The sequence below is a fragment of the Pseudophryne corroboree genome, chromosome 7 (assembly GCF_028390025.1).
Source record: "Pseudophryne corroboree isolate aPseCor3 chromosome 7, aPseCor3.hap2, whole genome shotgun sequence".
NCBI classification, from domain to species: domain Eukaryota; kingdom Metazoa; phylum Chordata; class Amphibia; order Anura; family Myobatrachidae; genus Pseudophryne; species Pseudophryne corroboree.
In genome coordinates this window covers 17,040,788-17,184,966 of record NC_086450.1, presented here as the reverse complement: position 1 = coordinate 17,184,966, position 144,179 = coordinate 17,040,788, and the positions used below count along the sequence as shown (strand labels likewise).

The following is a 144,179-nucleotide window of genomic DNA, read 5'->3' as shown; positions in this document are numbered from 1 at the left end:
CAATTAATGTACACCTCCACATGTACAATTTTGTTTAAATGCAGGACTACATAGCCTTCCTTAAACTTTCTATCGGCCGATGCCGGACTGTGTGACATCATTATTATTATTTATTATTATTTATTACCAGTTATTTATATAGCGCACACATATTCCGCAGCGCTTTACAGAGAATACTTGCCCATTCACATCAGTCCCTGCTCCAGTGGAGCTTACACTCTATATTCCCTACCACATGTACACACACATTCACGCTAGGGTTCATTTTGTAGGGAGCTAATTGACCTACCAGTATATTTTTGGATTCTGGGAGGAAACCGGAGTACCCGGGGAGAATATACAAACTCCACACAGTTAGGGCCATGGTGGGAATCGAACCCATGACCTCAGTGCTGTGAGGCAGTAATGCTAACCACTACACCATCCGTACTGCCATTACACAATAACCTTACAAACTAAATATGAGCTAACTTAACTTATCTAGAAATAGCGACACAGACCACTGAAATGCCATTAAAATCGGTCACCCGTTATTTATTTATAAAACTAAGTATGGCGGCAAATAAGAAAGAACGGCCGGATCATCAGTGACATTATGACTTTTTGCCGCTACGCATGTCCACGACATGATTTTATATCTCTGATTGGCTACGCCGATAAATGCTGAGTCTCCAACTCTCTCCCTAATAGACTATAACAGGGCCGGCCAGACAGCCAAGCCCAATGACCCCCGGTAACGAGGGCCAGAGTATACAATGTATTGGGCAAAGAGCGCACCTCCAAACAGCGGCGCAATAGCCACTGTAACTGCCGTTCCTTCCCGCCACCTGTATAAGTTGACAAACCCCAACCGGCAAAGAAAAAGAAAAAACGGGTGGGGAAAAAAGGTGACTTGGGGAGGGCGGGTGGGAAAAGAGGAAGATGAAACTCCTGCCTCACACAAAATGTCCGCTAGCTCCTCCCTAATTCTCCCACTATTCTAATTAAATCCATCCCCCCAAACCTATTACTTGTTTGATAACCTAACTAAATTGTGCAGGGATCATACAATCCTACAGCCTTGCAGTTTATGATCGCTTGCGCTTATTTGCACTCGCTCTCCATTTTATAACACGCCCTCGCTGAGTTATGACTCTTAGAACGCTCCGCCACAACCCATTTCCACCACATTGATGCCAGGACAAATGAGAACAGGATTGTAATTAAACAAGATCGGCTAATAACAGACAGACAGAGAGGTAGGAGGGCCCTGCTCGCAGGCTTACACTCTATAGAGAGGATTACAATCTAGAGTCAGTGGCACAGAAAGTGTCTGTGGGGGGGGGGCAGGTACTCGTTATCCTGGCCCGGGTCCCACTGCCCCCTCTCCCCCTCCCTCATTGCAGAGAGAGTCGGGTAGGGAGAGAGAGAGGAAGAGAACTGAATGCCCTCTGAATTGGACACCAGCTCCCCCCAGCGTGGCTGCACAGAGTGTATATTTTTCTTTTTGTAAAGGAGGGGGTCTGGCCGCGCCTCCCCTATTGGCCATGACCTCTCCTTGTACCGGGGCCCGGCAGAACTGTCCGCGCCCCTGCCTAGAGTCATCCGTTATATAGCTACATAGATGTGTGTGGCAGTGTAACCTGTCTGAAAGAAAGTGTAGAATGACATTTGTTTTTCCATGTTTGTTATTGTTATACTTAGTAACCACTATACTGTATTGTTTTGCTTTCCTTGCTGTGTACCTTTAGTATTCCCCTTTTTAGTTACCTGAATAATGTTATCTTCATCTACCTCCTTTCTCTTCACCTATCTGCGGATTGACTCACCATTCTGGAGGCGTCACTCCCTGTGAGTAGGTTTCATGCTAGTATCAGAATTATTATTTTGTCAGATTGTGACGATAAAGGATTTTAATCACTGTGATTAATACTAGAGATGTGTGGCGGGCGCTTTTCGTGTTTTGTGTTTTGTGTTTTGGTTTTGGTTCTAATTCCACTTTTGGCTTGGTTTTGCCAAAACCACCCTTTCGTGTTTTGGTTTTGGATCTAGATGATTTTTGAAAAAAACATAAAAACAGCTAAAATCACAGAATTTGGGGGTAATTTTTGTGCCTACGGTATTATTAACCTCAATAATATTCATTTCCACTCATTTCCAGTCTATTCTGAACACCTCACACCTCACAATATTGTTTTTAGGCCAAAAGGTTGCACCGAGGTTGCTGGATGACTAAGCTAAGCGACACAAGTGGACAACACAAACACCTGGCCCATCTAGGAGTGGCACTGCAGTGTCAGACAGAAGGGCAGATATAAAAAAAAAAAGGCCCCAAACAGCACATGATGCAAAGAAGAAAAAAAGGTGCACCGAGGTTGCTGTAGGCCTAAGCTAAGCGACACAACCACCTGGCCCATCTAGTAGTGTCACGCAGTGGCTGAATGTCGAGAGTGGGCCACAATTGTTCGGTCCACTGACACAGTGACGGAACTAGCAAGCGGTGGGCCCATGTGCGACAAAATGCTTTGCCCCCCCCCCCCCCATCTAAGTCCACCGCCTCACCCCTGGAGAGGATCTGGTGAGGGGGACCTGCTCAGGGCCAGGGAAATGGATACCTAGCAACAGTGCCGTAATTAGTCATTTTAGCGCTGTGTGCAAGAAACGGCATCGGAGCCCACCCCTCTATGTAAAACAGGGGCAGTACGCGCCGCAGGCGTGCGCAAAAAAAATAGGGGCGTGGCTTCGTGGGGAAGGGGTGTGGCCACAAAATAATACCAATTCATATAACGGTGCACAGTAGTCTCCATTATTCAAATTACGCCGCACGGTAGCGCCACTACACCAGGTAGAGCCCCTTTTACACATTACGGCGGACAGCTTCCCCTTTTTTACACATTACGGCAGACAGCGTCCCCCTTTTTACACATTACAGCAGACAGTATCCCCTTTTTACACATTACGACAGACAGTGTGCCCTTTTTACACATTCCGACAGACAGCGTCCCCTTATTAAACACATTACGGCAGACAGCGTCCCCTTTTTACACATTACGGCAGACAGCGTCCCCTTTTTACACATTACGGCAGACAGCGTACCCTTTTTACACATTACGGCAGACAGCGTCCCCTTTTTACACATTACGGAAGACAGCGTCCCATTTTTTGCACATTACGGCAGACAGCGTCCCATTTATTACACATTACGGCAGACAGCGTCCCATTTTTTGCATATTACGGCAGACAGCGTCCCATTTATTACACATTACGGCAGACAGCGTCCCCTTTTCACACATTACGGCAGACAGCGTCCCATTTTTTGCACATTACGGCAGACAGCGTCCCATTTATTACACATTACGGCAGACAGCGTCCCATTTTTTGCATATTACGGCAGACAGCATCCCATTTATTACACATAACGGCAGACAGCGTCCCATTTTTTACACATTACGGCAGACAGCGTCCCATTTTTTGCATATTACGGCAGACAGCGTCCCATTTTTTACACATTACGGCAGACAGCGTGCCCTTATTACACATAACGACAGACAGCGTGCCCTTGTTACACATAGCGGCAGACAGCGTCCCCTTTTTACACATAACGGCAGACAGCGTGCCCTTGTTACACATTGCGGCAGGCAGATTCCCCCTTTTTTACACATTATGGCAGACAGTCCCCTTTTTTGCACATGAAGAAAGAAAGAAAGAAAGAAAGAATTATACTTACTCTCTCCGCTGGCTCAGGCTCCAGAGAAAGAGGAGGAGGGAGGTGGAGGAGGGAGCCGCAGCAGCGCTGTGTTACTGGTGGAGGCGCTGCTGCTGCTGGCCCTCTGCTTCACCATAGGCTGTTCTTCGCCGCAGTGAATGGCTGGGATGCGCTTCACAGCGACAGATGACAGCCTATAGTGAAGCAGGGGGCCAGCAGCGCCTCCACCAGTAACAAAGCGCTGCTGCGGCTCCGCCTCTGAGCAGCAGCGTATATCATCACTGGAATGACTGATGAGACAGGACACTACTGGTCTGATGTAGCACAACACAGTCAACAACACTTTATACAGCTACACTGGCAGGAGAGGACACCAACACTGTGACTGGCTGGACTGATGCAGCACAATACACTGTGACTACACTGGACTGGACTGAGCAGCACAACACAGCACTGGAATCGCCGCCCCACTTTCCCGCCCCCACACAGGCACTGAGGACGGAGACACGTCCTCTCACTACACTCTCCGAGACTGGAGTGAAAATGGCGGGGACGCGCGGCTCCTTATATGGAATCCAAATCCCGCGAGAATCCGATAGCGGGATGATTACGTTTTGCCGCGTTCGGGTTTCCGAGTCAGGCGGAAAAACCCGAGCCTGACTCTGATCCGGGCTCGGAAGGCAACGTTCGGTAGGGTTCGGTTCTCTGAGAACCGAACCCGCTCATCTCTAATTAATACTGCTGGTTTTTTGGGTATTTTTGTTTGGTGATGACAGTATACAATTAATGGACCCTATTTATCTTTACCCAGTCCTCTCTTGTCTGTAACAGAAATTATATGTATCAGATTCCCCGGCCATATTTATAAGGGGTGTGGTATGTTAGACTAGACTTAGGTCAACAGTGACTAAGTCGACCACTATTGGTCGACAGTAAGTAGGTTGCCATGGTTTCTAGGTCGACAGGGACTCTAGGTCGACATGAAAAAAGGTCGGCATCAGTTTTTTTTTTTTTTAAGTGGTGTGTTTTCTTCGTAGAGTGACCGGGAACCCCAATAAGTGAATCGTGTCCCCTCGCATGGCGAGCAAACTTCGGGCAAGGTGCCTCGCTCTGCTACCGCTGCACTCTGCACAGGTTACTGTTCCCAATTGTAGTCCACGTGGATCGTAAAGTATGGAAAAAGTTCAAAAAATTTATAAAAAACAACTCTCTTGTCATGTCGACCTAGAAACCATGCCGACCTAGACATTGTCGACCTAAGTCTTGTCGACCTAGAGACCGGATCCCCTTTATACCTAGAGACCGGATCCCCTTTATGCCTAGAGACCGGATCCCCTTTATGCCTAGAGGCCGGATCCCCTTTATGCCTAGAGACCGGATCCCCTTTATGCCTAGAGACCGTATCCCCTTTGTGCCTAGAGACCGTATCCCCTTTGTGCCTAGAGACCGTATCCCCTTTGTGCCTAGAGACAGTATCCCCTTTGTGCCTAGAGACAGTATCCCCTTTATGCCTAGAGACCGGATCCCCTTTATGCCTAGAGACCGGATCCCCTTTATACCTAGAGACCGGATCCCCTTTATGCCTAGAGACCGGATCCCCTTTATGCCTAGAGGCCGGATCCCCTTTATGCCTAGAGACCGGATCCCCTTTATGCCTAGAGACCGTATCCCCTTTGTGCCTAGAGACCGTATCCCCTTTATGCCTAGAGACCGGATCCCCTTTATGCCTAGAGACCAGATCCCCTTTATGCCTAGAGACCAGATCCCCTTTATGCCTAGAGACCGGCTCCCCTTTATGCCTAGAGACCGTATCCCCTTTATGCCTAGAGACCGTATCCCCTTTATGCCTAGAGACCGTATCCCCTTTATGCCTAGAGACCGGATCCCCTTTATACCTGGAGACCAGAACCCTTTTATAAGGCTATTTTACACAAACGGTTTCAGAATGTATTTGTTGTTATAATAATCAATAATGAGTTTTTTCTCCTGTGATGAGTCTTTTCTGTGTAGTAACACATGGCATTACATCCGTTTTACTTTGTGTAGTTGTACAAGCTTCCCCTGGGAATGTCCTGCGCTCCCTGCAGGGACTGGGCACGTGGGCAGACCAGCCGTGAAACAAGCTGAAAGGTAAGTGGGCTTTCAATCAGTGACACTCTCATTTTATCATGCCTCTGGCACTTCAGTGATGTGGAACTACAAATTCCAGCATGTCCTGCCTGAGAGGCAGGCTGCTCTGAGAAAAGTTATCCCCTCCTTAAGGATCTCTTTGATGGAAGTTCATAAATCTCTCATTTGCACTTATACAATGCAGATTACGTCGGAGGAAATTACTGAAGTGTCAGCTCTTGAGAGTCAAATTCCAGTTCATGCTTCTCCCCGCACATGTACTGTGAGGCATTATTACTCCCATTGATTATCTGTGTATGTAAGAATTAATGTCTCATATTAAATATCAATTAATAAATTCTTTCCACATAATAAGTTATGTTTGTGTACTTATTCAATTAACGTACAGTATTAAAAAATGAATCTCATTTACAGGTGATAGCTTGGCTACAGATAACTGGGATTAAGTGTAATGACGGGGAGATAAGATGGAGAATTTGAGGCTTTCTGATTACGAGTAGACAATCTCAGTGGTGGCAGAAATGATGAATTAATGGTAAGAGCACAATATAATTCAGAGGGTTATTCAGAGTTATTAGCAAACCAGATAAGTCCACTAATGGGCAAAACCATGTGGACTGCAGGTGGGGCAGATGTAACATGTGCAGAGAGAGTTAGATTTGGGTGGGTTATTTTGTTTCTGTGCAGGGTAAATACTGGCTGCTTTATTTTTACACTGCAATTTAGATTTCAGTTTGAACACCCCCCACCCACATCTAACTCTCTCTGCACATGTTACTTCTGCCCCACCTGCAGTGCAGCATGGATTTGCCCCTTTGTGTGCTTTTTTGGATTGCTAACAAACCTGAATAAGGGGATAATTCAGATCTGATCGCAGATGTGCTAAATTTAGCACATCTACGATCACTTACTCAGACATGTGGGGGGGACACCCAGCACAGGACTAGTCCGCCCCACATGTCAGGCCCCACCTCCACCGCACAGGTGCAAAAGCATTGCACGGCAGCGATGCTTTTGCACCTGGCGAGCAGTTCCCTGCCAACGCAGCTCCTGCGCGCTTGCAGGGCAGACCGCTACCCATCACGTCCCAGGTCGCAGCAGCCCGCCCCCCCAACAGTCCGGACCGCGTCCCACCAATGGCGTTCTAACGCAGTTGGCATGACCTGCCCCATGACCACCTCTGCCTGTCAATCAGGCACAGGCAATCACAGCCCAGAGATGCTATTAGCATCTCACTAGGCTCCCGGGGTGCGTACACACGCAGTGCGGCCGCTGCACGTGGGCACTTCATCAAGGGCTTCAGACTGCGATTACTGCCGTCTGAATTACCCCCTAAAGCCCTAAATCCCTGCTAGACAAACTCGCTGGTTACTTTTAATGAGCCCTTTGTGAAGCCCACACTCCATGCAGGCTCAGGTCAGAGCGGATCTGTGACATTTGCAGTATGTTCACCAATTACAGGTCCTATAAAAAAGATTAAAACACAAAAACATACTGTAGTCAAGTTTGATACACTAAACAACAATAACATTGCAACACTGTACCAGTGCTAGTTTTCCAATGTTACCAACACACCTAGTGATGCCTGAACGGCGCTCAGGGATACCTACAGTATACACTGCCTGCAGTAAATACATATATTGACCAACGTTTTAAGGCTCAAATCCTTTCCTCAGGGTCACAATAAATGTACAAACAACAAACAAAATCAGCTTACCAAGACTATATGGTCCCCCATGAAGTGTGCAGCCCAACCACCACCGGAGTGTATAGCTCCACCCGCTGGACGCTGCCCGCTGACGTTCTTCCGGGTGACGCAGCCAGTGTTTCAATGGAAAGTAAGAGAAGGAAAAGCACATGAGAGAAGAGGGCCCTGCTCGTGAGAGCTTACATTCTAAAGGGGAGGAGCAGACAGACAGGGGTGACACAGACGGGGTACACAGTGAGCATGGGACAGAGGGTTAGGAGGAGAGTTTGCTGGGTTTGGTGAAGAAGTGGGTGTTGAGAACCCATCTGAAGTTTTGTAGAGAGGTGCAGAGTCTGAGGGGGAGAGGTAGAGGGTCGTTCATCAACTTAACAGCCAATCTGTGTACCGTCATGCGCTCACAAAATCTATGTGTGGTCTAACCTAAATAATAGAGGCCACATGGTCATATTATTATGTACACGGGAATGCAGTCCATTTACCTCCAATCAAAATCCCGACGGTCGAAATCCTGACAGCAATTGACCGACGGTCAAAATCCCGACAAGGTCAAAATTCTGACATGGACAAAATACCAACATTTAAAATGTCGACAGGTCAAAATGCCGACGTGAGTTTTTCATGATTTTTTCATTGAAACCAACTTGTTCCTACTTTACCAGTGGACCTGGAGGGAGAATATAATAGTGTGCCAAGCGCAGCGAGGCATTGTGCCCGAAGCATGGCGAGCGCACGCGGTACACTTATATGCTGTCCATGTCGACCTATGTCGACATACACAAAAACAATGAAAAATGCATGTCAGTATTTTGACCTGTCGGCATTTTACATGTCGGTATTTTGACCTGGTCGGTATTTTACATGTCGGGATTTTGACCTTGTCGGGATTTTGACCGTCGGTCAATTGCTGTCGGGATTTCGACCGTCTGGATTTTGATTGGAGGTATTTCATACCGATCCCTGTACACGACATGAGTGGTATTACACGCCAGGACTAATCTGATGTCCTATCATAAATGATGTACAAGCTATGTCTAGACTTCAGGAACTTCCGTCCAATACTTATTGCTGATGGTCATTATGGACAGTATGTACTAAGCATCACATCCACAATTTGGTACATCCCACCTCTTATCGGGGTGTAGTGATGGGTAGGATTGACATACCTTCCTAGTGGCAGTGTAATATCTTTCAGCTTAATTGCAGAACGTTGGTGCACTTTTCACTGTATGACCTCTTATTGCATGGGCAGCTAGAAGTCTGCCTGACAGCAGTATAACTGGGGTCCATGGTGTCTAACAAGCAGCTTATCATTGCTATCCAAGCCGCATATTATTGTGAATATCTCTGCTTAATTGCAGAATATTGGTGTATTTTTCACTATATGATCGCTCGCTCATTATATTATAGCAGTACCATCATCATAGTAACTCCTAATTAGCTACCAGCGCTGACCTGTCATTGCGGCAGATTAGCACAAGGTACCTCTGTAAAAATGGAAGTTTAAAGGCCGTGATGTAATGAGAGCCGATAATGCTGCCTGGAAAAATATCGCACCGCGTCGGTCATTACAAATGTGCGTCTACTTACCGGAACTCGGGCACTGTAATGGCGTGCGTATATATTTCCCGTTTTCAGCGTCTCGGATCCGACGTGTCGCAGTATTTAGACTAGAAATCGTCTGATATTTACAGACCAACCGAAATGTGTCTTTTAGTATAGGAGGATCACAGTGTCAGAGAAAGTCAACCGTTGTTCCCCAAAAGTCCCATGATTAAAGCAGCACACCCCCTAAATAATCCCCAGTACTCCTGGAAGCACAAGCAGTTTATGCTGATTTAAATGATATGCGGCATGGCTATATTCAGTGTGTAATTGCAACTGTGCGTCCTATTCACAGCGCTTCATTTTAGAAGCATAACGATGTGTATAGGATGCACAAGCAGCTCCTGCTGTTTAAAATGATATGCAGCATGTCTACATTCTGTGTGTAATAGCAACTGTATCTGCATCCAAAATGTTATGCTACAATGTATTCCAGCCATACACTGTAACATAATTAGATGCAGTCGCAATTACACACTGCAGATAGCCATGCCACATACCATTTAAATCAGCATAAACTGCTTGTGTGAGTTAGGGGGTCATTCCGACCTGATCGCTCGCTGCAGTTTGTCGCAGCGCAGTGATCGGGTCGAAACTGTGCATGCGCCAATGCCGCAGTGCGCCGGCGCATGGCAGTCGTCGTTGCCTAGCAATCGCCTCTGAGACAGAGGTGGTCGCTGGGCGGGAGGGGTCTGAACGGCGGCGTTAAGCCGCCATTTAGGGGGCGTGGTCCGGCCAACGCAGGCATGGCCGGACTATTGGAGGGGCGGGCCGCGGTGGCTGCGTGACGTCTCGCGCAGCCGCTGCGGCCAGCGGCAGCGACGAACAACTCCCGGCCAGCCGCAGGAGCTGCGCTGGCCGGGAGTTGTGCGGGGGGGTTGGGGGGCGGCACTGACATGCGGGGCGGACTAGCCCTGGGCTGGGCGTCGCCCCGCATGTCAGGGAAGATGATCGTAGCTGTGCTAAATTTAGCACAACTGCGATCAACTCGAAATGACCCCCTTAGTACATTCATTTGCATCTTTGTGAAAAACAAAGAACCCCCCCCCCCCCCCCACAAGTACAGTACGTGATGTATTTGGAAATTATACACAGAAAATGGTCATGTCACATATCATTAGATTCAGATGGAACTGCTTGCGCGACTTGGTACATTTATATGTCTAATACACATTTCACAGGGAAAATAATGTAAAAATTACATGTACAGTAGGTGGAGCATTTTTACAGATCAAAAAAAAAATTTTTGTGTTTTTTTTCAAGTGTCAAAATGTATTGAAAAGTGTTTAATTATTGCAACTGTGCTTGAAAAGTGACTTATAATTGATTTCTAACATTTTTATAACAAACTCGGCCAAAAAAAAACAACTCTAAATTCTCTGAGAGTTCTAGAGCTGTTTTGTGTCCGACTTGCAATGTAAGACTTCAATACATCGGCCGAGTTGTATACTTACCACGGGCAAAACATCTGGATCCAACTTTTTATCGGCTCTCTACTTTGGAGCCAAAAGCGTCCGAAAAAGCCGCTTTGTGGCCGCTATTACATTAGCTGACTTTGCAAAATGCCTCAAACAACGGGCATATTGCCGTTATAGGCTCGCATTACATCCCGGAATCCCAAATATGGTCACAATCCTGACCACCAGGATCCCCAGCCAACCAGACTGACACATAAGCCTCATGGGGTGGGAGGGGTGATTAGGTCTAGGCTATGGGGGGAGGGTTTGGGTTAGGCTGCAGGCTAGGGGGGTTAGGTTTAGACTGCAGGAAGGGGGGGGGGGGTGTTAGGTTTTGGCACCCCCAGGGAAGAATAGGGTTATGCTGTGGGAGGGGGGGGGTAGATTTAGGTACCACCAGAGAGGGTTAGGTCTAGGCTGTGGGGGGGGGGGGGGTTTGGGTTAGGCTGCAGGCTAAGGGGGTTTTGGTTTACGCTGCTGGAAGGGGGGGGGGGGTATGTTTTTGCACCCCCAGGGAAGGTAAGGGTGGCTGTGGGGAGGGGGGGTTGGGTTAGGCACCACCGGAGAGGTTTAGGGTTAGGCTGCTGGGAAGGTTGTGGGGAAAGTTAGGTTTAGGCTGCAAGAAGAGAGGGTTAGGGGGCCATTGGGAGAAGGTAGGTATACTTACCTTCCTCTGTCAGGATTCTGCACATCAGAATGCATCTCCATCCCAACCCACCGAGGACAGATAGTATAGCAAGTCACACAAAAGGAACATCAGAATCCATGCAATACATTAATACTGTATTGAAATGCTAAGGGTAAGGTATGGGGGTCGGGGGGGGGGGGGGGGGGGGCTAGTTGGAGGAGAGGTGAGGAAATTGGAAAGAGGGGACAGATCGCCTGCAGCCCAATAATCCCCCCAGACATAGTAAACATTAAAATTGAACAATAGGGTAACACAGAGATTAACTAGTCTCATACCATAAAGTAGCATGGACACGACAAATGTAACAGGCTTTGTATAGAAACTGCACATGAGTTAATAGAGAACTTCATACATAATAATGCTTTCCATGCATCACCCCTCCCGGCAGCCTCTACGGAACACAGGTCTAGCTATCAACTTGGGATAACTTATAGTGTAAAAGTTTGTATCTGCTCTTCTCAATATACAAGACAGGGGGAGGCACAAACTATCTTACCCGCATCCCTGCCACAGGAAACGGGCTATTAGCGTTCAGCAAGCAGCGCGAGTTACTCCACTTACATCTGTCTCAGAGAAAAGCTGAACAAAGGGGCAATTTGCTCATTTCACTTTTTGGTAATGGTGCTAACTGGGCCGGTTGGAAATGAAATGTCATTTTTGTGCTCCCAGCTGTTCTTAATTAGCAGCAAAAGCGACACAGAAGACTTTTACGTCTCAACGTGTACAGCGCTCTGAGTGTGTAATTCTCGTTGGCTGTGCATCATTAATGCAAATGTCTCCAAATGTACATCTAAGTGCAGAACAAAGACCAGATGCTAAGTGTATGCTGGATTAAAGCATAATTCTAGCTAATTACAAAATAGACATAATGGAAAAACTAATTATACCGCTGAATTGTTAGAAGACTAGTTAATATATACCACTCTATCTAAGAGCTTCGGTCATGAATCTATTTACTCCTATCTTTATAAATATATATAATGCACACTTATTATGCAGTATGTTACATTTAACATGTGCAGAGACATTTAAAGTTGACTAAGGGGCTAATTCAGACCTGAAACGCTGCTGTGCATTTTCGCACAGCAGGCAATCAGATCTGAACTGCGCTTGCACCGCAGTGTGCCGGCGCGTGCCAGAGATGCGATCGCCTCTGCCTGATTGACAGGCATGCCCGGACCGCGGGGGGGGGGGGGGGGGGGGCGCGGCGGTTAGCTCCATGTCAGCGTGCAGGAGCTGCGCTGGTAGGGAGATACTCCTTAGGTACAAAAGCATTGCCGCCGCGTGATGCTTTTGTACCTGTGTCTCGGGGGGAGGGCCAGACACTAGCCCTGTGCTGGGCGTCCCCCCGCATGTCAGGGTGGCTGATCGTAGCCGTGCAAAATTTTGCACAGCTATGATCAGGTCTGAATTAGGTCCTAATACCCCTTGTCCACTGCAACCTGGCAATTTGACGGGTCTCAGCTCGGTGAGCCTGGTTGGGAGCAGGGTCGGGGACACGGGAGTTATTCCCAGTTAGGTTGCATTTACACTATAGATATGCACCGGACCATTTATGCTGGATTTGGATTTGCCAAACCGCCATACTGGTTTTGTATTTGGATTTTCTTTTTAAATTGACCAATAAAACCTAAAATCACTTAATTTGGGCCTTTCTTTGTTCCTAGAGTATTATTAATCTCAATAACATTAATTTCTAGTCATTTCCAGTCAATTCACCTCACAGCTTACTATATTATTGGGCAAAGGCTGCAGTGACCTGTTGGTTACTAAGTGACAGAGCAGCGGCACAAACACACCGCAGTTTATAGCACATCTATAAAACATTGCCACTCAGCCAGGGCGGACTCTTCCATTAGGCAGCTTTTGGCGGCTGTCTAGGGGCGCCGGCCCTTGGAGGGCGCCACTGTATTCATCAAGCAATAAACTGAAGGAGGTCTCTGTATGCAGAATCCTCCTTTTACACTGCACTGGTTGCTGCTGCAGGTCTAATCAGGTAAGCTGCCGCTATCAGGCTGCGCTGCATAGTGCCTCAGCGCTTCCCCTATGTCGCCATGTGTATCATCAAGTCATATGAAGGCACATAGGAGACAGATGTAACTATGGCTCCCGAGGGGCGCCTCCACGGTCGCTCCTCATAGCCCTGATGCACCTCCTCCAGGCACCTGGATCACGGGTCTCCAGCAGCAAGTCGCACCTGACTACATGTCTGCACCCGCAGCATCGCTGTAATACTGCTGCCGCCTGTATGAGGTACAATACCAATGATGAGGGAAAACAACATAAGGTAAGTAACCCATGGGGGTTTCTGCAGGACCACAGAGGGTGTGTGGGGGGGAGGGGGGGGGTGTTTGCACAGCACATTACAGAAAACACAGGAACATAAAAATATATGTAGGTGCATATATACAGTAGGTATGTATACACATACAGTTCTATATCACTCAACATAAAAGTGAGACCGGCCTCAGTGTCCAATGCAATTCCTAACATGAAACCTAACATTTATACATATTACAATATATATTTTCATTTTAAAAGTCCTTGAGTGTCATCCCTTTTCTCTGTCTATGTATAACGATACCTCCGGGAGGTTGTAGGAAGGGGTTTTGCAGATTAGGGGGTGCTAGGCTGAAACTTTGCCTAGGGTGCAGAGAGACCTTGCAATGGCCTGCACACAGCAGTGGCAGAAATAAAAGTTGGTGCAATATGTAATTATCCTTGGACCCTTCCTGTCACTCTTATGTTGGATATTAAAAAGGACATGCACAGTGTAACAAACCAGCGACAGGAACTGACACTTTTGTGCTTTCTTTGTTTGGGCCTCCAAAAGAAAATTTTTTGAAAGGGCTACCTCCGAACACTAATGAGGAGGTTGATGATGAGGGTGTACATTGAAATATTATTAAAAAAAAGTAATAAACTATCCGCGAATGACATAACATGGAGGAGGTACCTAGATGGCTAACTACACTACCTCTACTAACTTTGGCCTCACAAATGGAGCAAATACATTGTAAGGATTTGGTTAAAAATAATCCCATACCCAAGAGGTGGCTTTTTTGGTTTCATGCCCAGACATCACAGTGGCTTTCTTTTTATTACTGACAAGAACTGCAGCCGCTGGTGGCTGACTTACACAAACAAAATCATCAACATCCTCATCTTCAGTGTCAGATAGTACACACATATCCCCCTCATCCTGTTCCACTTCCACACATAAATCCTCAATTTCTAATATGCCCTCATCACCATCTTTACTTGTACTGCTCCCGCATGTGCGCAGAAATGGTGGAAGTCGGTAAAAGAGGCTTCTTTATGAGGACAGTGTGAGAAATGTCACACACATCTAACGTTGACACCCCTAGACTCTCCTCAGGAATGTTTGACGGTTGTGAATGCACAGTTTGTTCTACTACCTTAGTGGATTTAATCTTTTTGACACCTGTTCTAGACTCTGAGTGAAAAGTCCTTCCATCATCATGAGAAGCAGAAGAAGATGCGGAACCACCAATAAAGGCCAAGGCCTGAGCCTTTCCTTGCCACTGCATGTGATGAATGGCATGTTGGTAATTTTATATTTTTTTGCACCAAGCCTTCCCTCTATAAGAGGTAACTTTTTCTTTAACTGTTATGATTCTGATTTTGATTTATGCAGAATGCACCTGGGGTCAGCTGACTAACTATTCAGAATGCACCTGGGGTCAGTTGACATTTACAATCCATCAGTGTCTTCCTGTGTTTTCTGTTCCTTAGGCTCTCTGTGTACATGCAGCTCTGCAGGTGCACAGGGTTTGTAATTAGAGTTAACACTCCCAGCCTGGCTTATTCACTGGTTAGTGTGGCTGTTATATTATTATTATTTTCCTGCCAGAACTTTCTGCGTTGCCTGGTGTCTTTAGTCCAAGCTCCTGTTCATGCTGAAAGCCTGGTCTGCTGGTTCATGTCATCCAGCAACTCCTGTCTTGGCCAGCTTGTGTTTCCAGGACTACCTTAGCTAAGTATTATGGACTTTCACTGTGCCCTGTGGATTCTCTAAGCATTCATTACTTATGTGTACATATTACTGTGGACCTCATCTATGCCTGCATGCAGTTTGGATTAATTGTGCAAATCCTGCAATCTGAGTTCTGTGGATTATAACTCTGGATTCTTGTTCAACTATTTCATCACTCTGCTGCAAATCTAATACTTGACAACCATTTACACTCTGCTTATGTTGTACTTTGAATTGTTACTGTGAATCCTCTGCTATACATTATCACATCACTGCTTCAATAAAGTACTTGATATATCTGTGGATATTCATTACCTGCAACAGTGATTGTGATACATTCTAGGCCTGTATTCAAGCCCTGGCTCATAGTTGGGTAACTACTCATCTGCTGTTCCTCACCAGTGTAAATTAAGGTGCTGCACACTCTAGTCTTAAGGTAGAGTCCACAGTCTACTAAACATTACATCCTGCTACAACTCACTAAAGACACTTCAGTATGCCACAGTCTAGTCTGGTTAATCATTTTTGTGCCACTCTGCATCTGTCTGCACCTCCAGCATTTATCCTCTCCTCATAATTCACCTGCCAAACATTTAGGCAGGTGAATTGTAATGTTAACACTGTATATTGAGTTTTAGATTACAGATACCCTGACCTAGACCCGCTATGCCCTTAAGCATCAGCTTTAGTAGATGTTGTTGCTGGACTAGGATCGTCGTCATGACTGGTGGCAGTAGCTGCTGCACTAGTATATGGTTGCTCTTCTTTAAACTGACAATTATCCATTTGTCAAGTCGCAGATGACTGCGTGGATCAAAATGCACTTGAGTAAAAAGCACCAACCAACCAATACAAAAACAATAGATTTATTATATATATTTTTCTATTTTTAAACTTGCAGCTCGGTTCCAACTGCGTGGATCACATGGCTTATAAGTGCACCAATCAACCATTACAAAAACAATAGATATATATATATATACAGTGGGGATTGAAAGTTTGGGCACCCCAGGCAAAAATTAATTTTAATGTGCAAAAAGAAGCCAAGGAAAGATGGAAAAATCTCCAAAAGACATAAAATTACAGATTAGACATTCTTATAACATGTCAAAAAAAGTTTGATTTTATTTACATAATTTTCACTTTCAAAGTAACAGAAAACAGAAAATGGCATCTGCAAAAGTTTGGGCACCCTGCAGAGTTCATACCTTGTACTGCCCCCTTTGGCAAGTATCACAGCTTGTAAACGCTTTTTGTAGCCAGCCAAGAGTCTTTCAATACTTGTTTGAGGTATCTTCGCCCATTCTTCCTTACAAAAGTCTTCCAATTCTTTGAGATTCCTGGGCTGTCTGTGACGCACTGCTCTTTTAAGGTCTATCCATAGATTTTCAATTATGTTGAGGTCAGGAGATTGTGAAGGCCATGGCAAAACCTTCAGTTTACGCCTCTTGATGTAATCCACCGTGGATTTTGAGGTGTGTTTAGAATCATTATCCATTTGTAGAAGCCAGCCTCTCTTTAACTACAGCTTTTTCACAGATGGCATCAAGTTAGCGTCCAAAATTTGCTGGAATCTTATTGAATCCATTTTTCCTTCTACTCGTGAAATGTTCCCTGTGCCACTGGCTGCAATACAACCCCAAAGAATGATTGATCCACCCCCATGCTTAACAGTTGGACAGAGGTTCTTTTCATTAAATTCTGTGCCCTTCCTTCTCCAAACGTACCTTTGCTCATTCCGGCCAAAAAGTTCGATTTTAACCTCATCGGTCCACAGAACTTTATTCCAAAATGCATCGGGGCTTGTCTTTATGTTCATTTGCAAACTTCAAATGCTGATTTTTGTGGTGAGGACGTAGAAGAGGTTTTCTTCTGATGACTCTTCCATGAAGACCATATTTGTACAAGTATCTCTTTATAGTGGAATAGTGTACCACAACTCCAGTGTCTGCCAGATCTTCCTGGAGGGATTGTGCAGTCAAACGTGGATTTTGACTTGCTTTTCTCACAATTCTGCGAGCTGTTCTGTCTGATATTTTTCTTGGTCTTCCAGATCTTGCTTTAACTTCCACTGTTCCTGATGACTGCCATTTCTTAATTACATTCCGAACAGAGGATATGGGCATCTGATAACGCTTTGCTATCTTCTTATAGCCTTCTCCTGCTTTGTGAGCGTCAACTATTCTCAGTTTCAGTGTTCTACACAACTGCTTAGAGGAACCCATGGTGCTGATTGTTGGAGCAAGGTCAGATGAGTCTGGGCTTCTAAAACCTATGAGATTGACATCACCTGATCTTTCCAGACGATGATTGAGAACAATCCATGACACTGCCAGGTCTCAGCTGTCCAAAGGGGGAGCACAAGGTATGAACTCTGCAGGGTGCCCAAACTTTTGCAGACGCCATTTTTTGTTTTCTTTTCTTTTGAAAGTGTAAATGATGGAAATAAAATCAAACTCTTTTTGACATGTTATAAGAATGTCTAATCTGTAATTTGATGCCTTTTGGAGATATTTCCATCTTTCCTTGGCTTCTTTTTGCACATTAAAATGAATTTTTGCCTGGGGTGCTCAAACTTTCAATCCCCACTGTATATATATATATATATATATATATATAGTCACTGTGGTCCCTAGGGAGAGATAGCACTCTCCCAAACAGTAAAAGAACCAGGCGGCACTCTGGGGACTTAATGCAAAAAATATCAAAGTTTAGTGAAAAAAATCACAACTCATAGTGGCACAATCAAAACTATGCCACTTTGAGTTGTGATTTTTTTCACTAAACTTTGATATTTTTTGCATTAAGTCCCCAGAGTGCCGCCTGGTTCTTTTACTGTTTGGGAGAGTGCTATCTCTCCCTAGGGACCACAGTGACTATATCATTTATATAGGAGGGCACCGGGGCAGTTGACTCTGATTATACGGAGTGCCGACCTACCTGAATTTCTATATATATATATATATATATATATATACAGGTTGAGTATCCCATATCCAAATATTCCGAAATACGGAATATTCTGAATTACGGACTTTTTTGAGTGAGAGTGAGATAGTGAAATCTTTGTTTTTGATGGCTCAATGTACACAAACTTTGTTTAATACACAAAGTTATTAAAAATATTGTATTTAATGACCTTTAGGCTGTGTGTATAAGGTGTATATGAAACATAAATGATTTGTGTGAATGTACACACACTTTATTTAATGCACAAAGTTATAAAAAATATTGGCTAAAATGACATTCAGGCTGTGTGTATAAGTTGTATATGAAACATAAATGCATTGTGTGCTTAGACTTAGGTCCCATCACCATGATATCTCACTATGGTATGCAATTATTCCAAAATACGGAAAAATCCCATATCCAAAATATCTCTGGTCCCAAGCATTTTGGATAAGGGAGACCCAACCTGTATATATATATATATATAATTTTATTTTAAACTTGCTGATCGGTTCCAACTGCGCAGTTCCTCTCTAACACATGGACAGGCTTCAGGTACTGATTGATCCAGACTGATAGTTTTTCAAATCTATACATAAATTGTATTTTAAGCGTTCCATTCTGCTGCCAGTAACACATTCCCTGTGAGACTGTGAAAAGAGACAGGTTTCCTTTCTGGTACATGATAGAAATAGAATCCGACATTCACCAAACAGGTTTTATCTTCCCACACCTTGAATATGAAGCGCAGAAATACAGTATCTGGTTCATTATTCTGTACTGTCTCAGCATGACTGCATTTGGACTTGGAATATTAAATGGGCTTAAGTTTACTGAATATACATATACCACAAAATAGGTATAACAGTTTTTATCAAAGTATATTAGTTTTTGTATAAAGCATAGTACACATCCCAATTAGTAAATCTAGGACAACCTACCGGAGATCCTGCCTGACAAAGGAGATGGTTGTGAGAGGCTGGTTAGCTCAGACTACATATTGTGTGACCGCTCTTTGCCTGTTAGTAAACTAAAAAAGAAATAAAGAATAATAAAAAAAAAACCCAAAACATTATTTCCTACTCTAAGAGCCCAATGCTAGTAAGCATCAGTCTTGCTCCTCTAGGGTGGGGTTAAGTAAACCAATTAGGTCATTGCATCTGGAGATGGTTGGTTCAATGGTAGGTTCTGTAGCGCTGGCTCCCTACTGCTATCCATAGCCTGTTACTGTGTAGATTTTCATTGGTAATATGCATTTGAAGAGCTGAAATTTTATCTTAACTTTTGGTTTATTGTGACGAATTCTAGACAAGGGAAACCAATCACATGGGTAGGTAGCTATTCAATAAAAATGGCAACATGATGTAATATTCAAGATTCACCTACCCCCAGTTCAGGGAGGGACTGGGGCTCTAAAAGGGCCCTGGCATTCCAGTGATCCAGGCAGTGTAGTCATGGCTAGGATGGGAATGGCCTCATGGCACACCCCTGTGCCTCAATGCCGGTTGACCAGCCCATGGCTCTCTGTGTGCCATGCAGATGAGCAGAGCTGTTTGGCCAGGCTTTTTGGCATTTGCCAGATGTGCCTGATGAACAGTTCACCCCGTCTCTGTTATAGAGTAATTGACCTTTGAGTAGGATTGGTGGTTAGTATGTCACAGTGAACACTGATACCAGAATATCTGGGGTCCCATACTTCAGTTAGTGTAGTTGAGGGAGGGGTATATGTTCAAGATCCCCAATGGCGGAATCCTGACCAGGTCAGCATCCGGATGCCGGAATATGGACAAATGGGATCCAGAAGGTACGTAAAGCCGGAAGAGTTAGGGATTGGCTGCAGGGGGGCTTAGGTTAAGGCACCACCCCGGGAGAGGGGGGGTTAGGGTTAGGCTGTGGGGTTAGGGTTAGACAGTGCTGAAAGTAGGGTGGTATGGGGTGGTACTTAGTACCATTAAGAAATATGGTATTGGTACACAGTACCACCAGCCCACCACTGGGGCATCATTTATAAGGGGTATATTTGTAAAATGGTGTCAGTGGCATAACTGTGTGTGCTATAATATGTAATAGGCATTAAGGTGTGCACCATAATGTGTAATGGGCATTAAGGTGTGTGCCATAATATGTAATGGGCATTATAGTGTGTGACATAATGTGTAATAAGCATTACAGTGTTTAGCATAATGTGCATTACGGTGTTTGGCATAATGTGTAATGGGCATTACGGTGTTTGGCATAATGTGTAATGGGCATTATGGTGTTTGGTATAACGTGTAATGGGCATAATGGTGTTTGGCATAAAGTGTAATGGGCATTACGGTGTTTGGAGTAATGTGTAATGGGCATTATGGTGTTTGGCATAATGTGTAATGGGCATTACGGTGTTTGGCATAATGTGTAATGGGCATTACGGTGTGTGACATAATGTGTAACAAGCATTATGGTGTTTGGCATATTGCGTACTGGGCATTACAGTGTTTGGCATAATGTGTAATGGGCATTATGGTGTTTGGCATAATGTGTAATGGGCATTACGGTGTGTGATATAATGTGTAATGGGCATTACGGTGTGTGACATAATGTGTAATGGGCATTACGGTGTGTGGCATAATGTGTAATGGACATTACGGTGCGTGATATAATGTGTAATGGGCATTACGGTGTGGGACATAATGTGTAATGGGCATTACGGTGTTTGGCATAATGTGTAATGGGCATTACGGTGTGTGATATAATGTGTAATGGGCATTACGGTGTGTGACATAATGTGGCCATGCCCCTATTGTCATGTAGCCACCCTCCCTAGTGACCATGCCCGTTTTTACTATCAGTACCACTAAGAAAAAATTTCTACTTGCACCACTGGGGTTAGGTAACACCATGATGAGGGAGGTTTAAGCACTAAGAGGGACATTAGGGTCAGGCACTAAGGGGGGAAGTTAAGGTTAGGCTGCGATACCGGAGGGAGGTGGGGGGGGGGTATAATACTTACCTCTCCCCTGTCAGGATCATGACCATTGGGATTGTGTCTGCCGGCATCCTATCAGCTGGGTGCGCATACAGATGGCGTGGGAGGAAACGTTTTTCAAGCCTAGATGAAAGGATTGTTTTTAAAAAAAATTGTATTATCCAGTACGTATTAATTCCAAACGTTGACAGAAAATTAATTGTCACTACCTCAGATGGGTACAGTATTCTGCAAAATCTATTTATCAATATTTCTTTGAAGTAATCAAGCACTTCCTTTGAAACGTAGTTCAGTGGATAATAACATTCCTTGTAATATCATAATTAGGTTTTTTAATTTAACTTCCGTTTGATGTGAAAGAAAAATAACTTTTAACGTTTTTACCTCCATGAAATGTAGCGATCTAAGAACGCAGGATGCCAGCTGCGGATTATTATTATCCTTTATCTATGTCTGTAATTACTGAAAGTGTCACGCTAATGACAGTGTTTTCCAACACTAAACGCTAAAGTATAGGAACACTTACAGTTGCTTGCCTGACCCTGATCTTCTATGAACAAGGAGATCATTAAAACAAAACTAGAATATGATTTATTTTTGATTTTTCCGTCTGATACAAAGGTCAGACCTTGCAACGGCCACGCAGAAATCAGCCACGTTGTTTACAGTAGCTCCATTATTATTCAGCCGGCAGGGCCGTAACTAGGGTGGGGCTAAGGGGACATGCGCCCCGGGTGTAGGATTTGAGGGGGCGCCAAGGAGTTACAGAGGAACAGGTGTGTGTGTGTGTGTGTGTTAGGTTTTTTTTTTTTACCGGCAGTGCTGTACTGCTCCAGTGAGGCACCAGACAGCACCCTTGGCAATGTCTCTGACCCACCTGTCTGCCCACAGCCGGCTCCAGTGCTGTGCAGGTGAGCTCCAGTACCTGGGTTCTCTCCTATGTCGGCTTCTGTCTTAAACTCTCTCCTTTGCCACGCAGTGCTGCGACTAGTACAAGCTATAGAAGCGCACTGTGCTCTCAGTTAGCAGTATCAACCTCCGCTTTGCCTCCCAGATGGGCGGATTTGGTGTAGCTTATAGGGGGATTTAGAGTAGTGATGTAGTGTACCATATAGGGTATGTAGTGTAGTAATGTATTGCAGTATATACAGGGCCGGCAACAGAAATCTTGGGGCCCAGTACACTGATATCTCTGGGCCCCCCTCCTCCCTCAAACATCCCCTTCCCCCAGACACGCAGGATGCTGTATTAAGTGTACAGGAGGAACCTACTGAACTTGCTGTACATATTTTTATATATATCTGCATATTCAATATTCCATATTCATATTGCATGCATTGCATATTCAGTGTTGCTTATTCACAATTCTCTTAAGAGAATGAAACTTCTACGCTGTCATTTGACTTACTAACACACTGGTAATGCCGCTATCCTGTGCAGGTTTCAATGCTGCAGCTGTTCCTCCTGCTGCTCTTAGGAAGACACTGTAGAACATTGCAGAGCAGGCAAGTGGGCGGGTGCATTGTCATGCGGCTCGTGATGTCATATACGCAGTACGGGGATCCGGACAGTACAGATTACCAGGGGGTTACCAGAAGTGGATCCGAGTTGTTAACTATGTATTTTATGCCTACCTGTGCCACAGACTTCAGTTCCCTTCCAAGCAGGTGGGCGTCTAGCGCGATCCTTTCATTTAAAATCTATTACTAGGTGCCGCTCTGCTGCAACCATGCATACTGCCCCTCAGTACCTTGGGGCCCCTCACAACGTCGGGGCCCGTTACAGGTGTCCCCTTTGACCCCCCCTGTCGCCAGGCCTGAGTATATAGGGGCATGTAGTGCACTGATGTGGTGTAGCATATAAGGGGATGTAGTGTAGTGATGTAGTGTAGCATATAGGGTATGTAGTGCAGAGAATAGGGTATGTAGTGTAGTGATGTAGTTCAGCGTGTAGGGGATGTAGTATAGTGATGTAGTGCAGTGGATAGGGGATAGGAGAATGTAGTGCAATGATGTGTTATGATATAGTGCAATGTATGGGGACACACAGTGGATCATGTAGTTGAACACACTGGCGGGGCATGTGACGCATACTGTAGGGCATTTGATGCACATAGGGGAACATTGTCCAATAGTGTCTCCTTTTTTCAAATTTCCTGGTAATCTGATATTTTAGTCTGACAGAGTTTGTTTTACTGTTGTTGTTGTTTTTTTTTTTTTGGGGGGGGGAGGGGAAGGGGGGCGCAAACTATTGTTTTGCCCCGGGTGATGAAAATCCTAGTTTCGGCCCTGCAGCCGGCTACGATTCCTAGCATCAAATACATGACAGAGACATGACTAATCACTATTGGAGACAGTCTCCACTGGGGCGATGTCCGGGGTGCACACTGTGCGATGTAAGTGATATGTTGCACCAAAATGGCATTTTCACGCAGGTTCCCACCAGTTGCAGGACGGCACATCACGTGTCGGAGACGCAGCACACATGTGTCTCCATACAGCTGTAAGGCCGGTTGCAGTGCCCTAAAAGCCTAGCGTGACTGACGTGCTGGAACCGTTTGGGTGTGGTGGAGGAAAGTGTTGTAGAAAACGGAGGCATGTCGGCCCTGTTTTCTGGATGTGCCAAAGACAGTATCTGCAGTTTCAATGGCCCTAATAGCGTAGCTTTGCTGTAACCTGGGCATTACTCAGATGTACGGAGGTCTGACCAATGTTTATGCTGTGGATAGAATGCTGCGTCTTTGGACACAGGCAGTGGATCTGAGAAGCAGCAGTGGGTGTCTTTTTGACCAAGATGCCTCCTGCAGCATTAACACATACACTGAGATCCACCTCAGGATCAGCCCCAGAGAGCCATACAATGTAACAGCAGTCCGCATAGAAAAGATATATATATATATATATATATATATATATACTGTGTATATAATGATGAGGAGCTGGGAGTTTGGAAGTGCAGAACATTGAGCGATACACGCTATGGGGCTGATGTACAATTGGAAGCAACATGGGAGTAAATAACTTTGAAAAGTGGCAGAAGGTGCTCTGTACTCACCAGCCGGGTCCCCTATGTGCTCACCAGCCGGGTTCCCTACAGTATGTGCTCACCATCCAGGTCCCCTATGTGCTCACCAGCCGGGTCCCCTATGTGCTCACCAGCTGGGTCCCCTATGTACTCACCAGCCGGGTCCCCTATGTGCTTACCAGCCAGGTTCCCTATGTGCTCACCAGCAGGGTTCTCTAGGTGCTCACCAGCCGGGTCCCCTATGTGCTTACCAGCCGGGTCCCCTATGTACTCACCAGCCGGGTCTCCTATGTGCTCACCAGCCGGGTTCCATATGTGCTCACCAGCCGGGTCCCCTATCTACTCACCAGCCGGGTCCCCTATGTGCTTACCAGCCGGGTCCCCTATGTGCTCACCAGCCGAGTCCCATATGTACTCACCAGCCGGGTCCCCTATGTGCTAACCAGCCGGGTTCCCTATGTGCTCACCAGCAGGGTTCCCTAGGTGCTCACCAGCCGGGTCCCCTATGTGCTTACCAGCCAGGTCCCCTATGTGCTCACCAGCCGGGTTCCCTACAGTATGTGCTCACCATCCAGGTCCCCTATGTGCTCACCAGCCAGGTCCCCTATGTGCTCACCAACTGGGTCCCCTATGTACTCACCAGCCAGGTCCCCTATGTACTCACCAGCCTGGTCCCCTATGTGCTCACCAGCCGGGTTCCATATGTGCTCACCAGCCGGGTTCCCTATGTGCTCACCAGCAGGGTTCTCTAGGTGCTCACCAGCCGGGTCCCCTATGTGCTTACCAGCCGGGTCCCCTATGTACTCACCAGCCGGGTCTCCTATGTGCTCACCAGCCGGGTTCCATATGTGCTCACCAGCCGGGTCCCCTATCTACTCACCAGCCGGGTCCCCTTTGTGCTTACCTGCTGGGTCCCCTATGTGCTCACCAGCCGAGTCCCCTATGTACTCACCAGCCGGGTCCCCTATGTGCTAACCAGCCGGGTCCCCTATGTGCTAACCAGCCGGGTTCCCTATGTGCTCACCAGCAGGGTTACCTAGGTGCTCACCAGCCGGGTCCCCTATGTGCTTACCAGCCAGGTCCCCTATGTGCTCACCAGCCGGGTTCCCTACAGTATGTGCTCACCATCCAGGTCCCCTATGTGCTCACCAGCCAGGTCCCCTATGTGCTCACCAACTGGGTCCCCTATGTACTCACCAGCCAGGTCCCCTATGTACTCACCAGCCGGGTCCCCTATGTGCTCACCAGCCGGGTTCCATATGTGCTCACCAGCCGGGTTCCATATGTGCTCACCAGCCGGGTCCCCTATGTACTCACCAGCCGGGTCCCCTATGTGCTTACCAGCCGGGTTCCCTATGTGCTCACCAGCCGAGTCCCCTATGTACTCACCAGCCGGGTTCCCTATGTGCTAACCAGCCGGGTTCCCTATGTGCTCACCAGCCGGGTTCCCTATGTGCTCACCAGCCGGGTTCCCTTCAGTATGTGCTCACCAGCCGGGTCCCCTATGTGCTCACCAGCCGGGTTCCCTACAGTATGTGCTCACCAGCCGGGTCCCCTATGTGCTTACCAGCCGGGTCCCCTATGTACTTACCAGCCGGGTCTCCTATGTGCTCACCAGCCGGGTTCCATATGTGCTCACCAGCCGGGTCCCCTATCTACTCACCAGCCGGGTCCCCTATGTGCTTACCAGCCGGGTCCCCTATGTGCTTACCAGCCGGGTCCCCTATGTGCTCACCAGCCGAGTCCCCTATGTACTCACCAGCCGGGTCCCCTATGTGCTAACCAGCCGGGTTCCCTATGTGCTCACCAGCAGGGTTCCCTAGGTGCTCACCAGCCGGGTCCCCTATGTGCTTACCAGCCAGGTCCCCTATGTGCTCACCAGCCGGGTTCCCTACAGTATGTGCTCACCATCCAGGTCCCCTATGTGCTGACCAGCCAGGTCCCCTATGTGCTCACCAGCCAGGTCCCCTATGTGCTCACCAACTGGGTCCCCTATGTACTCACCAGCCAGGTCCCCTATGTACTCACCAGCCGGGTCCCCTATGTGCTCACCAGCCGGGTTCCATATGTGCTCACCAGCCGGGTTCCATATGTGCTCACCAGCCGGGTCCCCTATGTACTCACCAGCCGGGTCCCCTATGTGCTTACCAGCCGGGTTCCCTATGTGCTCACCAGCCGAGTCCCCTATGTACTCACCAGCCGGGTTCCCTATGTGCTAACCAGCCGGGTTCCCTATGTGCTCACCAGCCGGGTTCCCTATGTGCTCACCAGCCGGGTTCCCTTCAGTATGTGCTCACCAGCCGGGTCCCCTATGTGCTCACCAGCCGGGTTCCCTACAGTATGTGCTCACCAGCCGGGTCCCCTATGTGCTTACCAGCCGGGTCCCCTATGTACTTACCAGCCGGGTCTCCTATGTGCTCACCAGCCGGGTTCCATATGTGCTCACCAGCCGGGTCCCCTATCTACTCACCAGCCGGGTCCCCTATGTGCTTACTAGCCGGGTTCCCTATGTGCTCACCAGCCGAGTCCCCTATGTACTCACCAGCCGGGTCCCCTATGTGCTAACCAGCCGGGTTCCCTATGTGCTCACCAGCAGGGTTCCCTAGGTGCTCACCAGCCGGGTCCCCTATGTGCTTACCAGCCAGGTCCCCTATGTGCTCACCAGCCGGGTTCCCTACAGTATGTGCTCACCATCCAGGTCCCCTATGTGCTCACCAGCCAGGTCCCCTATGTGCTCACCAACTGGGTCCCCTATGTACTAACCAGCCAGGTCCCCTATGTACTCACCAGCCGGGTCCCCTATGTGCTCACCAGCCGGGTTCCATATGTGCTCACCAGCCGGGTCCCCTATGTACTCACCAGCCGGGTCCCCTATGTGCTTACCAGCCGGGTTCCCTATGTGCTCACCAGCCGAGTCCCCTATGTACTCACCAGCCGGGTCCCCTATGTGCTAACCAGCCGGGTTCCCTATGTACTCACCAGCTGGGTTCCCTATGTGCTCACCAGCCGGGTTCCCTACAGTATGTGCTCACCAGCCGGGTCCCCTATGTGCTCACCAGCCGGGTCCCCTATGTGCTTACCAGCTGGGTTCCCTATGTGCTCACCAGCCGGGTCCCCTATGTACTCACCAGCCGGGTCCCCTATGTGCAGTCCAGCTGGGTTCCCTATGTGCTCACCAGCCGGGTTCCCTATGTGCTCACTAGCAGGGTTCCCTATGTGCTCACAAGCTGGGTCCCCTATGTGCTCACCAGCCGGGTCCCCTATGTACTCACCAGCCGGGTTCCCTATGTGTTCACCAGCCTGGTTCCCTACAGTATGTGCTCACCAGCCGGGTCCCCTATGTACTCACCAGCCGGGTTCCCTATGTACTCACCAGCAGGGTTCCCTACAGTATGTGCTCACCAGCCGGGTCCCCTATGTACTCACCAGCCAGGTCCCCTATGTACTCACCAGCCGGGTCCCCTATGTTCTTACCAGCCGGGTTCCCTATGTGCTCACCAGCCGGGTCCCCTATGTGCTTACCAGCCGGGTCTCCTATGTGCTTACCAGCCGGGTCCCCTATGTGCTCACCAGCCGGGTCCCCTATGTGCTTACCAGCTGGGTTCCCTATGTGCTCACCAGCCGGGTCCCCTATGTACTCACCAGCCGGGTCCCCTATGTGCAGTCCAGCTGGGTTCCCTATGTGCTCAGCAGCCGGGTTCCCTATGTGCTCACTAGCAGGGTTCCCTATGTGCTCACAAGCTGGGTCCCCTATGTACTCACCAGCCGGGTTCCCTATGTGTTCACCAGCCGGGTTCCCTACAGTATGTGCTCACCAGCCGGGTCCCCTATGTACTCACCAGCCGGGTTCCCTATGTACTCACCAGCAGGGTTCCCTACAGTATGTGCTCACCAGCCGGGTCCCCTATGTACTCACCAGCCAGGTCCCCTATGTACTCACCAGCCGGGTCCCCTATGTTCTTACCAGCCGGGTTACCTATGTGCTCACCAGCCGGGTCCCCTATGTGCTTACCAGCCGGGTCCCCTATGTGCTCACCAGCCGGGTCCCCTATGTACTCACCAGCCGGGTCTCCTATGTGCTCACCATCCGGGTTCCATATGTGCTCACCAGCCGGGTCCACTATGTACTCACCAGCCGGGTCCCCTATGTGCTTACCAGCCGGGTTCCCTATGTACTCACCAGCCGAGTCCCCTATGTACTCACCAGCCGGGTCCCCTATGTGCTAACCAGCCGGGTTCCCTATGTGCTCACCAGCCGGGTTCCATATGTGCTCACATGCCGGGTTCCCTACAGTATGTGCTCACCAGCCGGGTCCCCTATGTGCTCACCAGCCGGGTCCCCTATGTGCTTACCAGCTGGGTTCCCTATTTGCTCACCAGCCGGGTCCCCTATGTACTCACCAGCCGGGTCCCCTATGTGCTCACCAGCCGGGTTCCCTATGTGCTCACTAGCAGGGTTCCCTATGTGCTCACAAGCTGGGTCCCCTATGTACTCACCAGCCGGGTCCCCTATGTGCTAACCAGCTGGGTTCCCTATGTGCTCACCAGCCGGGTTCCATATGTGCTTACCAGCCGGGTTCCCTACAGTATGTGCTCACCAGCCGGGTTCCCTACAGTGTGTGCTCACCAGCCGGGTCCCCTATGTGCTCACCAGCCGGGTCCCCTATGTGCTCACCAGCTGGGTTCCCTATTTGCTCACCAGCCGGGTCCCCTATGTACTCACCAGCCGGGTCCCCTATGTGCTCACCAGCCGGGTTCCCTTTGTGCTCACTAGTAGGGTTCCCTATGTGCTCACAAGCTGGGTCCCCTATGTGCTCACCAGCCGGGTTCCCTATGTACTCACCAGCAGGGTTCCCTACAGTATGTACTCACCAGCAGGGTCCCCTATGTACTCACCAGCCGGGTTCCCTATGTGCTCTCCCCAGCCAGGTTCCCTATGTGCTCACCAGCCGGATTCCCTATGTGCTCACCAGCCTGGTCCCCTATATACTAACCAGATGGGTCCCCTATGTGCTCACCAGCTGGTTACCCTATGTACTCACCAGCCAGGTCCCCTATGTACTCACCAGCCTGGTCCCCTATATACTCACCAGATGGGTCCCCTATGTGCTTACCAGCTGGGTTCCCTATGTGCTCACCAGCCGGGTCCCCTATGTACTCACCAGCCGGGTCCCCTATGTACTCACCAGCCGGGTCCCCTATGTGCTAACCAGCCGGGTTCCCTATGTGCTCACCAGCAGGGTTCCCTATGTGCTTACCAGCCGGGTCCCCTATGTACTCACCAGCCGGGTCCCCTATGTACTCACCAGCTGGGTCCCCTATGTACTCACCAGCCGGGTCCCCTATGTGCTAACCAGCCGGGTTCCCTATGTGCTCACCAGCAGGGTTCCCTATGTGCTTACCAGCCGGGTCCCCTATGTACTCACCAGCCGGGTCCCCTATGTACTCACCAGCCGGGTCCCCTATGTGCTTACCAGCCGGGTTCCCTATGTGCTCACCAGCCGGGTCCCCTATGTGCTCACCAGTCGGGTCCCCTATGTGCACACCAGCCGGGTCCCCTATGTACTCAGCAGCCGGGTCCCCTATGTGCTAACCAGCCGGGTTCCCTATGTGCTCACCAGCAGGGTTCCCTAGGTGCTCACCAGTCGGGTCCCCTATGTGCTTACCAGCAGGGTTACCTATGTGCTCACCAGCCGGGTTCCCTACAGTATGTGCTCACCATCCAGGTCCCCTATGTGCTCACCAGCCGGGTCCCCTATGTGCTCACCAGCTGGGTCCCCTATGTACTCACCAGCCAGGTCCCCTATGTACTCACCAGCCGGGTCCCCTATGTACTCACCAGCCGGGTCCCCTATGTGCTTACCAGTCGGGTTCCCTATTTGCTCACCAGCAGGGTTCCCTAGGTGCTCACCAGCCGGGTCCCCTATGTGCTTACCAGCCGGGTCCCCTATGTACTCACCAGCCGGGTCGCCTATGTGCTCACCAGCCGGGTTCCATATGTGCTCACCAGCCGGGTCCCCTATGTACTCACCAGCCGGGTCCCCTATGTACTCACCAGCCGGGTCCCCTATGTACTCACCAGCTGGGTTCCCTATGTGCTCACCAGCCGGGTCCCCTATGTACTCACCAGCCGGGTCCCCTATGTGCTAACCAGCCGGGTTCCCTATGTGCTTACCAGCCGGGTCCCCTATGTACTCACCAGCCGGGTCCCCTATGTGCTCACCAGCCGGGTTCCATATGTGCTCACCAGCTGGGTTCCCTACAGTATGTGCTCACCAGCCGGGTTCCCTATGTGCTCACCAGCCGGGTACCCTATGTGCTCACCAGCCGGGTCCCCTATGTGCTTACCAGCTGGGTTCCCTATGTGCTCACCAGCCGGGTCCCCTATGTACTCACCAGCCGGGTCCCCTATGTGCTGTCCAGCTGGGTTCCCTATGTGCTCACCAGCTGGGTTCCCTATGTGCTCACTAGCTGGGTCCCCTATGTGCTCACCAGCTGGGTCCCCTATGTGCTCACCAGCCGGGTCCCCTATGTACTCATCAGCCGGGTCCCCTATGTGCTCACCAGCCGGGTTCCCTCTGTGTTCACCAGCCGGGTTCCCTACAGTATGTGCTCACCAGCCGGGTCCCCTATGTACTCACCAGCCGGGTTCCCTATGTACTCACCAGCAGGGTTTCCTACAGTATGTACTCACCAGCAGTGTCCCCTATGTACTCACCAGCCAGGTTCCCTATGTGCTCTCTCCAGCCGGGTTCCCTATGTGCTCACCAGCCTGGTCCCCTATATACTCACCAGATGGGTCCCCTATGTGCTCACCAGCTGGGTACCCATTGTACTCACCAGCCAGGTCACCTATGTACTCACCAGCCTGGTCCCCTATATACTCACCAGATGGGTCCCCTATGTGCTTACCAGCCGGGTTCCCTATGTGCTCACCAGCCGGGTCCCCTATGTACTCACCAGCCGGGTCCCCTATGTGCTAACCAGCCGGGTTCCCTATGTGCTCACCAGCAGGGTTCCCTATGTGCTTACCAGCTGGGTCCCCTATGTACTCACCAGCCGGGTCCCCTATGTACTCACCAGCCGGGTCCCCTATGTGCTAACCAGCCAGGTTCCCTATGTGCTCACCAGCCGGGTTCCCTATGTGCTCACCAGCCGGGTTCCCTATGTGCTCACCAGCCGGGTCCCCTATGTGCTCACCAGCCGGGTCCCCTATGTACTCACCAGCCGGGTTTACTGATCACACGGTAACATGCACAGAAAGTGTCTATGGCCTTGGTGCTTGTGCAGGCAGAGGGTGAGGTATAAAAGAGCTACAGTTACTAGATAGACATTCAATAGGTCGACACCATATAACCGACATGCATTAAGTCGAAAAGGTTGATAGTACAAAGGTTGACAGGGTCAAAAGGTCGATATGGCAATAGTCAACACGAAAAAGGTGAACACAAGTTTTTTTATTTTTTTGGTGTAATTTTGTATGCTTCGTCACCTGTGACCCCAATTAGTGGTAACATAGGGGGTGATTCAGATCTGATCGTAGATGTGCTAAATTTAGCACATCTACGATCAGTTTCTCTGACATGCGGGGGGGATGCTCAGCACAGGGCTAGGCCGCCTGATATGTCAGGCCCTACCCCCCCACAAGGGTGCAAAAAGCTTTTGCACCTGCTGAGTAGCTCCCTAGCTGCACTGGAAGGCAGCTACCCACAGTGTCCCGAGTCGCAGCGACTGCATGTGACATAATGCAGCTGCAGCGGCCCACCCCTGCAACGGTCCAGACACGCCTATGTTATCCAGACCGCGCCCCGCCAACGTCATTCTAACGCCATTGGCACGCTCCCTCCTGCCCCGCGACCGCCTCTACCTGTCAATCAGGCATAGGCGATCGCAGCCCTCAGATGTTGTTAGCATCTCACTAAGCCTCCTGGGGTGCGCACATGCAGTTTTCCTGCTGCACGAGCGCACACCGCAAAGGGCTTCAGAATGTGGTCGCTGCAGCGATCCAGTCTGGATTACCTCCATAGACCCTTGTGGGCTCACTCAGCTCACCACACTTCGGGCAAGGTGCCTCGCTCCACTACCTCTGTGCTCAGCACAAGATGCTATTTCCAACCGTAGTCCATGTGAATGGTAAACCAAGCAAAAGTATAAAAAAAAATAGTAAAAGACCTAAAAAAATCTTGTGTCTGCCATATGCGTGTTGACCATTGACCTTCTTTGACCTGTCTACCCTTTGCCTTTTAAACTATTGATTGTCTATCTAGACTGTGTCTATCCATAGTCCAGAACCCGCAGCAAGACAACTGACTACAGACACAGGTGCCTAATGGTCAGGGTCTCCCGGGCTGCACTGATTGCATTGTCATTGGAAGCTACAGTAAGGGAATAAAGAGTTGTTTGCTTTTAGAGAGATAAAGTACCAGCCAATCAGCTCCTGATTGTCATATTACAGGCTGAGGGCGGGATGTACCAAGCAACTGCGGTACATCCCGCCACACATCGCAGTGCTACTAATCGCATATGTACTAACGATTAACAACCACTGGCGTGCGCAGCACATTTTATTAGGGGGTGCACCGTCGGGGGGGGGGGGGTCTAGCACCGCCTTTTGGGCGTGTTTAGTACCATCTATTGATGGTCAACACATATAAAATATCCATCTTTGTACCAATCCTATTAAAGCAGATACATTGGCCCTCATTCCGAGTCGTTCGCTCGGTAATTTTCATTGCATCGCAGTGAAATTCCGCTTAGTACGCATGCGCAATAATCGCACTGCGACTGCGCCAAGTAATTTTACAATGAAGATAGTATTTTTACTCACGGCTTTTTCTTCGCTCCGGCGATCGTAGTGTGATTGACAGGAAATGGGTGTTACTGGGCGGAAACACGGTGTTTTCGGGGCGTGTGGATAAAAACGCTACCGTTTCCGGAAAAAACGCAGGAGTGGCCGGAGAAACGGGGGAGTGTCTGGGCGAACGCTGGGTGTGTTTATGACGTCAAACCAGGAACGACAAGCACTGAACTGATCGCAGATGCCGAGTAAGTCTGAAGCTACTCTGAAACTGCTAAGTAGTTTGTAATCGCAATATTGCGAATACATCGGTCGCAATTTTAAGAAGCTAAGATACACTCCCAGTAGGCGTAGGCTTAGCCTGAGCAACTCTGCTAAATTCGCCTTGCGAGCGATCAACTCGGAATGAGGGCCATTGTCAGATGTGATGTGCACCAAACAAACACCCCTGATGGCACTCACTGCAATTACACTGCTCCTCCTCAGCCTGGTCTGGCTCCCCCTCTCTTTCCCCTGCAAGCTGCAGCAGCTTACTTACAAGTCAGTCACTCACTGACACTGACTGTCGCAGACTAGTACTGATGCTGCTGGAAAAATGAGTGACGTGTCAATGCTGCTGCCGACCGTCTGCCAGTATTGAATTTGTCTTCCTAAGAGGAACGCTGGCTGTATGCTGCTCCTCATCAGTGGCTGGCGTTAACATAGCATAGAAGGAGAGAGGTGTGTATGTGTCGGGTGTGACGGGTGGGCATGCGAGCAGAGTCATGTAATCACGTCACATCACACTGTTTTTGTACATGGAGGTGGAGCTGGGAATTTGAAAGCCGGTGGCAGTGGCACCCTTGATTAACCCAGGCGTCCAGTCAGTAATACAGTCCTGACAGGATGCAGCGCAGAGGGGACAGTAATCAGCCTGCTCGGCGATCGCTGCATCAGGCATGTGAGATCGGGGTGACAGACATTAGGGGGTGCCTGTGCGCACCAGGCACCCCCCCTGCGCACACCTATGTTAATAACACAAGGGATAGCTGGATAAGAGCTGTCCTTCATGAACTAGGGACTTCTGGGTTTCGGCCCCGGGATTCCCTCTGCGCGTGCGCAGACGGCCGCAGCAGCCAGGGGGAGTGCTAGAAGGGATCCAATTGGATCCCTCTCACAGCACAACGCAGAAAGAAGCCCATAGGCTTCTATAGGCTAATGCCAGCAAAAGCTGATGTTACTCTCCACACTGGATATTACATATTATTACATATGGAAAATGTGGCCACAGTCCGAAAACTGGAATTGTCAGGGTTTCGGCCACATTTCCACTTTAGTGCATCCCACTCTGTGTTTGATAAATGACAGTTTAGGAGCTGATTGGTTGGTAGTTTATCTCTCTCCAAGGCCCCAGTACAACTGCCCCAATATCCCCTTTGAAGCAAAATAACAATACCACTGACAACATGCGGCCTCTAACACACGTGCAGCGCTTTGTAAACTAGTGGTGGTTTTGTTAACGTTCTACTCTCTGTATGCCCAATTCTAGGTACATGTCACTGACCTCTGTCCAGGAGAACCCCTAGGGACCCAATTGTCTCGGCCTTTCACTGCCAGTACTAAATGGGTTGTTTCTTTTTGTGACGCTGCAGGTTCCTAGATGGTCAAACAAAGTAAATCTAATTTAGATTTTTAATTAATTGTAATTTTATTACTCTGGATACCCCAAACACCATACTACGACTGCTGAATTTGGCATATAATTACGTTTTTCTATAGTTTAATGCCGGGTAGTGGTTCTGTCCTCGCTGCCAATGGCTAATGGGGAACTTGGCACCGTTGCAGCTGTTCTTCCTTAATGAGGATCACAGCCTGACATTCTATCCTCCACTGAGCAAATCCAAATCAATGGTTCAGCATACGTAGTAACAGACTCCCTGTTCTTAGCCAACATCTGATAAGAAATGGAAATATATAGAAATCTGTAACATTATTAAAAGCCAATTATTTGGTTCTGTACTTTCCACTTTGTTTCATGTTTTTCTCTCCCCATTATTGCATCAAAGGTAAAGAAATTAAAGCTAAAATTAAATACACTTTGGACAGATGTTCTTGGTACCGATGTTACTTGTTCAGAATATACTCAGTGTTACCCTTTTATATTTGTATGCTGTAACACAATGAAATTGAGGGTGTGATTACTGTGCTGAGTTTTGCCTGCAGTCTGTAAAAAAAACAAAACTGCATCTCTTAGAAGTTTATGGAAGTTCCAGAAGGTTCCAGTCACATCCAGATCTTGGAGGAGGACCACAAGTGGCAGAAAGCTTGGAGAGATTGGTACTTTCAAAACAAATGGGTATATTTACTAAAGGTTGAGTTTCATTGATGTGTAATCAATAAAAATCAATGAAAATCGACCTCAAGTAAATATACCCCTAGTATTTTATACAGTGGCGAAACTAGAATTTTTTCTCCCGTAAGCCAAAATATTTTTTGGCTCAGTGCCAGGGGTTCCATGCACTGGGTGTAATACTCATTGCCATGGGGTAATCTTGTTGCCAGTGGTTTACATGTGCTTGGTGTCATGCTCGTTGCCATGGGGTGATGCTCGTTGCCAGGGGTTTCATGCGTTGGGTGTCATGCTCATTGCCAGGGGTTTTCATGCTGTCGGTGTCATGTTCGTTGCCAAGGGTGTAAGGCTGCCACCAGTGCTACCCAGTGCTATGCGCTCCCGGTTCCCTGCACTTCCTGGCTCTGCCAGATGCTAGAGATCAAATATGACCTCTAGCATCTGTCCTGTGTGTGAGGGGAGGAGAGTGCAGCGTGCGCCACCTCTGCCCCTCAGTCTCCGTCGGCGGTGTGGGTGTCTACCTTCAATTAGGCACCGATCCGTGAGCCAATCAAAACTCACAGTCCGGCAGCCAATCAGGAGCCTTGGCTGCTGGTCCGTGAGCTCTGATTGGCTCACGGGCCGGTGCTGAATTGAAGGTAGACACTGAGGGGCAGGAGAGGTGCACGCTGCACTCTCCTCCCCTCACAGCAGCAGCGCGGTGAGCAGCAGCGGAGGGAGGGAGGAAGTGGTGGCCCGGCGGTGGTGGGTACGGCATACCCGCGGCTAAATTCTTAAGGGTACGCCATACCCGCCCACTTGCACAACTGCCCAAATCTTACTCTCTCTGCACATGTTACGTCTGCGTACCCTGCAGTGCACATGGTTTTGCCCAACTGCTAACAAATTTGCTGCTGCGATCAGATTTGAATTGCCTCCTTTGACCGTTAGTTATGCGTGCAAAGCAGCTGTCTTGGCCGTCTGCAGTGGCAAACGTAGGATGTCTATGGGGGGTTATTAAATGCAGTCCACAGTCTCCCACTCTGCAGAACATTGGAGCAAGTGTGGGAGACTGGGGAGTGGTAAAAGAACATAGAAACAACATTGGTCTTTTAATTCACTGGATACGGAATTAATATTTAACACTATAGATGGCCTCTAGTATAGGCTGTATCAAATATTTAAATAATATAAATAAGTGGTCAGTAAAAGGTTAAACATCCCATAATCAATCAATCAATCAATCAATCAATCAATCAATCCAATCAATCAATCAATCAATCAATCCACAAACATAATAGTACTGCACTTTCTGAGAACACATTCTCCCACCTCATGGTAAGGCTCCTGTCTCTTCTTCCTGGCAGCTACTCTCTGGTCCAGTGCACTGATTGAGGACTCAGATCCACATACACAGCAAACTGTGTAGTAGAAGTTGCACCACTGGGCATGTGCAGCAGCTCTGCTTTGTCCCTTACACTGCATGATGTGGCGGCAGCTCTAATAATATGCATTATATACCATTGCTATTGTTGTCATAATTTGAGACACTTGCTGGGGAGGTTGGGGTTCTGGGCAACCAGAAACCCCCCTCCACCCCCCCCCCCCCCTCCTGCATTTGCCTATGATCTGTAATAGATACCGTTAGCAAGAGTCTTTGGTTCCTCCCCTCACGGTCAGTACCGCTATTTTAACTTCATCCATAAGCGCTGCTTATAAGGATCTAGTAATCCTATCTGACATCATGGACTATGCCTCCGATAAATAAAGCAACTTTAAATTACATTTATTTAACGTCAGGCACATCTGGATTTGTATTCTCTATACCGTTGGATAACGAGATAATTACAGAAACGTAGCATGTGAGATAAGTATACTGTGGGTTATCTATCCAGAGTGGAAAATTGGGGCCTAAGTCAGATCTGACCGCAGCAGCAAATTTGTTAGCTAATGGGCAAAACCATGTACACTGCAAGGGAGGCAGATGTAACATGTGCAGAGAGAGTTAGATTTGGGTACTAGGTTATATTGTTTCTGTGCAGGGTAAATACTGGCTACTTTATTTTTACACTGCAATTTAGATTTCAGTTTGAACACACCCCACCCAAATCTAACGCTCTCTGCACATGTTACATCTGCCTCCCCTCCTGCACTGCACATGGTTTTGCTCATTTGCTAACAAATTTGCTGCTGCGATCAGATCTGAATTAGGCCATTTACTCCTCAGCATTATTATAATATTGACATGATGAATATCAATAAAATATAACACACGTGTCATGTGCTATGTTTTACATGAAGTGGAAGCTAAATGTCATCTTTCTCGTAGGATTTCCAGGAACTCTGTGTCCCCTTTGCAGAATTGCTTTGTTAGGGAACATCTATACGGTTGCAAATATAAAAAGATTTTCTTTCAGCTACATAAATATTGGCTTCAGCTGCCGCCCAGGGGAACGTAACCCACAGTCTGAGGTTCCTGATGGCAGTAATGGGAGGGGGGCATAGTACAGCGTCTCTGCCTTCATACTTCATGATAACTGTCATATTTCAAAGTGGTTGTCATGGTGATCACATTCTACACATCCCGTGAATCATTTATAGGAGATACAAATGAAACCGTAGATAATAAACAACTTCACTGGGGGAAATGTACAATTATTTTATTAACCTTTTTTTTATTGATTTAAATCTAACATCTCTCTGCACATGTTACATCTGCCCCACCTGCAGTGCAGCATGGTTTTGCCCAACTGCTAACAAAGTTCCTGCTGCGATCAACTCAGAATTACCCCCAATGGGGGTAATTCCAAGTTGATCGCAGCAGGAAATTTTTTAGCAGTTGGCCAAAACTATGTGCACTGCAGGGGAGGCAGATATAACATTTGCAGAGAGAGTTAGATTTGGGTGGGTTATTTTGTTTCTGTGCAGGGTAAATACTGGCTGCTTTATTTTACACTGCAATTTAGATTTCAGTTTGAACACACCCCACCCAAATCTAACTCTCTCTGCACATGTTATATCTGCCTCCCCTGCAGTGCACATGGTTTTGCCCAATTGCTATCAAAAATCCTGCTGCTATCAACTTGGAATTACCCCCAATGTGCGGTATGGAAAATATGAGATTTACTAAAGGCCAAAATGTACATAAAACTAGAGATGAGCGGGTTCGGTTTCTCTGAATCCGAACCCGCCCGAACTTCATGGTTTTTTTCACGGGTCCGAGCAGACTCGGATCCTCCCGCCTTGCTCGGTTAACCCGAGCACGCCCGAACGTCATCATGACGCTGTCGGATTCTCGCGAGACTCGGATTCTATATAAGGAGCCGCGCGTCGCCGCCATTTTCACACGTGCATTGAGATTGATAGGGAGAGGACGTGGCTGGCGTCCTCTCCATTTAGATTATAAGAGAGAGAGATTTACTGGAGCTTAGGACTAGGAGGAGTACTGTAGAAGTGTAGAGAGTGCAGAGAGTTTACTAGTGAGTGACCACCAGACAGTGCAGTTTATTTAATATATCCGTTCTCTGCCTGAAAAAAGCGATGCACACAGTGACTCAGTCACATACCATATCTGTGTGCACTGCTCAGGCTCAGCCCAGTGTGCTGCATCATCTATATATATTATATATCTGTCTGACTGCTCAGCTCACACAGCTTATAATTGTGGGGGAGACTGGGGAGCACTGCAGTGCCAGTTATAGGTTATAGCAGGAGCCAGGAGTACATAATATTATATAGTGAGTGACCACCAGACAGTGCAGTTTATTTAATATATCCGTTCTCTGCCTGAAAAAAGCGATACACACAGTGACTCAGTCACATACCATATCTGTGTGCACTGCTCAGGCTCAGCCCAGTGTGCTGCATCATCTATATATATTATATATCTGTCTGACTGCTCAGCTCACACAGCTTATAATTGTGGGGGAGACTGGGGAGCACTGCAGTGCCAGTTATAGGTTATAGCAGGAGCCAGGAGTACATAATATTATATTAAAATTAAACAGTGCACACTTTTGCTGCAGGAGTGCCACTGCCAGTGTGACTGACCAGTGACCTGACCACACTGACCACCAGTATAGTTAGTAGTATACTTATATTGTGATTGCCTGAAAAAGTTAAACACTCGTCGTGTGACTTCACTTGTGTGTTTTTTTTTTTTTTATTCTATAAAAATAAAACTCATTCTGCTGACAGACAGTGTCCAGCAGGTCCGTCATTATATAATATATAATATATACCTGTCCGGCTGCAGTAGTGATATATATATATTTTTTATATCATTTATCATCCAGTCGCAGCAGACACAGTACGGTAGTTCACGGCTGTGGCTACCTCTGTGTCTGCACTCGGCAGGCAGTCCGTCCATAATTGTATACCACCTAACCGTGGTTTTTTTTTCTTCTTTATACATACATACTACTACGACATCTCTTTATCAACCAGTCTATATTAGCAGCAGACACAGTACAGTACGGTAGTTCACGGCTGTGGCTACCTCTGTGTCTGCACTCGGCAGGCAGTCCGTCCATAATTGTATACCACCTAACCGTGGTTTTTTTTTCTTTCTTCTTTATACATACATAGTTACATAGACATCTCTTTATCAACCAGTCTATATTAGCAGCAGACACAGTACAGTACGGTAGTTCACGGCTGTGGCTACCTCTGTGTCTGCACTCGGCAGGCAGTCCGTCCATAATTGTATACCACCTAACCGTGGTTTTTTTTTCTTTCTTCTTTATACATACATAGTTACATAGACATCTCTTTATCAACCAGTCTATATTAGCAGCAGACACAGTACAGTACGGTAGTTCACGGCTGTGGCTACCTCTGTGTCTGCACTCGGCAGGCAGTCCGTCCATAATTGTATACCACCTAACCGTGGTTTTTTTTTCTTTCTTCTTTATACATACATAGTTACATAGACATCTCTTTATCAACCAGTCTATATTAGCAGCAGACACAGTACAGTACGGTAGTTCACGGCTGTGGCTACCTCTGTGTCTGCACTCGGCAGGCAGTCCGTCCATAATTGTATACCACCTAACCGTGGTTTTTTTTTCTTTCTTCTTTATACATACATAGTTACATAGACATCTCTTTATCAACCAGTCTATATTAGCAGCAGACACAGTACAGTACGGTAGTTCACGGCTGTGGCTACCTCTGTGTCTGCACTCGGCAGGCAGTCCGTCCATAATTGTATACCACCTAACCGTGGTTTTTTTTTCTTTCTTCTTTATACATACATACTACTACGACATCTCTTTATCAACCAGTCTATATTATTAGCAGCAGACACAGTACAGTACGGTAGTTCACGGCTGTGGCTACCTCTGTGTCTGCACTCGGCAGGCAGTTCGTCCATAATTGTATACCACCTAACCGTGGTTTTTTTTTCTTTCTTCTTTATACATACATAGTTACATAGACATCTCTTTATCAACCAGTCTATATTAGCAGCAGACACAGTACAGTACGGTAGTTCACGGCTGTGGCTACCTCTGTGTCTGCACTCGGCAGGCAGTCCATAATTGTATACTAGTATCCATCTCCATTGTTTACCTGAGGTGCCTTTTAGTTGTGCCTATTAAAATATGGAGAACAAAAATGTTGAGGTTCCAAAATTAGGGAAAGATCAAGATCCACTTCCACCTCGTGCTGAAGCTGCTGCCACTAGTCATGGCCGAGACGATGAAATGCCAGCAACGTCGTCTGCCAAGACCGATGCCCAATGTCATAGTACAGAGCATGTCAAATCCAAAACACCAAATATCAGAAAAAAAAGGACTCCAAAACCTAAAATAAAATTGTCGGAGGAGAAGCGTAAACTTGCCAATATGCCATTTACGACACGGAGTGGCAAGGAACGGCTGAGGCCCTGGCCTATGTTCATGGCTAGTGGTTCAGCTTCACATGAGGATGGAAGCACTCAGCCTCTCGCTAGAAAAATGAAAAGACTCAAGCTGGCAAAAGCAGCACAGCAAAGAACTGTGCATTCTTCGAAATCCCAAATCCACAAGGAGAGTCCAATTGTGTCGGTTGCGATGCCTGACCTTCCCAACACTGGACGTGAAGAGCATGCGCCTTCCACCATTTGCACGCCCCCTGCAAGTGCTGGAAGGAGCACCCGCAGTCCAGTTCCTGATAGTCAGATTGAAGATGTCAGTGTTGAAGTACACCAGGATGAGGAGGATATGGGTGTTGCTGGCGCTGGGGAGGAAATTGACCAGGAGGATTCTGATGGTGAGGTGGTTTGTTTAAGTCAGGCACCCGGGGAGACACCTGTTGTCCGTGGGAGGAATATGGCCGTTGACATGCCAGGTGAAAATACCAAAAAAATCAGCTCTTCGGTGTGGAGGTATTTCAACAGAAATGCGGACAACAGGTGTCAAGCCGTGTGTTCCCTTTGTCAAGCTGTAATAAGTAGGGGTAAGGACGTTAACCACCTCGGAACATCCTCCCTTATACGTCACCTGCAGCGCATTCATAATAAGTCAGTGACAAGTTCAAAAACTTTGGGTGACAGCGGAAGCAGTCCACTGACCAGTAAATCCCTTCCTCTTGTAACCAAGCTCACGCAAACCACCCCACCAACTCCCTCAGTGTCAATTTCCTCCTTCCCCAGGAATGCCAATAGTCCTGCAGGCCATGTCACTGGCAATTCTGACGATTCCTCTCCTTCCTGGGATTCCTCCGATGCATCCTTGCGTGTAACGCCTACTGCTGCTGGCGCTGCTGTTGTTGCTGCTGGGAGTCGATGGTCATCCCAGAGGGGAAGTCGTAAGCCCACTTGTACTACTTCCAGTAAGCAATTGACTGTTCAACAGTCCTTTGCGAGGAAGATGAAATATCACAGCAGTCATCCTGCTGCAAAGCGGATAACTGAGGCCTTGACAACTATGTTGGTGTTAGACGTGCGTCCGGTATCCGCCGTTAGTTCACAGGGAACTAGACAATTTATTGAGGCAGTGTGCCCCCGTTACCAAATACCATCTAGGTTCCACTTCTCTAGGCAGGCGATACCGAGAATGTACACGGACGTCAGAAAAAGACTCACCAGTGTCCTAAAAAATGCAGTTGTACCCAATGTCCACTTAACCACGGACATGTGGACAAGTGGAGCAGGGCAGGGTCAGGACTATATGACTGTGACAGCCCACTGGGTAGATGTATGGACTCCCGCCGCAAGAACAGCAGCGGCGGCACCAGTAGCAGCATCTCGCAAACGCCAACTCTTTCCTAGGCAGGCTACGCTTTGTATCACCGCTTTCCAGAATACGCACACAGCTGAAAACCTCTTACGGCAACTGAGGAAGATCATCGCGGAATGGCTTACCCCAATTGGACTCTCCTGTGGATTTGTGGCATCGGACAACGCCAGCAATATTGTGTGTGCATTAAATATGGGCAAATTCCAGCACGTCCCATGTTTTGCACATACCTTGAATTTGGTGGTGCAGAATTTTTTAAAAAACGACAGGGGCGTGCAAGAGATGCTGTCGGTGGCCAGAAGAATTGCGGGACACTTTCGGCGTACAGGCACCACGTACAGAAGACTGGAGCACCACCAAAAACTACTGAACCTGCCCTGCCATCATCTGAAGCAAGAAGTGGTAACGAGGTGGAATTCAACCCTCTATATGCTTCAGAGGTTGGAGGAGCAGCAAAAGGCCATTCAAGCCTATACAATTGAGCACGATATAGTAGGTGGAATGCACCTGTCTCAAGCGCAGTGGAGAATGATTTCAACGTTGTGCAAGGTTCTGATGCCCTTTGAACTTGCCACACGTGAAGTCAGTTCAGACACTGCCAGCCTGAGTCAGGTCATTCCCCTCATCAGGCTTTTGCAGAAGAAGCTGGAGACATTGAAGGAGGAGCTAACACGGAGCGATTCCGCTAGGCATGTGGGACTTGTGGATGGAGCCCTTAATTCGCTTAACAAGGATTCACGGGTGGTCAATCTGTTGAAATCAGAGCACTACATTTTGGCCACCGTGCTCGATCCTAGATTTAAAGCCTACCTTGGATCTCTCTTTCCGGCAGACACAAGTCTGCTGGGGTTGAAAGACCTGCTGGTGACAAAATTGTCAAGTCAAGCGGAACGCGACCTGTCAACATCTCCTCCTTCACATTCTCCCGCAACTGGGGGTGCGAGGAAAAGGCTCAGAATTCCGAGCCCACCCGCTGGCGGTGATGCAGGGCAGTCTGGAGCGACTGCTGATGCTGACATCTGGTCCGGACTGAAGGACCTGACAACGATTACGGACATGTCGTCTACTGTCACTGCATATGATTCTCTCAACATTGATAGAATGGTGGAGGATTATATGAGTGACCGCATCCAAGTAGGCACGTCACACAGTCCGTACTTATACTGGCAGGAAAAAGAGGCAATTTGGAGGCCCTTGCACAAACTGGCTTTATTCTACCTAAGTTGCCCTCCCACAAGTGTGTACTCCGAAAGAGTGTTTAGTGCCGCCGCTCACCTTGTCAGCAATCGGCGTACGAGGTTACATCCAGAAAATGTGGAGAAGATGATGTTCATTAAAATGAATTATAATCAATTCCTCCGCGGAGACATTGACCAGCAGCAATTGCCTCCACAAAGTACACAGGGAGCTGAGATGGTGGATTCCAGTGGGGACGAATTGATAATCTGTGAGGAGGGGGATGTACACGGTGATATATCGGAGGGTGATGATGAGGTGGACATCTTGCCTCTGTAGAGCCAGTTTGTGCAAGGAGAGATTAATTGCTTCTTTTTTGGGGGGGGTCCAAACCAACCCGTCATATCAGTCACAGTCGTGTGGCAGACCCTGTCACTGAAATGATGGGTTGGTTAAAGTGTGCATGTCCTGTTTTGTTTATACAACATAAGGGTGGGTGGGAGGGCCCAAGGACAATTCCATCTTGCACCTCTTTTTTCTTTTCTTTTTCTTTGCATCATGTGCTGATTGGGGAGGGTTTTTTGGAAGGGACATCCTGCGTGACACTGCAGTGCCACTCCTAAATGGGCCCGGTGTTTGTGTCGGCCACTAGGGTCGCTAATCTTACTCACACAGTCAGCTACCTCATTGCGCCTCTTTTTTTCTTTGCGTCATGTGCTGTTTGGGGAGGGTTTTTTGGAAGGGACATCCTGCGTGACACTGCAGTGCCACTCCTAGATGGGCCCGGTGTTTGTGTCGGCCACTAGGGTCGCTAATCTTACTCACACAGCTACCTCATTGCGCCTCTTTTTTTCTTTGCGTCATGTGCTGTTTGGGGAGGGTTTTTTGGAAGGGCCATCCTGCGTGACACTGCAGTGCCACTCCTAGATGGGCCCGGTGTTTGTGTCGGCCACTAGGGTCGCTAATCTTACTCACACAGCTACCTCATTGCGCCTCTTTTTTTCTTTGCGTCATGTGCTGTTTGGGGAGGGTTTTTTGGAAGGGACATCCTGCGTGACACTGCAGTGCCACTCCTAGATGGGCCCGGTGTTTGTGTCGGCCACTAGGGTCGCTTATCTTACTCACACAGCGACCTCGGTGCAAATTTTAGGACTAAAAATAATATTGTGAGGCGTGAGGTATTCAGAATAGACTGAAAATGAGTGTAAATTATGGTTTTTGAGGTTAATAATACTTTGGGATCAAAATGACCCCCAAATTCTATGATTTAAGCTGTTTTTTAGTGTTTTTTGAAAAAAACACCCGAATCCAAAACACACCCGAATCCGACAAAAAAAATTCGGTGAGGTTTTGCCAAAACGCGTTCGAACCCAAAACACGGCCGCGGAACCGAACCCAAAACCAAAACACAAAACTCGAAAAATTTCAGGCGCTCATCTCTACATAAAACGATAGCTTTTACATAGAAATAACAATTTTGTAACTATAGGATATCAGAATGGGTTTGGGCTGAAATGCCAGCGTGTGGGATACGCAGGTCAGAATACCGACCGCGGCATCCTGCTGTATAGAATCCAAACAGCAAGTCACCCTTTCACCCCCTGACCTCCTAACCCCCTAACCCTCCCTTACTGCAGCCTAACCCTAACCCTCTCCCCCCTCCCCAGCCCAACCCCATACTTGCCTACCCACCCGGAATGTCTACGAAGAAAACAACACCAATTTTTTTTTTTTTAAAAAGCTCATGTTTATTTTTTTTCATGTGGACCTAGAAACCCTGTCAACCTACTTACTGTCGACCAATAGGGGTCGACCTAGACACTGTCGACCTAAGTCTAGCCTATCTAACATACCACACCCGGTTTTTATATAGGGTATTGTACCTTTAAGGACACTTTAGTGTGCACGGTCTGATGTGAATGGCTACATTGTTAAATATCGTCACTGTTCTGTAAGGTGAACGAGTGATACATAGGCTGTAATTTCAGGACTACTTTAGAGTACATCACAGAGTCCATTAGCAATCTGAGGTGACATTTATTTGAAACATCCATAAACATTATTTTTTAAGTGTAATCTTAGAATGTGCGCACACCGGGGATTGCTATTTTATGGGAGCAATTTGTAAAAATCACGTTGTGTCTCAAAATAAAGAACTGACCACAATGCATTTTTATTTAACAAAGGAAAAGTCAGCTTTTATCAATTATTGAGGCAACACTTTCAAAGAGCGAACCGGCTGGCAACCCAGCGTCTTCTCTTCAGCGTGGCTCACAAGCTGGCGGCACCTGCGGCCACTTACGGGTGTACCGGCCCAGTCCCTGCCAGCCACTGTCCGGCTGTTCTGGTCCTGCACAGAGTAGAAAGTAACACACATGGGGGGTCATTCCGAGTTGATCGCACGCTGCCGATTTTTGTTGCGCTACAATCAGGTCTCTGCTGCGCATGCGTATGCACCGTAATGCGCACGCGTGTCGTACACGTACAATGCGGATCGCAGCTGAGCTATGGATTTAATGAAGAATCCATATGCACAGCCAATTGCAAAAAGATTGACAGAAACAGGGCGTTTATGGGTGGCAACTGACAGTTTTTTCGGAGTGGTAGGGAAAACGCAGGCGTGTCTGGGCGTTTGGAGGGCAGGTGTGTGATGTCAATTCCGGCACCAAAAAGACTGAAGTAAGTCCAGAGCTACTCAGAAACTGCACAAAATGTTTTGCAGAACTCGGCTGCACAGGTGTTCACACACTTGCAAAGTGAAAATACACTCCCCCGTGGGCGGCGACTATGAGTTTGCACGGCTTCGAAAAACAGCTAGCGAGCGAACAACTCGGAATGACCCCCATGGTACAGTCCGCAAATAGATCTACATTAACTCAGTGTTACTGCAAGTGTGCCAACCTGGGGAACCCCAGGAAAGGACATGGAGAGCTCCCATTGACGAATCGCCTTCTAAAATGCAAACTGTATATAAACTGTTTTTGTCTAGTCACCTGCTTATCTTGGTACAGCACATCCTATTATTATATCACTTTTGGGCCTAATTCAGACCAGATCGCTGTTATGCAAAATTGCAAGGCGGACGATTATCGAATGACTGCGCATGTATACGGATCGTAATGTGCAGGCGCGAGGCCAAACTGCGAAAAATTCCTGCAGGTTTTTTTATCGCTAGGTAAACACAGGCTGATTGACAGGAAGAGGACATTTGTGGGTGGTAACTGACCATTTTATGGGAGTGTCAGGAAAAACGCAGGCGTGTCCAAGCGTTTTCAGGGAGGGTGTGTGACGTCAGCTCCGGCCCCGATCAGCCTGTTCTCGTCGCACTGTAGGAGTAAGTCCTGGGCTACGCACAGACTGCGCAGACTGGAAAACCCATTCGATGGTGAGAGAGTTGTGAATGGATTTGCAGTTTGCCTTCATTTGCAGAGCTTTTCGCACAGTGGGGGTCATTCCGAGTTGATCGCTCGCTAGCTAGTTTTAGCAGCCGTGCAAACGCTAGGCCGCCGCCCACTGGGAGTGTATTTTAGCTTAGCAGAAGTGCGAACGCCTGTGCAGCCGAGCTCCGCAAAAACAGTTTGTGCAGTTTCTGAGTAGCTCTGAACCTACTCAGCGCTTGCGATCACTTCAGCCTATTCCTGTCCGGATGTGACGTCATACACCCGCCCAGCGACCGCCCAGACTCCTTGAAAATGGTCAATTGACACCCAGAAACGCCCCCTTCCTGTCAATCTTCTTGTGGCCGTCAGTGCGACTGAAAACTTCGCTAGAACCTGTGCAAAACAACAAATGGCTTTGTACCTGTACATCGTGCGTGCGCATTGCGGTGCATAGAGATGTGCACTTGAAATTTTTCGGGTTTTGTGTTTTGGTTTTGGGTTCGGTTCCGCGGCCGTGTTTTGGGTTCGACCGCGTTTTGGCAAAACCTCACCGAATTTTTTTTGTCGGATTCGGGTGTGTTTTGGATTCGGGTGTTTTTTTCAAAAAACACTAAAAAACAGCTTAAATCATAGAATTTGGGGGTCATTTTGATCCCAAAGTATTATTAACCTCAAAAACCATAATTTCCACTCATTTTCAGTCTATTCTGAATACCTCACACCTCACAATATTATTTTTAGTCCTAAAATTTGCACCGAGGTCGCTGGATGACTAAGCTAAGCGACCCTAGTGGCCGACACAAACACCTGGCCCATCTAGGAGTGGCACTGCAGTGTCACGCAGGATGGCCCTTCCAAAAAACACTCCCCAAACAGCACATGACGCAAAGAAAAAAAGAGGCGCAATGAGGTAGCTGTGTGAGTAAGATAAGCGACCCTAGTGGCCGACACAAACACCGGGCCCATCTAGGAGTGGCACTGCAGTGTCACGCAGGATGGCCCTTCCAAAAAACACTCCCCAAACAGCACATGACGCAAAGAAAAAAAGAGGCGCAATGAGGTAGCTGTGTGAGTAAGATAAGCGACCCTAGTGGCCGACACAAACACCGGGCCCATCTAGGAGTGGCACTGCAGTGTCACGCAGGATGGCCCTTCCAAAAAACACTCCCCAAACAGCACATGACGCAAAGAAAAATTAAAGAAAAAAGAGGTGCAAGATGGAATTGTCCTTGGGCCCTCCCACCCACCCTTATGTTGTATAAACAGGACATGCACACTTTAACCAACCCATCATTTCAGTGACAGGGTCTGCCACACGACTGTGACTGAAATGACGGGTTGGTTTGGACCCCCCCCAAAAAAGAAGCAATTAATCTCTCCTTGCACAAACTGGCTCTACAGAGGCAAGATGTCCACCTCATCATCATCCTCCGTTATATCACCGTGTACATCCCCCTCCTCACAGATTATCAATTCGTCCCCACTGGAATCCACCATCTCAGCTCCCTGTGTACTTTGTGGAGGCAATTGCTGCTGGTCAATGTCTCCACGGAGGAATTGATTATAATTCATTTTAATGAACATTATCTTCTCCACATTTTCTGGAAGTAACCTCGTACGCCGATTGCTGACAAGGTGAGCGGCGGCACTAAACACTCTTTCGGAGTACACACTTGTGGGAGGGCAACTTAGGTAGAATAAAGCCAGTTTGTGCAAGGGCCTCCAAATTGCCTCTTTTTCCTGCCAGTATAAGTACGGACTGTGTGACGTGCCTACTTGGATGCGGTCACTCATATAATCCTCCACCATTCTTTCAATGGGGAGAGAATCATATGCAGTGACAGTAGACGACATGTCCGTAATCGTTGACAGGTCCTTCAGTCCGGACCAGATGTCAGCATCAGCAGTCGCTCCAGACTGCCCTGCATCACCGCCAGCGGGTGGGCTCGGAATTCTGAGCCTTTTCCTCGCACCCCCAGTTGCGGGAGAATGTGAAGGAGGAGATGTTGACAGGTCGCGTTCCGCTTGACTTGACAATTTTCTCACCAGCAGGTCTTTGAACCCCAGCAGACTTGTGTCTGCCGGAAAGAGAGATCCAAGGTAGGTTTTAAATCTAGGATCGAGCACGGTGGCCAAAATGTAGTGCTCTGATTTCAACAGATTGACCACCCGTGAATCCTTGTTAAGCGAATTAAGGGCTCCATCCACAAGTCCCACATGCCTAGCGGAATCGCTCCGTGTTAGCTCCTCCTTCAATGTCTCTAGCTTCTTCTGCAAAAGCCTGATGAGGGGAATGACCTGATTCAGGCTGGCAGTGTCTGAACTGACTTCACGTGCGGCAAGTTCAAAGGGCAGCAGAACCTTGCACAACGTTGAAATCATTCTCCACTGCGCTTGAGACAGGTGCATTCCACCTCCTATATCGTGCTGAATTGTATAGGCTTGAATGGCCTTTTGCTGCTCCTCCAACCTCTGAAGCATATATAGGGTTGAATTCCACCTCGTTACTTACCACTTCTTGCTTCAGATGATGGCAGGGCAGGTTCAGGCGTTTTTGGTGTTGCTCCAGTCTTCTGTACGTGGTGCCTGTACGCCGAAAGTGTCCCGCAATTCTTCTGGCCACCGACAGCATCTCTTGCACGCCCCTGTCGTTTTTTAAAAAATTCTGCACCACCAAATTCAAGGTATGTGCAAAACATGGGACGTGCTGGAATTTGCCCAGATTTAATGCACACACAATATTGCTGGCGTTGTCCGATGCCACAAATCCACAGGAGAGTCCAATTGGGGTAAGCCATTCCGCGATGATCTTCCTCAGTTGCCGTAAGAGGTTTTCAGCTGTGTGCGTATTCTGGAAACCGGTGATACAAAGCGTAGCCTGCCTAGGAAAGAGTTGGCGTTTGCGAGATGCTGCTACTGGTGCCGCCGCTGCTGTTCTTGCGGCGGGAGTCCATACATCTACCCAGTGGGCTGTCACAGTCATATAGTCCTGACCCTGCCCTGCTCCACTTGTCCACATGTCCGTGGTTAAGTGGACATTGGGTACAGCTGCATTTTTTAGGACACTGGTGACTCTTTTTCTGAGGTCTGTGTACATTTTCGGTATCGCCTGCCTAGAGAAATGGAACCTAGATGGTATTTGGTAACGGGGACACAGTACCTCCAACAAGTCTCTAGTTGGCTCTGCAGTAATGATGGATACCGGAACCACGTTTCTCACCACCCAGGATGCCAAGGCCTCAGTTATCCGCTTTGCAGCAGGATGACTGCTGTGATATTTCATCTTCCTCGCAAAGGACTGTTGGACAGTCAATTGCTTGGTGGAAGTAGTAAAAGTGGGCTTACGAGTACGACTTCCCCTCTGGGATGACCATCGACTCCCAGCAGCAGCGCCAGCAGCAGTAGGCGTTACACGCATGGATGCATCGGAGGAATCCCAGGCAGGAGAGGACTCGTCAGAATTGCCAGTGACATGGCCTGCAGGACTATTGGCATTCCTGGGGAAGGAGGAAATTGACACTGAGGGAGTTGGTGGGGTGGTTTGCGTGAGCTTGGTTACAAGAGGAAGGGATTTACTGGTCAGTGGACTGCTTCCGCTGTCGCCCAAAGTTTTTGAACTTGTCACTGACTTATTATGAATGCGCTGCAGGTGACGTATAAGGGAGGATGTTCCGAGGTGGTTAACGTCCTTACCCCTACTTATTACAGCTTGACAAAGGCAACACACGGCTTGACAAATGTTGTCCGCATTTCTGTTAAAATACTTCCACACCGAAGAGCTGATTTTTTTGGTATTTTCACCAGGCATGTCAACGGCCATATTCCTCCCACGGACAACAGGTGTCTCCCCGGGTGCCTGACTTAAACAAACCACCTCACCATCAGAATCCTCCTTGTCAATTTCCTCCCCAGCGCCAGCAACACCCATATCCTCCTCATCCTGGTATACTTCAACACTGACATCTTCAATCTGACTATCAGGAACTGGACTGCGGGTGCTCCTTCCAGCACTTGCAGGGGGCGTGCAAATGGTGGAAGGCGCATGCTCTTCACGTCCAGTGTTGGGAAGGTCAGGCATCGCAACCGACACAATTGGACTCTCCTTGTGGACTTGGGATTTCGAAGAACGCACAGTTCTTTGCGATGCTTTTGCCAGCTTGAGTCTTTTCATTTTTCTAGCAAGAGGCTGAGTGCTTCCATCCTCATGTGAAGCTGAACCACTAGCCATGAACATAGGCCAGGGCCTCAGCCGTTCCTTGCCACTCCGTGTGGTAAATGGCATATTGGCAAGTTTACGCTTCTCCTCCGACAATTTTATTTTAGATTTTGGAGTCCTTTTTTTACTGATATTTGGTGTTTTGGATTTTACATGCTCTGTACTATGACATTGGGCATCGGCCTTGGCAGACGACGTTGCTGGCATTTCATCGTCTCGGCCATGACTAGTGGCAGCAGCTTCAGCACGAGGTGGAAGTGGATCTTGATCTTTCCCTAATTTTGGAACCTCAACATTTTTGTTCTCCATATTTTAATAGGCACAACTAAAAGGCACCTCAGGTAAACAATGGAGATGGATGGATACTAGTATACTTATGGATGGACTGCCGAGTGCCGACACAGAGGTAGCTACAGCCGTGGACTACCGTACTGTGTCTGCTGCTAATATAGACTGGATGATAATGAGATGAAATCAATATATATGTAAATATAATATCACTAGTACTGCAGCCGGACAGGTATATATATTTATTATGTAATGACTGATGACGGACCTGCTGGACACTGTCAGCTCAGCAGCACTGCAGACTGCTACAGTAAGCTACTATAGTAGTATGTATAAAGAAGAAAGAAAAAAAAAAAACCACGGGTAGGTGGTATACAATTATGGATGGACTGCCGAGTGCCGACACAGAGGTAGCTACAGCCGTGGACTAACGTACTGTGTCTGCTGATAATATAGACTGGATGATAATGAGATGAAATCAATATATATGTATATATAATATCACTAGTACTGCAGCCGGACAGGTATATATATTTATTATGTAATGACTGATGACGGACCTGCTGGACACTGTCAGCTCAGCAGCACCGCAGACTGCTACAGTAAGCTACTATAGTAGTATGTATAAAGAAGAAAGAAAAAAAAAAAACCACGGGTAGGTGGTATACAATTATGGATGGACTGCCGACACAGAGGTAGCTACAGCCGTGGACTAACGTACTGTGTCTGCTGATAATATAGACTGGATGATAATGAGATGAAATCAATATATATATATATATATAATTATATAATATCACTAGTACTGCAGCCGGACAGGTATATATATTTATTATGTAATGACTGATGACGGACCTGCTGGACACTGTCAGCTCAGCAGCACCGCAGACTGCTACAGTAAGCTACTATAGTAGTATGTATAAAGAAGAAAGAAAAAAAAAAGGTGCTAGGTGGTATACAATATTATTTATATATTATATACAATTATATATATATATATATATATATATATATATATATATTAGACTCATCAACTGGTGGTGATTATTAAACTGGTGGTCAGGTCACTGGTCACACTATCAGCAACTTGCAAGTAGTACTCCTGAGTCCTAAGCAGACAATCACAATATATATTATACTGGTGGTCAGTGTGGTCACAAACAATGGCAGTGTGGCTGGCACTCTGGCAGCAAAAGTGTGCACTGTACGTTATATGTACTCCTGAGTCCTGAGTCCTGCTCTCAGACTCTAACTGCTCCCCACTGTCAGTGTCTCCCCCACAAGTCAGATAATACAGTCACACTATCTCTATCACTTCAGCAAGTAACTACTAGTACTCCTCCTAATGCTCCCCAAAATTACTACTGTGTCTCTCTCTCTTCTCGAATCTCTATAAACGGAGAGGACGCCAGCCACGTCCTCTCCCTATGAATCTCAATGCACGTGTGAAAATGGCGGCGACGCGCGGCTCCTTATATAGAATCCGAGTCTCGCGATAGAATTCGAGCCTCGCGAGAATCCGACAGCGTGATGATGACGTTCGGGCGCGCTCGGGTTAACCGAGCAAGGCGGGAAGATCCGAGTCGCTCGGACCCGTGTAAAAAAACCTGAAGTTCGGGCGGGTTCGGATTCCGAGGAACCGAACCCGCTCATCTCTAATACGCATGCGCAGAAATGCCGATTTTTAGCCTGATCGCTGCGCTGCGAACAACGGCAGACCCCCCGTGTACGCAGACTTGCACGGGGCTGTTTTTCACTCTGTCTGGGCAGCGACTATCCGATCGCAAACCTCTGGAAATTCGCAGAGTTGCGATCAGGTCTGAATTAGGCCCTTTGTACAATAACTTACACTATTTGATGAATTTTTTCTTTAAAATAAAATTAATAAATATTACCGTGGTTTTAGTTCAACACAAATGTATATAAGCCAAAAATACAACAAAGTGTCTATAATGTATCACCATAGGCTGCATCAGTGTACGCTATAAGCTACGTTATGCCGTGGATCAATAGATATTGCCCCCACTTTTTTATCACGGGATTCCAGGTATTACGCTGCAGGGGGGAGTGGTTTAATGATGTGAACTGCCCATCCCCCACCGTGATCACATGCGAGTAATCTTTAATGTACATGCAAAGAGGTTTTATGACCAATATATAATATATATTGGTTAATTGGTGATCAGATCTGAGTTTGAGAGGAAAACCTCTCAGCCCCCGGTGATATCATTGTAAACATTAATACTATATACACTGCCATATTTTTAAGGCTTAAAATTGTTGGGGAATTATTGATTGGAAATTTATTGAGTTTTTCTTTTTCCTTTTTGTTTATAAGGTAACTATGGAGGTCATTCCGACCCGATCGCTCGCTGCAGTTTGTCGCAGCGCAGCGATCGGGACGGAACTGCACATGTGCCGGCGTCGCAGTGCGCCGGCGCATGGCCGTCGTCTGTGCCCAGCGATCGCCTCTGAGACAGAGGCGGTCGCTGGGCGGGAAGGGGCGGAACGGCGGCGTTAAGCCGCCATTTAGGGGGAGCGGTCCGGCTATGCAGCCGATGCGGCCAGCGGGAGCGACGAGTAACTCCCGGCCAGCTGCAGGAGCTGCGCTAACCGGGAGTTACTCCTCAAATACAAAGGCATCGCCTCTGTGCGATGCTTTTGTATTTGTGCGGGGGGAGGGCTGGCACTGACATGCGGGGCGGACTAGCCCTGTGCTGGGTGTCCCCCCGCATGTCTGAGTTTACGATCGTAGCTGTGCTAAACTTAGCACAGCTACGATCAACTCGGAATGACCCCCTATTTTCCTAAAGCTACCTTTGTGTGTCAGTCTTACTAATTATTTTTGTATATACTTTAGGCATTGTATATTTTTATATTATACTTCATTTTATAAGTTGTTCTCCGTGATTCTTATCTGATCCATTTTACCTGTTGATCCGGACAATCTGTAATATATTATATACAGTATATCTGATTGTAGTATTTTGTTCTTTATCAGTGTATTCCTTTCTTTTCTGGTGATTGTATCACAGAGTTATGGCAACTTTCCCTGGAGGTCATTTTTGGTTAGAGGAAGAGAGAGACCATGCTTTAGAGTTTGCACAAGTTAAGGCCAGTGATGTCCCAATAAGCCAGGGTTCTTGGAGATAGCTTGGGGGCTTCATCATTCATGATAAGGCCACCAATGACGGTATTGTCCAACAAAAATTTCCAGTCTCTCTCTCTCTTCTCTCTCTCTCTCTTCTCTCTCTCTCTCTCTCTCCTTTCCCTCTTCCTCCATTCTATTTTCTTCTCTTCTCCCTCTATCGGTATAATATCTAATGCATTCAGACAGTGCTGTTTTTAGGGCTGGGTCAGCTGTGCATTCGCACGGGGCTCCAGTCTGCTGCTCTGCGGCTATTGTGTGCAGTATTCTATGCAATTTGTACGGCTGCATAGAATATTGTGAAAAAGTCCCTCCCAAAATGGCCACCGCCTGAGAGAGGACCGTTTTGATGGATACTAGAGGAGGTGGCAGACATTTTGTGAGGGACATTTAGATGGAGCACGGAGGGAGGAGCCAGGCAATGGCACAGCAGTGCTGAGAATGTGGAGGCGGCAGCAGTGGGGGGAGCAGGCTAGAAGTAGCAGCAGCAGCAGCAGCAGCAGCAGCAGCAGCATGAAACAACCCCTGACAATGAGCAGGGCCAGGTACAGTACCAATTTTAAGGGGAACTGTGATTAATACTAAGTGAGGCATGGTGCAAGGGCTTGCCTAACTTGCATCCACAAAAGGGGCGTGGCTTAATGGAGACAGTGAGGCTTCATTTAGGGGCGGAGTTAAGAATCCCAACCGGAGATGCGGTCTGCCCCCGGAGACTGGCTACCTGCTGTGCTGGCTTCTATACGATGACAGGAGCCAGGTTGATGCGGAGTCAGCACTTTGGTGTCACCCGCATCGGCTCACACCTGAGTGCGGACTGCATCCCCGGCACCCCCTTGTGATGCCACATTCATGGGGCATTACTGTATGGGGCATAACAAGGGGCATTACTGTGTGGGCATACTTTATTGCAAGGGGCATTACTGTGTGGGGCATAATATGGTGCAAGGGGCATTACTGTGTGGGGCATAATATGGTGCAGGAGGCATTACTGTGTGGGGCATAATACCTTGCTAGGGCCATACCTGTGTGGGGCATAATAAGGTGCAAGGGATATTACAATATGGGCATAATATGGTGCTAGTGACATTACTGTTTGGGGCACAATATGGTGTAAGGTAGTATTTTCCTGCAAGACCATGCCCATTTCAGCAGGGACACGCCCATTTCAGCAATACCACACCCCTTTTTTCATTGCTATGGAGGGGAGGGGGGAATGCAACATTTTTTATGTGTTTACAGCCTGGGAGCCAAATTGGCTAGAAACAGCCTTGCATTCATATAATAATTATGAGACTTAGGCCCGTACACACGGGCCGATATATCGGCCGTTCTATTGAATGGCTGATATATCGCGGGTCCGTGGACCAGTGTGTACGGGCGATATGTCTGTGAACTCCGTCGTTTACAGACATATCGCGTCGGCCCCGGAGCACAGCCGACGGCCAATATATCTACCGATATATTGGCGCATCGCTGTGTGTGTGTGTACGACCGCCCGTACACATGCTGCGGCAGCCGGCGGTGATTGACAGCTGAACTGGGCGGGCGTGTGTACACGCTCACCCAGTTCATGACGTCAGTCCCCGATGGATCGGGCAGTGTTCAGTGTGTATGCAATTGATCGGCAGATATATCTATCAGTGTGTACCCACCTTTACAGTACCTGGACACTAGGCTTACCTGGATTTCTATACCTTGTCGATGGGTAGAAATGCTTGTGCCTCTACATCATTAGTGAAATCACAGCACCCGTGGATGAAAATGTGTGCACAGTATTATTCACCAGCGTAACCATCTGTTACCTTCTTATGGAAAGCGATGTTAGGGTGTGGCTGAGTAGTGCACACTGGCCCTCATTCCGAGTTGATCGCTAGCTGCCGTTGTTCGTTGCGTAGCGTTCATTTAAAAAAATGGCAAAACTACGCATGCATTTGAGCCGCAAAGCGCACGCGCGTCGTATGGGCACAAAGAGCATCGTTGCTGTGCAATGCTTCTAGTGACGATTCCATTCGCACAGCCGAACGCAAGGAGATTGACAGGACGAGGGCGTCTATGTGTGATAACTGACCGTTTTTTGGGAGTGTCTGGAAAAAATGCAGACGTGTCCAGGCGTTTGCAGGGCGGGTATCTGACGCCAATTCCGGGACCTTCGTCGCAGCAATCATCGCACAGAATAAGTAACTATAGGGCTGGTCTTGTTTTGCACAAAATGTTTTTGTTCCGCTCGGCTGCACAGGCGTTCGCACTCTTGCAAAGCGAAAATACACTCCCCTGTGGGCGGCGACTATGCATTTGCACGGCTGCTAAAAGTAGCTAGCGAGCGATCAAGTCGGTATGAGGGCCAGTGTCAGTGTAAAGTGACGCAGTTCTCCATGATTTAGTAGGATTTTAGCCTATACCCTCAGAAGAGGAGGAAGACCAAAGGTGCATCCCACCCCCAGGTTTATACTGATTTCATTGGATGTCAAAGAAAGGAAATTACATCTTAGTTTAAACAGTAACTTCAGGCATAATTTACTGAATAATGCTTCCATAAAAATAGCACTGTATGAATTAGGCACCATTGATGAAAAGAGAAATATGTGCGATCTGTATCTATATTATTTGCATCCAGCATATTAATTTGTGTTACTGCCGTGTTGTGTCCATGAGTGGCTGCATTCTATAATCATTTCAAAATAAAAGAAAACGTAATCGACTGGAAAAAAAATAATCTATTAATAGTGCTGGGAATTCTGTATTCTAGAGATACTAGAAATCCCTGGAAAAGCCACAAGGTTAATCGGCCCATTTTGTTGGATCTTAGAGTTCTTTATTGTAGTTACCATGGTATCCTATCCTTATCCTAATAGTTACACATTATCAGTACTTATTTCTGCCAGCTGAGAGATGCTCTACACATGGTGTCATTTAATGATCTCAGCTTGTACAAATCTGTATGCCAACATCCCCCCGTCTTCTCATTGACGGTGTTACCAGCGGCAGAATCCCCGCCACCTCTGCTGCATTACCAAAACTGTTATATTCTTATTTACAGATTATTAATCATTTATGAAGAACAATGCCCTGATACTCATACTTAAGATATGGATATTACTGCAGCCTACAGTCACAGTCTCAACAGTTCTGTGGTTTAAATGGGGGTAGGGGCGTAGCCAGTACTTTGTGGGCCCCATAGCAACATTTTGAAATGGCCCCGTCCCAATGCTTCTAGAGAGACACTTCTCTGCAGCAGTTGTTAATTTTATGCCTTATAATAGTGCCCTAATTCATTGTCTGAGCCATAGTAGAGCCTTAGTCACACCTCCCAACTGTCCCGATTTTCGCGGGACAGTCCCGTTTTTTGGGGACTGTCCCGCTGTCCCACCAGCGGGCCACAGTGTCCCGCAGTGGGGGGGTGGGGGGGTAGCTACGCCCTGTATATAACACATGTAACTGTGACAGGGAAGGTGGCCCCTCTCAGCTCTGGGCCCCATAGCAGCTGCACTGCCTGCACCTATGGTAGCTGCACCCTGTATATAACACATGTAATTGTGACAGGGAAGGTGGCCCCTCTCAGCTCTGGGCCCCATAGCAGCTGCACTCCCTGCACCTATGGTAGCTACGCCCTGTATATAACACATGTAACTGTGACAGGGAAGGTGGCCCCTCTCAGCTCTGGGCCCCATAGCAGCTGCACTCCCTGCACCTATGGTAGCTACACCCTGTATATAACACATGTAACTGTGACAGGGAAGGTGGCCCCTCTCAGCTCTGGGCCCCATAGCAGCTGCACTCCCTGCACCTATGGTAGCTACACCCTGTATATAACACATGTACCTGTGACAGGGAAGGTGGCCCCTCTCAGCTCTGGGCCCCATAGCAGCTGCACTCCCTGCACCTATGGTAGCTACACCCTGTATATAACACATGTAACTGTGACAGGGAAGGTGGCCCCTCTCAGCTTTGGCCCCATAGCAGCTGCACTGCCTGCACCTACGGTAGCTACACCCTGTATATAACACATGTAACTGTGACAGGGAAGGTGGCCCCTCTCAGCTCTGGGTCCCATAGCAACTGCACTGTCTGCACCTATGGTAGCTACGCCCTGTATATAACACATGTAACTGTGACAAGGAAGGTGGCCCCTCAGAGCTCTTACCCCATAGCAGCTGCACCTATGGTAGCTACACCCTGTATATAACACATGTAACTGTGACAGGAAAGGTGGTCCCTCTCAGCTCTGGCCCCATGGCAGCTGCACTCCCTGCACCTATGGTAGCTACACCCTGTATATAACACATGTAACTGTGACAGGGAAGATGGCCCCTCTCAGCTCTGGGCCCCATAGCAGCTGCACTCCCTGCACCTATGGTAGCTACGCCCTGTATATAACACATGTAACTGTGACAGGGAAGGTGGCCCCTCTCAGCTCTGGGCCCCATAGCAGCTGCACTCCCTGCACCTATGGTAGCTACACCCTGTATATAACACATGTAACTGTGACAGGGAAGGTGGCCCCTCTCAGCTCTGGGCCCCATAGCAGCTGCACTCCCTGCACCTATGGTAGCTACACCCTGTATATAACACATGTAACTGTGACAGGGAAGGTGGCCCCTCTCAGCTCTGGGCCCCATAGCAGCTGCACTCCCTGCACCTATGGTAGCTACACCCTGTATATAACACATGTAACTGTGACAGGAAAGGTGGTCCCTCTCAGCTCTGGCCCCATGGCAGCTGCACTCCCTGCACCTATGGTAGCTACACCCATGGCCGGATTAACAATGGGGCGGGTGGAGCTGCAGCTCCAGGCCCTCCCATCAAACTAGGCCCACAGCATCTGATTTGCTGCTGCAGCCAGAAATTATTTTTTCCTGCTACAGCAGCAGCATGCCAGTGACAGTCTGAAGCACCGCTCCCTCCTGCCCGCAGTGTAGACGTAAAAATAGTACAGATGGACCTCTATTGGTCCATTTCTCACCGAGCGGCTCAACATACCAGTAGGAAGCCGCTTGGGCAGGGGATCCATTGATACAGGAACTCAGCAGGGGGCGGAGCTACACGGGACCCAGGGGGCGGAGCTACACGGGACCCAGGCTGCCTGCTGCTAACATGGCTGTTGCTGCTGCTGTTGAGAGGGAGAGAAGCTGCTGCACATCCATGTCCGGCCCAGCCAGTGAGACAGTGACTGCACCGAAGACCGAGTGAGTAGAGGGGATTATGAGTGAGTGTGAGCTTCTGCAGGGGGTAGAGTTTAATATAGAGCAAGGGTGAGAAAGTATGTGAGTGTGACACTGCATGGTGGCAGGGAGTGTTTGAGTGTGATAGAGCGCAGGCCGCTGGGGCAAGAAGAGTGTGAGGGCCAGATGTACTAAGCTTGAAAAGTGATAAATATCACTGTGATAAAGCACCAGCCAGTCGGCTCCTAACTGTCATTTTTCAAACACAGCAAGTGACATGGCAGTTAGAAGCCGATTGGCTGGTGCTTTATCACAGTGATATTTATCACTTTTCAGGCTTAGTACATCTCCCCCTGAGTGTGATAAAGAGCGTGCTGCTGGGCGAGGGAGTGTATGAGTGTGATAGAGTGCTGGCCGCGGTAGGGGGCAGTGTGTGAGATAGTGGGCAGGGAGTGTGTCAGTGTAATAGAGCGCAGGCCGCAGGGGGGAGGGAGTGTGTTAGTGTGATAGAGAGTGGGCCACGGTGGGTGGGATTGTGTCAGTGTGATAGAGCGCAGGCCGTGGGGGGGGCGGGGGGCGGGAGGGGAGGGAGTGTGTCAGTGTGATTGAGAGCAGGCCGCGGTGGGAGGGAGTGTGTCAGTATGATAGAGAGCGGGTCGCGGTGGGAGGGAGTGTGTCAGTGTGGCGCTCTGTGTGGGCAGTGGAGGCAGGGAGTGTGTGAGTGTGATAGAGCACGGGGGGAGGGAGTGTGTGAGTGTGATAGAGCTCAGGCAGTGTGTCAGTGTGATAGAGTGCAGGCAGCGGGGGGCAGGTAGTGTATTAGTGTGATATAGTGCAGGCCACGGTAAGGGCGGAGTGGTGTGAGTGTAATAGAGCACAGGCAGCAGGGGCAGGGAGTGTGTCAGTGTGAGAGAGCGGGCCGCGTGGGAGGGAGTGTGTCAGTGTGATAGAGCGCGGGCCGCGGGGGGGAGGGAGTGTGTCAGTGTGATAGAGAGCGGTCCGCAGTGGGAGGGAGTGTGTCAGTGTGACGCTCTGTGTGGGCAGTGGAGGCAGGGAGTGTGTCAGTGTGATAGAGCACGGGGGGAGGGAGTGTGTGAGTGTGATATAGCTCAGGCAGTGTGTCAGTGTGATAGAGTGCAGGCAGCGGGGGGCAGGTAGTGTATGAGTGTGATACAGTGCAGGCCACGGTAAGGGCGGAGTGTGTGAGTGTAATAGAGCACAGGCAGCAGGGGCAGGGAGTGTGTCAGTGTGAGAGAGTGGGCCGTGTGGGAGGGAGTGTGTCAGTGTGATAGAGAGCGGTCCGCGGTGGGAGGGAGTGTGTCAGTGTGACGCTCTGTGTGGGCAGTGGAGACAGGGAGTGTGTCAGTGTGATAGAGAGCGGGCCATGGTGGGAGGGAGTGTGATAGAAAGCGGGCCGCGGTGGAAGGGAGTGTGTCAGTGTGGCGCTCTGTGTGGGCAGTGGAGGCAGGGAGTGTGTGAGTGTGATAGAGCACGGGGGGAGGTAGTGTGTGAGTGTGATAGAGCTCAGGCAGTGTGTTAGTGTGATAGAGTGCAGGCAGCGGGGGGCAGGTAGTGTATGAGTGTGATAAAGTGCAGGCCACGTTAACGGCGGAGTGTGTGAGTGTAATAGAGCACAGGCAGCAGGGGCAGGGAGTGTGTCAGTGTGAGAGAGCGGGCCGCGTGGGAGGGAGTGTGTCAGTGTGATAGAGCGCGGGCCGCGGTGGGATGGAGTGTGTCAGTGTGACGCTCTGTGTGGGCAGTGGAGGCAGGGAGTGTGTCAGTGTGATAGAGAGCGGGCCATGGTGGGAGGGAGTGTGATAGAATGCGGGCCGCGGTGGGAGGGAGTGTGTCAGTGTGACGCTCTGTGTGGGCAGTGGAGGCAGGGAGTGTGTCAGTGTGATGGAGTGCGGGCCGCGGTGGGAGGGAGTGTGATAGAAAGTGGGCCGCGGTGGGAGGGAGTGTGTCAGTGTGATAGATCACGGGGGGAGGGATTGTGTGAGTGTGATAGAGCACAGGGGGTGGGAGTGTGTGAGTGTGATAGAGCTCAGGCAGTGTGTCAGTGTGATAAAGTGCAGGCAGCGGGGGGCAGGTAGTGTATGAGTGTGATAAAGTGCAGGCCACGTTAACGGCGGAGTGTGTAAGTGTAATAGAGCACAGGCAGCAGGGGCAGGGAGTGTGTCAGTGTGAGAGAGCGGGCCGCGTGGGAGGGAGTGTGTCAGTGTGATAGAGCGTGGGCCGCGGTGGGATGGAGTGTGTCAGTGTGACGCTCTGTGTGGGCAGTGGAGGCAGGGAGTGTGTCAGTGTGATAGATCACGGGGGGAGGGAGTGTGTGAGTGTGATAGAGCACGGGGGGTGGGAGTGTGTAAGTGTGATAGAGCTCAGGCAGTGTGTTAGTGTGATAGAGTGCAGGCAGCGGGGGGTAGGTAGTGTATGAGTGTGATAAAGTGTAGGCCACGTTAACGGCGGAGTGTGTGAGTGTAATAGAGAACAGGCAGCAGGGGCAGGGAGTGTGTCAGTGTGAGAGAGCGGGCCGCGTGGGAGGGAGTGTGTCAGTGTGATAGAGCGCGGGCTGCGGGGGGGAGGGAGTGTGTCAGTGTGATAGAGAGCGGTCCGCGGTGGGATGGAGTGTGTCAGTGTGACGCTCAGTGTGGGCAGTGGAGGCAGGGAGTGTGTCAGTGTGATAGGGCACGGGGGGAGGGAGTGTGTGAGTGTGATAGAGCACGGGGGGAGGGAGTGTGTGAGTGTGATAGAGCTCAGGCAGTGTGTCAGTGTGATAGATTGCAGGCAGCGGGGGCAGGTAGTGTATGAGTGTGATATAGTGCAGGCTACGGTAAGGGCGGAGTGTGTGAGTGTAATAGAGCGCAGGCAGCAGGGGCAGGGAGTGTGTCAGTGTGATAGTGTACAGGCCGCGGTTGGAGGCAGTGTGTCAGTGTGTTAGTGTAGGCTGCGGGGGGGGGGGGGGGGGAGTGTGTCAGTGTGATAGAGGGCAGACAGCGGGGACAGGGAGTGCGTCAGTGTGATAGAGCACAGGCCGCGGTGGGAGTGAGTACGGGGCCAATGTGTTTTCCTATTGAGGCCATGAAGTCCCCCCTTCCCCCTCTCCTTTGGGGTCTAGCGTGTTTTATTTCACCCTTTGAGACCAATGTTTTTGTTTGTATATTCCTGTTGGATGCCAATGTGTCTTGAGATTGACAACCAGCTCAGTGGTATAAATATGAAAGTCCGCTGTTTTCTCATAACTGGAGATTTCTCTAACGTCCTAGTGGATGCTGGGGACTCCGTAAGGACCATGGGGAATAGACGGGCTCCGCAGGAGACTGGGCACTCTAAAGAAAGATTTAGTACTACCTGGTGTGCACTGGCTCCTCCCTCTATGCCCCTCCTCCAGACCTCAGTTAGAATCTGTGCCCGGCCAGAGCTGGGTGCTTTTAGTGAGCTCTCCTGAGCTTGCTAATAAGAAAGTATTTTAGTTAGGTTTTTTTTTTATTTTCAGAGAGCTTCTGCTGGCAACAGAATCTCTGCTACGTGGGACTGAGGGGAGAGAAGCAAACCTACTAACTGCGGCTAGGTTGCACTTCTTAGGCTACTGGACACCATTAGCTCCAGAGGGATCGAACACAGGACCTGACCTTGTCGTCCGTTCCCGGTGCCGCGCCGCCGTCCCCCTCGCAGAGCCAGAAGTCAGAAGCCGGCAGAAGCAAGAAGACATCGAAATCGGCGGCAGAAGACTCCTGTCTTCACATGAGGTAGCGCACAGCACTGCAGCTGTGCGCCATTGCGCCCACACTACCCACACACTCCGGTCACTGTAGGGTGCAGGGCGCATGGGGGGGGCGCCCTGGGCAGCAATTAGGATACCTCTTGGCAAAAAGACACATATATACAGCTGGGCACTGTATATATGTACGAGCCCCCGCCATTTTATTACACAGACCCGGGACAGAAGCCCGCCGCTGAGGGGGCGGGGCCTTCTTCCTCAGCACTAACCAGCGCCATTTTCTCTTCACAGCTCCGCTGAGAGGAAGCTCCCCAGGCTCTCCCCTGCAGTATCAAGGTAGAAAAAGGGTAAAAAGAGAGGGGGGGGCACATAAATTTAGGCGCAAATTATCATAAACAGCAGCTACTGGGTAAACACTAAGTTACTGTGTAATCCCTGGGTTATATAGCGCTGGGGTGTGTGCTGGCATACTCTCTCTCTGTCTCCCCAAAAGGCCTTGTGGGGTCCTGTCCTCAATTAGAGCATTCCCTGTGTGTGTGCGGTGTGTCGGTACGTTTGTGTCGACATGTTTGACGAGGACGGTTACGTGGAGGCAGAACAAGTGCAAGTGACTGTGGTGTCGCCGCCGATGGCGCCGACACCTGATTGGATGGATATGTGGAAGGTGTTAAATGATAACGTAAGCTCCTTGCATAAAAGGTTGGATAATCAGTCAGGGTCTCAACCCGTGTCTGATTCTGCAGCTCAGAGGCCGTCAGGGTCTCAAAAGCGCCCACTATCCCAGTTGGTTGACACAGATGTCGACACGGATTCTGACTCCAGTGTCGATGACGATGAGGCAAAGTTGCAGCATAAAATGACTAAAGCCATCCGATACATGATTATAGCAATGAAGGATGTATTGCACATATCGGAGGAAAACCCTGTCCCTGACAAAAGGGTGTATATGTATGGGGAGAAAAAGCAAGAGGTGACTTTTCCCCCTTCACATGGGTTAAATGAATTATGTGAAAAAGCATGGGATTCCCCCGATAAGAAAGTGCTGATTTCCAAAAGGTTACTTATGGCATACCCTTTCCCGCCAACGGACAGGATGCGCTGGGAATCCTCCCCTAGGGTAGATAAAGCTCTGACACGCTTATCTAAAAAGGTGGCCCTGCCGTCACAGGATACGGCCGCCCTAAAGGATCCTGCAGATAGGAAGCAGGAAAGTATCCTGAAGTCTGTTTATGCACACTCAGGTACTATACTGAGGCCGGCTATTGCGTCGGCCTGGATGTGTAGTGCTGTAGCAGCATAGACAGATCATCTGGCTGAGGAAATGGATACCTTAGACAAGGATACCATTTTACTGACCCTGGGGCATATAAAAGACGCTGTCCTATATATGAGGGATGCCCAGAGGGACATTTGCCTACTGGGCTCTAGAATAAATGCAATGTCAATTTCTGCCAGAAGGGTCCTGTGGACTCGGCAATGGACAGGTGATGCCGACTCCAAAAAGCACATGGAGGTGTTACCTTACAAGGGTGAGGAATTGTTTGGGGACGGTCTCTCGGACCTAGTTTCCACAGCTACGGCTGGGAAGTCAAACTTTTTGCCATATATTCCCTCACAGCCTAAGAAAGCACCGTATTACCAAATGTAGTCCTCTCGATCACAGAGAAGCAAGAAGGTCAGAGGTGCGTCCTTTCTGGCCAGAGGCAGGGGTAGAGGAAAGAAGCTGCACCATTCAGCTAGTTCCCAGGAACAGAAGTCCTCCCCGGCTTCCACTAAATCCACCGCATGACGCTGGGGCTCCACAGGAGCCAGGAGCGGTGGGGGCGCGTCTCCGAAATTTCAGCCACCAGTGGGTTCGCTCACAGGTGGATCCCTGGGCTATACAGATTGTGTCTCAGGGATACAAGTTGGAATTCGAAGTGATGCCCCCTCACCGTTACCTCAAATTGGCCCTGCCAGCTTCCCCCATAGAAAGGGAAATAGTGTTAGCGGCAATTCACAAGTTATATCTCCAGCAGGTGGTGGTAAAGGTTCCCCTCCTTCAACAAGGAAGAGGATACTATTCCACAATGTTTGTGGTACCGAAACCAGACGGTTCGGTCAGACCCATATTGAATTTAAAATCCCTGAACATTTATCTGAAAAGATTCAAGTTCAAAATGGAATCGCTCAGAGCGGTCATTGCAAGCCTGGAAGAGGGGGATTTTATGGCGTCTCTGGACATCAAGGATGCGTACTTGCATGTCCCCATTTATCCACCTCATCAGGAGTACCTCAGGTTTGTGGTACAGGACTGTCATTACCAATTACCATTACCAGACGTTGCCGTTTGGCCTGTCCACAGCACCGAGAATATTTACCAAGGTGATGGCGGAAATGATGGTGCTCCTTCGGAAGCAAGGGGTTACGATTATCCCATACTTGGACGATCTCCTCATAAAGGCGAGGTCCAGGGAGCGGTTGCTGATCAGCGTAGCACTCTCTCAGGAAGTGTTGCAACAGCACGGCTGGATTCTGAATACTCCAAAGTCGCAGCTGATTCCTACGACGCGTCTGCCCTTCCTGGGCATGATTCTGGACACAAACCGGAAGAAGGTGTTTCTCCCCCGGAGGAGAAGGCTCAGGAGCTCGTGACTCTGGTCAGAGGCCTCCTAAAACCAAAACGGGTATCGGTCCATCACTGCACGCGAGTCCTGGGAAAGATGGTGGCGTCATACGAAGCCATTCCCTTCGGCAGGTTCCATGCGAGGATCTTTCAGTGGGATCTGTTGGACAAGTGGTCCCAATCGCATCTTCTGATGCATTGGCTGATCACCCTGTCCCCCAGGGCCAGGGTGTCTCTTCTGTGGTGGCTGCAAAGTGCTCACCTCCTCGAGGGCCGCAGGTTCAGCATACAGGACTGGGTCCTGGTGACCACGGATGCAAGCCTCCGAGGATGGGGGGCAGTCACTCAAGGAAGAAACTTCCAGGGGCTGTGGTCAAGTCAGGAGACTTGTCTGCACATCAATATCCTGGAACTAAGGGCCATATACAACGCCCTGAGTCAAGCGGAGCCTCTTCTTCGAAACCAACCAGTGCTGATTCAGTCAGAAAACATCACGGCAGTGACCCATGTGAACCGCCAGGGCGGCACAAGAAGCAGGGTGGCAATGGCAGAAGCCACCAGGATTCTTCGTTGGGTGGAGAATCACGTACTAGCACTGTCAGCAGTGTTCATTCCGGGAGTGGACAACTGGGAAGCAGACTTCCTCAGCAGGCACGACCTCCACCCGGGAGAGTGGGGACTTCATCAAGAAGTCTTCACGCAGATTGCAAATCGATGGGAACTGCCACAGGTGGACATGATGGCGTCCCGTCTCAACAAAAAGCTAAAAAGTTATTGCGCCAGGTCAAGGGACCCTCAGGCGATAGCTGTGGACGCACTAGTAACACCGTGGGTGTTCCAGTCGATCTATGTGTTTCCTCCTCTTCCTCTCATACCAAGGGTGCTGAGAATTGTAAGAAAAAGAGGAGTGAGAACAATACTCATTGTTCCGTATTGGCCAAGAAGGACTTGGTACCCGGAATTGCAAGAAATGTTCACAGAGGACCCGTGGCCTCTGCCTCTCAGACCGGACCTGTTACAACAAGGGCCCTGTCTGTTCCAAGACTTACCGCGGCTGCGTGTGACGGCATGGCGGTTGAACGCCGGATCCTAGCGGAAAAAGGCATTCCGGATGAAGTTATTCCTACGCTGATAAAGGCTAGGAAGGACGTGACAGCAAAGCATTATCACCGTATATGGCGAAAATATGTTGCTTGGTGTGAGGCCAGGAAGGCCCCTACAGAGGAATTCCAGCTGGGTCAATTCCTGCACTTCCTACAGTCAGGAGTGACTATGGGGCTAAAATTAGGGTCCATAAAGGTCCAGATTTCGGCCCTATCTATTTTCTTCCAAAAAGAACTGGCTTCACTGCCTGAGGTTCAGACGTTTGTTAAGGGAGTGCTGCATATTCAGCCCCCTTTTGTGCCACCAGTGGCACCTTGGGATCTTAACGTGGTGTTGAGTTTCCTGAAATCCCACTGGTGTGAGCCACTTAAGACCGTGGAGCTAAAGTATCTCACGTGGAAAGTGGTCATGCTGTTGGCCTTAGCTTCGGCTAGGCATGTGTCAGAATTGGCGGCTTTGTCATGTAAAAGCCCCTATCTGGTTTTCCATATGGATAGGGCAGAATTGCGGACTCGTCCTCAATTTCTGCCAAAGGTGGTGTCATCCTTTCATTTGAACCAACCTATTGTGGTGCCTGCGGCTACTGGTGACTTGGAGGATTCCAAGTTGCTTGACGTAGTCCGGGCTTTGAAGATTTTTCTGTGACCAGAACGGCTGGAGTCAGGAACACTGAGTCACTGTTTGTCCTGTATGCATCCAACAAGCTGGGTGCTCCTGCTTCAAAGCAAACTATTGCTCGCTGGATCTGTGGCACGATTCAGTAGGCTCATTCTGCGGCTGGATTGCCGCATCCAAAATCAGTGAAAGCCCATTCCACAAGAAAGGTGGGCTCTTCTTGGGCGGCTGCCCGAGGGGTCTCGGCATTACAGCTTTGCCGAGCTGCTACTTGGTCGGGTTCAAACACATTTGCAGAGTTCTACAAGTTTGATATCCTGGCTGAGGAGGACCTTGAGTTTGCCCATTCGGTGCTGCAGAGTCATCCGCACTCTCCCGCCCGTTTGGGAGCTTTGGTATAATCCCCATGGTCCTTACGGAGTCCCCAGCATCCACTAGGACGTTAGAGAAAATAAGATTTTACTCACCGGTAAATCTATTTCTCGTAGTCCGTAGTGGATGCTGGGCGCCCGTCCCAAGTGCGGACTTTCTGCAATACGTGTATATAGTTATTGCTTACTAAAGGGTTATGTTATGTGGCATCAGTTGAGTGATGCTTGTTTGTTGTTCATACTGTTAACTGGGTAAGTTTATCTCGAGTTATACGGTGTGATTGGTGTGGCTGGTATGAGTCTTACCCTGGATTCCAAAATCCTTTCCTTGTAATGTCAGCTCTTCCGGGCACAGTTTCCTTAACTGAGGTCTGGAGGAGGGGCATAGAGGGAGGAGCCATGGCACACCAGGTAGTACTAAATCTTTCTTTAGAGTGCCCAGTCTCCTGCGGAGCCAGTCTATTCCCCATGGTCCTTACGGAGTCCCCAGCATCCACTACGGACATTAGAGAAATCTCCAGTTATGAGAAAACAGCGGACTTTCATATTTATACCACTGAGCTGGTTGTCAATCTCAAGAGAAATAGATTTACCGGTGAGTAAAATCTTATTTTCTCATGGTGTTAAAACGTGGTTATACCATTTGTGTTGTGTGGTATGGCTGACTGATGGTCTCCTGCCCGCAGGTCAGCATACTGATGCCGGGATCCCGGCAGCATACCGACTCCGGGATCCCGGTAGGGAGGGGCGAGTGCAGCAAGCCCCTTTACGGGCTCGTCGCGCTGCGGGCTCGGTGGTCGCCACGGGTTTTATTCCCACTCTATGGGTGTCGTGGACACCCACGAGTAGAAATAGCACCTGTTAGTCGGCATGCCGACCATTGGGATAGTGAGGGGGGTGGGATTTTGGGGGAGGTCATGTGACCGTCGGTCTGCTGACCGCCGGTCACATGAATACCTCCCGCGTTTGTGACATTATAGGTAGCACCCCACTGATGAGACTGTGGGAGGAGTGCATATTGCTTTAAATAACTTTTCATACATATAGATGTATTTATTTAAGAGTGTATTTTACCCTGAAATTAGGATCGAGAAATCGATTTTATAAAACAAGTGGGTCTCGGGAGTATCGCTCTACGTACAGGTAATCACTGCCTGGCTGTGACTGTGGCCAGCCTCTATCACCCCATGACGCACTGCAGCTTATCCTAAAATGCTGCTCTGCGCTACTGCTAATAGGTTTCTGCCACGTCTCCACCCCACCCCCCAGTAGCTGGCAGTAAGTCAGCAGCTGCAGAGGCGTCAGGTGTCATCTGTGCGAGAGTTCGGCACAGCCATGGCATCACCAGCGCAAGGAGTAGGAGAAAAGGCATCCACCTCTAGCCAATGGCAGCGGATGGCTGCCGGGATCTTACTACCCCACAGTACATGTAAGGGCTGGATATAGAAAGTACTTGTGTATAGTAAATACTGTTTGTTTGGGGGGAAAAGGGAGCAAACCGAGTGTGCTGCCTGTCGTATTTTATATACTGTTTGTGGGCCCTTTTTTGTGTATTGCCAACCCCCCTCAATAAAAGCCAAAGCGCTTCCAAGTTGGACTCGGGTACGTCCGTGTGTGCATCTTTTGCTGCTGTAGCGTGTGCGACTTTATGCTAATATTGGTACAAGCCCTTCCCTGGTGTAAAGCCATGCGTGTAAATACGCAAGCTGTGACATGTCCACTTTCAGCTTCTTTAGACATTGTAATTCCTCTTGGAGCATCTTTCAAAACCTGCATCTGCCCCATGCTAGGTGCAGACCTCTATCAGACTACGGCCTCCAATATTAGCGATTAATCATCTGATTCTGCTACCACTTCAGTGACATTCCTATAACATCTCCATAAGAGGGTGCATCCCCCAGTCACTGCCCAGGAACCCCCAATACATTTTACCTTAGCTATGTATTAGAGATGAGCAATTCGGGTTTGTATCTCCTATCTATCTATCTATCTATCTATCTATCTATCTATCTATCTATCTATCTATCTATCTATCTATCTATCTATCTATCTATCTATCTAACTATGGCCCTTATTCCGAGTTGTTCGCTCGCTAGCTGATTTTAGCAGCAATGCACACGCTAGGCCGCCGCCCTCTGGGAGTGTATCTTCATTTAGCAGAATTGCGAACGAAAGATTAGCAGTTCTGCTATTAAATATTTCCCTGCAGTTTCTGAGTAACTCCAGACCTACTCCTAGATTGCGATCACTGCAGACTGTTTAGTTCCTGGTTTGACGTCACAAACACGCCCTGGTTCGGCCAGCCACTCCCCCGTTTCCCCAGGCACGCTTGCGTTTTTACCTGACACGCCTACGTTTTTTAGCACACTCGCGGAAAACGCTCAGTTACCTCCCAGAAACGCCCCTTTCCTGTCAATCACTCACCGATCAGCAGTGCGACTGAAAAACGTCGCTCGGCCCTGTGTAAAATTGCATAGTTTTGCGTGAAAGTACTTAGCGCATGCGCCCTGCGGCTCATACGCATGCGCAGAAAAGCCGGATTTTAGCCTGATCGCTATGCTGCGAAAATCGGCAGCGAGCGATCAACTCCGAATGACCACCTATGTCTGTGTATGTATCTGCGTGTGTTATATACACACACATACTACTATATGCTGGGTCACCTAGGTCTTCCCCCTGTTCTGCCCTGTCCAGGCGACACTCTCTCTTCAACCCCACCCCCTCTATCCACCACTCCTGATATACCTTTTCAGTATAGCTATTATGAAAAAGGTAAAGTCTTTTTATTTTTTTTACATATAGAAAGATTTCACATTCATGACATCACTAAGCGACCTGTAACCCCTTTCGTTGAGAGATTTCATACTTACGTCATCACTAAGCACCATTATTCATATTATGGTCATGTTAACAAGAGATGTTTCCCTTTGTTCATTTGTAGATTCTCACATTACACTATTGATATAAGCGAAAAAGGGAGGGATGTTGAGGTTCTTCAATGTAGGCGCTAGTCACACATCCCCTGTGCAGACCACACCCTCACATCAACCACACCCCCCACATTACTAGTCACACTCCCTCAGCGTTTTCGCATCCCCTGCGGCGGCTAAAATAGGCCTTTCATAAATTTCAGCTCCAGGCCCATGTGGATCTTAATCTGGCACTGGCTACACCCTGTATATAACACATGTAACTGTGACAGGGAAGATGGCCCCTCTCAGCTCTGGGCCCCATAGCAGCTGCACTCCCTGCACCTATGGTAGCTACACCCCTGTATATAACACATGTAACTGTGACAGGGAAGGTGGACCTTCTTAGCTCTGGGCCCCATGGCAGCTGCACTCCCTGCACCTATGGTAGATACACCGTGTATATAACACATGTAACTGTGACAGGGTAGGTGGCTCCTCTCAGCTCTGGCCCCATAGCAGTTCCACTCCCTGCACCTATGGGAGCTACACCCTCTATATAAGACATGTAACTGTGACAGGGAAGGTGGCCCCTCTCAGCTCTGGCCCCATAGCAGCTGCACTCCCTGCACCTATGGTAGCTACACCCTGTATATAGAACATGTAACTGTGACAGGGAAGGTGGCCCCTCTCAGCTCTGGGTATCATAGCAGCTGCACTCCCTGCACCTATGGTAGCTACACCCTGTATATAATAGAGATGAGCGGGTTCGGTTTCTCTGAATCCGAACCCGCCCGAACTTCATGTTTTTTTTCACGGGTCCGAGCGACTCGGATCTTCCCGCCTTGCTCGGTTAACCCGAGCGCGCCCGAACGTCATCATGACGCTGTCGGATTCTCGCGAGGCTCGGATTCTATCGCGAGACTCGGATTCTATATAAGGAGCCGCGCGTCGCCGCCATTTTCACACGTGCATTGAGATTGATAGGGAGAGGACGTGGCTGGCGTCCTCTCCATTTAGATTAGGGTTGAGAGAGAGAGAGAGAGATTGACCTGAGGCTGTGATACTGTAGAAGAGAGTGCAGAGTTTAGTGACTGACGACCACAGTGACCACCAGACAGTGCAGTTGTTTGTTTTATTTAATATATCCGTTCTCTGCCTGAAAAAAACGATACACACAGTGACTCAGTCACATACCATATCTGTGTGCACTGCTCAGCCCAGTGTGCTGCATCAATGTATATATATATCTGACTGTGCTCAGCTCACACAGCTTATAATTGTGGGGGAGACTGGGGAGCACTGCAGTGCCAGTTATAGGTTATAGCAGGAGCCAGGAGTACATAATATTATATTAAAATTAAACAGTGCACACTTTTGCTGCAGGAGTGCCACTGCCAGTGTGACTAGTGACCAGTGACCTGACCACCAGTATATATAATATTAGTAGTATACTATCTCTTTATCAACCAGTCTATATTAGCAGCAGACACAGTACAGTGCGGTAGTTCACGGCTGTGGCTACCTCTGTGTCGGCACTCGGCAGCCCGTCCATAATTGTATATACCACCTAACCGTGTTTTTTTTTTCTTTCTTTATAGTCATACTAGTTACGAGTATACTATCTCTTTATCAACCAGTCTATATTAGCAGCAGACACAGTACAGTGCGGTAGTTCACGGCTGTGGCTACCTCTGTGTCGGCACTCGGCAGCCCGTCCATAATTGTATATACCACCTAACCGTGTTTTTTTTTCTTTCTTTATACATACATACTAGTTACGAGTATACGATCTCTTTATCAACCAGTCTATATATTAGCAGCAGACACAGTACAGTGCGGTAGTTCACGGCTGTGGCTACCTCTGTGTCGGCACTCGGCAGCCCGTCCATAATTGTATATACCACCTAACCGTGGTTTTTTTTTCTTTCTTTATAGTCATACTAGTTACGAGTATACTATCTCTTTATCAACCAGTCTATATTAGCAGCAGACACAGTACAGTGCGGTAGTTCACGGCTGTGGCTACCTCTGTGTCGGCACTCGGCAGCCCGTCCATAATTGTATATACCACCTAACCGTGGTTTTTTTTTCTTTCTTTATACATACATACTAGTTACGAGTATACTATCTCTTTATCAACCAGTCTATATTAGCAGCAGACACAGTACAGTGCGGTAGTTCACGGCTGTGGCTACCTCTGTGTCGGCACTCGGCAGCCCGTCCATAATTGTATATACCACCTAACCGTGTTTTTTTTTTCTTTCTTTATAGTCATACTAGTTACGAGTATACTATCTCTTTATCAACCAGTCTATATTAGCAGCAGACACAGTACAGTGCGGTAGTTCACGGCTGTGGCTACCTCTGTGTCGGCACTCGGCAGCCCGTCCATAATTGTATATACCACCTAACCGTGGTTTTTTTTTCTTTCTTTATACATACATACTAGTTACGAGTATACTATCTCTTTATCAACCAGTCTATATTAGCAGCAGACACAGTACAGTGCGGTAGTTCACGGCTGTGGCTACCTCTGTGTCGGCACTCGGCAGCCCGTCCATAATTGTATATACCACCTAACCGTGTTTTTTTTTTTCTTTCTTTATACATACATACTAGTTACGAGTATACTATCTCTTTATCAACCAGTCTATATATTAGCAGCAGACACAGTACAGTGCGGTAGTTCACGGCTGTGGCTACCTCTGTGTCGGCACTCGGCAGCCCGTCCATAATTGTATATACCACCTAACCGTGGTTTTTTTTTCTTTCTTTATACATACATACTAGTTACGAGTATACTATCTCTTTATCAACCAGTCTATATATTAGCAGCAGACACAGTACAGTGCGGTAGTTCACGGCTGTGGCTACCTCTGTGTCGGCACTCGGCAGCCCGTCCAAAATTGTATATACCACCTAACCGTGTTTTTTTTTTCTTTCTTTATACATACATACTAGTTACGAGTATACTATCTCTTTATCAACCAGTCTATATATTAGCAGCAGACACAGTACAGTGCGGTAGTTCACGGCTGTGGCTACCTCTGTGTCGGCACTCGGCAGCCCGTCCATAATTGTATACTAGTATCCAATCCATCCATCTCCATTGTTTACCTGAGGTGCCTTTTAGTTGTGCCTATTAAAATATGGAGAACAAAAATGTTGAGGTTCCAAAATTAGGGAAAGATCAAGATCCACTTCCACCTCGTGCTGAAGCTGCTGCCACTAGTCATGGCCGAGACGATGAAATGCCAGCAACGTCGTCTGCCAAGGCCGATGCCCAATGTCATAGTACAGAGCATGTCAAATCCAAAACACCAAATATCAGTAAAAAAAGGACTCCAAAACCTAAAATAAAATTGTCGGAGGAGAAGCGTAAACTTGCCAATATGCCATTTACCACACGGAGTGGCAAGGAACGGCTGAGGCCCTGGCCTATGTTCATGGCTAGTGGTTCAGCTTCACATGAGGATGGAAGCACTCAGCCTCTCGCTAGAAAAATGAAAAGACTAAAGCTGGCAAAAGCAGTAGCACCGCAAAGAACTGTGCGTTCTTCGAAATCCCAAATCCACAAGGAGAGTCCGACTCCAATTGTGTCGGTTGCGATGCCTGACCTTCCCAACACTGGACGTGAAGAGCATGCGCCTTCCACCATTTGCACGCCCCCTGCAAGTGATGGAAGGAGCACCCGCAGTCCAGTTCCTGATAGTCAGATTGAAGATGTCAGTGTTGAAGTACACCAGGATGAGGAGGATATGGGTGTTGCTGGCGCTGGGGAGGAAATTGACCAGGAGGATTCTGATGGTGAGGTGGTTTGTTTAAGTCAGGCACCCGGGGAGACACCTGTTGTCCGTGGTAGGAATATGGCCGTTGACATGCCTGGTGAAAATACCAAAAAAATCAGCTCTTCGGTGTGGAAGTATTTCACCAGAAATGCGGACAACAGGTGTCAAGCCGTGTGTTCCCTTTGTCAAGCTGTAATAAGTAGGGGTAAGGACGTTAACCACCTCGGAACATCCTCCCTTATACGTCACCTGCAGCGCATTCATAATAAGTCAGTGACAAGTTCAAAAACTTGGGCCGACAGCGGAAGCAGTCCACTGACCAGTAAATCCCTTCCTCTTGTAACCAAGCTCACGCAAACCACCCCACCAACTCCCTCAGTGTCAATTTCCTCCTTCCCCAGGAATGCCAATAGTCCTGCAGGCCATGTCACTGGCAATTCTGACGAGTCCTCTCCTGCCTGGGATTCCTCCGATGCATCCTTGCGTGTAACGCCTACTGCTGCTGGCGCTGCTGTTGTTGCTGCTGGGAGTCGATGGTCATCCCAGAGGGGAAGTCGTAAGACCACTTTTACTACTTCCACCAAGCAATTGACTGTCCAACAGTCCTTTGCGAGGAAGATGAAATATCACAGCAGTCATCCTACTGCAAAGCGGATAACTGAGGCCTTGACATCCTGGGTGGTGAGAAACGTGGTTCCGGTATCCATCATTACTGCAGAGCCAACTAGAGACTTGTTGGAGGTACTGTGTCCCCGGTACCAAATACCATCTAGGTTCCATTTCTCTAGGCAGGCGATACCGAAAATGTACACAGACCTCAGAAAAAGAGTCACCAGTGTCCTAAAAAATGCAGCTGTACCCAATGTCCACTTAACCACGGACATGTGGACAAGTGGAGCAGGGCAGGGTCAGGACTATATGACTGTGACAGCCCACTGGGTAGATGTATGGACTCCCGCCGCAAGAACAGCAGCGGCGGCACCAGTAGCAGCATCTCGCAAACGCCAACTCTTTCCTAGGCAGGCTACGCTTTGTATCACCGGTTTCCAGAATACGCACACAGCTGAAAACCTCTTACGGCAACTGAGGAAGATCATCGCGGAATGGCTTACCCCAATTGGACTCTCCTGTGGATTTGTGGCATCGGACAACGCCAGCAATATTGTGTGTGCATTAAATATGGGCAAATTCCAGCACGTCCCATGTTTTGCACATACCTTGAATTTGGTGGTGCAGAATTTTTTAAAAAACGACAGGGGCGTGCAAGAAATGCTGTCGGTGGCCAGAAGAATTGCGGGACACTTTCGGCGTACAGGCACCACGTACAGAAAACTGGAGCACCACCAAAAACTACTGAACCTGCCCTGCCATCATCTGAAGCAAGAAGTGGTAACGAGGTGGAATTCAACCCTCTATATGCTTCAGAGGTTGGAGGAGCAGCAAAAGGCCATTCAAGCCTATACAATTGAGCACGATATAGTAGGTGGAATGCACCTGTCTCAGGCGCAGTGGAGAATGATTTCAACGTTGTGCAAGGTTCTGATGCCCTTTGAACTTGCCACACGTGAAGTCAGTTCAGACACTGCCAGCCTGAGTCAGGTCATTCCCCTCATCAGGCTTTTGCAGAAGAAGCTGGAGACATTGAAGGAGGAGCTAGCACGGAGCGATTCCGCTAGGCATGTGGGACTTGTGGATGGAGCCCTTAATTCGCTTAACAAGGATTCACGGGTGGTCAATCTGTTGAAATCAGAGCACTACATTTTGGCCACCGTGCTCGATCCTAGATTTAAAGCCTACCTTGGATCTCTCTTTCCGGCAGACACAAGTCTGCTGGGGTTGAAAGACCTGCTGGTGACAAAATTGTCAAGTCAAGCGGAACGCGACCTGTCAACATCTCCTCCTTCACATTCTCCCGCAACTGGGGGTGCGAGGAAAAGGCTCAGAATTCCGAGCCCACCCGCTGGCGGTGATGCAGGGCAGTCTGGAGCGACTGCTGATGCTGACATCTGGTCCGGACTGAAGGACCTGACAACGATTACGGACATGTCGTCTACTGTCACTGCATATGATTCTCTCAACATTGATAGAATGGTGGAGGATTATATGAGTGACCGCATCCAAGTAGGCACGTCACACAGTCCGTACTTATACTGGCAGTAAAAAGAGGCAATTTGGAGGCCCTTGCACAAACTGGCTTTATTCTACCTAAGTTGCCCTCCCACAAGTGTGTACTCCGAAAGAGTGTTTAGTGCCGCCGCTCACCTTGTCAGCAATCGGCGTACGAGGTTACATCCAGAAAATGTGGAGAAGATGATGTTCATTAAAATGAATTAGAATCAATTCCTCCGCGGAGACATTGACCAGCAGCAATTGCCTCCACAAAGTACACAGGGAGCTGAGATGGTGGATTCCAGTGGGGACGAATTGATAATCTGTGAGGAGGGGGATGTACACGGTGATATATCGGAGGGTGATGATGAGGTGGACATCTTGCCTCTGTAGAGCCAGTTTGTGCAAGGAGAGATTAATTGCTTCTTTTTTGGGGGGGGTCCAAACCAACCCGTCATATCAGTCACAGTCGTGTGGCAGACCCTGTCACTGAAATGATGGGTTGGTTAAAGTGTGCATGTCCTGTTTTGTTTATACAACATAAGGGTGGGTGGGAGGGCCCAAGGACAATTCCATCTTGCACCTCTTTTTTCTTTTCTTTTTCTTTGCATCATGTGCTGATTGGGGAGGGTTTTTTGGAAGGGACATCCTGCGTGACACTGCAGTGCCACTCCTAAATGGGCCCGGTGTTTGTGTCGGCCACTAGGGTCGCTAATCTTACTCACACAGTCAGCTACCTCATTGCGCCTCTTTTTTTCTTTGCGTCATGTGCTGTTTGGGGAGGGTTTTTTGGAAGGGACATCCTGCGTGACACTGCAGTGCCACTCCTAGATGGGCCCGGTGTTTGTGTCGGCCACTAGGGTCGCTAATCTTACTCACACAGCTACCTCATTGCGCCTCTTTTTTTCTTTGCGTCATGTGCTGTTTGGGGAGGGTTTTTTGGAAGGGCCATCCTGCGTGACACTGCAGTGCCACTCCTAGATGGGCCCGGTGTTTGTGTCGGCCACTAGGGTCGCTAATCTTACTCACACAGCTACCTCATTGCGCCTCTTTTTTTCTTTGCGTCATGTGCTGTTTGGGGAGGGTTTTTTGGAAGGGACATCCTGCGTGACACTGCAGTGCCACTCCTATATGGGCCCGGTGTTTGTGTCGGCCACTAGGGTCGCTTATCTTACTCACACAGCGACCTCGGTGCAAATTTTAGGACTAAAAATAATATTGTGAGGTGTGAGGTATTCAGAATAGACTGAAAATGAGTGTAAATTATGGTTTTTGAGGTTAATAATACTTTGGGATCAAAATGACCCCCAAATTCTATGATTTAAGCTGTTTTTTAGTGTTTTTTGAAAAAAACACCCGAATCCAAAACACACCCGAATCCGACAAAAAAAAATTCGGTGAGGTTTTGCCAAAACGCGTTCGAACCCAAAACACGGCCACGGAACCGAACCCAAAACCAAAACACAAAACCCGAAAAATTTCAGGCGCTCATCTCTAGTATATAACACATGTAACTGTGACAGGGAAGAGGGCCCCTCTCAGCTCTGGGCCCCATTGCAGCTGCACTCCCTGCACCTATGGTAGCTACACCCTGTATATAATAGTGATGAGCGGGTTCGGATCCTCGGGATCCGAACCCCCCCGAACTTCACCCATTTTACACGGGTCCGAGGCAAACTCGGATCCTCCTGCCTTGCTCGGTTAACCCGAGCGCGCCCGAACGTCATCATCCCGCGGTCGGATTCTCGCGAGATTCGTATTCTATATAAGGAGCCGCGCGTCGCCGCCATTTTTCACTCGTGCATTGGAGATGATCGTGAGAGGACGTGGCTGGCATCCTCTCAGTTTCTATGTTCAGTGGGCTGCAAATTGTGCTGCAAAAATCTGTGCTCAGTGTGCTGCAAGTGTAAATATCTACGTTCTCTGCCTGAAAAATGCTCCATATCTGACTGTGCTCAGTGTGCTAATTGCTTTATTGTGGGGACTGGGGACCAGCAGTATTATATAGTAGGAGGACAGTGCAGAGTTTTGCTGACCAGTGACCAGTGACCACCAGTATTATACGTTCTCTGCCTGAAAAACGCTCCATATCTGTGCTGCATTGTAGTATATAGTAGGAGGACAGTGCAGAATTTTGCTGACCACCAGTATAACTATATATATAACAGTACGGTACAGTAGTCCACTGCTCTACCTACCTCTGTGTCGTCAAGTATACTATCCATCCATACCTGTGGTGCATTTCAGATTTGCACAATTTGCTGACCACCAGTATATACTATATAGCAGTACGGTACAGAAGGCCACTGCTCTACCTACCTCTGTGTCGTCAAGTATACTATCCATCCCTGTGGTGCATTTCAGTTTTGCACAGTTTGCTGACCACCAGTATATACTATATAGCAGTACGGTACAGTAGGCCACTGCTCTACCTACCTCTGTGTCGTCAAGTATACTATCCATCCATACCTGTGGGGCATTTCAGTTTTGCACAGTTTGCTGACCACCAGTATATAATATATAGCAGTATGGTACAGTAGGCCACTGCTCTACCTACCTCTGTGTCGTCAAGTATACTATCCATCCATACCTGTGGTGCATTTCAGTTTTGCACAGTTTGCTGACCACCAGTATATACTATATAGCAGTACGGTACAGAAGGCCACTGCTCTACCTACCTCTGTGTCGTCAAGTATACTATCCATCCATACTTGTGTTGCATTTCAGTTTTGCACAGTTTGCTGACCACCAGTATAACTATATAGCAGTACGGTACAGTAGTCCACTGCTCTACCTACCTCTGTGTCGTCAAGTATACTATCCATCCATACCTGTGGTGCATTTCAGTTTTGCACAGTTTGCTGACAAGTATATAATATATAGCAGTACGGTACAGTAGGCCACTGCTCTACCTACTTCTGTGTCGTCAAGTATACTATCCAACCATACCTGTGGTGCATTTCAGTTTTGCACAGTTTGCTGACCACCTGCATAACTATATATATAGCAGTATGATACAGTAGTCCACTGCTCTACCTACCTCTGTGTCGTCAAGTATACTATCCATCCATACCTGTGGTGCATTTCAATTTTGCACAGTTTGCTGACCACCAGTATATACTATATAGCAGTACGGTACAGAAGGCCACTGCTCTACCTACCTCTGTGTCGTCAAGTATACTATCCATCCATACCTGTGGTGCATTTCAGTTTTGCACAGTTTGCTGACCACCAGTATATAATATATAGCAGTACGGTACAGCAGGCCACTGCTCTACCTACCTCTGTGTCGTCAAGTATACTATCCATCCATACCTGTGGTGCATTTCAGTTTTGCACAGTTTGCTGACCACCAGTAAATACTATATAGCAGTACGGTACAGAAGGCCACTGCTCTAACTACCTCTGTGTCGTCAAGTATACTATCCATCCATACCTGTGGTGCATTTCAGTTGTGCGCAGTATATATAGTAGTAGGCCATTGCTATTGATATATTACCGGCATATAATTCCACACATTAAAAAATGGAGAACAAAAATGTGGAGGGTAAAATAGGGAAAGATCAAGATCCACTTCCACCTCGTGCTGAAGCTGCTGCCACTAGTCATGGCCGAGACGATGAAATGCCATCAACGTCGTCTGCCAAGGCCGATGCCCAATGTCATAGTAGAGAGCATGTAAAATAAAAAAAAATAAAGCTCAGTAAAATGACCCAAAAATCTAAATCAAAATCGTCGGAGGAGAAGCGTAAACTTGCCAATATGCCATTTACGACACGGAGTGGCAAGGAACGGCTGAGGCCCTAGCCTATGTTCAAGGCTAGTGGTTCAGCTTCACCTGAGGATGGAAGCACTCATCCTCCTGCTAGAAAACTTAAAATAGTTAAGATGGCAAAAGTACAGCAAAGAACTGTGCGTTCTTCTAAATCACAAATCCCCAAGGAGAGTCCAATTGTTTCGGTTGCGATGCCTGACCTTCCCAACACTGGACGGGAAGAGGTTGTGCCTTCCACCATTTGCACGTCCCCTACAATTGCTGGAAGGAGCACCCGCAGTCCAGTTCCTGATAGTCAAATTGAAGATGTCACTGTTGAAGTACACTAGGATGAGGATATGGGTGTTACTGGTGCTGGGGAGGAAATTGATAAGGAGGATACTGATGGTGAGGTGGTTTGTTTAAGCCAGGCACCCGGGGAGACACCTGTTGTCCGTGGGACGAATATGGCCATTGACATGCCTGGTCAAAATACAAAAAAAAATCACCTCTTTGGTGTGGAATTATTTCAACAGAAATGCGGACAACTGGTGTCAAGCCGTGTGTTGCCTTTGTCAAGCTGTAATAAGTAGGGGTAAGGACGTTAACCACCTAGGAACATCCTCCCTTTTACGTCACCTGGACTGCATTCATCAGAAGTCAGTGACAAGTTCAAAAACTTTGGATGACAGCGGAAGCAGTCCACTGACCACTAAATCCCTTCCTCTTGTAACCAAGCTCCTGCAAACCACACCACCAACTCCCTCAGTGTCAATTTCCTCCTTACACAGGAAAGCCAATAGTCCTGCAGGCCATGTCACTGTCAAGTCTGACGAGTCCTCTCCTGCCTGGGATTCCTCCGATGCATCTTTGAGTGTAACGCCTATTGCTGCTGGTGCTGCTGTTGTTGCTGCTGGGAGTCGATCGTCATCCCAGAGGGGAAGTCGGAAGACCACTTGTACTACTTCCAGTAAGCAATTGACTGTCCAACAGTCCTTTGCGAGGAAGATGAAATATCACAGCAGTCATCCTGCTGCAAAGCGAATAACTCAGGACTTGTCAGCCTGGGTGGTGAGAAACGTGATTCCGGTATCCACCTTTAATTCACAGGGAACTAGAGACTTGATTGAGGTACTGTGTCCCCGGTCCAAATACCATCTAGGTTCCATTTCTCTAGGCAGGCGATACCGAAAATGTACACAGACGTCAGAAAAAGAGTCACCAGTGTCCTAAAAAATGCCGTTGTACCCAATGTCCACTTAACCACGGACATGTGGACAAGTGGAGCAGGGTAGACTCAGGACTATATGACTGTGACAGCCCACTGGGTAGATGTATTGCCTCACGCAGCAAGAACAGCAGCGGCGGCACCAGTAGCAGCATCTCGCAAACGCCAACTCGTTCCTAGGCAGGCTACGCTTTGTATCACCGCTTTCCATAAGAGGCACACAGCTGACAACCTCTTACGGAAACTGAGGAACATCGTCGCAGAATGGCTTACCCCAATTGGACTCTCCTGGGGATTTGTGACATCGGACAACGCCACCAATATTGTGCGTGCATTACATCTGGGCAAATTCCAGCACGTCCCATGTTTTGCACATACATTGAATTTGGTGGTGCAGAATTATTTAAAAAACGACAGGGGAGTGCAAGAGATGCTGTCGGTGGCCCGAAGAATTGCGGGCCACTTTCGGCATTCATCCACCGCGTGCCGAAGACTGGAGCACCAGCAAACAGTCCTGAACCTGCCCTGCCATCATCTGAAGCAAGAGGTGGTAACGAGGTGGAATTCAACCCTCTATATCAGAGCTGGCCAAACCGGTACTCGAGATCTACCAACAGTTCACATTTTCCAGACCACCTGGCTAGTGCACAGGTGTAGTCATTACTAATTAAGATGTGCTGCATTCATTCCTAACTGACAGTTCTACAGGTCTCCAGGAGGCCTGGAAAACATAAACTGTTGGTAGATCTCGAGGACCGGTTTGGCCAGCCCTGCTCTATATGCTTCAGAGGATGGAGGAGCAGCAAAAGGCCATTCAAGCCTATACATCTGCCTACGATATAGGCAAAGGAGGGGGAATGCTCCTGACTCAAGCGCAGTGGAGAATGATTTCAATGTTGTGCAAGGTTCTGCAACCCTTTGAACTTGCCACACGTGAAGTCAGTTCAGACACTGCCAGCCTGAGTCAGGTCATTCCCCTCATCAGGCTTTTGCAGAAGAAGCTGGAGACATTGAAGGATGAGCTAAAACAGAGCGATTCCGCTAGGCATGTGGGACTTGTGGATGGAGCCCTTAATTCGCTTAACCAGGATTCACGGGTGGTCAATCTGTTGAAATCAGAGCACTACATTTTGGCCACCGTGCTCGATCCTAGATTTAAAACCTACTTTGTATCTCTCTGTCCGGCAGACACAAGTCTGCAGAGGTTCAAAGACCTGCTGGTGAGAAAATTGTCAAGTTAAGCGGAACGTGACCCGTCAACAGCTCCTCCTTCACATTCTCCCGCAACTGGGGCTGCGAGGAAAAGGCTAAGAATTCCGAGCCCACCCGCTGGCGGTGATGCAGGGCAGTCTGGAGCGAGTGCTGACATCTGGTCCGGACTGAAGGACCTGCCAGCGATTACTGACATGTCGTCTACTGTCACTGCATATGATTCTGTCACCATTGAAAGAATGGTGGAGGATTATATGAGTGACCGCATCCAAGTAGGCACGTCAGACAGTCCGTACGTATACTGGCAGGAAAAAGAGGCAATTTGGAGGCCCTTGCACAAACTGGCTTTATTTTACCTAAGTTGCCCCCCCTCCAGTGTGTACTCCGAAAGAGTGTTTAGTGCAGCCGCTCACCTTGTCAGCAATCGGCGTACGAGGTTACTTCCAGAAAATGTGGAGAAGATGATGTTCATCAAAATGAATTATAATCAATTCCTCCGTGGAGACATTCACCAGCAGCAATTGCCTCCAGAAAAGTACACAGGGACCTGAGATGGTGGATTCCAGTGGGGACGAATTAATAATCTGTGAGGAGGGGGATGTACACAGTGAAAGGGGTGAGGAATCGGACGATGAGGAGGAGGTGGACATCTTGCCTCTGTAGAGCCAGTTTGTGCAAGGAGAGATTGATTGCTTCTTTTTTGGTGGGGGCCCAAACCAACCAGTCATTTCAGTCACAGTTGTGTGGCAGACCCTGTCGCTGAAATGATGGGTTTGCTAAAGTGTGCATGTCCTGTTTATACAACATAAGGGTGGGTGGGAGGGTCCAAGGACAATTCCATCTTGCACCTCTTTTTTCTTTCATTTTTCTTTGCATCATGTGCTGTTTGGGGACTATTTTTTTGAAGTACCATCCTGTCTGACACTGCAGTGCCACTCCTAGATGGGCCAGGTGTTTGTGTCGGCCATTTGGGTCGCCTAGCTTAGTCACACAGCTACCTCATTGCGCATCTTTTTTTCTTTGCATCATGTGCTGTTTGGGGACTATTTTTTAAATCTGCCATCCTGTCTGACACTGCAGTGCCACTCCTAGATGGGCCAGGTGTTTGTGTCGGCCACTTGGGTCGCTTAGCTTAGTCATCCAGCGACCTCGGTGCAAATTTTAGGACTAAAAATAATATTGTGAGGTGTTCAGAATAGACTGAAAATGAGTGTAAATTATGGTTATTGAGGTTAATAATACTATGGGATCAAAATGACCCCCAAATTCTATGATTTAAGCTGTTTTTGATGGTTTTTTGTAAAAAAACACCCGAATCCAAAACACACCCGAATCCGACAAAAAATTTTCAGGGAGGTTTTGCCAAAACGCGTCCGAATCCAAAACACGGCCGCGGAACCGAATCCAAAACCAAAACACAAAACCCGAAAAATTTCCGATGCACATCACTAGTATATAACACATGTAACTGTGACAGGGATGGTGGCCCCTCTCAGCTCTGTCCCCATAGCAGCTGCACTCCCTGCACCTATGGTAGCTACGCCCTGTATATAACACATGTAACTGTGACAGGGAAGGTGGCTACTCTCAGCTCTGGGCCCCATAGCAGCTGCACTCCCTGCACCTATGGTAGCTTCACCCTGTATATAACACATGTAACTGTGACAGGGAAGGTGGCCCCTCTCAGCTCTGGGCCCCATAGCAGCTGCACTGCCTGCACCTATGGTAGCTACACCCTGTATATAACACATGTAACTGTGACAGGGAAGGTGGCCCCTCTCAGCTCTGGGCCCCATAGCAGCTGCACTCCCTGCACCTATGGTAACTACACCCTGTATATAACACATGTAACTGTGACAGGAAAGGTGGCCCCTCTCAGCTCTGGCCCCATAGCAGCTGCACTCCCTGCACCTATGGTAGCTACACCCTGTATATAACACATGTAACTGTGACAGGGAAGGTGGCCCCTCTCAGCTCTGGCCCCATAGCAGCTGCACTCCCTGCACATATGGTAGCTACACCCTGTATATAACACATGTAACTGTGACAGGGAAGGTGACCCCTCTCATCTCTGGGCCCCATAGCAGCTGCACTCCCTGCACCTATGGTAGCTACACCCTTGGATGGAGGATATGTTTCTAAGTAGCTCCATTCAAAGCCACATACAAAACAACAAAAAACTATCTAACATTTTGGGACTTTATTCGAAGTCTGTTTTTGTTCTTATGTCTCAAGTCTGACTTGTTACTCTCTGAGACCGGGACTGGTATGGGAACGGAATTGCAAGAAGGGGAAAGGGGGGGGGGGGGGGTCAAATCAGCTGCACTTGCAATGAAAGTACAGTAAGGGGTGGGCATGGTGTTGGGTAGTTAATCGCAAATTGAGACTAACATGGCTGCTGAAGATTCTCAGACGCAGCATCCTGAAGGGGTCTGAGTTTCGTATTCTCTGAGCTTTGTGTAAGAGGAAAAGCTGATAATGATGACTGGAAGCCGCTAATGATGACTGTGGGCTAGATAAAGTGGAGAAAGATAAAGTAGCAGCCAATCAGCTTCCTAACTGCCATGTTACAGGCTGTGTATGAAAAATGACAGCTAGGAGCTGATTGGCTGGTACTTTCTCTCTCTCAGTTTTATCACTCTCCAAGTGATGACGCATCTATCCCCACGTCTGGTTAGTCACAGCTTTTTGTTACGACGATTAGGGGCAATTAAGGGTAATTTGCAATCTCACCCATAATATATTCTTTGTAAACTTCCCCCTGGTTGTGATAGAAGGGTATCCTGCATTTGATTGCCCTGTGATAAACTCTAATAAAGTAATTATGTCCTCATTCCTATGTGCACTAAAATAATTACGTCTTTTGATTTATGTAATAAAATAACTGTACCGCCATTGCTACATGTAAGGAAATAATTGGTGCCACCTTTAAACAAGTAATAAAGTAAAGTTTCCCCTATTTTATTTAAAAAATGATATATTAGTGCCGCCTTGGAATAAATAACACTTTAGTATTGTTGCATTGATCTTTTTTGTTTCCTTTTCGCTAATTAATACTTGTACAGAGTGCTCTTCTATTCTTGAGACAATGTTACCCCTGTGGAAATAAAATTACCCCCACACTGCTCCTGCCTCCTGTCACTAATAAAAGTCGGGAGCAGATAAGCTTGCTGGCTTTGGCCCTCATTCCGAGTTGTTCGCTCGCTAGCTGCTTTTAGCAGCATTGCACACGCTAGGCCGCCGCCCTCTGGGAGTGTATCTTAGCTTAGCAGAATAGCGAACGAAAGATTAGCAGAATTGCTACTAAATACTTCCTTGCAGTTTCTGAGTAGCTCCAGACCTACTCCTAGATTGCGATCACCTCAGTCCGTTTAGTTCCTGGTTTGACGTCACAAACACGCCCTGCATTCGGCCAGCCACTCCCCTGTTTCTCCAGCCACTCCTGCGTTTTTACCTGGCATGCCTGCGTTTTTTAGCACACTCCCTGAAAACGCTGAGTTGCCACCCAGAAACACCCACTTCCTGTCAATCAAACAACGAACACTCGAGCGACTGGAAAACATCACTCTTGCTTCTGTAAAATTACAAAGTTTTGTGTGAAAGTACTTAGTGCATGCACGCTGCGTACCATGCGCAGAAATGCCAAATTTTCACCTGAACGGCAGTGAGCGATCAACTCGGAATGAGGGCCTTTGTTCCCAGGCAGCTATGCAGGGGTACTCTTGTAAGTTGATTCAGTTTTCAGTGATCCTGTACCCAAATAATGGATGAAAACAACAACACCATAGTCAATGAAGAGGGGGAAGAAGACAAGGGAGCTGAACACTGGTTATCTGAATAGTGCTAAGGAAGGACAAGAGTGTGGAGGGCCCTGCCCATAAAAGCTTGCAAACTAAGAGGAATTGATGAACAGATGGAGGATGAACTGGGAGGGATATAGAGGGTCATTCCGAGTTGATCGCTAGCTTTAAATGTTCACTGCGCTGATGCAAAAAAATGGCACTTCTGCGCATGCGTATGCGGCACAATGCACACGCGCAACGTACTTTCACAACGGCCGAACTAGTTTCACACAAGGTCTAGCAAAGCTTTTCTGTCGCACTGCTGGCCGCAGAGTGATTGGCAGGAAGTGGGCGTTTCTAGGTGTCAACTGACCGTTGATGATTGAAAAAGTGCAGGCGTGTCCGGAAAAACGCAGGCGTGGCTGGCCGAACGCAGGGCGTGTTTGTGTTCAAATCCGGAACTGAATAGTCTGAAGTGATCGCAAGCGCTGAGTAGGTCTGAAGCTACTCTGAAACTACACAAAATTATTTTGCTGCCGCTCTGCGATCCTTTCGTTCGCACCTCTGCTAAGCTAAGATACACTCCCAGTGGGCGGCGGCATAGCGTTTGCACGGCTGCTGAAAACAGCTAGCGAGCGATCAACTCGGAATGATCCCCATAGAGTGAAGGGCTGGAGGAGAACAGTACTGAATTATCAGGAGGGTTGGTACACTTTAACAATAAAGTACTACCCTGTTACCCATTGGCCAGAGGCACCTGCCCTGTTACCTATTGGGCCAGAACTTTCTGGTAGCAGAGTGCAGACTGATTGGTCACTCTACCTGCTGCATCCCCTGGACTGCTTGAGAAGGTCAACAGTCATAATCACAGTGGTTTCAATTTATATAATGGGGAGGTGTAAATCGGGAGATATGATAGCATGTGGAAAGGCTTGATGGCATGCAAGGTGGTCTTCGGGGAAATGAAGTGGCATGTGGTCATGTCTCAGAAGCATTCAAGATGTGAGAGGAGAGGTCTAAAGGCATGTGGAGAGGCGTAAGCAGTGTTTAAGCAACATATGAGGAGGTCTTAAGGCACATGGGTAGGTCTAATTGGCATTCAAGTAGCAAGAGGTGCGGTTTAATGGCACATGGTGGCCTTGAGGGATATTTATGGAGCATGTGGGGTGGTCTGATGGCATTCTGGGAGGTGTGAGTGGTGTTTAAGTGGCATGTGGGCATGTCTGAGGGCATATGGGATGGTCTGACATTCAAGGAGCAAGTGGGGAAATCTGAGGGCATGTTGAGGATCTAGTAGTCATTTAAGGGGCATGTGGAAAAATCAGATGGTATATAGGAAGGTCTGAGGGGCATTCAAAGACCATGGAGGGAGAGTTGATTGCAAATAGATTCTACTGTATGGGATTAGGAAGACATTGGGTGTGATAGCTTAGTGGGTGTCCACATATTTTCATACATTTCTTGTTTCCATGATGAACAACCAGAAGGAGAGCTTGTGGTCAGTCAAGTGGACTAGGAGAGGATAAAAAAAATATTGAGCTGGAACAGCAGTTTCCAGGTCCAACCAGCCATAAATCCTAAATATTACAATTGTACAGTATTTCTATTTTCCTCACAACATGATGCAATTTTACCTGTTCACGGAGACATCAGGGCTGACAATGATGGGGATGTACACGCCCACATGGCACTGGTCACACCCACACAACACTGGCCACACCCACACAACATGAGTCCCACCCACACAACATTAATCACACCTCCTCCAGTTCTCATTATAGACCCTTGATCATTTTCAGCCGCAGACCGATGTGGCACTTACTCCGGCTCTATCCTCTCTGCAGACATCAAATCACAGATTGAAATGACCCCCACTATCTCTTTATCGCCATAGCCTGTATCAGTCATAATGGTCACATTATGCTCCTAATGCTTCTTATTGTACAATTATTAAAGTCTTAAGTGAGTCATGAAAGCAAAGTGACAACGCTGCCGTCCATTATCTGTCACATTGGGTTTAATTACGTTGGAAAACCTGCACCTATGTTCCGTTCATTATATAAATTGCATCTGGTTAGCGCCAAAGGTGTTCTGTCTAAGTATACTGTATTACTGTAGGTTGTCGTTGGATCTCTGCCACTATCACGGACTTTAAAAATGTATTTGTGTGGGAGGGGATATAGTGCCCGATTCAGACCTGATCGCTGTTGTGCGAAATTGCACAGCGGCCGATTATCGCATGACTGCACATGCGTATGCACCACAATGCGCAGGCGTGTCGTCAAACAGCGCCAGGATGGTGCAAAATTTTTTCGATCGCACAACATTCGCAAGATGATTTACAGGAAGAGGACATTTGTGGGTGGTAACTGGCCGTTTTGAGGAAAAACGCAGGCGTTCCCAAGCGGTTTCATGGCAGGTGTGTGACGTCCGCTCAGGCCCCCATCAGCCTGTTTGTAAGTCCTGGGCTGCGCACAGAATGGAAAAACCATTAGATGGTGAGTGAGTTGTGAACGGATTTGCAGCTGGCCACTGTATGGCGAAGTTTTCTCACGGCGTACACATGTATTCGCACACCTGCACAGGGCGGCTTTTCACTCTCTATAGGCGGCGGCTATCTGATCGCAGACCTCTGCAAAAACACACAGCAGACATTAGGACTGAATCGGGCCCCATAGTCACTGCAGATTCTTACACAAATATCTTACAGTCCCAGACATTTAGGAAATGTCAAATAATAACATACAGGTAGTCTTATAGTTACTAATATATGAGGTGATGGTACATTCATGGTCTATACTCAGGAAATGTATCCTCAGGCAAAATGTTTGACTTATCACCTTCTTTCCCATCGCACAATGGGGGTCATTCCGAGTTGATTGCTCGCTAGCAGTTTTTAGCAGCCGTGCAAACGCTATGCCGCCGCCCACTGGGAGTGTATTTTAGCTTAGCAGAAGTGCGAACGGTTGTATCGCAGAGCGGCTGCAACATTTTTTTGTGTAGTCTCAGAGTAGCTCAAAACCTACTCAGCGCTTGCGATCACTTCAGACTAGCGTTCGCCCAGCCACTCCTGCGTTTTTCCTGGCACGCCTGCATTTTTTTGAACACTCCCTGAAAACGGTCAGTTGCCACCCAGAAACGCCCACTTCATGTCAATCACTCTGCGGCAGCCAGTGCGACTGAAATGCTTCGCTAGACCCTGCGCAAAACTGCATAGTTCGTTGTGCCCGTACGTCGCGCGTGCGCATTGCATTGCATACGCATGCGCAGAACTGCCATTTTTTTAGCCTGATCGCTGCGCTGTGAACAAATACAGCTAGCGATCAACTCGGAATGACCACCAATGTACGGCGTATACTGCGGCTTCCAACGTTTGCTCATATATAGTTTTGACTATTTTTTTTATTTGCCGTAACTTTAATCCTGCAGCAATCCTGGTGTGTGTACTGAGTGTCAGAGATGGGCAGCAGACGTGATTGGCCTAGGGCTTGGTTACATGAATTATAGTTCTTCGCAATAAAAATAAAAAAACCTAATAAAAAGTTGAACCTTGTCACATTGAGTGGAAAGCGGAATAAAATAAGCAGGAGCTGATTGTGGCCTGGGGCTTGTACCGTGATGCTGCTCTTTCTAAATAATGCATTTGACTATCTTTAGCATGAAACATCTCGGCACGTTCCCTCTCTACATAGAAACTGCGCAAAAAAATGATGGCAAACATCTTACAAGCTTTTTCTTAGCAAAAGTTTGGAAATAAATGAAAAAGTGAATTATTGCACATTTATTATTGGAAAATATATGTGTGTGTGTGTAAAAATGACAGGAGAGCCTCCTACTGCAATAAATTATGTGTACAAAGTTCAAAAAGTGGACCCGTACCAAAACATTAATTTTAAACATCTTACCTCAAATCCTGTAGTGATCCACACATGGGGGGGTCATTTCGAGTTGATCGCTTGCTAGCAGTTTTTAGCAGCCGTGCAAACGCATAGTCGCCGCCCACGGGGGAGTGTATTTTCGCTTTGCAGGAGTACGAACGCCTGTGCAGCCGAGCGCCTGCAAACACATTTTGTGCATAACAAGACCAGCCCTGTAGTTACTTATCCTGTGCGATGATTGCTGCGACGAGTGACACGGTAAAGACGTCAGATACCCGCCCAGCAAACGGCCGGCCACGCCAGCGTTTTTCCAAACACTCCCATAAAACGGTCAGTTGACACCCATAAACGCCCTCTTACTGTCAATCTCCTTGCGTTCGGCTGTGCGATTGGAAGCGTCGCTAGAACCAGTGCAAAACCACAAAGGACTTCGTACCTGTACGACGCGCGTGCGCATTGCGGTGCATACGCATGCGCAGATTAGCCTTTTTTTTCACTGATCGCTATGCAGTAAACAACGGCAGCTAGCGATCAACTTGGAATGACCCCCATAGTCCTCAACCAAATGGTGCTTTTTTCAGACTTTTAATATACTGTACATCCAAAAATACATAAAAACATAAGAACAAGCATAGTGTAATACAGTTTACAAAATGGAACACGGGACCATAAGCAAAATTGAAATTTTCAATGTGAGTTACTCTGCCTTGACAAAGACCCTAATCAGGGTGAAAACGCGTCGGCAGCAGGTGGAAGCGGTCGCTAGCAGCCTAAGAGAGTGCATTGAGCCTGACAGGAGTGGTGGTAAAAGCCGGCAGCCCTTGTATACTGGGCGTCACTAGGAGGACATAGGGTGGCCAGCGGTTACAGCTGAACGGGGGTCCCAGGAAAACAACTATAGTATTCACAGGTTGAAAGATACCGCACGTAAGATTGTGGTTCCTAAAACGGTCCAGTGAGCTCATCTCTGAAATCTTTCCAGTTAACGAACCACTGGCGGCGGTATGGAATACAAGCACCCTTTGTGACGAGATAAAGTACCGGGCAATCCGCTCCTAACTATCATTTTCAAACACATCCTGTAACATGGCAGTTATAAGCTGATTGGCTAGTACTTTATCTCTATCCACTTTACCTCTCTCCAAGGCTTAGTAAATAGACCCTTACGTTTTTGCTAATTATATCTCTGAGATGGCATTCTGTGGAACCATTTTTATATGAGAGTGAGACTTTTTACATTAAAGGACTGAATTATCCGAGTGCCCTTCTGTGAGAAAATATTTATGTGCAGGACGTGTTCTCATTTTGGAAAACAGTTTCAAGACTACAGAGAATAATTTACCCTGATAGTATTGGGCGCTAATGATTTTACAAGATAATGTATAAATGTATTCAGCGCCTATATATTTACAGCCAGCAATAATTTAAAATTAATAGATCTAGCAGCGGGATCCGGTCTGAAGATCGACAGTGTCTAGGTCGACAATGTTTAGGTCGACCACTATAGGTCGACAGTCACTAGGTCGACATGGATGGAAGGTCGACAGGGTTTCTAGGTCGACATGTGCTAGGTCGACAGGTCTAAAGGTCGACATGAGTTTTTCACATTTTTTTATTTTTTTTAATTTTTTCATACTTAACGATCCACGTGGACTACGATTGTAACGGTAAAGTGTGCCGAGCGAAGCGGTAGCGGAGCGAAGGCACCATGCCCGAAGCATGGCGAGCGAAGCGGTGCACTAATTTGGGATCCCGGTCACTCTACGAAGAAAACGACACCCAAAAAATAATAATCATCATGTCGACCTTTAGACCTGTCGACCTAGAACCCTGTCGACCTTTCATCCATGTCGACCTAGTGACTGTCGACCTATAGTGGTCGACCTAAACATTGTCGACCTAGACACTGTCGATTTGATGAACCACACCCCTAGCAGCTCCTAAGGGCAAACTGGATGCCTAACGTAGAATATATAGAAAATTGTTTGTATTTTCAAACAATTAAGGAGCGCTTATAAAATATTAGAATTTATTATACATATAAATGTAATTGTTACATAAATTAATACACATTACTTCGATATTCAACAATAAAAAGTAGCAGTGAGTGAACATAATATTATGCATATAAATAGCTCTTAGTAGCTGGATATAAAATAGCCAAAGTTGGGGTCCATTTGAGAATATTTGTGCTGGTATTATCCAAAGTTGGTACACTAGTATACTTTAGAAAGTCCCAATTTTTAAAGGAAATGGACGCAGTGGATAAGTAATGCTCACCCCCGTTAGTTGGAGTGACTAGCACTCATTCCTTTATTGGACGGCGCTGGATACCGGGGGAAGAGATAAAGTGTTCACCAGCTTGGGGACGAAAAAGATGTTTGTCCAGCAATGGGTTCACAATATTGCGGGTCCATTGCTGGACAAACATCTTTTTCGTCCCCAAGCTGGTGAACACTTTATCTCTCCCCCCGGTATCCAGCGCCGTCCACTGTACTGACATTTTTACCTATACCAACCGCCGCTGTGCTTAAGAAAGCCCCGTCAGCAGACGTATCAACGCGGACTGTCTGCTTCTCCTCCGGTACATCCAAGGAATTATCTGCAGCTGTCCGGACCATCACTGTGCACCTCTATTGATGGGAATCAGCGCAATACAGGAATGAGTGCTAGTCACTCCAACTAACGGGGGTGAGCATTACTTATCCACTGCGTCCATTCCCTTTAAAAATTGGGACTTTCTAAAGTATACTAGTGTACCAACTTTGGATAATACCAGCACAAAAATTCTTCAAATGGACCCCAACTTTGGCTACTTCATTTTGGAAAACATGTTATGCTGAAAAGTGTACAACTAAACAGGGCCGTAACTAGGTGTGTGCCAGTGGTGCCGGCAACAGCCGCCTGGCCGTGCCGCTGCACTGTGGGGTCTGCGTCTCACCACGGTCACTGCTCAGCTGCTCTTGGCTACCTCTTCTTATATAGTTAGCCGGCCAGCGCTGCAGCTCCCTCTCTGCTCACCCCCCCTGTGTGCTGGGAGATATGACATCTCTCCCAGTCCACCCCCAGCTCATCCACAATGCCCTACGCTACTAAGAGTGCAGTGTAGGGCGGGAAGAGGAGAGGAGAGGCTTGCCGGCTGGTCACAGGTAAGTATAATATACTCACACTCTCACTCTTTCTCTCTGTCTGCATAATGTGTAAAAAGGGGTACTCTGCTGCTGTAATGTGTAAAAAGGGGTACTCTGCTGCTGTAATGTGTAAAAAAGGGGGGCACTGCCTGCCTAATGTGTAAAATGGAGCTCTGCCTACTGTAATGTGTAAAAGGGGATTCTACCTGTCATACTGTGTAAAAGGGGATTCTGTATGCCGTACTGTGTAAAAGGGGACTCTGCCTGCCATACTGTGTAAAAGGGGACTCTGCCTGCCATACTGTGTAAAAGGGGATTCTGCCTGCCGTACTGTGTAAAAGGGGGCTCTGCCTGCCGTACTGTGTAAAAAGGGACTCTGCCTGCCATACTATGTAAAAGGGAGCTCTGCCTGCCGTACTGTGTAAAAGGGTGCTCTGCCTGCCGTACTGTGTAAAAGGGTGCTCTACCTGCCGTACTGTGTAAAAGGGGACTCTGCCTGCCATACTGTGTAAAAGGGGGCTCTGCCTGCCGTACTGTGTAAAAGAGAGCTCTGCCTGCCGTACTGTGTAAAAGGGGGCTCTGCCTGCCGTACTGTGTAAAAGGGGGCTCTGCCAGCCATACTGTGTAAAAGGGGGCTCTGCCAGCCGTACTGTGTAAAAGGGGGCTCTGCCTGCCATACTGTGTAAAAGGGGGCTCTGCCTGCCGTACTGTGTAAAAGGGGGCTCTGCCAGCCGTACTGTGTAAAAGGGGGCTCTGCCAGCCGTACTGTGTAAAAGGGGGCTCTGCCAGCCGTACTGTGTAAAAGGGGGCTCTGCCAGCCGTACTGTGTAAAAGGGAGCTCTGCCTGCCGTACTGTGTAAAATGGGGCTCTGCCTGTTGTAATGTGTAAAATGTGTGACAGGGGCTCTACTTGGCGTAATGTGTAAAAGGGGATCTGCCTGATGCAATGTGTGTAAGTGATGCTACTGTGCAGCATAATTTGAATAATGAAGACTTCTGTACAGCGTAATATGAATTGGTGGTATTTTGTGGCCACGTCCCTTCTCCGTGAAGCCACGCCTCTACGGTGCGCATTGGCCCTGTTTTGTATATGGGGGGGGAAAGCTGTTTCTTGCATACAGGGCTAAAGTGTCTAGTTACGGCACTGCAACTAAAGGTTAAGATTTTTACAAAGAGAATCCTGAAGAAGGGAAGGCAGCGCTGTATGACTGTATGACTTTCATTGCCTGGGATTTAGGTATTTTTTATAGGACAGAGTTCTTGAGCGGTTTACGAAGGAGGCACTTTTATTTGGAGTATTACTATTGTGGCTTTTAAAAATCACTGAGTCTCTGCCCTCTCCATAATAAACCAGGGGATTTGGTTCATAGTTTGTGGAAAACATTTAATCTTGAGTTGCAGGAGACTAAATCAGACATTTTATTATTTCTGCACCTTGGCATCTGTCACAGGTAATACTGTACCAAAGTTTTTGTAACATTGGGGGTCATTCCGAGTTGTTCGCTCGTTATTTTTTTCTCGCAACGGAGCGAATAGTCGCTAATGCGCATGCGCAATGTCCGCAGTGCGACTGCGCCAAGTAAATTTGCTATGCAGTTAGGAATTTTACTCACTGCATTACGAGGTTTTTTCTTCGTTCTGGTGATCGTAATGTGATTGACAGGAAGTGGGTGTTTCTGGGCGGAAACTGGCCGTTTTATGGGAGTGTGTGAAAAAACGCTACCGTTTCTGGGAAAAACGCGGGAGTGGCTGGAGAAACGGAGGAGTGTCTGGGCGAACGCTGGGTGTGTTTGTGACGTCAAACCAGGAACGACAAGCACTGAACTGATCGCAGATGCCGAGTAAGTCTGGAGCTACTCAGAAACTGCTAAGAAGTGTCTATTCGCAATTCTGCTAATCTTTCGTTCGCAATTTTGATAAGCTAAGATTCACTCCCAGTAGGCGGCGGCTTAGCGTGTGCAAAGCTGCTAAAAGCAGCTTGCGAGCGAACAACTCGGAATGACCCCCATTGTAATTTTCAATGTGAGTTTCTCTGTGCAGACGTCAGACCACCCTATAAGAGGTGGATTATTTTTGTACATCTGCAGCACTGGCAGGAGACATCTTCTTACTAGGACGCTTCCTGCGGCATTACCATTTATTTTGCATCGCTGCTGCGTCCGAAGACTCAACTGCAATTCTTCCTGCCCATTTCTGACCCTCTCCCCACAACAATGGCGGCCAACACTGTAGTTTAGTTTCCCGTTAGCTAACATGTTTCTTTTATGGTCTCATTTTGGAATATATATTCTGTTCGTTTCCTTTCACAGCAGAATCCTCAGAATTTTCTATGGGGTATCCTGTTGTTATTCAGAAGAATACAAAATACATGAATGAATTACTTCCACAGAGTAGGATTAATATTATATTAAATAAGAACAAACAAGAAAGAAAGAAAGAATAGAGTATTCCCTTTATCCAGCTGCAGGCAAGTTGTCTAACACTGAGTATTTAATAGGCGTCCGGTGCTTTTTCTCTCTCTTTTTTAAATTATATTAAATGTCTATGTTGAGTTGGGGGAACGGAAAAAAAATGGTTAATGGTAAATAAAATTCTCACCAACAAATTACTTATCTAGCTATGAACATATTACTCGCCTTATGGGGGTCATTCCAAGTTGATAGCTTGCTAGCTAGTTTTAGCAGCAGTGCAAACGCTATGCCGCCGCCCACCGGGAGTATATTTTAGCTTAGCAGAAGTGCGAACGGTTGTATTGCGGAGCGCCTACCAAATTTTTTTGTGTCGTTTCAGAGTAACTCAAAACCTACTCAGCGCTTGCCATCACTTCAGACTATTCAGTTCCGGATTTGACATCACAGCCACGCCTGCGTTTTCCCTGGCACGCCTGCATTTTTCCGCACACTCCCTGAAAACGGTCAGGTGACACTCAGAAATGCCCCCTTCATGTCAATCACTCTGCGGCCAGCAGTGAGACTGAAATGCATCGCTAGACCCTGTGCAAAACTACATCGTTTGTTGTGCCCGTACGTTGCGCGTGCGCATTGCGCCGCATACGCATGCGCAGAACTGCCGTTTTTTAGCCTGATCGCTGCGAGCAAATTCAGCTAGCGATCAACTCGGAATGACCCCCCATGTCTGCACTATTACATAAACAGGAAAGAGGACTCGTGTTTTTGAGATGACGTAAGAAATATTTACAAGAGAGGGCATTATATCACATTATTATATGTTATTATTATATTACCCTAATTTATGGAGCGCCGGCCGATTGCACAGCACGTTACGGAGAATGATTTAATGATTTACTGAACCGCTCCGACCCCGGTGACAAACATTCACCGTCACCTACCAACACAATAAGTTGTTAGAGCAAACCCATGCAATAAATGTTTTCCTCATCGGACTTCGCGCTGATTTTGCAGCTTTCCATTGTATTCCTCAGAGCGTGTGTGAAGCAATAACCATCGAGCTGTCACATATGTATTTTCATATACTACAGCACTCACTTTGATCAGTGTATCAGGTAGCTCAAGGGCAGAGCGAATGGAGAAGGGGACAATTGTCTTAGGACCCAGGCTGTGGACGCCCCCAGAGTAGCAGCCCTGACAGCCATACAAATTGTGACGCCTGAGGCACGCATCGCCATTTAGCAATTCTGCAATCTATTCAGCTACTATTGGCCAATTCCGCCAGCTGGGGGGGCGTTATAGATGGGAGGGATGGCGTTCGCTAAAATAATGTTTCTCAATAAACATTACCAAATACCATATATCTACAGTATATTACAGATACAAAGAAATTCTGCAACCCCCCACTACCCATAACACTGCATTATGTATTATATGCAAACAATTGACGATGAAGAACTTTCAACAAAAAATATAAAAAATTCTCAACGACTCAAAATAAAAATAGCTTATTTCCGCACATCCAGTATGCAGAGCTGTACACATCTGGAGATACGTAAACTTCGGCACAAGGAGCTTATGCACCAGGTTTACTGCAAATCATGGTTATGTACCAGTACCTGCCCTGTAGCAAGTGCAAAAGATACATCTTCTAACTGCGCTCACGTGCTGGTCTGCACGGGTCGCAACTGCGCAAACATGCGCTTACTACACTTTGCCTATGTAACAATTCATCTGTTTTTCCTTCGCTCTACCTCTCCTGTTGTAGCATTTGATATGTGCAAAATGAGTGCAGGTCGGCGCTCATATTGCTTTCAGCGCAAATTCATGCCGGATATACTCCGCAAACTGGTGGTGTGCTCCCTCAGCATAAACCCCACTGTGCATTGTAGATGAATTAGGGAAAATGGGATAAAATATACTCACCTAGAATAGGTGATATTGGAAGATAAAGATCCGCAGTTTGGTTTCTCGATGGAGCGTCTTCCAGGAGATTTAGGGGTCCTTTTACTAAGCCTTGGATGGGGATAAAATGGATGGAGATAAAATTCCAGCCAATCAGCTCCTAACTGCCATGTTACAGGCTGTGTTTGAAAAATGAGTTAGGACCTAATTGTTTGATACTGTATCTCCAGCCACTTTATCTCCATCTAAAGCTTAGTAAATAGACCCCTTAGGGAGTCTATTCAGGAAGCAGTGAAAAGAGTGGAGAAACAGACTAGTGGAGAACTTGGCCCATAGCAACCAATCAGGAACAATATAAAATGTAAGGGTGATGCTGATTGGGTGCCATGGGCAATCTTCTCCACCAGTTTGTTTCTCCACTGTTTTCACTGCTTGATGAATAGACCCCATAATAGATAACGTATGTGGAATATAAAAAAACATTGTGTGCCCTATATAACAGCATCACTGTACGAAAGGCTACTTCCCGTACATATGAAAGATTATTGTCTTTAAAGGTTAAAAAAAATTACAAAGTTTCTATGTCTTCTGAAAAGAAAGCACAACAAATAAAGAACAAACAATTCTCTCCATAACAATATTTAGCAATAATATAATAAGAACAAAGGTTCAAACGTCCATAGATACAAAGCGATGTAAAATGTAGTAACTGCAGTGAAGTAGAAGAGATATTTCTCATGTTCGTAGTTTATTGAAGACAATCCAGACTCATGATTTGTGGTGGATTCATTCCTGACCCCAAAATGGCAGACATATAAATTCCTTACCATAAAGTTCTCTACCAATTACAGCTACAGATAACCTTGTTTGTAAGAAAGGTCTCCAATCTATATTATATTATGTTAGTGAAGAGCCCCTTCCTATTCTGAGGGTATTGCTCGTTATTCTAGTCTCAGCTGATGCCCTCTTGCCCTAGACAAATCTTTGTATTGACCTTGAAAAATGCCTATAGGTAATCCAGTCACCTCTAAGGCGTCTATTCTTCACTGTGGCCAAACCCAGTTTTCCTAACATTTTTTTCTAATTTAACCCTTTCCCAAATCTAAACAGTTTTCCGTTCTCCTATAATATTCTTACAGTAAGGTATCCAAACGTTAATCTTATGGTTACAATGCTAACACTATTTTTTTGTTGCGTACATTTCTGGGCAGCACAGATGGTGTAATGGTTAGCATTTCTGTGAGGTCTTGGGTTTGATTTTCAACACCGCCCTAGCGATGTGGAGTTTGTCCCCTGCTGGGTCCATGGATGGTTGGAGCTATGGATGAGTGGCTCACATTGTACCCTGGTTGTGAAGCAGCGATATGGTTGCGTGGTGGTTTTTTGAATGGTTTCCAAGTTCCAATTTGTGGTAATATCTATAGATTGTATGCTTGTGAGCAGGGCCCTCCTACCTCTATGTCTGTCTCTTTTTGCCCAGTTTGTTCTATTACTGTTGTTCTAATTGTAAAGCGCAATGGAATATCCTGCGCTGTATAAGAAACTGTTAATAAATAAATAATAAATAAAAAATTGTCCCATCCAGAGCCCTCTGCAATTTGGATTTGCTTTTAATTGATAAAGAAAAACTGCTATAGGGGGATTGTTTGTCAGCATGGCTTTCCCACCCTTAGCCCCACCACCCGTTGCTAATTGGTGTAATGGACAAAAAGATTTAGGCAAGTATTATCTGATAAAAAACCTGTCTTTCCCATTGGGGGTATCCGTAAATGATGCCATCCCTTTTAACTTGGTAAAGGAAGGCCTAGCTAGGAACCTTCTATTGCTGGAACTCTTCTTTGTTGTAGTTTCTATGATCTGGGTCAAGCACCTAAACAACTCTAATGTTCTATTTTGGTGTGAAAACCTCAGAGTTGTCCAGGCGGTAAACACGTGGAGAACCTCTTATTTGCCTGTTGTCTGCCTTTTGGCCATTTTAGTTTTGCACTTCCCAGGAGTTAATGTTCTTGTTTGGGAATGCCATGCCCTAGGTTTTGAGAACTCATTGCTGATGCTCTTTCTAGATTTCACTGGGTCACGTTTAGAGAACTTGGTGATGGTGATGGTGACTGTTGGTGATGGTTGTCCCTCTTAGGTTTAGCAATTATCAAGATTATTCTTCTAAAATGGCTGAATCAGCTTTGCTGCATTGGGACATTTTAGTTATGAGTGATGTTCTGATATGCAAGTTACAACACTCCAATCCCAACCATTTAAATCTTGAGGAATGTCTGTCACTATCTGCCTATTTGGACCCAAGATCTGCCCGGTGCATTTAGCACTTGCTTATTTAGTATTGCATCCTGGGTTCCAAAGTTTCAGTTTGGGTTGGTCCTGATGTGTTGTGGTCCTGGTGCTGTTTCCGTTTCAGTTCTGCTCACACTCCTTTCGTGTTAGAACTACTTTTCTGCTATGGATGGATATTTGCATCCAGAGATTCTGGATCTTGGAAGGTGGAGGTCCATTTGATACTGGCAGTACAGTACATTTCTAGTTTTCGGTGTTGTAATTTTTTTTCCAGTCACCAGAAAATCCTGGCTACTTATTGCTGTTTCTTCAGCAAGGGGTCCAGACAGAGTTCAAATTTTTTACTATAGGAGGCACTGGTTTGCCTCAATGTGTATTTTTTATGTATTTTATCTTAGTTTTGGTTTGTCCCCCCTCCTCTTTTACCTTTTCTTTGTTGTGTCTTGTGTCGCGGTCTGGCGGGTCTGGTTCCGGGAGTACTGGTACTTACCCATCCGGATGCTTTGGCACGGTCCTTCCGGAGGGGGCGCAGGCTACAGGCAGTGGGCACGGCTTGCAGGTAGGTCTGGGAGGCCAGGGGTCAGAGGCAGCAGCGAGCATGTGTGCAGCTTCCAGCTGCAGGGTTGCGGTATGGGTGCCACCATCTTGGAAGTGTCAGCTGATCACATTCATCCAGTGATGAGCAAGGCTAGCAAAGCCAATGAGAAACAGCCTGCAGGTATAAATCTGAGGCTTTCTGGGTAAGAGATCGCCAGTGCAACGTCTGTCACACATCCTTGTGTGTGCTAGTTACTCTGTGCTCCACAGCATTGCTATTAAAGCATCCAGTTACCTGAAATTCTTCCGATTTGCTGGATTTTCACCTGGTCACCTCGGTACGCTTACTGATCCTCTTGTTCACCTCCGCTCCCAGCAAACCTCAGTTTGTCCCAGCCTCCAGTCTTCCTACTTCCGGGGTTCTGCCAGGCAATAATACAAACTACAGCACCAGTGGTACTTCCGTAGGAGACCTATGAAAAAGACCTTCATTCAGCCTGTCTGGCTAATCCTGTCAAATGCCTCCGACACAGAGCCTCAAGCCACAAGTCCGGATTCCCAAAACCCAGGAACTCTGACAGTTTGCACTGGCCCAATTGATCCGGAAGGATTTATTCAATCCTGGCTCAGTTTATTCAAGGGATATTTACTCTTCAAGATTCCATGCAGGTCGACAACGCTAACATTGCCGCCGGTCGGTTAATGGAGACTCAACAGGCGCCGTCTGTCTCTGTTCCTATGGTAGCCTCTCTCTCGTCCTTGCGTCTACCGACGCCCACCAAGTTCGATGGGGCCCCGAAGATGTGTCGCGGGTTCCTGAACCAATGCGAGATTCATTTCTCTTTACAGCCTTTCAACTTCCCGTCACAAAAGGCCAAAGTAGCATATATTGTTTCTCTCCTGGCTGGTCCAGCCCTAGATTGGGTGTCACCCTTGTGGGAAAGAGCCAATTCTCTGCTTGATAATTACTCAGAGTTTCTCATCTCCTTTCGGAAGATTTTCGATGAGCCGGGAAGGACCACGGCGGCTTCAATCAAGATTATGCACCTCTGGCAAGGGAACTGGATCATCGGACAATACGTAGTACAGTTCCAGACTTATGCTTTCGAACTTCGGTGGAACAAGGAGGAGTTAATATCTGCCTTCTGGAATGGTCTGTCCGAAATAATCAAGAATGAATTGGCTATTCGGGATCTACCACCTAAATTGGACGACCTGATTTCCCTGTGTACCAAGGTGGATCTTCGTTTCCGTGAGCGCCAGACAGAAAAGAATCATGGGGCGCGTCCAAGATTCCGTACTCCTCCACCTTCATCCTTGAGCTCTCCAGCTGAAGTGACCAAAGATGAGCCTGTGCAAATCAATAGGGCTCACCTCACTCCAGAGGAATGCCAGGGGAGATGCAGGGAGATCTTGTGCCTGTACTGCTTCGGGACATCTGGTAGCTTCCTGCACCCAGCGTCCAGGGAACTAATCCTCCTAACCAGCAGTGGAGATACTAGGTTAGGAGTGTTGAATTAGTCTCCATCTCACTCTGAAACAGTCCTAGAGGTTACCTTGGGGTTGCCACAAGGTTCTAAAGATTTTCTCTCTCTCCTAAATTCGGCAGCCGCTGAGAACTTTATCATGGCAGATGTACAGCAACTACAGAATCCTAAAGTTGATCTTCCGTGTCCGATTACTCTCTCCGCTGTAGGTGGCAGTTGAATCTCTAGTGGAGTTACCCATCAGACTCTTCCTCTTCAGTTATGTATTGGAGCACTCCATAAGGAGTTCCTTATTTTCTTAGTTATACCAAGGGCTACTCATAAAATTGTTTTAGGGCTTCCTTGGCTCCAGAAGCACAACCGATCGATTGGGATAGTATGCACATCTTGGCTTGGTGAGAGTCTTGTGACCTTTCCTGACTTCCCTGTGTTAAACCTTTGAATAAAAGTCAACTGGAAATCCTCCCACAAGTTCCGTCTCTGTATTCCTCCTTTTCTGATGTCTTTAGCAAGCAAGCATCAGAGGTCCTACCACCCCATAGACCCCGGGATTGTCCTATTGATATGATACCGGGGAAAAGTCCTCCAAGAGGGCAGATATACCCTCTCTCGGCAACTGAAACAGAGTCCATGCCAGAATACATCAGGGAGAATCTAGCCAGGGGATTCATTCAGACCTCCACACCCCCGGCCAGTGCCGGGTTCTTCTGTTTTCAAAAAAAGGATGGAGGTCTTCACCCCTGCATCGACTACCGGGGCCTGAATAAGATAACGATAAAGAATCGTTACCCACTAGCCCTGATCTCGGAATTATTCGATCGGGTTAAGGGAGCTTCTGTCTTCACCAAGTTAGACCTCAGGGGGCGTATAACCTGATCCGAATTAGAGCGGGTGACGAATGGAAAATGGCATTCAACACTCGAGATGGGCACTTTGAGTATGAAGTCATGCCCTTCGGGCTTACCAATGCACCAGCCATTTTTCTAAATTTTGTAAACAACATTTTCAGAGACTTACTTTATAGATCAGTCGTAGTCTACTTAGATGACATTTTGATTTTCTCAGCCAACCTGGAGGACCACCATTTCCAAGTACAAGAGGTGCTGCAGAGGCTTCGTCAACATCATTTGTACTGCAAGCTGGAAAAATGCTTTTTTTGAACAACGCTGTATGCCCTTCCTGGGTTACATAATTTCTGGCTCAGGTTTAGAGATGGATCCAGCCAAGGTACAAGCGGTTCTCAATTGGCCCAAACCCACCACCCTCAAGGATATACAATGTTTTTTGAGCTTCGCGAATTTCTACCGAAGGTTTATCAAGGGGTTCTCCACTATAGTGGCTCCTATCACCGCTCTCACTTGAAAGGAGGCTAATCCTAGAGAATGGTCATCATCTGCCGACACAGCATTCCAACATTTAAAGCAGACATTTACTACAGCTCCAATCTTAAGACAACCGGATATCAATAAAGCTTTTGTTTTGGAGGTTGATGCTTCTGCCGACGCTGTGGGAGCAGTCCTCTCCCAATGGCCCTCATTCCGAGTTGTTCGCTCGCTAGCTGCTTTTAGCAGCATTGCACATGCTAAGCCGTCGCCTACTGGGAGTGAATCTAAGCATAGTAGAATTGCGAACGCAAGATTAGCAGAATTCCGAATAGAAATTTCTGTGCAGTTTCTGAGTAGCTCAAGACTTACTCTGCAACTGCGATCAGTTCAGTCAGTTTCGTTCCTGGTTTGACGTCACAAACACACCCAGCGTTCACCCAGACACTCCCCCGTTTCTCCAGACACTCCCGCGTTTTTCCCAGAAACGGCAGCGTTTTTTCGCACACACCCATAAAACGGCCAGTTTCCGCCCAGAAACACCACTTCCTGTCAATCACACTCCGATCACCAGAACGAAGAAATTTCTACATAAAGCCATGAGTAAAATCGCAAACTTATTAGCAAATTTACTTGGCGCAGACGCACTGCGAACATTGTGCATGTGCATTAGCGGCTAATTGCTCCATTGCGAAAAAAAAAATAACGAGCGAACAACTCGGAATGAGGGCCAATGTTTGGAGGATAACAAGCTTCATCCATGCGGGTTCTTTTCCAAGAAATTTCTTCTGGCAGAAAGGAAATATACAATTGGAGAGCAAGAGCTTCTAGCCGTGTCAAAGGCCTCCGACACCAAGCCTCAAGCCGCAAGTCCGGATTCCCAAAACCCAGGAACTATGACATCTTGATGGCAATGCATTTTTGGTAGTTTTGTTTAGGATTACCAGCAGCGAGATGGATACCACAATATCAAAACTAAGCAGCTTGACTGAAGATCAAAATTTGTTCTTTCCATCCATAGAGTCACTGTAAGTTGGCATCAACTTGACAGCACTTACAGTATCTAACTATTTGTTGCCCCATTTGTCTTAATTTGTATTCTGTTTTTTTACTTTCTGGTTGGTAGTTAATTTGATGTTTTTTCCACGTACTGCAGCAGCAGCGGGGGCTGAGAGTGGTGCTACAGCAGTGGGGTGCAGAGAGAGGTTCTGCAAAAGCCTTGGCAGAAAGAGGTGCTGCAGCATATGAAGTAGAGACATGTGCTGCAGCTTCCAGGATAGAAAGAGGTTCTGCAGCAGCAGGGTCAGAGAGAGGTGCTGCAGGACAAAAGTAGCCCTGCTGCACAGCTACAAGCAGACAGTGAGACATATAAAGAGGGCGGGCAGAGCTCCGGCATGTGCCGGATGTCAGTGTCTCCTGCTGTTGACTCTGGCCTGTCCTATCTCTGAGTCGGAGTCAATGTGCGTCCCTTTGCTTCTCCTCCTCCCAGGCCCGCCATCAGGGGGGTGCTGCGGGCACAGCTGTCATGGGCCCTGCCTCTCTAACAGAGAAAAGAGGGCCCGGACCGCTCATGCCACCGTCCACCTGCCGCGATGCTCCGCCCAATTTTCATTACTGAGTTCTGGCACTGTCACAGGAGGGGGAGAGGAGGCTGCAAACTTCTATTGTAAACGTCCATCCAAAAATGGCCACTGCCTCAGAAGAGACAGTGGGGGTGATTCAGAGTTGTTCGCTCGTTAGCTGCTTTTAGCAGCATTGCACACGCTAAGCCGCCGCCCTCTGGGAGTGTATCTTAGCATAGCAGAATTGCGAATGAAAGATTAGCAGAATTGCGAATAGAAATTTCTTATCAGTTTCTGAGTAGCTCCAGACCTACTCACAAATAGCAATCAGTTCAGTCAGTTTCGTTCCTGGTTTGACGTCACAAACACACCCAGCGTTCGGCCAGCCACTCCCCCGTTTCTCCAGACACTCCAGCATTTTTCCCTGAAACGCCAGCAATTTTCCGCACACACCCATAAAACGGCCAGTTTCCGCCCAGAAACACCCACTTCCTGTCAATCACACTACGATCAGCAGAACGATGAAAAAACTTTGTCACGCCGTGAGTAAAATACCAAACTTTTGTGCTAATTTACTTGGCGCAGGCGCGCTGCGTACATTGCACATGCGCAGTTTGCGACTAATCGCTCCGTAGCAAAAAAAAATAACGAGCGAACAACTCGGAATGACCCCCAGTATCTTTAATAGCTGTCTCCTCTAAGACGGCGGCCATTTTGGCAGGGACTTTTTAATAGAAGCTTGTTGCATCCTCTCCCCCTCCTGTGACAGTGCCTGAGCTCAGTCATGAAAAGGGGGCGGAGCTACACAGGACCAGGCTGCTACCACATTTGCTACAGCTCCAGCCAGCCTGTGATAGTAGGTAAGTTGAGGGAGAGTGAGTGGGACAGAGAATGTGTGTGTGTGTGTGTGTATTTATTTATTTATTTTTTATGTTTCATCTACAGTATCTATCTATCTATCTATCTATCTATCTATCTATCTATCTATCTATCTATCTATCTATCTATCTATCTATCTCTCTATCTATCTATCTATCTCTCTATCTATCTCTCTATATTTTATTTTTTGTTTTAGTATTTGTATTTTTTGTTTTGCTTTATTTTTATTTTATTTTATTTTTTTTGGGGGGGGGGGGGGGGGCCTGCCTATTTTGTGAGTCCTGGGCCCCAGAATTTCTGATGGCCGCCCTGCCTCCTCCTGCTCTGTGGCTGCCAGCCCAGTGGCCCGCTTGTAGGGGGGTGACAGGTGGCAGTGCTCCTTTAACTTTTTTTGTGTCAAGAGCTCACAGTCCACCAGAGCCTTCCTCGCTACACCCCTGCTTCTATAGCGCAATACTGTAATAAGTGGGGGGAGGGAGGGGGTAAAAAAAAGGGGTAAACTGACTATAAGTGCAGATGATAAAACCATACCTCCCAACTGTACCGAATTTTCGCGGGACAAACCCGTTTTATTTTGGACCTTCCCGCTGTCCCACCCGCGGGCCGCAGTGTATAAAATAAATCTTTGGACAGAATGGCAGACAGGATGCGTATGCCGGTAACTTTTCCTGAAACGTACAGAATTAAAGGAGATTTGAAGTTGGTGAAGATAAAATCAAATTATGTGAAAGCACACCTGTAATGTGTTTGATACTTTTGTAGCTACAGTATAATAGCTTTTGTCCCTGGATGCAGTCATTAAACCACAATTGTTCACAGACACTTCATATACTCCCTGCTGAGCTGCAGGAAAATGGAGAGAATTATACATTTCCAAAGAGCGTTTTCAAAAGCTCCCCATAAACACCCACCAGTGGTTACAGTAACTCTTCCATTAACTGCAGCATATCGCGTTCTAGAAGAATACAGTTTAAATGATTGGTAATTGCCTTTTAGTGGTGAAGTTAGTGGCAGTGTACTTCCAGTGATAACATTAAGATGACGGATACCGATCCGCTCACATTATACATTGACAATGTTTAGGGACAGAAACAAATCGCTAAACATCTTTTACAGACTGAAAGATATTTGGGGTGAAAAGTATTTCTGTTTCGCAAGTAATCCTTGTCGTCCACCCAGCACATACTAATGAAAACACCTTATTCTGCTGTTTTGGATCTGGCTCCTTAAAAATGCTTTATGATGTTTGACGGTTTTCAAGGTTTTCACAAAATCACTTCAAAGTCCTGCCATATTCAGTATGATATCCCGGCTGACGGGATGCCGGCAATCAGAATACTGACGCCAGCATCACGATCTTTGAAATCGCGACAGGGTGGAGGTAAGATTGTTCACCCAACTCCCCTACCCCTCCCTTCCCGCAGCCTGACCCTAACCTTCCCTCTTAGTGCCTAACCCTAACCTTACCCCGGTGGTGCCTAAACCTACCCCCCCCCCTGCTCCGCAGCCTAACCCTAACCCTCCCCCCTTAGTGCATAGACCTAACATCCCCCACGGTGGTGCCTAACCCTAACTCCCCTCCCCACAGCCTAACCTCCAACCCCCTCTGGGTGGCATCTAAAACTAACCCCCTTGCCCTAACCTGGCTGCTATACTATGGTTGGGATGCTGGCTGTCGAGTTTTCGGCATTCTGTCAGGATTCCGACAGGCAGCATCTTGACCGCACGCCATCCTCCCAACTGGCACTCTAGGACAACCCCGTTCATTAAAAGAACATTTTTCATTGCTCTCCAAAAACAATTCTGAAAATAGGTGCATGATGTCACAAAATGGGCATTTGTGCAACTGCTCCACAAGAGTACTTTAGCGGCAAGTCTTTGTGCAGCAATGACCTTTGGCTTGTTGGACTAGTTTGTGGGATGAAATTCCTATATAGATGCAGAAGCTCAAAAACCCATTCACATAGAGACAAACAGGACTGCATACCGTTAATCACCTTGGTGTTTGCCTATATAGTCCACCGAGCACCCTTCAAGATGAACTTCTCTTTTCTGGTCTTTGGAGATCACTTTTAGGTAGCTAGATTTGTCCTTGAGTTTGTGGAGTCATTTAAAATTCTCAAGACCAAAAGTGTGAACATGGCATCATAGCCCAAACTCTTACTTTACTTTAGAATCAACTCTTTCATCAAACAAAACATTTCAGGTTTTCATCCTCAAATACTGCTCCGTCTAGCTTACAGTAAATGAGAATGAAGAGACACAAATTGTCTGTTGGAACTTTTTTTTTTTACATTGGGCAAAGTAGACATAGAGGGTGTGATTCTGAGTTGGGCAATAGTCCAAATGTGGACAGATCTGCCCGAATATCTGGGACGGAGAGGGAAAGTGTGGACGTATTTGGGATTTCTGGGCAGCACTGGGCAGTTACTGTGTGCACCCACAGAACAGCTCCCTCTCGTGGGAGTGTCACTGGACTTTTGACGGCATGCTGGTTGACTTTCATGGTCATTGGTGGCATGCGGAAGGAGATGAGATGCCTGTTTCTGAAGGATCTTTTTCAACAAGCACAGGGTAGGTGGAAGTCCCCATGGTTGCGGCTGCAGATGGAAAAACAGTCAGATGCATTGCCTTCCAAATAAAGATGATCAGATACTCACAAAGGGGGTCATTCTGACCCGTTCGCACGCTGCTGTTTGTCGCAGCAGTGCAAATGGGTCGGTTCTGCGTCTGTGCGGCTGCCGCAATGTGCACATGCGTCGTTGCCCAGCGACGGCCGTCGCCGGGCAACGACCAGAAGAGCAAACAAAACGATAGCTAGCGCGATTGCAAGAAGATTGACAGCAGGAAGGTGTTCCGGGGCGGCAACTTGCTGTTTTCTGGGAGTGGTGAGTCCAACGCAGGCGTGTCCAGGCGTTTGGAGGGCGGATGTCTGACGTCAATTCCGGGACATGCATCGCTCAGGGTAAGTAACTCATACTCTGGTCTAATTCCATACAAAACTTTTTTTTCATAGCAGGGCTGCACAAGCGATCGCAGCCTTGCTATGCAGAAATACACTCCCCCATAGGCCGCGTCTAGTTGATCGCACAGGCAGCAAAAAGTTGCAGCGTGCGATCAACTCGGAATGACCACCATAGACGGGTGGATACTTGCATTGGCACAAGTTACTAAGCAGGCTTTCGCGGCTAAATGGAAAAGCGCCCGAAGGTGCATCAGGAATGTGCCTTCTGCAAAATTGAAACTTCAAGATGCAAAGTGCGTCCTACTTATTGATGAAGACACCACCTGATCTCAGAGCAGCTCTCTTGCAAAATAAGTACATTTAATTTCATGATTAGAATTTGAAATATTTTTCAAATGATCATCTTTTCAAGATAATAATTTGAAAAATAATATATATAATGTGATCACGACGGCTTTCAAAGATATGACTGAGTTTTTTATTCATTTGTTTGCAGAAATGGACTGTGTTTAAATAAAGGCGTTAAGGCAGTGGTTTCCAAACTTTTTTGAATCACGACGCCCTAGAATATCAGAATTTTTTTCATGGCACCCCTAGGCCAAAAATTACTTATTGAGAAATTTAGAAAGAAATATTACATTAAGTATATTGCGTTTATATGTCCTCCTTAGGGTCAGTTGTGTGGTGAGGGACAAGATTTGCTTCTGTTTGGCCACATATTTTATGACTGGCAGCCACCAGCACTGGTTTTGCCTATTATATTGACCATGAATAATTTGAATTGGTCCTGGACCACCGACCCAGGGCACCCCTGCAAGTGTCCCGAGGCACCCCAGGGAGCCACGGCACACAGTTTGGGAACCTCTGCGTTAAGGTATGTTTCTTCAGGAACCTGTTTCAGGTCACCCATTATGCCTGCCACATGTCATTAATGGTTTATAGCCAAGCTAAGTTATTGTTATGCACCAACTGATGCCCCTCCTCCACTGTAGCTCCACCCACATTATACAAAGCTCCACCCCCTAGGGGGCCTTGCTTATTTTGTCAGTCCTGGGACCCACAATTTCTAATGGCAGCCCTGCTTGGTCTTATAACACACCAGCAGATGTGCCCGGTTTCACCTAGGTTGTTTTTTCCCCTTTAATCGCAGGTATGAACTTACATAAGCACCGCCTCTTCTCCTCCGTGGTCATTCAGGACTCCGCCTCGGTCATTCAGGACTCAGGAGGAGAAAGTTCCAGCGTCCCACACACCAGTGTGCGCATCACGGGATGCTAAGACATGTGCGCATGCGCAGGAGGATATTAATGGAGAGCGCAGCATCCACAATGCTGAGTCCTGAGTGGCCGCGGCGGTGAAGAGGCGGGGCTTGCGTAAGTTCATACCATCGAGGGCAGGGGAGAAAACAACGGAAGCGAATGGCAGCGCCAGGAGCGGTTACTGTGGAGATGTCAATGGAACGCTGAGAAGGCAGCAAAGCTTATTATATCCCGACCACAGCATTTTAATAAAATACAGACATCAGTCGACATGTAACATGTTGACACCATCTTTTGGGGGTTTCATGAGTGTTTTCTCACTTTTCTATGACTACCCCCCCCCCCCCCATTAGTGTACCGTGTCCCTTTGTATAGCTCACTTTGGCCACCATGCTTCAGGCAAGTTACTATTCCCTATCGTAGTCCACATGGATGGTATGAAAGAGTAGAATTGTTTTTTTAAAATAATATAAAATAACTTGTGTCGACTGTTGACCTTTTGACCATGTCAATCCAATGAAGGTCGACCATTAGAGGTCGACCTATAGTCCGGATGTCATTATTTATAGTCCTCTAGTGCTGGATTTCCAGAAGAGCGGCGCTGATACAGTTACAGAGAATTGTACACAGTATTTTTGTGCAAAAAATAAAAGAAAGGAAAAATCAATACTTCTAAATCTGATCTGCCGGCGGCACCCACACAGGTGACTCACTTTGTAGAATGCGCAGGTAAATAATTGCTTTGCTATTGATTTGGAAGTACAGTAATTGTTTAATTTAGCATTTTCTTGTTTCTCGCTCTTTTCTGAAAGATTGCTCCGACGGGTTCTAGGTTCGTGTTTCAAGACCGTCTCTTGTAGAAGTAGCAGCTTCAATGCAACTCTCCTTTGCTGATATTAACTCATCCAGCCAGTCAGAATGCCAGCAGCTATAATAACTGTGTCACAGACGCTGAAGTTGCCATGGAATACTTTCCTGTGCTAAATCTACTGTATCCTATCATCTCTATTACAGTCATAATAGACCACATATTATACAGGTTGAGTATCCCTTATCCAAAATTCAAGATCACATATTGTTGGTTCCCCTACTGAGATAGACACATATATAGATATATTATATTATATATCTATATAATATATATATATATATATATATATATATATATATTAACACACAGGGGGGGGGGGGGGGGGGGGATATAGCGACCAGTGGTGTCTAAGAGAGATGCAGTAAAAATAGTTGGATAAAAATATATAGTATTTGTGCTAAAAGAATAATCAGAAAGGGTAGATCTATAAAAAATTTGTTAAGTACAATTTTAAAACATAAAAATTGAATTAAGATAAAATTTGAGCAGAAAAAAACTTTTTAAAAATTGGGATAAAAACAATATACACAATACAATATAATATCAGTTAAAAAATAAAAAGATTTTTGCTTAACTTGGTATGAGGTCACTGCCAGGGTTTTCCAACGCGTTTCGTCATTCAGACTTCATCAAGGGGTAAAGGTAGTCTGAAGTCTGAATGACGAAACGCGTTGGCAGTGACCTCATACCAAGTACCTTCCTGTCAATCTTCTTGCGGCCGCCAGTGCGAAGGAAAACTTTGCTAGAACCTGAGCACAACCACAAAGAGCTTTGTACCCGTATGTCACGCGTGCGCATTGCGGGGCATACACATGTGCAGAAATGCCTTTTTTTCACCGGATTGCTGCGCTGCGAAAATCAGCAGCGAGCGATCAACTCGGAATGACCCCCAATATACAGTACAGCTATAATAGACCTCATCTGTCATCGCACTTTGCCGCAGAGAGGCGCAGGGAAGCAGCTGTGCAATACTGTACAATAAAATGTGAATGCAGCAGGAGGCATCTGTAGGAGATAGGCATCTGCGATCTGAGTGCTGCATTCAAAGACGCAGCATCATGTCCTTAAAGCATTAAAGCGCAACGGAATTTGCTGCGCTATATAAGAAACTGTTAATAAATACACAAAATAAATATCACCTTTGTGACCATTGCGACCGGGTCACATCCTTCAGCCAGTCTGCGTAAGCCGAAGCTTACTTAGACAGGTCAACGGAACAGGTCGGCTGGGTCCAGGTAGGCTGCCTCCGACGACATACCTGCAAAACTGGGGCAACATGCCCCCCATTTTGTAGAACAATCCCTGCTCTGCCCCCCCAAGTGCTGCGGCTAAGGGGTAACTGAGAGCAATCATGCAGGGCCCGTTCTGTGCATGAGTAGACCGCAAACCATCAGATTTGTATGGAAACCATCGGGTTTGCATACAAATCCATATCAGGCCCATTAGTTGCTGTAACCCTGTCTGTGGCTTATAGGTTCTTGCTGCGGTGTCTCCCCAGCCAATCACACGGCGGATAACTAAAATGAGGAGAATAGAAGGAGGAGGAGTCAGCCTTTGGCACCTTTCTGTTATATCGGTAAATGGTCATTGGCCGTATCCACAGTCCTTTACCCAGTAAGCTTAATAACTCCCATTAAATCTGACCGCTCAGTTATGATTATGTATAACTAGTAAATGACCCTGACATCTGCCCTCTCAAGTCCCCCCCCCCATCCAGTTATAGTTACTATCAGAGTCGGACTGGGACATGTATGGCCCACCGGGGAAATACAGTGGGACAGGCCCATGTTTAGGGGTGTGGCCAGTTTCTCAAGGGGGTGTGCCCAGCCGCCACATTGGTTTGCCTAACCATTTTGCATGGGTTGGTCCCCTAGATAAGTATATACAGTAAGTACTGTAGTGCATGCATGATAATGTACTAGATTAGTAACAGCATAGTCTGGAACCTGATCCCTAGAGGAAGGCGTGGGTCCCCAGGCAGTAGGGCCCACCGGTGGTTTCCCCTGCACCCCTGTGGGCCAGTCCAATCCTGGTTGTTATTAATTCACCTTCCCCTCGCTGGGGACATGCCGGCAGCAGGGGGGAGGTGCAGCAAATGCCGCCGGTGCGTACATGCCGAAGAAAATATGACAAAGTATTTATTTGGGGTGTCTGTGGAACATAAAATTCACATTTGCTTTTAGTTCACTTTATCGATATCTCAAATGTTCAAAACACTTATTTGGCCAGTTTAGTTCAGTTTTATTTGCTGCGTTACAATGAGCACAAGGACAAATGTTCTCTTCAGAAAATACTAAATCTTCTGAAAAGCAAAAAATTAAGGAATAATTTGTACTATTTAAAAAATAAATCAGTGATATTGATAATGAAATGTCGCAAGTGCAAACATCGGAAAATGGCCTCAGCACGGGGGCGAGAAAACCATCAGCGGTGAACGGGGTTAATACATCTTCATTAATCCTGCTGCTGGCAACCAGCGTCTCTGTGCCCAAATATAATGTGTACTCACCAGGCAGGTCCTCCAAATTTGTACAGGGCATTTAAAACCAAGGTCAAGAGATTTAACTAATATCCCTTTAACACTGCCATAAATATCCCGGGATACTGCACATGAACGTGCAGCAACTTGGTATATAGGGGGTAATTCAGATCTGATCGCTGATCACAGCGGGTGATCAGATCCAAACTGCGCATGCGTATGCACCGCAATTCGCCGGTGCGTCGGATGGCTAAAACGGGTTTCGACGATCAGCGACGGGATGGTGGAAAGGATCCTTTCACATGTGCGTTCGAAAGTTTATTGACAGGAAGAGGCCGTTTGTGGGTGGCAACTGACCGTTTTCAGGAAGTGTCCGGACAAATGCAGTCGGGCTCAGGCGTCTTCAGGGAGGGTGTTTAACGTCAGCTCCGGCCCCGATCAGCAGGATTCAATCGCACCGGAAGAGTAAGTCCTGGGCTGCGCAGAGACTGCACAAGCAGCTCAGCTACACATGCAATCGCACACTTGCACAGCGAAAATACACCCCTCCTGAAGGCGGCAACTAATTGTTCGCAGGGCTGCAAAAAATGCAGCCCAGCGATCAGATCTGAATTAGGCCTATTGTGCAGTGTAAAAAGGGTTCACTACGGGTGGCCGGCGGTCGGGCTCCCGGCGACCAGCATCCCGGCGCCGGGAGCCCGACCGCCGGCTTACCGACAGCTTGGCGAGCGCAAATGAGCCCCTTGCGGGCTCGCTGCGCTCGCCACGCTACGGGCACGGTGGCGCGCTACGCGCGCCACACTATTTTATTCTCCCTCTATGGGGGTCGTGGACCCCCACGAGGGAAAATAAGTGTCGGTAAGCCGGCGGTCGGGCTCCCGGCGCCGGTATACTGAGCGCCGGGAGCCCGACCGCCGGCAAACAGAAGACCACCCGTGTAAAAACACCCTGTTGAAATTACCCGGGTCTAGCGACCTAGTATTTCAACCTGGGTATTGAGTTGGGTTGAACACGGGTTCAACCAGGCTCGTGGTGCAGTGAACGGGTAAGCCAGGTCAATGCGACCCAGGACCCGTTCACACCATAGGAAGAGCCGATGCTTGGAAGTGATCTCATCTTCAAACGCCAGTTTTGGATCTGGCAGTGGTGACATCACCAACCCAATAAGCCGGGCCGGCCCACCAGTCTGAAAGTGGTCTGAAGCCGGGTCGCACTCGGGAAGGACTCATGTACAAAATCACAATTGGGACCCAGCTCTGCAGCGTGATAGGGGTATAAGTGTATTAAGCAAAACGTCTGTTTCGATAAATGTTTCTGATAGAGCTTCTGGTGTGCCTTGGAATATGGAGTGCCCTACTGCGCTATAACCATGATGCCCCATAACACGAAATATCTCGTTTACCAAGATTCTGTTATAGTCTGCACATGTGTGGCACCATCTTGGCACTCTTTCTAGTGCCACAGTAATACATGGATGTGTAGAACACAACTCCGTGGGAGACCATGGGATATCCCACATTACCTGCCTACATACATGACCGGCTGGTCCGCTGTATGCTCCACTTCATGGGGGTGATTCAGACCTGATCGCTGGGCTGCTAACTTTGCTGTTCTGCGTTCAGATAGTCGCCGCCTCCATGTAACTCATACCTTGTGAGGTGGTCTGAAGAGCATGTAAGGGGTTTATAAGGTGGTCTGAAGAGCATGTAATGGGTTTGTGGGGTGGTCTGAAGAGCATTTAAGTGGTTTATGGGGTGGTCTGAAGAGCATGTAAGGGTTTATGGGGTAGTCTGAAGAGCATGTAAGGGGTTTATGGGGTGGTCTGAAGAGCATTTAAGGGGTTTATGGGGTGGTCTGAAGAGCATTTAAGGGGCTTATGGGGTGGTCTGAAGAGCATGTAAGGGGTTTATGGGGTGGTCTGAAGAGCATGTGAGGTGTTTATGGGGTGGTCTGAAGAGCATGTAAGGGTTTATGGGGTGGTCTGAAGAGCATGTAAGGGTTTATGGGGTGGTCTGAAGAGCATGTAAGGGGTTTATGGAGTGGTCTGAAGAGCATGTAAGGGGTTTATGGGGTGGTCTGAAGAGCATGTAAGGGGTTTATGGGGTGGTCTGAAGAGCATGTAAGGGGTTTATGGGGTGGTCTGAAGAGCATGTAGGGGTTTATGGGGTGGTCTGAAGAGCATGTAAGGGGTTTATGGGGTTATCTGAAGATCATGTAAGGGGTTTATGGGGTGGTCTGAAGAGCATGTAAGGGTTTATGGGGTGGTCTGAAGAGCATGTAAGGGGTTTATGGGGTGGTCTGAAGAGCATGTAAGGGGTTTATGGGGTTATCTGAAGATCATGTAAGGGGTTTATGGGGTGGTCTGAAGAGCATGTAAGGGGTTTATGGGGTGGTCTGAAGAGCATATAAGGGGTTTATGGGGTGGTCTGAGTCCATGGCAAAGCAAAATGTTTGGTTACAAAACAATTTTTTTAATTATTATAATTTTCCTCTGTTTTAGATTTTACACCAAAACTTACATTATGATGGTGCTCAGAAACAGTGAGGTAGGAAGTAGAACCCAATATTTTTTAGTGATGAGTACCAGGAACCCACATACTGTATATTTCACTGAATCACGAATTAATAACAAACTTATATCTGTAGCGTTTCTCTATTATACACATCGCCAATATTTGATGAGCACATTACTTCTGACAGCGTAACATATTTGGCAGACCTCCCAAGTGTCCTGATCTGTCCTTACATCCTGCAAACGTACTGTGAAATAAAATCTTTGCTCTTTTAAAAAATAAAAGTAATTAAAAGTTGTTTTTCTTGATTTTAGTCACTTCTGGAAGCATCACAATTATTTCCCAAATCATATTATTAACCACTTATGTAGCTTGGTCTGTAATTTACTTGGGATGAAAGCTGCAGCAACTCTGGAGTCCATGGCCCTCATTCTGAGTTGTTCGCTCGGTAAAAATCTTCGCATCGCAGCGAATTTCCGCTTAATGCGCATGCGCAATGTCCGCACTGCGACTGCGCCAAGTAAATTTGCTGTGCACTTAGTAATTTTACTCACGGCTTTTTCATCGGTCTGGCGATCGTAGTGTGATTGACAGGAAATGGGTGTTACTGGGCGGAAACAGGCCGTTTTATGGGCGTGTGGGAAAAAACGCTACCGTTTCCGGAAAAAACGCAGGAGTGGCCGGAGAAACGGAGGAGTGTCTGGGCGAACGCTGGGAGTGTTTGTGACGTCAAACCAGGAACGACAAGCACTGAACTGATCGCAGATGCCGAGTAAGTCTGAAGCTACTCTGAAACTGCTAAGTAGTTTGTAATCGCAATATTGCGAATACTTCGTTCGCAATTTTAAGAAGCTAAGATTCACTCCCAGTAGGCGGCGGCTTAGCGTGTGTAACTCTGCTAAAATCGCCTTGCGAGCGAACAACTCGGAATGAGGGCCCATGTTCGGTTAATAAACTATTATTATTATGAGAAAACATTACACTGCTATTGTATTACTGCGTGAGTCACATAAAGCGTCTGTATCAGGGGGGTCATGCAGAGTTGATTACTCGCTGCTGTTTTTCGCAGCGCATCGATCAGGTAACTACTGCACATGTGTAGGGCACCGCAATGTGCAGGCGCGTTGTACGGGTACAAAGCGGATCGTTGCTCAGCAATGGGTGTAACGAAGAATCCATTCGCACAGCCGATCGCAAGGAGATTGACAGGAAGAGGGCGTTTGTGGGTGGCAACTAACCGTTTTCTGGGAGTGTTTGGAAAAACGCAGGCGTGTCCAAGCGTATGCAGGGCGGGTGTCTGATGTCAATTCCGGCACTGGGCAGGCTGAAGTGATCGCAGCGGCTGAGTAAGACCAAACATCGGTACATTTACTTGGACGACTACCGGATCCCAGGATTTATAGTACTAAAGGTCGGTTTGGAAATCAAACAAAAATCCAACACAAAACCGACACAGAAATCTCCAAAATTGTAAACTTCAAAATTTAATGTTTATAAAAGAGCGATTTGGACATTAAAATAGTCAATTTGAGTTGATTTAAATCGACATTGAAATCACCTACAGAATCGTTGACAGAATCGACGTTTAGAAAATATACCCCAAAGAGTTCAACATCACCTTTTTTGCATATTGCGCATTGCAGCTCTGCCTATAGGGGGTCATTCCGACCCGTTCGCACGCAGCTGTTTATTACTGTGGTGTGAACAGATCCGGAATGTGCATGCGCGGTGGCCGCAATGCGCGAGCGCAATGTTGCCTGGCGACAGGGGTCACCGGGTTACATCGCGTCTAACGAAGGAAGCGGTCACAAGAAGAAGGCGTTCCCGGGCGGATCCGGACCGTTGGAGACCTTTTTCGGGGAGTGGTAAGGAAAACGCAGGCGTGTCCAGCAGAACGGAGGGCGGATGTCTGACGTCAATGCCGGCCCCAGCATCGCAGAGATTGTCGCACAGGTTAAGTATGTCCAGGGCTAGTCTACTTCTGCTTTAATTTTTTTAGCTTAGCAGACTGCACAAGCGATCGCAGCCCTGCTAAGCTAAAATACACTCCCCCATAGGCGGGGACTAGTTGATCGCAGCAGCAGCAAAAAGTTGCTGGCTGCGATCAACTCGGAATAACCACCATAGTTCTTTATGGCTGTGGATGTGCAATAGCTGATTCATACCTCATTTAGGAGGTACTTAAGTTGCAAAAATAATAAACTGTTTTAACTACATTAAAAAGTAGTGCTGCATTTTAATTTATTTGCTGTATATATTTTCTGGACAAACTTAACCATATGTCAACAGTCAAATTCATATTTCTATCAGTTTGACAATAATTCCCGTCATAAACATAAGCAGTTGACTTGATGATTTCATTGATAAATTAACAGTACATTACAGCAAGTACTTTATATGGTTTCTCCATTGATAGCAATAAGAAGTCTGTTTTTCTTGAAACTATTTATAATTCTGTATTGATCTTTCAACGACACAGTATCTCTAGGAAAGGAAACCATGCACCATCCCATGATGTCACTTCCTGTGATGTGACCGACCCCTATCTGAATTCTCTACTTCCGGCTGCCGATGTTGGTCATACTGTATCACCGCTGGCATCCCATCTGCCGGGATATCATATATATCCTGTTTTTATAACTTTTCCATAGTTGTGCGGACTGGGTGATGGAACTGAGATACTGGAGCCATTTTGACTACGTACAGGATCGCAGCTGCAGGCAGTTACACGCTTCCAACTCAATCGCAACACACTTGCGTTTTAGTTTAGGAAATCCTGACCCCATATGGCAATTTTATGCTGCAAATCCACAGCTTTGTAGAAAAAAGAAAGACAGTAATAGAAGAGGATAATAAAGAAAATACAGATAGATCCACAATCATCTAGGCTTCTCTGCTGCACCTAGGCACACCATGGTTTATTAGAATAAGCCCTTCATCTATTGTTCTCAGATGCAATACAATACAGAGAGAACAATACATCAGGGAATTAAGTCATTACAGCAGGGGATTAAGTCCGACTGCCCTGGCTCAATTAATCCTATAAAAGGCCAAGATAAAGATGGCTTCATCTGTATATCCTGGATCCCTATTTATTGCTTATGCCTGGCAATTTCCTAATGTATTGGAAGGTGATGTACAGTGGTGAGATGGACCCATTTACAACTCAAGGTTTGATCTGCCAGAAGGAAAATACATTTTCTTATTTTAGTCTAAATGATATTTAAATAAATTTCTTCCTATTCAGTATACATGTCTTTGCATTTTCCCTACATACTACAACTTATTGGAGGTTTGTAAAATTTGTTCTCCTTATGACCTTGATTGCCCATCAATAGGTAGTCACCAATGGCCAATGGTAAAGTTCCGGCAGTGATGCAGTGATATTTTTTTCCCATGGCACAATGCTTTGTACCACTCCCTGTCTCAAGCTGCTTAGTCCCACCCTCCTTCTCTGATTGGCCCACCACATTCACCTGTCCCCAGCTAGTGATGCCCATCTGCTTTCCTGCCATTCATAAAAGGGGGGAGTTAGACTCTGAGCGCAGTCCTGATTTTATTCAAGTGAAAAATTAAATGTACCACCTCAATAATATATATGGTATGTTGAAAATAATGGGGTGCGGTAACTTATTGGGGTGTAACTTAGTGGGTGTGCACCCAAGAGCAAACTGAAATTTGCAAAAAATGCACCAAGAGTGCAAAGTACGCTTAATGAATAAAATTCACTTTTATTAAATATTGGTTAAACTTTGTTGAAAATAATGATGCTGGTGATCGTATATTGGGGGTGATTCCGAGTTGTTCGCTCGCTAGCTGCTTTTAGCAGCATTGCACACGCTAAGCCGCCGCCCTCTGGGAGTGTATCTTAGCTTAGCAGAATTGCGAACGAAAGATTAGCAGAATTGCGAATAGAAAATTCTTAGCAGTTTCTGAGTAGCTTGAGACTTACTCCTACACTGTGATCAGCTCAGCCAGTTTCGCTCCTGGTTTGACGTCACAAACACGCCCTGCGTTCGGACAGCCACTCCCACGTTTCTCCAGACACTCCCGCGTTTTATCCTGGCACGCCTGCGTTTTTCCGCACACTCCCAGAAAACGGTCAGTTTCCGCCCAGAAACACCCACTTCCTGTCAATCACACTCCGATCACTTCAACAATGAAAATTCTTAGTTCTGCCATGAGTAAATCTACTAAGTTTTTCTGCCGTGAGTAAATCTACTAAGTTTTGAGCTAAAATACTTAGCGCATGCGCACTGCGTACCATGCGCATGCGCATTTTCGCATTAATCGCTCCGTTGCGAAAATCGGCAACGAGCGAACAACTCGGACCCCCATACTCCGGTATTGCATGCCTGACACGTGGATGTCTAGGTACATGGGGGGTCATTCCGAGTTGATTGCTAGCTGCTTTCGTTCGCTGTGCAGCGATCAGGCAAAAAACGGCACTTCTGCGCATGCGTATGCAGCGCAATGCGCATGCGCGTCGTACTATTACAACGAACGATGTAATTTCACACAAGGTCTAGCGAAGCTTTTCAATCGCACTGCTGGCCACAAGAGGGCGTTTCTGGGTGTCAACTGACCGTTTTCAGGGAGTGTTCGGAAAAACGCAGGTGTGCCAGGAAAAACGCAGGCATGGCTGGGCGTACGCAGGGCATGTTTGTGACGTCAAAACAGGAACTGAATAGTCTGAAGTGATCGCTAGCGCTGAGTTGGTCTGAAGCTACTCTGAAACTGCACAAAATTATTTTGTAGCTGCTCTGCGATCCTTTCGTTTGCACTTCTGCTAAGCTAAAATACACTCCCAGTGGGAGGCGGCATAGCGTTTGCACGGCTGATAAAAACTGCTAGTGAGCAATCAACTCGGAATGACCCCCATGGTTAGCAAAATCAATCTAAGCTTTTTGCAAACTGCCATAATAAAACTTGGAGACTGATTCAGAGTATTACATAAATGTTGTGTTATCTGAGCATGGGCAGGAGTTGCATTACACATGTGCGGATCTATTTCTCTTACGTCCTAGAGGATGCTGGGGACTCCGTAAGGACCATGGGGTATAGACGGGCTTCCGGAGGAGACATGGGCACTACAAAGAACTTTAAAATGGGTATGCACTGGCTCCTCTCTCTATGCCCCTCCTCCAGACCTCAGTTAGATCCTGTGCCCAGAGGAGACTGGGTGCATTACAGGGGAGCTCTCCTGAGTTTCTCTGAAAAATTATTTTGTTAGGTTTTTTATTTTCAGGGAGCACTGCTGGCAACAGACTCCCTGCATCGTGGGACTGAGGAGAGAGAAGCAGACCTACTTAAATGATAGGCTCTGCTTCTTAGGCTACTGGACACCATTAGCTCCAGAGGGAGTCGGAACGCAGGTCTCCCCTCGCCGTTCATCCCAGAGCCGTGCCGCCGTCCTCCTCACAGAGCCGGAAGATAGAAGCCGGGTGAGTATAAGAAGAAAGAAGACTTCTCTGAGGTAACGCGCAGTGGTAACGCTGCGTGCCATTGCTCCCACACACAACACACACGGCAGGCACTGATGGGTGCAGGGCGCAGCGGAGGTGCCCTGGGCAGCAATAATAGACCTCTAGGACTGGATACCAGGCACATATAGGCTGCGGAGGCAGTATATATTATAAATTATAATCCCCCGCCAGTATTACAAAATTGAGCGGGACCGAAGCCCGCCGCTGGGGGGGGGGGGGGGGGGGGTGGAACTTGATCCGTCAGCACTAACCAGCACTATTTTCTCCACAGAGCACTACAGAGAAGCTGGCTCCCCGGACTCTCCCCTGCTGAACACGGTGACACAGGGCAGAAAAGAGAGGGCGGGGGGGGGGGGGCACTTGTAAGGTGCAGTGAGTGTATTATATACATATAATTATATAAAAGCACTATTTATCTGGGAATTTGTTTCCAGTGTCTGTTGGCGCTGGGTGTGTGCTGGCATACTCTCTCTCTGTCTCTCCAAAGGGCCTTATTGGGGAACTGTCTCTATATAAATATATCCCTGTGTGTGTGGGGGTGTCGGTACTAGTGTGTTGGCATGTCTGAAGCGGAAGGCTCATCTAAGGAGGAGGTGGAGCAGATGATTGTGGTGTCTCCGTCGGCAACGCCGACACCTGATTGGTTGGACATGTGGAATGTTTTAAAGCAAATGTGACCTTATTACATAAAAGGATGGACAAAGCAGAGTCCAGGGAAAATGCAGGGAGTCAATCCATGGCTTTGACTGTGTCACAGGGCCCTTCAGGGTCTCAAAAACGTCCCCTATCCCAAATAGCAGACACTGATACCGACACGGATTCTGACTCGTGTCGACTACGATGATGCAAGGTTACCACCAAGGGTGGCAAAAAGTATTCATTATATGATTATTGCAATAAAAGATGTTTTGCATATCACTGATGACCCCTCTGTCCCTGACACGGGGGTATGCATGTATAAGGAAAATAAACCCGAGGTAACCTTTCCCCCATCTCATGAACTTAATGAATTATTTGAAAAGGATTGGGAAACTCTGGACAAAAAGCTGCAGATTCCCAAGAGGATTCTTATGGCGTATCCTTTCCCTGCACAGGACAGGGTACGGTGGGAATCCTCGCCCAGGGTGGACAAGGCTTTAACGTGCTTGTCCAAGAAGGTGGCGCTACCGTCTCCAGACACGGCAGCCCTCAAGGATCCTGCTGATCGCAGACAGGAAACTACCTTAAAATCTATTTATACACATACGGGTGCCTTGCTCAGGCCGGCAATAGCATCGGCATGGGTATGTAGCGCGGTTGTAGCTTGGACAGATACCTTGTCAGCTGACATTGATACCCTAGATAGGGATACCATTTTATTGACCTTAGGTCACATTAAAGACGCAGTCTTATATATGAGAGATGCTCAGAGAGACGTTGGGCTGCTAGGTTCGAGAGCCAACGCCATGGCGATTGCGGCTAGGCGAGCCCTGTGGACCCGCCAATGGACGGGTGATGCCGACTCAAAGAGGCATATGGAGGTTTTACCTTACAAGGGTGAGGTTTTATTTGAAGAAGGTCTCGCGGACCTGGTTTCCACAGCTACCGCGGGTAAATCTCTTTTTTTGCCTTATGTTCCCCCACAGCAAAAGAAAACTCCACAATATCAGATGCAGTCCTTTCGGTCGCATAAGTCCAGAAGAGGTTGGGGCTCTTCCTTCCTCGCCAGAGGTAAGGGTAGAGGGAAAAGAATGCCCGCTACGGGCTAGTTCCCTGGAGCAGAAGTCCTCCCCGGCTTCTACTAAATCCACCGCATGACGCTGAGCCTCCACTGAGGGAGTCCGCACCGGTGGGGGCAAGTCTTTGACTCTTCAGCCAGGTCTGGGTTCTGTCAGACGTGGATCCTTGGGCAATGGAAATCATATCCCAAGGCTACAAACTGGAATTCGAAGAAGTGCCTCTTCGACGATTTTTTAAGTCGGCTTTGCCAGCTTCTCCCCCCGAGAGGGAAATAGTGTTAGCTGCAATTCAAAAGCTGTGCCAACAGCAAGTGATTATCAAGGTTCCCCTAGTCCAACAGGGGAAAGGGTACTATTCAACCCTGTTTGTAGTCCCGAAACCGGATGGCTCGGTCAGACCCATTCTGAATCTAAAATCCCTAAACCTGTACTTGAAAAAGTTAAAATTCAAGATGGAATAGTTCCGGGCAGTGATCTCCAGCCTGGAAGGGGGGGATTTTATGGTGTCACTAGACATAAAGGATGCATACCTTCATGTCCCCATATATCCTCCTCATCAGGCGTACCTGAGATTCGCTGTACAGGACTGTCATTACCAGTTTCAGACGTTGCCGTTTGGGCTTTCCACGGCCCCGAGGATTTTCACCAAGGTAATGGCGGAAATGATGGTGCTCCTGCTCAGGCAGGGAGTCACAATTATCCCGTACTTGGGCGATGTCCTGATAAAAGCGAGATCGAGAGATCAATTGCTGAACAGCGTGTCGCTCTCCCTGAGAGTGCTGCAGCAGCATGGTTGGATTCTAAATCTACCAAAGTCACAATTGATTCCAAGTGAATCGGCTATCATTCTTAGGCATGATTCTGGACACGGAACAGAAGAGGGTTTTTCTCCCAATGGAAAAAGCCCAGGAACTCCAGAACATGGTCAGAGACCTGCTAAAACCAAAAAGAGTGTCAGTTCATCAAGGCACTCGAGTTCTGGGAAAAATGGTGGCGGCCTACGAGGCCATCCCCTTTGGCAGGTTCCATGCGAGGACATTTCAGTGGCACCTTCTGGACAAGTGGTCCGGGTCCCATCTACAGATAAATCAGAAAATATGCCTGTCCCCCAGGGCCAGGGTGTCTCTCCTGTGGTGGCTGCAGAGTGCTCACCTTCTAGAGGGTCGCAGGTTCGGAATTCAAGCCTGGGTTCTAGTGACCACGGACGCAAGCCTCTGAGGATGGGGAGCAGTCACACAAGAAAGAAATTTTCAGGGACTATGGTCAAGCCAGGAGGCTTGTCTACACATCAGTGGCAGTGGGCGTATTTTTACTTCAGACTCCTCCTATGGCTTTGGCGTAATGTCACACAGGCGCTGCATACATAGAAGCCAGTGGTTGAGCCATTAGCATTCACCTCTGGATTTGCTCCGTTGTTCCATAGCATAATTCTATGAGACAGATGGCTGTTTTAACACAAAGGGGCCGATTTATCACAATCCGCATCTAAGGATGCAATCCGCAATGCGATAATTGAATACATTTTAAGAATATATAAATTATTGCATACAGGGACGGAGCTAGCGAGGAAGCTCTGCCCATGCGATGCCACTCTGCAGACTTTTCTGGGATTTTTCGCTACCGCCACCTCCCAGGTTCACTCTAATCATGACTACCCCCTGCTCCGCAAACCCCCCCCCCCCCCCACTGCTCATACTCAGTAGACCCAGGGGAACCAGTGATTGGAGGGCTGCCGGTCTTCAGAATCACTTCCTGCTCTGACCCCTGGTGCTGTAAAGTGAGCTGCCGTTTTGCAGCATCACTTTACTGCACCGGGGGTCACAGGGGCTGCTGTAGGGTCCAATGACCTGTAGGGTCCAATGACCGGCAACCCTCATCTCTTATCACCGGTCCCTGGGTGCAGGTACAGTAGGTACAGTATTTTTTTTTGTTTTGTTTACACAGTGATCAGTTTGTGCGTCCATCAGACACGCATAGCTGATCCTGTACAGCGGCAAATGCAGGATTTCTAGAAGGGGGTTTCCAAGTGCAAGCCACACTCTCCCACACTGCGGAACATTGGAACAAGTGTGGGAGTCTGGAGGAGCGGTAGAAGAACCCAGTAACAACTGTGGATTTTAATGTAAACATTGGTGTTTTTATACACTGGATACTGTATGGAATACAGTATTAATATCTAACACAATAGAATAGGCTGTAGCAAACATATTTAAATAATACATACATACACAAACATAATAGAACCAGTACTGCACTTTCTGAGCACACATTCTCCCACCTCATGGTAAGGCTCCTGTCTCTTCTTCCTGGTAGCTGCTCTCTGGTCCAGTGCACTGATTGAGGACTCATCCACACACGGAACACTAGGTAGAATAAACTGCCACCACTGGGCATGTGCAGCAGCTCTGCTCTGTCCCTTAAACTGCATGATATGGTGGCAGCTCTAATAATCGTATTATTTACTATTGCTATTGTTGTCATAATTTGAGCCACTGGCCAAGAGGAGGAGGGTTTCTGGGCAACTGGAACACCCCCCCCTCATGCATTTACCTATGCTGTACAACAGCTGTGAAGTGGTACAGGGGTTCACTGTGAGCCCTGTGATTGCGCTATCAGATCTGAAGATAGCGCTTTTATCACAGGCCTCAGTACGGTAACGTTTTTACTCTTTTTTTTTTTTTTGTATATTCATTTTTGCAAGAGAAAATCCCGCACCTGGAGTTTGTAATAGCAATAGATTTTAATATTGGGAATTATATATTTAGTTCTTAATGTGCATAACACATATGTATGTGAATATCGGTGCTACCCACTGATCCAAAAATATATAGAAAAGAAAAATTGTAACAGGGACCAGTTTCTTGGGGTGCACTCCATCCCATTTACAAATAATTTAATAATTTCATAGACTCATTACTGAGTACATATTCTCAAACGAAGATGACCAATATCCACGTGGAATATTCCTAACTTATGTTCCACCTATGATATTATTATGGCCTAATTATTCGGCCATACTAAAGCGAAATATTTAAAAACAATATAGAAATAGAAAAACGTGAAGAAAAAAGAAACTTTATTAGACAGATTTCTGTCTTGTGTGAAAATAAAATATAATTAAAACCAATTTGTGTGCCGCCTATTATTTCTTGTATATTCAATATACTCTTATGATGAATACAAATGTTTATATCCCCAATTGTTTATATGTATATCCACTATAGGTAATAATGTATTGTTGTCCTTGCCATAGATTTCTATGTACAATATGTAACTGCACCTACACCCGAATAGTATTCCACATATTATGTGTGTTATAGTGTATATTAATCTCACGGATTAACCATAAAAAATGGAGGAGTGAATATAAGATATAACGTTTCAATCACAGCCTTAATGCTTATAATACGTCTATTAACTTTCTTGTGGTAATAACAATTTTTTCAGTATAGTATTGCCTAGTGTGCATGGAATAGCAACAAATATCTAACGACAGCCTTGGTATTTATAATGTGTCAATTCAGTCTTATCTGCAAAGAATGGCAACAAATGTTGCTATATGTATTTCAATTCAAGTTCTTAGCACTCTGCCATTATTTATGTGCTAGGGACATTGGGGGTCATTCCGAGCTGTTCGCTCGTTATTTTTTTCTCGCAACGGAGCGATTAGTCGCTAATGCGCATGCGCAATGTCCGCAGTGCGACTGCGCCAAGTAAATTTGCTATGCAGTTAGGTATTTTACTCACGGCATTACAAGGTTTTTTCTTCGTTCTGGTGATTGTAATGTGATTGACAGGAAGTGGGTGTTTCTGGGCGGAAACTGGCCGTTTTATGGGTGTGTGCGAAAAAACGCTACAGTTTCTGGGAAAAATGCGGGAGCGGCTGGAGAAACGGAGGAGTGTCTGGGCGAACGCTGGGTGTGTTTGTGACGTCAAACCAGGAACGACAAGCACTGAACTGATCGCAGATGCCGAGTAAGTGTGGAGCTACTCAGAAACTGCTTAGAAGTGTCTATTCACAATTTTGCTAATCTTTCGTTCGCAATTTTGATAAGCTAAGATTCACTCCCAGTAGGCGGCGGCTTAGCGTGTGCAAAGCTGCTAAAAGCAGCTTGCGAGCGAACAACTCGGAATGACCCCCATTGTGCAGGTATTACATATACCAGGCTTCTTGGCTGCGCATGATATTTATACCCCAGATGTTTTCAATCTATGTCCCTGTATATATAACTGCGTAGTACAGGTATATATGATTACACACTTGTAGCTACTGACATTATCCCACAACGGGGAAAATACGTCCCAGATAATATGTCAGTAATAATTTTTGTATATTCAACCAGATCACATTTTCCATTAAGTATGCAATCTGGTTTCTAGAAAAAAGTTAATTAAAGGGTTTGAAGCAGATTTTTTTTTTTTTTTTTTTACGAAAACTGCCCTTTAATACATATCAATGAAACTAAAATAATATGAAAAAGGTGTGAAAATACCCTTTTCCACATTATTTTGGTAAAAAAAAAAAATGTCAATAAATCTTCCCCAAAATCTTTTGGGAAAGTTTATATGAAATAGTGTTTTCTGATTACACATTTTCATTTCCATTTCCATTATATAAACATGTAATTTATTAACAGAACTCTCTGGAAATGAGACATAGGTATAAATAAATAAAAAAAATGACAACTAGAAAATGCACTGATTGCCTTTAATGTACTCTGCAAAAACATTGTCTGTGTTTCACCACAAATGAAGATCTGTAGGACCCATGATCTGCTAATCACGAATCAAGAATGCACAATGGCCCTCATTCCGAGTTGTTCGCTCGCAAGCTGCTTTTAGCAGCTTTACACACGCTAAGCCGCCGCCTACTGGGAGTGAATCTTAGCTTCTTAAAATTGCGAACAAAAGATTCGCAATATAGCGAAAAGACATCTCTGTGCAGTTTCTGAGTAGCTCGAGACTTACTCGGCATCTGCGATCAGTTCAGTGCTTGTCATTCCTGGTTTGACGTCATAAACACACCCAGCGTTCGCCCAGACACTCCTCCGTTTCTCCAGCCACTCCCGCGTTTTTCCCAGAAACGGTAGCGTTTTTTCGCACACACCCATAAAACGGCCAGTTTCCGCCCAGAAACACCCACTTCCTGTCAATCACATTACGATCACCAGAACGAAGAAAAAACCGTGAGTAAAATTCCTAACTGCATAGCAAATTTACTTGGCGCAGTCGCAGTGCGGACATTGCGCATGCGCACTAAGCGGAAAATCGCTGCGATGCGAAAAAATTTACCGAGCGAACAACTCGGAATGACCCCCAGTATTTCTTCAGATTGCTGCGTGATGAATTCATTTGTTTCCTTCATATTTCAATAGAATTATTCTTAGAAAAACTGCCTGAGTCTCTAATGCATATTAAGAGAAAAGGAATGAAACTCTGTTATATAAAGAACATTTAATATTTTGTTCGTGGGAAAAGCAAGATCAAAGGCGTTCCCTTGACTTTGAGGAAATGATCTGTTTTCAATACGCTTGGTTAATATGATTCTCCAAGTTGTGCGTCGAGCAGCATTTTCTTTTTTATGTGTTAAGAAAAGAAAAATGTGATTATACTATAGATACTATATATACATACTATAGATGCTGGTCAGATCCCACAGAGCTACTAAATCTTTGTATGTAGCGGAGAGATCAATGACGCTCAACCTAATTCTTCAACTAAGGGCCAGACACTTCCATGTGTGCATCTTTTACTGGTGTTGTATATGCGACTATATGCTAATGCCGGCACAAATCCTTACTGGTGTACAGCCATGCATCTGACAGTGGAAAGGCTTGCATGGTGCCTCTTCATAGTTCATACGCACCCATCAGTTGAACCATCAAATGGGAAAGAGATCTTCAAGGGGTCGTACATTAGTTTGACAGGGAAAAATATTAAAAAAAAACCACACACCCTAGGGAAGTGGTTCTCAAACTGTGGCCGTGGCACCCTGGGATGCCTCAGGACACTTGCAGGGCTGCCTTGGATTGGTGGTCTAGGACCAATTAAAATTTTTATGGTCAATGTAATAGGCAAAACCAGTGCTGGAGGCTGTCAATTATAACATATGTGGACAAACAGAAGAAAATCTTGTCCCGCATCACTCAACTGAACCTATGGATGACATCTAAAGTTCTAAACACAATTTACTTAATTTAATGTTTCTTTCTATATTTCTCAAGATGAAACTTTTGGCCTAAGGGTCCCATAAAAAAAATTAGGTGCACCGCGATTCAAAGTTTGGGAACCACTGCCCTAGGGGGATTGTCCAAATATCTCTTCCTCTTCCTATATGTTCAGAGGTGATTGGGGGATAAGGAGGGAAGGGGGGGGGGGGGGGGAGAATTAAAGGGACCTGGGTTTCTGGCTCTCAAATATCTCCAGAGCTATGACTGATGGCTTTAAAATGTTCCTTCTCAGGCACATTAACCAGCAAAGGCCTAGATACCAGTCCTCTGAAGGCAACCTAATGGAGTGATATTTCTGTTCCAACTGGCACTTATTCCACCTTCTTTTTACTATTAACCCTTTGAGTGCTGGTATACCATTATGCTGTTTGATTTAATGTTAGGGTTAAATGATGAGGATTAAAGATAGGGATCTCAGTGTTATCTACAGGTGATCTTCACATCTCATTGATTTATTTATTATTGTCTATAGTTTTGTGTCTGGGCTGTGTACCAAGATAGGAGTTAAAGCAGGGGCATTTTTAAAAGGTGGGCCCCCTCCTCTCCATAGCGCCATAGGCTTCAGCACTTAGCCGGTGTCTACTGCGCATGCGCAGATCTACGGAAACATGGTGCCTACCATGGTCTGGAGACAAATCTCGTACTGCGCATACGCTGTGGCCATTTTTAATGGGATTTTTGGCGCAGCTGTAGCTCCGGAAAGGTAGTGTTACAACAAAATGGGTGCTCTATGGGCGGTGTGGGCCCCGTGGACTCAGGGGCCCACACCACACCCATGGTAGAAACACCAATGAGTTAGAGGCTCAAGTAGGTGGGAAGGTGCATCAAACAATATTTATTACTAATCAGCAATGGAACTTTATTGCATTTGGTCATTTTTCTATTAAATGTTTATGGGCCATTGGTCCCTGCGTCCTGTGGATAATTATTATAAATAGGTGAATCTACTAACAGTACATACCCCACGTATTGATGTATTAATCAGAACACGATTCTAATAATTCTATTAATCTAAGGGGTGTATTCAATTGATGATGGAATTCTCAAATTGTCGGAAAATGGGGCTTTTCTGACAAAATTTTGTCAAATTCTGACTGTCGGATTGGATCCGACTATTCAATGTCCCTGTTTCCGGCAGAAAATTTGTCGGAATGGTTCCTTTCCTATTGTCGGATTTCTATAATGTTAAGAAACCGTCTTTCCGACAAAACACGGGGCCTAATTAAGATCTGATCACATCAGCAAATTTGTTAGCTAATGGGCAAAAAAACATGTGTACTGCAGGTGGGGCAGATGTAACATGTGCAGAGAGAAATAGATTTGGGTGGGGTGTGTTCAAACTGAAATCTAAATTGCAGTGTAAAAATAAAGCAGCCAGTATTTACCCTGCACATAAACAAAATAACCCACCAAAATCTAACTCTCTCTGCACATGTTACATCTGCCCCACAAGAATATACAAGTAAATTGTTTAAAAAATCATACAATGTGATTTCCTGTTTTTTCTTTTCTTTTCAGATTCTGTCTCTCACAGTTAAAGTGTACCTATGATGGAATTTACAGACCTCTCTCATCTTTTTAAGTGGGTCAACTTGGACAATCAGTGGCTGTCCAAATACTTTTCCCCCCACTGTGTGTGTGTGTATGTGTATATATATATATATATATATATATATATATATATATATAATTTATTTCTTTTTTTAAAGAGCCACATTAATATATTGTGATTTTTTTTTTCAAAATTATTTTTTATTGTACTCATGACGGAAGTTCATGAAGTTCTTTTATCCGTTACCCTTTGGTGGTTCCATAATGTTAGCCGTCTTTGCCGTACTGTGGTCAATGACGCTTACACCACTCCCCTTCTACCATTACAGCCTATTTGTGATGTGGACCCCCCACTGCGGTGTGACCTAAAGACCCCTCAGGTGAGATGCTGTACCCCAATCTTCCAATGTTGTGACACTTGTGTTTGTTCCAATGCTGTGTACCTAGGCCCCTCTTTGGATGCTAGAATGAAACACACTGTCATACCTTTTTATTAAATACCCTTTCTCTTCCGCAGGTTTACCTTTGATGTACTTGAACCCCTGAACCCCTCTACTGTGTAAAGTGGCGCTTACACCCTCCCTCTACCAAGATGCGCTACTTGTGATGTGGACCCCCCACTGCGATGTGACCTTGAGAACCCTTCAGGTGAGATGCTGTACCCCAATCTTCCAATATTGTGACACTTGTGTTTGTTCCAAAGTTGCGTACCTGGACCAATCATTTGCAGCTAGTTTGAAACACACTTTTATACCTTTTCTTTAAACCTTTTTCTCTTCTGCAGGTTTACCTTGGATGTGCTTTAAGACCTTGAACCCCTCTACTGTGGAAAGTGGCGCTTACACCCTCACTCTACCATGATGGCCTACTTGTGATGTTCAACCGCTAGGTGACCTGGAACACATGAACTGTTGGGGGAACTTGAGGGCCGATGTTGGGAACACCTGGCCTAGTGGGACAAGATTTGTGTGGTTGTGTGCAGCGTGAGACATGTTTCTCACCCATGTCACCTCTACACGGTCAACGTTTTCCAGATGACGTCTTGAGAACCATCCCTATGAAGAAAACAACAGGTGAATAATCATGGTACAATAAAATACATTTTAAAAAAATAGAAATGTGGGATCAGAATATGCTCTTTCTTGGCCAATTTAAATATATTGTAGCCACAATTTAAAGGAGCTGTCATCCTTTCCCACATTTATACTTGCACACGCATGTATACCTAAACTCCAATGCCCAACTCCTTTGTAAATAAAATCTGCTCTGGCATAAACAACATGTTAAAACAATTCAAAGAAAAAAAAAAAACTAATGAGAGGGAGAAAAGGGAAACTTAAAAATATACACTCAAAAAAATGTAAATATAGAACCGTATCAGTCTCCACTATCCTCTTCCTCCAGATCCGGAAGTGGTGGTGTCCTTGGTGGTGCCTGACGTCTTCGTGGAGGTCTTGGTGCTTATGATGGTGGCTGCCAAAAGATGGGGTACATCCCTTGATACACTTGGTATTGCTGCAACTGTCCATACTAGGGTGCTGGTGGAGCTAGGGCATACGGATTCGAACCAGCCGGTGGTTATGGTGGTTGTGTTGAAGTTGGTTGTTGTGTCCCCTGGAGTTTTTCTGCAATTAACTTCGGAGCAGTAGCGATGAGGAAAGAGCTTGCCGCAATTTGTCGTTGGCTGTCTGCCATGTTGTTTAAAGTGGTGTTTTCGGATGTCGTGAGAATCCGAAGCGTGTCCAAGATTGATGGTCGATCTTGTTGGGTCTTCTGTATTTCAGCCAGAGTGTCGGCCATTCTGTCCATCGTCTCCCTCATGGTGTTCATTTGGGTGTTGATGACATCACGAAATGTATCCTGTCGCTGCTGTGTCTCCGCTGCCAAGGTGTGGACTCTCTCAACACGTGATGGTGGTTGTCCTTGTGGAATGAAGGCTACCACTTGAATTTGTGAAGCTGAAATTAAGAAAAAAAAATTAATACATTTGTAGCGCCTACTCATTTTTTTGTAAGTAGCACAATTTTTTTTTACACATTATTATTACATACTGTATGTTGAATACTAATAACTTACCAAGAGGCGTGGAAAGAGGTGGCCGAGGATCCACATCCTCTTCTTCTGAATCTTGCTGCAGTAAATCCGGCCTGAAGTAAGGTCCAATCCCTGAGGCCAATCCAGAGCTGCTTTGTGGCATTTCCTCTGTTTTAAAAATAAAAATAAAAACGTTTAGTACACTAAATTTTAGCATTCCAAAAAAACACATTGCATTCACAGATCTACCTTCTTGGGTCTGAGGTTCCGCTGCTCCGGGAACATCCAAGTCTTGACCCATGTCTTCTCCAGATAATCTTCTACTTGGGACTGAAGTTGGTTCTGATTGGCTGACTTCAAATCTGTTGGCTGAGGCTCTTTGGAAACATGTTGTTCCCTCCTGGTGGTTCCTTGTTCCTGGATGACAGATGTCCGTTGCCGTCCTCTGTGTTCCTGCTGTCTTCTTTGGTCTCCTTCTTGGTGGTTCTTCCTCATCATGAATGTACCTCTTCGTGAAGAGTCTACATTGTCTGCAGTTCCTTGAACCATGATGGGGTTTATCCTTCTTCTGATCATATCCTCCCAGGATGTCCATTGGATGTTTAATTCGGGTCCTTCTTCGGTTCCCATCCCATCTCATCGCTGCATCTCTATCTTCTTCTTCATTTATCTTCTGGAGTCGCTGTACCTCTTCATGTAGTTTCTGTAGTCCTGACGGTTTCCACCAACTGCAGTCACTTTATCGGTGATGTCATCTCAAATCTTCCTTTTCTGTTTGGATGCAGTTGTCTGTGCCCTTGGTCCATACAGAATGTCGTATGATCTGTCCACAGCTTCAACCAAGGCACTGCTCTCCACTTTGCTGTAACGTGTTCCTCACAGAATCTTCTTTCCGGATTCATCTGCTGAGCCTTCCTCGTTGGAAGGGTCTTCTGGACGACTTGTTGGCTTTTAGATAAAAAATAAATAAATCATAAATTCACACAGTGAACTGTGGGTGTGCCGACCGGTATGTGAGTGTACCTGGCAGTGCGCACAGTGACATGTGGGTGTGCCGACCGGTATGTGAGTGTACCTGGCAGTGCGCACAGTGACATGTGGGTGTGCCGACCGGTATGTGAGTGTACCTGGCAGTGCGCACAGTGACATGTGGGTGTGCCGACCGGTATGTGAGTGTACCTGGCAGTGCGCACAGTGACATGTGGGTGTGCCTACCGGCATATGAGTGTACCTGCAAGTGCGCACAGTGAACTGTGGGTGTGCCTACTGGTATGTGAGCGTACCTGGCAGTGTGCGCAATGGCATGTGGGTGTGCCTACCGGTACGTGAGTGTACCTGGCAGTGCGCAAAGAGACATGTGGGTGTGCCTACCGGTATGTGAGTATACCTGGCAGTGCACACAGTGATATGTGGGTGTTCTACAGGTATGTGAGTGTACCTGGCAGTGCGCACAGTGACATGTGGGTGTGCCTACCGGTATGTGAGTGTACCCGGCAGGGCGCACTGTGACATGAGGGTGTTCCTACCGGTATGTGAGTGTACCTGGCAGTGTGCAAAGTGAACTGTGGGTGTGCCTACTGGTATGTGAGTGTACCTGACGGTGCTCAGAGTGACATGTGGGTGTACCGACCAGTATGTGAGTGTACCTGGCAGTGTGCACAGCGTCATGTGGGTGTTCCTCAGTGTATGTGAGTGTACCTGGCAGTGCGCACAGTGATATGTGGGTGTTCCTCAGTGTATGTGAGTGTACCTGGCAGTGTGCACAGTGACATGTGGGTGTGCCTACCGGTATGTGAGTGTACCTGGCAGTGCGCACAGCGTCATGTGGGTGTTCCTCAGTGTATGTGAGTGTACCTGGCAGTGCGCACAGTGACATGTGGGTGTTCCTCAGTGTATGTGAGAGTACCTGGCAGTGCGCACAGTGATATGTGGGTGTTCCTACCGGTATGTGAGTGTACCTGGCAGTGCGCACAGTGTCATATGGGTGTGCCTACTGGTATGTGAGTGTACCTGGCAGTGCGCACAGTGACATGTGGGTGTTCCTCAGTGTATGTGAGAGTACCTGGCAGTGCGCACAGTGATATGTGGGTGTTCCTACCGGTATGTGAGTGTACCTGGCAGTGCGCACAGTGTCATATGGGTGTGCCTACTGGTATGTGAGTGTACCTGGCAGTGCGCACAGTGACATGTGGGTGTTCCTCAGTGTATGTGAGAGTACCTGGCAGTGCGCACAGTGATATGTGGGTGTTCCTACCGGTATGTGAGTGTACCTGGCAGTGCGCACAGTGTCATATGGGTGTGCCTACTGGTATGTGAGTAGGTGTTCCTCAGTCTATGTTAGTGTGGCTGCCAGAGTGTAAAGTGACTATAATTACCTGGCTCTGCCTTTTCTTGGATGGCTTGTGACGGTGTCCTCGGTCTTTGGATGTCTTCTGCTGACTCGCCATCTCTTCCTCCTGAGTTGGGTCCTACTCCTCGCCGCTTCCCAAGGATTCTTCTGAGGAGTGGGGGGAGTGGCGGCCACGTGGTCGCTTGTCTCCGGACATTCCTGTTTAAAAAAATAAATAAATTACATATGTACCCCCCAAGCAGCTTAAAAAGAACCCAACATAACCACCCCCGCATCTCACATTGCATGACGCATTAAAGCCAGGACAGTAAAAGAAAAAACATGCACAAATTTTAAACTACAACCACACCCAAACAGCATGAAAGTACACCCAAGTCAGCTCTCGCCCAACGCTGCACACCTACATTGCATGATGCAATAAAGCCAGGACAGTAAAACTTTAAAAAGCAACATTTTAACAAAAAACCCCACCCAAACAGCATTTAAGCACCCCAAAGTCACCCCTCCACCCCAACATTACATGATGCAGTAAGTCCAAGCTGAAAAACATTAAAAAAAAAACATCTGCACCCATTTTTGAAAAAGCCACCCGAACAGCATGTAAGTACCACAAAGCCACCCCTACACCCCACCATTACATGACACAATAAGTCTAAGCTGAAAAACATAAAAAAAAAACATCTGCACCCATTAAAAACCCACCCAAACAGCATTTAAGTACCCCAAAGTCACCCCTACACCCCACCATTACATGATGCAATAAGTCCAAGCTGAAAAACATTTTAAAAAACATCTGCACCCATTTAAAAAAACAACAACCCACCCAAACAGCATTTAAGTACTCCAAAGCCACCCCACCATTACCTGATGCAATACACCCATCAACAGAAACTGTACATGTGATTTCTTAGTTTTTTATTTTTTTTTATAAATTTGCAAAAATCACAAAAAAAACTTTTCAAATTGTCAATATGGCGAATAGTTTGTGTAGAATTTTGAGGGAAAAAATGAATTTATTCCATTTTGGAATAAGGCTGTAACATAACAAAATGTGGAAAAAGTGAAGCGCTGTGAATACTTTCCGGATGCATTCTACACCTCATGCAGCTCTTCCCCACCCAAACATTACATGCTGCACACAAATATCATACAAACCACCCCAAATGAACTCACAAAAGCACCCCTGCAGTACACATGCACTCACATGCAACGCCATACACACATATCCCACAGTTGGTACTTACCTCAAAGTGTAGAAAACAGTCCTCTCCCCTGTCCAACGCTGTCTGTCTGTCCTGGCTGGATAAAGGCTTGCTGAGTGTTTAGTTCACCGGAGTGCACTTTCACACAGCAAAATAAACCAATTCAGCACTCTGCAGCACCTCTTTAAGCTCCGCAGGTTACCAAAATGGCGCCTGTACCACGCAGCAAACAGCCCTCATATCAGATTTACAAGAGCTGGAAGCCCACAATCCCACTGATTGGTCCCTTTCCGACAAGGGGAGTGTCGGAATGCAAAAGCATTGAATAGACCGGAATCAGTGACGGGAGACAGGGAATCCGACTGTCGAGTCCTGTCAGAACGGCAACCTGTCGGAAACGGTGCCGCTTTTCGACAGGCATTGAATACACCCCTAAATCACCAAAGGGCAGGAGCAAACTCAATATTTCTGGAGGGGGGGTTTCCAAATGTTTGGTTTTAGAGCGACTGTACAGTAGCTAGCCTGTGAAGGATGCATAATTAGCATTTAACAAGTTAAAGTACAGTGTATGTAACACAGTACGTCAGACATATGCAGGCCCAGTGATCACAGTAATCCATTTATTAAACTCTGTCCCTCATTCCGAGTTGTTCGCTCGCTAGCTGCTTTTAGCAGCATTGCACACGCTAGGCCGCCGCCCTTTGGGAGTGTATCTTAGCTTAGCAGAATAGCGAACGAAAGATTAGCAGAACTGCTACTAAATAATTTGCTGCAGTTTCTGAGTAGCTCCAGACCTACTCCTAGACTGCGATCACCTCAGTCCGTTTAGTTCCTGGTTTGACGTTACAAACACGCCTTGCGTTCGGCCAGCCACTCCCCATTTCCCCAGCCACACCTGCGTTTTTACCTGGCACGCCTGCGTTTTTTAGCACACTCCCTGAAAACGGGCAGTTACCACCCAGAAACACCCACTTCCTGTCAATCACACTACGATCACTCGAGCGATGAAAAAACGTAGCTCGAGCTTGTGTAAATCTACTAAGTTTTGTGATAAATATCTTAGCGCATGCGTGCAGCGTACCATGCGCATGCGCATTTTCCACCTAATCGCTGTGTTGCGAAAAACGGCAACAAGCGAACAACTCGGAATGAGCACCTCTGTCTCTGGTGCGATGATTGAGCACTCCGATACACATATACACACATCAGACTTGACAGGAAAATCTGCTGCCACTGGGCATGTGCCACAGCTCCGTTCTGCCCTTTATACTGTATGTAATGGTCGCTAGCCAGGCTGTGGGGGAGGGGGGTTTCCGGGCAACTGGAAACCCCATCTGCATTTGTCTATGAAGGGAGTTAAATGAGGGATTTTATTTAAGTGGGAAAAAACTTTTTTTTTTAATAATTCTTTGTGTATTTAACAGTATTATTGAATGGCTCCATTGCACTATATGCACTCAAACCGCTGTCATATATTCTATGCATCGTTATGTTACTGTACCTTAACCACATGAATATAATAAATATTACATAATAAGATATTTTCTGCTTCCTTTGAATTTCAAATAAATGTGGGATCCCAATTGTAATTTCTGTCTGAAAATTATATTGGGATAAGGAGCATTAATTCTTCATTTCAGAAGTCTTTCACGTAGATATGTCATTACGCCAACGCTGCAATTGCCAGAGGACACTGAGGATAAGGCAGAACTTAGTATTTTCTGTTCCAGTTCTCTTCTATTACTGTGTAAGAATTATTTTAAGTCAGCCTCAAATTGAGAAAAGCCAATCCCATTCATTAGTAAGCAAATTATGACATAATATGACTTTTCATCTTTATCTGTTGTTTGTACTAACTTTTATTTCTTTTCTAAAGTAGGTTTATATGATTTTTATTAACTGGTAAAACAATCATATAGTTTATGTAAAGAAAATACTCTTATTAGATAGTATGGGGGTTATTTACTAATATTCGTGTTTTAGCCGTTTTTAAGTGTGTTTGATCTCGAATGGTATCGGGTGCATTTTACTGCAACTTTTTGAATCCTGACATGGTCATTTACTAAGCTGCCGAGTTTTCCTCATTCGTTTTTTCCCGATGTCGATGTGATTCGTAATGTCAGGCAGTGTTTTACGGGGGTGATGAGTAAAACACTGCCTGACAAAACACAAGGAATCCCGGCCGGATCTGTGAGATCCGTGCAGGGCTTCATTGTGTACCTTAAAAAAGTTTTTCAAGTGTTCAAAATTCAGAAAAAAATTGCGTGGGGTCCCCCCTCCTAAGCACAACCAGCCTCGGGCTCTTTGAGCCGGTCCCGGTTGTAAAAATATGGGAAAAATATTGACAGGGGATCCCCCATATTTTACCAACCAGCACCGGGCTCTGCGCCTGGTCCTGGTGTAAAAAATATGGGGGACAAAAGATGTAGGGGTCCCCCGTATTTTTCACACCAGCACCGGGCTCTACTAGTCAGAGAGATAATGCCACAGCCGGGGGACACTTTTATACCGGTCCCTGCGGCCCTGGCATTAAATCCCCAACTAGTCACCCCTGGCCGGGGTACCCTGGAGGAGTGGGGACCCCTTAAATCAAGGGGTCCCCCCTCCAGCCACACAAGGGCCAGGGGTGAAGCCCGAGGCTGTCCCCCCCATCCAAGGGCGGTGGATGGGGGGCTGATAGCCATAGTGTAAAAAAAATAAATGTTTTTTTGTAGCAGTACTACAAGTCCCAGCAAGCCTCCCGCAAGCTGTTACTTGGAGAACCACAAGTACCAGCATGCGGGGGGAAATGGGCCCGCTGGTACCTGTAGTTCTACTACAAAAAAATACCCAAATAAAAACAGAACACACAACGTGACAGTACAACTTTATTACATACATGCACACCTACATACACACATACTTACCTATGTTGACACGACGAGTCGGTCCCCTTCTCCATGTAGAATCCACGGGGTACCTGTAAATAAAATTATACTCATAACAATCCTGTGTAGATTGGTCCTCTTCTGTTTGTAATCCACGTGCTTGGCAAAATAATAAAACGCGTAACCCGGACCACGCACTGAAAGGGGTCCCATGTTTACACATGGGACCCTTTCCCCGACTGGCGAGACCCCCCGTGACTCCTGTCAAAGAGGGACCCTTCAGCCAATCAGGGAGTGCCACATCATGGCACTCTCCTGATTGGCTGTGCGCACCTGAACTGTCAGTCAGGCTGCGCACTGAGGATACAATGTAGTGCATAGGTGCTCCATTGTATCCAATGGTGGGAACTTTGTGGTCTGCGATAGACCGCGAGGTTAAGTGGGGCCAGCCACAAGAGTGACCCCACTTAACCTACAAAAAACAATATTCTTTTTTTTACACTATGGCTATCAGCCCCCCATCCACCGCCCTTGGATGGGGGGGGCAGCCTTGGGCTTCACCCCTGGCCCTTGGGTGGCTGGAGGGGGGGGACCTCTTGATTTAAGGGGTCCCCACTCCTCCAGGGTACCCTGGCCAGGGGTGACTAGTTGGGGATTTAATGCCAAGGCCACAAGGACCGGTATAAAAGTGTCCCCCGGCTGTGGCATTATCTCTCTGACTAGTGGAGCCCGGTGCTGTTGTGAAAAATACGGGGGACCCCTACGTCTTTTGTCCCCCGTATTTTTTACACCAGGACCAGGTGCAGAGCCCGGTGCTGGTTGTAAAAATATGGGGGAGCCCCTGTCAATTTCCCCCCCATATTTTTACAACCAGGACCGGCTCAAAGAGCCTGAGGCTGGTTATGCTTAGGAGGGGGGACCCCACGCAATTTTATTTTCAGTTTTTACACTAAACTGACCCTTTCCCATAGATAACCATGCACAGATCTCACTGATCCGTGCATGATTATCCAAACTCGCCTGAAAAAAGCAGGTCATTTTTTTTGCTGCTTTTTTTAACGAATCGCAAAAAAATACAACTGCAATTGAGCACTCAGAGACTAACACCCAAATACGAATGAATAGTGAATACCCGTGTTGTATGAAATAACAGCCGTGTTTGACCGATGGTCTATTCATTCATGTTTCTGAACTTTGCCAATCAAACCATTACGAATAGCCAAAACACTGCCGAGATTTGTGCTTAGTGAATTCCCGTGTTGGGACTTAGAAAAACTCGGATTATTAGTAAATATACCCCTATGTGTCTCAGTGGGATGAGGGTAAGATACCGGCTGTCAGGTCCCCGGTAGTCAGAATACGGACACCAAAATACAGACACCCGTCATAATGCCAGTGTCAGAGTGTTGACAGGGTCAGGAGACCAAGGGTGGAATCCTGGTATCCGGCATCCTGACTGAGCAGGTTAGGTTTAGGCGCCACCTCTGGGGGTGGGGTGTGTGTGTTATGATTAGGCTGTGGAGGGGGGGTATGGTTAGGTTGCAGAAGGGGGGGATTAGGGTTGGGAACCATCGGGAGGAGGTAAGGTTTAGGGGGCAGGGTAAGGCTGCAGGGAGGTGGGTTATGTTTAGGCACCATTGGTGGGAGGTTAGAGTTATACTGCAGGAGGGGAGGGATCGGTGTAGGAGGCAGGGGAGAAGGGATAGCAAACTTACTTCACCCCCGTTGAGATTTTAAACATCCGAAAGCCGGCGTCGGTATGTGTGAAAGCCGACATCCCGTCCGCCGGTCACATACCAGTCCCCTCTCAACTATATAATTCACAATACGGTAAGTTGCTTATGGAAGGTTGCTGGGCCAGTACAAGCCTCTTGTTTTCTGGAAGAGCATGGCAGATACTTGGCAGGCATAGAATGTAATAAGCCAAATGTTGCATTTTGTAAGAATTCAATCTAAACTGGTTACAAAAATGTAATGCTGTTCAATCTTGGCTCCTCTGAGGGGACTAGTCTGGTCTCTATAATGAACAGGATGGCAGGTGGGATGTATAATAATGCCACCCGAGCTGGGGACTGAATTTATCCCTGCAGGGACTAGTGTGGGAGGGGGTAATGAGTAAAATCTAGAGATGTGTGGGGGGCACTTTTTGTGTTTTGTGTTTTGGTTTGGGATCTGGATCCTCGCTCGTGTTTTGGAACTGGATTGGTTTTGCCAAAACCACCCTTTCGGGTTTTGGTTTTGGATCTAGATGATTTTTTTAAAATACACAAACACCTAAAATCACAGAATTTGGGGGTAATTTTGATCCTACGGTATTATTAACCTTAATAATATTTATTTCCACTCATTTCCAGTCTATTCTGAACACCTTACAATATTGTTTTTAGGTCAAAAGGTTGCACCGAGGTAGCTGTATGACTAAACTAAGCTAAGCGACACAAAGAATTGGCCCATCTAGGAATGGCACGGCAGTGGCAGACAGGATGGCACTTTTAAAAACTAGGCCCCAAAGAGCACATAATGCAAAAAAAAAAAAAAAAGAGGTGCACCGAGTTCGCTGGGTGACTAAGCCTCGCAACACAAGTGTGCGGCACAAACACCTGGCCCATCTAGGAGTGGCAATGCAGTGTCAGACATGATGACACTTTCAAAACCTAGGCCCCAAATAGCACATGATGCAAAGAAAAAAATAAGAGGTGCAAGATGGAATTGTCCTTGGAACCTCACAACCAGTGTCGGACTGGGGCATGAAGGGCCCACCGGGGGGATGCAGTTATAGGTGCCCATACTTAGGGGTGTGGCCAGCATACAAGTGCACAGTCTGGAACCTGATCCCTAGAGGAAGGAGTGGGCCCTCAGGCAGTGGGGCCTACCGGTGGTTTCCCTGGTACCCCTGTGGGCAGGGCCGGACTGGCCATCTGGCACTTCTGGCAAATGCCAGAAGGGCCGATGGCCACTTGGGCCGGTCCAGCGGTCACTGAGACACGCTGCCGCTCAGTCCGGCGGCAGCATGTCTCAGCTGTCAGGAGAGGAGAGTAGAGCGCCCGCCAGCGTGGCTGTGTCTGGTGCTGCGGCGGCTTTGTTCAAACCAGCCGCCGGTTCGTGAGCCAATCAGAGCTCGCGGACCAGCAGCCAATCAGAAGCCGCCGGTCCGCGAGCTCTGATTGGCTCACGAACCGGCGGCTGGTTTGAACGAAGCCGCCGCAGCACCAGACACAGCCGCGCTGGCGGGCGCTCTGCTCTCCTGATTCACCCCCGTCCCTCACAGCCCGGAGGAGGAGGAGCAGCAGCAGCAGTGCAGCAGCGGTAAGTAGCTGCAGCACTGGCTGCTGTGGGGACAATTGTATATCTGGCACTGTGGGGGCAATTGGCTGGCACTGTGGGGCATTTGTATACCTGGCACTGTGGGGGCAATTGTTTACCTGGCACTGTGGGGGCATTTGTATACCTGGCACTGTGGGGGCATTTGTATACCTGGCACTGTGGGGGCAATTGTTTACCTGGCACTGTGGGGGCATTTGTATACCTGGCACTGTGGGGGCATTTGTATACCTGGCACTGTGGGGGCAATTGTTTACCTGGCACTGTGGGGGCATTTGTATACCTGGCACTGTGGGGGCATTTGTATACCTGGCACTGTGGGGGCATTTGTATACCTGGCACTGTGGGGCATTTGTATACCTGGCACTGTGGGGGCAATTGTTTACCTGGCACTGTGGGGGCATTTGTATACCTGGCACTGTGGGGGCATTTGTATACCTGGCACTGTGGGGGCAATTGTTTACCTGGCACTGTGGGGGCATTTGTATACCTGGCACTGTGGGGGCATTTGTATACCTGGCACTGTGGGGGCAATTGTTTACCTGGCACTGTGGGGGCATTTGTATACCTGGCACTGTGGGGGCATTTGTATACCTGGCACTGTGGGGGCATTTGTATACCTGGCACTGTGGGGCATTTGTATACCTGGCACTGTGGGGGCAATTGTTTACCTGGCACTGTGGGGGCATTTGTATACCTGGCACTGTGGGGGCATTTGTATACCTGGCACTGTGGGGGCAATTGTTTACCTGACACTGTGGGGGCATTTGTATACCTGGCACTGTGGGGGCATTTGTATACCTGGCACTGTGGGGGCAATTGTGGATCTGGCACTGCACT

General features: G+C 47.3%; 1 long non-coding RNA gene across 1 annotated transcript; it reads left to right on the top strand.

The window, feature by feature from the left end:
- The first annotated feature begins 59,736 nt into the window (after positions 1-59,736).
- On the top strand, positions 59,737-132,645 carry LOC134943262 (uncharacterized). Its single transcript, XR_010181442.1, has 5 exons — positions 59,737-59,924; positions 131,533-131,596; positions 131,895-131,945; positions 132,083-132,213; positions 132,350-132,645. It is a non-coding gene; the product is annotated as an uncharacterized LOC134943262 (long non-coding RNA).
- The last annotated feature ends 11,534 nt before the right edge of the window (positions 132,646-144,179 follow it).